Source organism: Netta rufina (assembly GCF_964035555.1).
Source record: "Netta rufina genome assembly, chromosome: 5".
Lineage (NCBI taxonomy): Eukaryota > Metazoa > Chordata > Aves > Anseriformes > Anatidae > Netta > Netta rufina.
Genome location: NC_140128.1, coordinates 52,284,077 through 52,428,255, shown reverse-complemented (window position 1 = coordinate 52,428,255; position 144,179 = coordinate 52,284,077). Strand labels below are relative to the sequence as shown.

Here is a 144,179-nt window from a genome sequence, read left to right as displayed (position 1 = left end):
GTACAGATAACTTTCAAGGTAGTTACAATGGCAGATTTGGGGGGGAAGGGAGATAAAGGGTTAGAGTTGTCCTCTCCTGAAGTTTGAAAGATCTTCTAAGGGATGATGTTTGCATTTGTAATTGTCTACTCATGCAAGTGGTCCCATGACACTTTCTAAGATTATTGGGTGTGAAGGAGAGCACAGCATTCCTGACAGAGTTGAGATTTTTGTTTATTTTCAAGTCCACTAACGTAGACCAAATTCAGAAAGGTCTTTGAGAGCCTCTTCTTGTGCTAACCTTGGACTCAATAATTCAAATGACAGAAATTCTCAGACGAAAAAAAAATATATATATATATACATGTATAAATATATATATATATACATGTATATACACATATATATATCTCCCCAGAAAGAGGTCAGTATCAGAATAAAAATTCTGCTAGAAATCTGTTTTGAAGAGACACATCATGTAAGCCAAGAGAGATAAGGAGGTCGTTGTGGTTTTGGACTTTCATCATCTGGAAACTCCATGCCATTTTTAAGGAAAAAAAAAAAAAAAGGATGTTAGCCAAATGTGACCAGTTCCATCAGAGTAGTAAGCTTTACATTAGAGAGAAGTCCCTTTAGAAAACCACAGTTACGTTTGAAACTATTTAGATTTAGACTGAATTTGGGCTCAAGAAAACTGCAAAGACATACAGGAATCCTATTGTACTCAATAGAAACTGCACCATTTGAAATAGGATGTGGAGACAATCTTTTAAGCTCTTTACCTGCCTGGTGCACATCACCTCATACTTTGTCCCAAGGTAATCAGATACTCTGGTCTTCCAGTTAGTTTACTTTATGTGAAAAAAAATAAAAAAGAAAAAGAAAAAGGAAAAAAGAAAATATTCATTGAACCCGAGGAAGAGAGAACTTGCCCACATGTGAGGGGGAGAGAGACTGAATCTACTGCCAGAAATTAGCAGAGTAATGTGGAATAAGGAAGAGAGAGGTCCAAGTCTCTGGACAAATAAATATTTTAGTATCTACTGCAAGTGGAAGGGCTTATGCAAGAGACATCTTACTTACTGCTGAGAACAAAGCATGGTGGATTGGGCCTTTCTCCAGGCAGACCTACCCTTGAGCTCAGGCAGTATGGTAAGAGGAAAGCAAGCCTCCATCTTTTCTATATCTTCACTGTGTTCATGGGGGAAATAGGATAGGTCCTCAATCTTCTGTGTGAGGGATGGTGTTTATATTTTACAGCAGGGCCCTGTACGCTTGTGTTTTCTGGGTATGTGGGAAGGGGAGACAGGTCTTGCTTATATCCTGCATATCTGGATGAGAACAATGCTCTACTGTCTTGAGTGAAGGCAAGGCTACTGTTAGATATGTGAGGGTAGGGTTTATGAGTACTGATAAGGTAGCTTGGTTTAAGCTGACCAGACCAAGGTGTTGTCTGTTAAGAGTATTTTGGTCTTACTTCTGAGCTGCACTCATACAGATGGCCGTGTACATTTTCTGACACCCCAGAAAACAGGGCTGTCTGTTGTGGTAGTGCCCGGGTGCACTGAGATGGATACAGACTGGTTTACAAGTTCCTCTGATTAGCCCTGAGACATGTCTCACAGGAATTTGGGGACATCACTACCCAGCTATAGCCACACATTCCATGGCAGCAACAAGGTTCACTGTATCCTGACACTGTGATGGCTGGCACAACTTTGGAAAGAGTGGGTGGTGGCCTTGTGCCATCAGAAATATATTAACCTGAAAAAAATTTGTATATCATATCTGTAATCGAGGCTAATGTCAGAAGGAAGAGATGATGGAAGACATATCTGGGAAACATGGTCTGAAACAGCTCCAGAAGGGCTAGATCTCCATTTTGAAAGGTGTAGGAATTGCATACTGTCCTTCCCTCTCCAACCTTGGGAAGAGGAGCAGCAGCGAGGAGCATGGCTTCACATATTGGTAGTGGATACCTGAGCAACAGATGGATGAGAACATGTATGGTGGATGGGCATTACACATACAACGAAATCAGGTGGGGTGTGAGGCACATGATGTGCCAGAGTCCTCATCTGTGTAGCACAAAGTGCTGTGATACAGCTGCTACAACCAGGTGCACTCCAGCCGGGATATGGTTGCATATTCCAGGAGGCATCTGAGCATCTGGAAACCTGAAATACTGCACTTTTGTCCCACGGTGAGTGTAGCTCAGGGAGTCTCTCATCTGCTTTTTGTACCACAGTGGTTTTAGGCTGGTGGAAACCCTGGGCGCACCACCAGGCCTTCCTGCGGGGAGGGTCAGGTTGCAGCACAGCGGCTGCCGACACGCAGAGAAGATGGCTGAGATCAGCCTGTGTTCCCATAACATATGGTTGGGCCGTGAAGGATTGCAAACACAGTTTCTACCGCACAGAGCAACTGCAGACATTTAAACCACTGTTGAGCTTTTATTGCGGTGTGTTTTTACTGTTTTCCCAAGCCATACTAGCACCACAGATGATGGGGGATCAAAGTGTACCTCGGGTACCTGAACACTGTGTGTGGCTATGGTGTGGAGAAACGACGAAGACATATGTTAACTTTATTCATGGATAACACTCTAATACCTACTTGTGCAATGATTAAGCCATGCACCAGGTGACATGATGTTTGTAAGGAAGAATCACATTTTTATTAGGAAGGTGATAATCTTGGAAAGAAATGGTCAGCCTTCCAGGCACATAACTCCTTCCTCCAGGCAGAAGCAAAAGCATATCCCTTAAATCACATCATTTCATCTAACGAAAGATTTTCTTTCTGCCTGCACATCTTTTCTTTCTTATGTTTTTATCAGGGATGCATAACTGCAAAATCCGCTTTGGCATTGCTGTGATGTAATGAGACAGTCTTTGCAAGCAGAGAGGAGCCCCAAACCTGGTATGGATATGTCCCTAGAGCACTGCTCCTGGCATCCTCATGAGCAGGGCTGCCTCAGAAAGACTGCCCATCACTGAAAGAGTTAAGAACATCTTGTCAAGGATATGCAGTTATCTGGAACTTTTGTTTATACAGAGAGGCAATAAAACATTCAGTGCCTTAGACCAGTGTAAGAAGGGTCAATACAAGCTCCAGCAGTTGTATATAAATTAACCTTTTAAGTATGGCCTAATCCATAATGATTCATTGACAGGAATTATTCCAGGAGGCTGAGCTGCAACAAATTGTAGCAGTGGTAGCTAACTAGGGTACCTCACAGCTGCTGAGAGCTCAGCTGCCTCTTAAGATGAGGTATCTAAGGGAACGTTTTAAAAGGCTTTGACAATGTATTTCCACAATACTTGTTAGAACCAGGACGTCTCCAATGATCTTATGTTCCTAAAGTGGAATAAAAGTATGAGAAATCTGAATATATACATGAAGGATGTTTTGAAAGATTTTTGCTTTTACTGTAGCGCTGACAGAATATGAAAAGGATGCTTCACTCCTACACACTGGAGTGGTCACCCAAGAGAGCTCATTTCTTCTCCTCACTAGGATTTAGCCAGGATAGTGCAATGAGTGTTTGAGCTGAGGAGCCTGCAGCGCATTTGCAATTGTCAGAATTAAAAGTGAAGGAAGACAAAACAACCTCTCCACTCCCACCCTCTGTCAAACATGCCTAATGAATAGCTCTACATGCACTGTATCAGAAACCCCAAACATTGACGGCGACGCGAGGCACTAATTTGCTAGTTATCATATCTGACAAATTGTCATCATGGTTCCACTCCTTCAGAGGGTGTTGTGCGTGTGACCTGGGGAAGGGCTCTCAGGCTTGAGCTAATGGGTGTACGACTTGGAACAGAAGACGATGTGCCAAGATGGGAACCACAGAGTGGGCTGCCAAAAAAGAACAGTATAATTATCTGTGCATAATTCACGGCCGGAGAAAAAGCTTTCCTCCAAAGTTGTCTGCTGTAGAGCTGTACCAGATTCATGGCTTTTTCAGTGAGTATTCACAAAGTAGTGACAATCTGTGCAGAAATGTTCACTTCTCCAAACTTTTTTTTTTTTTTTTTTTTTTTTTTTTTTTTACTAAAATAGACATTTCTGTAGCACTCTTTGCTCTCAGGACTGGTCTGTTAAGACAAGTGATGACTCACAGTAGATTATTCTTACTTGCTTGGATAGTTATCTCTCCCCTCACCCCACCTAATCCCTTCACTGATGAGATGTGAAAAAAAAAAAAAAAACAACACACAAAAGAAAAACCCTCTGCAATGAAAAACACTAAAAATGCAAGCTATTGCAAGAGTATTGGCTCACTGAATCTTCAGAGTTGCTGTTATACTGTGACAACAGTGGTCCTAGTTCTCAGCTTCTCAGGACAAACACACAGGCAACATGAGCCAGAGTAAAATCTCCTTTAACTCTCAGCAGTTCTGAATTTAGGCAATACAACTTTGCTAGTTCAGATTGTCTTCAGCAGGTGGCAAGGTATGAATGCACCTGTGAGGGCTCACTTATATAGCCCACTGCTCCTTCAGTTGTTGAACTGTAAGAGAGTTATTTGGTTCTTTTACCCTCATAAGAGATGCTACCTTTTCACCACTGTTGTGGATGAAGGATATTTTATCACAGCAGCAAGTGAAAACTCCTTTTCCAAACTGTGGTCATTTTCTGAAAGGAGATTCAGCTTCTAAAAAAGAATGTTCAGGAAATTCCTTATGTAGAGAGTCCTGGAGAAGACTGGGGTGAAGGACTGAATGTCCTAAAAGGCTATTCCAAAAGAGAGGGAGAAGACTCCTAGAGAAAGGCAAAGGAGATGGAAAATGTTCCCATAATTGCTGGCAAGGAAGATGCAGATTTTGCTTGGGCACATTTCTCTTTGAAAGCTGATCCTGTTTTGTAAGGGTAGACAAGGAAGAGGTGCCAAATTCGTAGGACAACGAAGTTTGGAAAGAGCTGGCAAAATATGTGGAATTGAATTAAATTTGACAAAATGTCATATTGCTTTAAGGCTTCTCAGGGTGTCCTGAACTGTTTTTGCTCCACGTAGTGCAGATTTCCTGCAGGGCTTTGGCACCGCTGACTCCATCGAAGCTGCTCTGAAACGTTGCTGTGGCCGTGCCTGAGCTGTAGGGGCCTGGACACACGAATATTTTCCCAAACAATTGGTGCTGATCTCCCTCAGGGGAAGGAAAACCTGGTATAGGAAACCCCCTGGAAAGTCCTGGTGTTGTAGGAAGCTTGTGGGCACGTGCATGGGATCTGTGCCATGCAGAGGTGTCTGGGCAAAGATCGCTGACTGCAGCTGGAGGCCCAGATGGGGCAGCGTTAGGTGGATGTGAGAGTTTAGATCTGGAGGTGATGTACAGCACAAATGTACTCCAAAGCTCCAGCGAGGTAGTTCTGGGGTTAGCTGCATGGGTGAGATGTTTCTACACTTGTGGTGTAAGCCTACCCTGTGCCACTGCCTTGCCCTCCATTACTCTGATGATTTATAAATACAAAATGAAAAATCAGGACTGTAGAAGGTGTTCTGGTTCTAGCAGAGCACTTCAGCCAGTGGGATAGTTTATCATCTTAATCATGTGCTTAATTGCTTCTCTGGATCCGATTGCAGCTTTCTTGGTAGATGCTGCAAGGCTTTCACTTTCTGGGAATGTTCTTGGAAGAAGGAAACAAAAATATTTCCTCTATAAATGTTTGTGGAAAATGAATAAAAACTTGTGGGTATGCAATCAAAGTGAATTTCCACTTCATTATTGTGTTCATCAAAAAAATTCAGATAGCAATAAAGACCTAAGCTTACATGAACAGTGAGGAATGTGCTCTGTGGCCTTTTAGTCTGAGTGAGGAAACCTTTGGGGTATGGACATGACCTGCAGTTTGCACTCATGTGAATGTCTTTGTCAGACTGACCAATAGGCCAGAGGGCACCAAAATGAAGTTACTCTCAGGCGTATCCTGGAAACACCCCAGGGACATCTTGATGCCACATTTGAGGCTGCTCTAGGGAGAGCCAGATGACTTCAGTTTCCAGAGATTTCAAATTGAGAGCTTTCATCAGCATTGCATTCACTGAGAGAAAATTATATATATATATATATATATATGTATAAAAGAATCATAAAAGAAAAGTACTGAAAAATCAGGTGCATACATGTAACCAGACCCAGCATTGATCTAACTTAAATGGTAGCACTTATGAGGCAGATAATCCAGCTTCGTGCTACCATTTAAGTTAGATCAACTGCAGGGTATAGGGTTACAATGTATGCACATTGATTTTTCAGAATTTTCTTCTATGCATTCTCTTATACAGTATCATATACTCATTACTCCAGATACATGCTTTCATTCATCTTTTTCATCTATTTTTTGAAAAAATATATGGCCTGGTTCTCTATTTTATTGCTGGTCTTACTCTGGGATATCTGCACTGAGTCAGGGAGATAGCAGCTACATCAAAGGCTGCAGCAGGGAAGAGTTGGACCCTGAATATTTTCAGAAAACAGCAAAAATAGTTTTGTCCTTTTTTTTTTGAGTACAAAAGAAGAAGGAATTATTATCCTTCTCCTAGCAAAACAAAGCAAAATCCATATTTTCCCATTGGCCATTTCTTTAGACATTTTTTTTTTCTTTCCCCAAATTCTCACCTCTTGCTATCTCCATTTTGGAGATATTCTGCTCCTTTTATGAAGGAAGGAGGAAAAGAAGCATTTTGGGGGGGAGCATTTCTTCAGATGCATTTTAGACTAAGATGAATTGTACCCCAGAGTGCATCTTATCTCCAAGCGTGACAGAGTTCAGGCTCTGCAGGTGTGTGTGTGTATGATGGGACAAGCCCTGCTCATTGCATCTGAGCAGTCCCACCTCGTCTGGCCAATTTTCTCCTTCTGCCTGGAAGAGACCCTGACTCATCATTGTGTCCAAGCAGAGAATGAAAGAGCAACGGAGTTGCTGTCTCTGCAGGTCCCACCCCACCACTGCTGGCATCAGATGGTGCCTCACCAGACACTTCCATCCCCCTCCTGGGAACATGGCAGGGAGACATGGCTTGCAGGATAGGAGTTTATTGGCACCAGGAAGTCAGTGTCCGTAGCATATCAGCATAAAACAAGACATTGTGTTAACAGAGAGCCACTCCTAAAAGCAGTACAGTACTCTCCTGGGATAACCCAGCATGTGTTGCAGTGAGACCCAGGCAGTCAGGCAGTGAGACCCATAGCAAGCAAGGAAGAGCAAGTTTATATCATGAGAAGAGAGACAAAACAAAACAAAACAAAACAAAACAAAAACTCCTTGTAGTAGCAGAGAAGCTAGAACTAAGTTTGTGTACAGAGCTGACCATGGGAGATAAAGATGAGAAAATGAAGGTAAAGATTTTTACTGTCTCACTGGGAATTGAAGGACAAGACACAAGTGAGATGCTGTTGGCAGGAATAATACCTGAAACACTGGAATAGCTGATAAAGATGTTTGATTAGGATTGCAAGCCAGAAGACAGAATGAGACTCTGGTGAAACATTGCATTTTTTATCCCACCCCAAGAAGCAGGAGCTGAGCTAGATTCCCGCATTACAGAGCTGCAAAAGTTGAGGCTTTGGAGATGTTGAATATTCCCCAGATGGAGCCAAGATATCTGTAGGACACTAAGTCCCTCTTGCTGGAAAGTATAAAAAGAGGAGGTATAGCCCTAGCAAACACTTACAATTAGTGAGGGAACAGCTAGCTGTGCTGGGAAAAGGACAAACCAATACAGCAAAAGAAGGCAGCAAGTGGTAGGGAACAGCCTCCTGATAATGGAGGCAGCAGAGGCAAGAGTAGGTGCTCAGTAGTGAAACAAGAACAGCTGCAAGAAAAATGCCTGGAGAGGGCAAACATACAACAAAGGTGGAGAAACAAAACTTTTAACTCAATCCTACAGCTGCCAGAGCATTAAGAAGCAGGATGCCTTTGTGTCTCTGTAGCATGGCTCCAGCAGCAGGAGGAAGGCCCAAGGCCGCCGCCAGCACAGCTTGGCCAGCAGCCTCCGGCACCTGCCCTGCCCCTGCCTTGGCAGCCAGGTCAGAGCCAGCTGGGCTGTGAAGCCAGCCCCAATGTCGTTGGGAGAAGCGATAAGCTGCAATTTTCACCTGGAGAAATGTGACCATGTCGTGGTGATGTACAATAAAACCATCTTGAGGTCAATGGGCAAGGCAGGCTGTTGATAATAAATCCATGAAACAAGAGATGTTATCGCTCAGACTTTATGATGGTTGACATTCAAGATCACCACCCAGCACAGAGCACTGGGGCAGTGCACGGCCTTCCTCTGATCACAGTACAAACCCTCAGTACCCTCAGCTTGTAGGAGGAGATGACATTCCCCATGGGCCACGTCCAGGCTTCGAACAGGACTAAAGGGCACAGCTCTGTTCCCTCTGCCACGTCGCAAAAGATAACATCGCCCAGCAAATCTGGCCCAGACACTTTCTGCATTGTGATCAGAGACCTCCTGACTGTATGTTGCTGTACATCTTGTATAAATGGTAAGCGAAGGAGAAAATTCTCTAAACTGTCCTGGTAGCTTTGTGCAGGCATTTTTGGACAAGTGTGAATGCCTACACAAGGTACCAGGCAGAGATGAATCAGGCCCACAGCCTATGTGTTGCTGTTTTAGAAAGCACACTATATATTTCACAATGGATCTAATACTGCTAACTTATATAATCATTACAAATTATTTCTTTAGCTTGTATTTGTAATGGATGTCTAAAGTTGTGGTTCGCATGCTGTGCCAAGAGCCTGGCATGTTGCCACACGCTTTCACAAGTCTCCTTGCAGATGATGGGGTCGAATTCTAAAGCCATTTGTGCCATCCTACACCTGAAGCAGTGCCACCTAAACCAGCTCAGGTGAAATCACAGTAGGACCAACTGCTTCTTTGTTTGGCACCAGTTTATATAAATATCTGTATCATTCTGTGCAGGTATTTAGATATTTCAAAGTAACCGACTTACTAGGACTATCAATAAAAGAAAGATAACTTACACAATAATCATCACTTCCTGACAGCTGAAATTTCAGAGGAATCAGCTGTGCCTTTTTTTTTTTTTTATAAAGAACGAGTAACAAAACTTTATCTACGTAAATTTTGCCTCTCACTATCAAAATAACTTAACTGACTTGTGTTCAATATTATGTAGAATACTTTGAGAAATAACAGAACAGCAACAGGCAGAGATTTTAAATAGGACATTCATTTCAATAAATATAAGAAAGCACAGATAATCTAACTTTAAAGCATGGTCTTGTTGATCATATGTTTTTCTATTCTAATGCGTGCTAGGTAAAACATAAAACATATACTTAAATGTGTATTTATTTTGTAAATACATATTTTTGAAAGATGAATTAAGATAAAATCCATGCAACAGCTGCAGATAAAAAAAAAAAAAAACAACGGTATTTAATGACTTTATTTGACTGAGGACAGTTGCTACATTCTGCTCTAAGTAATATTTAACCTAGAATCTAAGAAAAGACGGGTGCCTACACTGATGCTGACAATGTTTATCACTACGTTCACCTGCCTCTCATGAGTCCCAGCCTCATGGTCAGGCTAGGAAGACTTTAGGATCACAGAATCATCTAGGTTAAAAAAGATCTTCAAAAGGATCAACTTAACCTACCAAGTCCCATCACTAAACCACGTCTCCTAGCACCATGTCCACACGTTTCTTAAATACCTCCAGGGACGGTATATATGTCCCATAAACATTGACTTAACCCCTCAGTAGAGTCTTCAAAGGGCAGAAGATGCTGGTTGATATCTGCTTCAATGGAAACAGAAAAGTACCTGTCATCTTTTCTTTTGAAGCAAAGTGCAGAAAATAACCCAAGGAGAGGGAGGACAAGGGTAATCACAGTGAAGCCAACCGATTGTGTAGGTGGGACGTGAGGCAGTGGTGATACAGATATGGGGGCTCTGCAGGCAGGTGGCATTTCCCTCATCCTGTGGCAGGAATACCTCTCACTGATTAGAGCTAATTAGGGAGGATGAGGATTGATTTTTTTATCCTCCTCTGTAAATCCACCTTTAATGCAGACTAGTTCCAGCACAGCTCTGTCTCTAAACTGGGTTTTGAAAGTCCTTCACTGGACCCTTTAAACAAATAAAGCAAGCTGTCTGGGACTGCTATGCACAATACATCTATTCTGGTTCCTGTTGAATGATTGCTTTGGCTCTGCTAACAAGGTGAGAATATCAGTTTTGTTTCTTTTTAGCACTTTGAAGGAAGTCATGTGTGATTTTGTGAATGCTGGAAAAAGTTTATAGAAGAGGTAGGGAGGTGATTTGAATTCTGCCTTCTGCACCTTTTATCGAGGGACCACAACAGATTTGTTAGTGAGAAAGTTTGGAAATTTTCTGATCAGAAAATTCTGTGTTGAGAAAAGGAGACAGTTCTTTATCCTAGCACAGAGCAGTTAGTGAAAGCAGCCAGTTGAAAATTGGAGCTGGGAAAGTTCAGGTTAGCAATGAGGTACATTTGTTTTAAGGAAGCAATAGATTATTGAAACAATTTACTTAGTGTTGTGATGGACTTATCCGTAAGTTGAGACTGGATGACTTTCTAAAATTCAAGTGGGAGCCATGCATTTGGTTGCACAATGCCTGGGTCAGGTTCTGCTGCCCATATTATGCCAAGTGACCTCTAGCCTTCAAACTGACTGATCCATGGTACTTGGGAGGAATGGGAAGATCTCAGAAAGTTGAAAGGTTTCTACACACATGCCCTAGAAACATGTGATTTGAATACCAGATATTCCAAATGTCTACATGTATGGGCTTCCTTGAGACATCCAAACATTTTACCACACTCACCAGAAAAAAAATAAGACCCTGAGCATACAGGAATAACAGAATCATAGAGTCATTTGGGTTGGAAAAGACTTATAAAATCATCTGGTCCAACCTTTAACCTACCACTGCCAATTCCAGCAATAAGCCATGTCACTAAACACCACCTCTACATGTATTTTGAAGACCTCTAGGGATGGTGACTCAACCACTTCCCTGGGCAGCCTTTTCCAATACTTCACAACCCTTTTAATGAGGATTTTTTTCCTAATATTCAACCCAAACCTCCCTTGGCTCAAATTGAGGCCATTCCCTCTTGTTCTATTCCTTGGTACTTGGGAGAAGAAACTGATCCCCATCTTGCTATAGCCTCCTTAAAGATAATTGTAGAGCGAATGTGCCAGTGCTGATGGACAGTTAGGTCTGAGCAACACACGAGCACCCATATGCTCCACTGGGGAGCAGCAGACACTGCTCGGAAGCCCCCAGTGCAGGTGGGTGGAGAACCCAAAGCCAGGTCAACACCACAGTGTGTGAGGCCAGCTTTGGACCTCTGGGTGCTTTCCAGCTGCACGATACTGATGCTCACCCACCCAGCTCTGCCAGTTGAGGCGAGCAAGGTTGTGCCTTCACCTCTCAGGTGAGTTTTCAGGGTTCTACTGCAGCTTTTTTACTGTGCTCTTCCTTGCTGTAGCCCAGAAGATGGTTTCTGGTCAGCCAAAGACCTCTCACTCTTCATGTTTCTGTCCCAGTGCCTGCTGGCCAGCTGCAGAATGGCTTCAGGGTTAATATTCTTGAAATCACATGAAGCCCAGGCTGATAAAGAAGACAAAGATGGCAACCACAAACACTCAGGACTGGTGAGGTAAGCCTAAAGCTCTGTGCATGTGACTGAAGAAGCATTTACTGTTTTAGTTCCTTTTATCATGTTTAGTGAAGTGTCCTTTTTTCTCTGGAATGCTGAGCCTCTTGGTTGGCACAGTTTGGGCTTTTGGCACATTTAAATATTTTTTTCCTCTGGAGTTAGGAAAATCTCTTTTTTTAGATGTGAAGTTTTTTCATGAAAAAAAAAAAAGAAAAAAAAAGAAAAAAAAGCCCAAATCTTAATAAAATCTGAAGGTGGCAGCAATGAAACAGCAGCGAGGCTGTGCCTACAGCTTTTAGGGCAGTTTTGCATTATGAAATAATGAGATCCCCAACCTATTACTAAGCTGAGTTGCAAGGTCTCATAATGCAGCACAGTACTGGGCAAAACCCTGCCTCTACTGGGGCTGTACAGCCATGCATTGGGAAGAGCAGTGCTAGCCCAGCAAGGCTGCCCACCAACACAAGCTGCCTGCAGAGCCCCAGCCTTAAGAGCATGTTTGCGTGTTGCTCTGCAAACAAGAGGAAGGGTGGTATTCAGGGGTGTGAGTATTTGCAGGTTTTGCCCGTGGAAAGTTGATGCAAACAGAGCACGATGGTACCTACTGTGGCTGTGTCCTATATCCTTTATAAATATCAGCAGAATGTATCATGCTGAAACTATAAAGATGATTTGTGTGGGTTGGTCATCTGAGGGACAATGTCCAGCCCAGCAGCAGACAGATTCACTGTACTTAGGTTCAGAGATATGAAGCGTCTTGATTTTCAGAATGATACGAGTGCTGTGTGAGGTCTGGAGAAGCCCACCGCTCTGTCCTGCAAGTCCTGTGGGTTCCTTCCCTAGCTTCCCTTGCAGCCTGAGCTCAGCAAAGTTCACCCACCAATGCCAGTGACTACCAGTAAGTGAAGCTGTGCAGAGAGGGTGATAAAGTGGCAGCTATCACCAGGAGTGACCAGCATGCGGGTTAACCATGGGGTTAACCCACCCTGAGGAATGTGTTGTTAGGTTTCATCCTGAAAAAAGGGCACAGAACAATTAAACAATCCAGCAAGGTGTGGCAGAGGTATGAGGAATAGGAGGTTCTTCTGGAGACTGTTTGAAATTCCCTTCCAGATTGCCACAACAAAGTGCAGCCATGGCAGCAACAACAGCTATGATGGGGTTCTTTGTGGGGGGAATACCCACCAGCTACACAGAAGGCACCCAAGGACTCTGGCTGTGGTGCTGGCGCCTGGCTTCCCCCAATTAGCTGCGTGATAGCTTGTGGGACAGGAGGCGAGGGGGATGAGCAGGTCTTCCTGGACAGCACGTGTGGGGGCTGATTAGGCAGGAGACTGGGCAGCTGTGCTCCTGCTGCTGCTACTGCTACCGACGACGGTGCTTCACGGAGTGGATGCAGAGGCGTAGCAGGCAAGCAGCAGGAGAGTAGGATGCCACATGGCGAGGAGGAGGAAATCGAAAGAGGTGGAGGAGTAGCAGAAGGGAGATTCAGTTTAACATGGCATGCCAGGCCTCCAACTGCTGCTTCCCTCCCTCAGGGCCGTGCTCATCATGAATTTGATTTGCGCAATGGGGTGAGGGGGATTTTGTTGGCATTGTTTTATTCTAATTCTATGTGCTCCTTTACATGGCATTTACATGGCAAAACACTGGTAGTGTGCTCATCGCTGTGCATATAGGCAAATGTGGTCTTGGGTGTACTTTAGTCTAAGGCCTTGATTGTGCAAACACATGAATAATCTAACATGCAAGAAGACTTAGTCATGTACTTAAAATGACACCTGCTTTTGTCTTCATCTCTCTCTTCTTTCCCCCTCTCAATATACTTTTGCTTCTGGATAGATAATTTGAGCTCTATATCTCAATTAAATTTTGAATGCAGAAAAGACAGTGATTTAAAAAAAAAAAATCTCAGTTCAGAGGCAGACCTCAACTACATATACTCAGAAAAACAAATACCTATGCTCTGTCCCTCTGAAGATTCAGTGTAAAACACCTTCTGCAGCAGGAAAGGCTCAGGAAGGGTCAAGGCTTCGAATGATGGTTGATACACAAGGGCATTGCCATTTGAAAAGGTTTGTCTTAACCTGACTCAGAGGAAACAGGTCTTTGATTTTAGGTGTGTACTTTGGTAGATGTTTGTTTTCTTTGCTTACAGCTATTAATTTACTGTCTTAAGAAATTATATTTGGGAAAGCATGTATTGAATTTCTGAGCAATTTAGTGGAAGGCAATGCAATTACCTGTAATTCTGGAGGGGGATCAGAAAATTCACAAAAGTTAGAATGAGCATATTTATATGGTTATGCTTAAAAAATAGATTTCAAACAACATTCCTAGCCTTTGGTGTGGATGCTCAGAATGACAGCAGACATCTCCTTCTCAGTAGCTGCAACATCATTACACAAAAATACAGAGGCACGGAGCCACTATTCAAATGTAGCCCCTCAACTTTGTGACCACAAGTGGGTTCTATTTTGGTCCTTGCTTTTGAGGCTGCTTTTGATGAAGGGATCAGAGTTTTTTCAGCTCCCTGCCATTGCATGTTGCTGTTGACCTCTACCTGCCTCTAGCTTTTAGAACTTTGTTTCCATTTCCATTTCTTTAGTGTGAAGGTTGGGGATGGGAATCTGTATTTTTTAAAACCTCGGTGCCAACTGCTGTGTGCTGTTGTACTGTGGCTGACTTTCACCTCCCTTACATTTCCTGTTGTCTTTCTAGATGTGAATTGTCCTAAGTATCTGCTGGAGGGCATGGCCTCTGGACACACACATCTGTGGTATGGTAAATCCTGATTTGAGCAAATCAGCAACAGAGCCTCAGGAATTATTTATGCACCTAATGACCACTGATTGTAGTAGGAGGTAAGCCCCAGGCTGAGAATTTGTGCATGAGTTTTTCTGTGGCTAGCTGTGTCCCCTTCAAAATCAGAGTCTGGGTGTTTCCTCTCCTCTGGAGAGATGTGTGATGCTGTGAGGCTGTACAAGGACCTCAAACAGGTAGAATTCATTGAGTCTGCTTGCTAGTATCTCCAGCAAGCCACAGGCAAGTCGAACCTTTAGTCAAATACTTTGTAATAATTTATCTTAATGCCATCGCATTAGATATCCCTCATTTCTTCTTGGCTTTCTTTTCCTCCCCTCTGAGCAGACTATGGCTTTTGGAGATCCCTGTTCTGCTTTTCTTTGACCTCCAGACAAAGTTCCCAGAAGGCTGTCAAAATCTTCAGTCCTCCTGTATTTCATGTTATCTTCAAGTGGTCTGGCTTACAGCACTGGCCCTGCAGAAACCAGCAAGGGTGTGCAGGCAGTGGGCATCTGCAAATGGAAGGGTGCACAGGGACAGAAGCAACCTCGAGTACCATCCACGTATAGCACTGGGGGGAATTTACTCAAACTGACCCTTTCTTGGTACAGCTTGGAATTACAATACTCATAATACCTGACAATAGACCTTTTAATATTGCTGTTGTTGAAAAAGAGAAGTCAGAATGCCATTGGGGGATCAATTTTTAGCAGATGAATGAAAATGTTACATTTTCACTTCTGTGCCACAGCTTGACTGGGTATAACATCTCAAGGTTATAGGAACACGTTTTATGCCTCCTTTTCCTTACCACTACAAGGAGTACCTCAATCATTGCCCACCTTTATGAACCAGCCAGAGATGCAAGTGAGACATAAATGCAAAAATCATATTATCAATATTGTATTATTATTTTTCCTAAGGAAATCATCGTTTTCCACAGAGCAGAGTACAGGATTTCATGTTCATTGTGTAATAATAGCCTTGTGTTGTGATGGTAAGTAGGACACAGATACAGCTCTTCAGTGATGTACAGTACTCTTTCTTATCTCTAATTAAATGCTATTCCCTTGTATTGGAACATATTCTGTGATTACACATGTTTACTGTCTCTAAGTAACTTACCATCAAAAGCACTAACGAAAATCAGTGCCCAGAGCGACTTGTGCCTTTTGTCCTACTATCCCACACCTCTCTCATTTTTTTTTTTTTTTAATTATTATTTCTAGTTTCTCTTTCAAAAATTAAAGGGTTGAATTAAACACTTTTGTATGGATTTCCTCCAACCATCTCTGCTTTTGATCTAGGGACATGTACCTGTCTAGCTCTCTGCCCTTCCCCAGAACAGTAACCCCTGGGGATACCATAGAGCATAGAGATGATACAATTTAATAAAGTCACAATAAAACATCCAAGGCCTTTCATACTTTTTCACTTTCTTTAACTCAATTTATTTTTCATTTCATGGACAGAGATTTAGTCCTGGTATTAGTTTATGATTTTGCTGAAAGAATTACTGAACACATACAAAAAGGAAATTATTTATTTTGTGCCATGTATACCATAGGAAAAAAAAAAAAAAAAGAGTTGAAATCACTTCAGTACCGCTGTGTTTTTCATTACAAAGTTATTACATATAGAAATTACTCCAAATTATCTGAAATGAATGGAAATTATGAGGTTTAAATTCCCCAGGGTTACTGCAAGCACAGCACTGGAAATTTATTTTGTCATCTTGCTGAACATAATTGCTACAACAAAATTTCTTCCATTTTACAACCGCAGCATATACTTATTTATACCAGTGTTGTTGTAATTTTACATCAATAAGTTGCATGGGAAAGAGTACACAGGTGGTAATTGAAAACAATAATTTGTAGTGGGGTCCAGGTGGGAACAGTTGGCTCAGAAAAGACTTCATTTGCTGCTCTGTAGATGCTTTGCATCTCTGCGGGCCTCTGAGTATGGTACCACCAACTCTTTGGTCCACCCCGCTCTCAGGTGGACCAGTTCATCCTAAACTTTAAAGTGCCAGGTGAGGAGTGAGGAACAACCCACCCAGTGTCCTGGTGGTGACCTGTAGCTCCCAAGCAGAATGAAAGTCAAGGTGTCTGGGGACCTGCGAAATCAGAACAGGGACAGTGGCAATCAGGATCCTGATGTCAGGATCATGCCCCTGCCATCACCACTGAGGCCACCTCCAAAGAGCTGAGAGGGGAGGAAGCACAGACCAGCCCTGGGCGTCTTGTTCTGAGGGTGTGATGGCCAAGGGCAGCTCCTGCCCTGCTTTTCAGCTCTGCTAGTCCTCGATGAGCTGCAGAGATAGGTGGCACTTGTTTGTCCACGGGAATGCTGTTATTTGATCATTTTCAATTAAGATGGTGAGTAGTTGCCTGAGACACGAGCAATGACGTTCACATTCAGTACTTTGCTTCACTCTGTGTGAACAAGAATGTGTAATTTGGGTGCAATACACAAGCACTCCCAGGCCAGGCATCTGCACTTCTCTGTTCCCTAATTGTCAACAGGAATAATGAAACTGCAGAGGCTGCTACTGAATCCAGAAACCGATGAATTTCCCTGTTTGAGTTCAGCTGCCCAAGTTAAAATAAAAATAATAATAGCAATACTGATAATAACAACAAAAACAAGCACCACCACCATTCATGTTACAATGAATACACCCTATTTGAATAAAATAAAGTAGGAAGAACAGAGAGGAATAAAGAACAAGAATGAATGAGGTTCCTTTCTTTTCTGATGTTCAGATTCAGATTTTCATGATTCACAAGAGACAGGCTGGAATGTTTCTGTCATGAGTTCAAGCTGAAGATTTCATTGCCACATTCAGAGCTTAGAGGCCTTTGTTATTTTAAACAATCCAAAGATTTCAAATCCTCTTAAAATCATCTGAGAAGAGGGAGAGAAGAAATTGGTTGAAACTTACACACTTACATTTGAAAGCAGAGGAGAGCTGTATGGATCCTGTATTTCAGGACGTATAAGATCCAAGGAGTATGTATGGAGGAGGGGTCCTTTGTCCCCCCTGCCACACAAACTGAGTTGTGCATGAATCTCTGGACAGAGGAAATGTTATGCTTTTACATAATGGAGACAGTTTTAAAAGTACTTCTTTGGAGGAAAATACGCCTTGGTTTCTAGGAGGATGTAGTGTTATTTATTTATTTTCAATGAAGCCTGTGCTAACTAGTGCTGGTTCACAAAGCTCAGCTTACTGCATTGAGCAGTGATGGCACTTGCTTTCCAAAGACACAAACAATCCTTGGACTGAATTCGTTAGGGAATTCGTGCCAGCTTTTTCTTTTTTTTTTTTTTTTTTTAAAAAAAAAAAGCCTCCCCAGCAACAGCAGATTTTGCCCATCTTCTTTTATTTTATTTATTTATTTATTTATTTTGGTGAATAACAATGACAAGCCCCAAATTATGTGGATGCCCAAGTGGCATCCTCGGTGGCATCCTTAGTTACAGCAGACTGGATGCCTGACCGGTACTGGGATCCTGGAAGGTGTGTTCCCCTCTACCTTTGCCTGTGTACACACAGATGCAGGTGGCCTGGTGTGGGATGTGTGCTGATCGCCCTCCTCTCACTCTGACATGGCTCTGAGCAAATTGAAGTGCTACAGAAATTTATTACAGGGCTTTCAGAGAGAGCCTCAAAGGTAGGGGCAAGTCTTACTCTCCCTGTAGTCCCTGGGGGTCTCTTCACAATGGGAACTCAGCTGATTCTCTACTGTTGGAAAGTCCGAATCTCAAACAGACCAAATTATGTCTTTAGAAATGTACTTTTTAAACTGAAGAAGGAAATCAGGCCCCAATCCCGCATTTTGTCTGATCAAAAATAAATCAAAAATAAAACCCAGTGGTTTTCTTCTTGCTTGCTGGTTCTGTGATTCATTTCTTGGGGTGTGTGTGTATGTGAGTGAAATAGGCATTGTTTTTGTTTTTGTTTTGCTTGTTTTAAGTGAAAAAAGGTTTGGAAATAAAACTGGGTCCCAACATTTGGACAGCTATCCAGTATGCTTACCACTTGGGAAGAGTTGGAAAAATGAAGGATTCTGCAGGGAAGAAAAAAAAGTAAGAATGAACAAACAAACAACAAACAAAAAACTCAAGTCCATTGAATAAGAAGGGGACTCTGGGGAAAGCTTAGAATGTAAATGTTGAGGAAATCTCATTTTTGAAATTCACTCCTGGAAACATTAGCAAGTGACAGCCACCAAAAATGAAGGGACACCAAATGTCTTGAAAACACAGTACAATCTGCATCACTTTTGCCTCTTTCCAAAATGTCTCAGGAATGGAGCAGGGGATAATACATTATCCTCTTAAGCCTTCATTTCACTGCACCCTAAAACGTACCAGTGTCATGGAAAAGAAAATCAAGTGAATAAATGTTGCAATTTATATATATTTGAATAAGTAACAAGAACAATTTTACTGTTTGCCATAAATGAAAAAAAAACACCAAATCATTCCTCTGATTGAGGTTCTGAAGCTCTGTTTACGGCTGCAAAGTGATTTGATACAAAAAAATTACACATTTTGAGTTATTATATCACCCAGAAATTTGATGCCACTTAACTATGTAATTTTCAGAAATGATATAAAACCATTGCAGAAAAATATTCAGGGAAGCCCAAAAGACCTCTTTTTATCTTTTTTTTATGGGTCTAAAATGAGAACTCGCAGAGATCCTTGCACTGTATGTGAAGGCTGAACTGCCACCTCGGGAGCTTTATTAATATGTATGTAAATATGATCTGGTTAGATCCTGTGCTTCTGTGTCTTTTCACAAGGTGGAGCGGCTAACTAAGCCGATCAGATCAACGCCCTGTGTTTATTCTTTTTTTTTTTTCTTTTCTTTTTTTCTTTTCTTTCTTCTTCTTTTCTTTCCCAAGCATCAACATTTAAAGATTCAAAGAGAATGAGGTCAGCAGCCTCATTCATCTCAAGACTGTCTCAAACCTCTTTCCTTCCTTCCTTCCTTCCTTCCTTCCTTCCTTCCTTCCTTCCTTCCTTCCTTCCTTCCTTCCTTCCTTCCTTCCTTCCTTCCTTCCTTCCTTCCTTCCTTCCTTCCTTCCTTCCTTCCTTCCTTCCTTCCTTCCTTCCTTCCTTCCTTCCTTCCTTTTCCTCCCTCTCCCTCTCTTCTCTCTCCCAACTCCCAGACTTGTATCAAAAACAATCTACTTAGCATGAGCTTTCTCAGTAAAGATGGGGAAGAAACTAAAATCACATCACACAGAATCTGCGGCTCCATTTTTTCTTCCACTGAAAAGTTATTTGAGCAAATGGGGAGAAAGTGGAAATGCATTCAAAATGTGTCCAAGTGACACAACAAGCTTATCTTCCGTGAGGATATCGGGACTTCCTCTTTACACTGATCCCACTGTTATTTATGTGTCTACATCCGTGCCAAATTTTAGCTAAAGACATTGCATGATTTTGAAAAATGAAAAGAAAGAGAAACCCAGAAGCTGAGAATGTGTGTGCTGAGAGTTCTTGACTCAGCATGCCTTGCGTGTAGGGTGAAATGGAATATTTAACATCGTATTAGCTTGTTTTCCCCTATGATAAGGACGGTGTTTCTAGATGAGAACTCTTCAAATCCCTGGCATATTATGAAGACAGAGAAGATGATTACCCTAATACAAGATATTTTGTGCATGCAAGCACTTTCCCCTGTAATTTAAACAAGGGACAAACAGCAAGCAGCACCTTTAGAGAGAGCAATGAGCTTGCTCTCTTCTTGCAGGTTATGTTCCCTCTTTACCTTTTCATTTTTTAATTTTTAAAATTTTTAAATTTTAATTATATTTTTTGGCATGGGGAGCCTCGTCTCCCGCCTTGCAGGCCGGTGGAGGGGTGGGGGCCAGGGGGACACCGGCCCTTTCCCCATCGCGGCCGTGCTGCCCAGGACAAAGGGGGGCGATGCAGGGGGCAGCCCCCGGGGACCCCGAGCCCTCGGCGGGGCTGCTGCGGCGGGGGGGGACAAGGCAACGGCGGGGCCAGCTGCAGATGGAGGCGGGTCGAGGGATAGGTCAAGGTTAGAAAGAGCCTGCTATTGATCTGGCTTTGAACGCGAGACAGGGAGAGCAGAGAGACTAAAGGGGGAGCTGTGAGACAAGACATTAACAGCTTTCAGTGCTAATGATCACAAGTGCCAGACAGGGGAGGAAAGAGGAGACTGAGAAATCACTCTGGATTTTTTTTTTATTATTCCTCCCCCCTCCCCCCTTCCCTATTGGGATGTATTTTCGGAGGAAGGAGGAGGAGGCGGCCGGAGGAAGGTTCACCCCGGCAGCCCTGCCCGCAGCCTGCGAGGCGCTGCGGCCGGGAGGGGGGCTCCGGCGGCCCCCCCGGCCCGGGCAGCCCCTGGTCAATCATTGCCGGCCCTTATCTCCCGCTCCGAGAGCCCACTGGAAGACACTGGTTAATCAACAGATGATGCCCAGCAACTTCCCGATAAGCTCCCTACGGCTCGCCGAGAAGCGGCTGCGCTCTCTGCGAGCCGGACTTTGCACCTCCGAGGGCAAAAAGTGCCCCCCCGCCCCAATTCCCCTCCAGTTCCCCTCTTGCACTCACTATCCCCTCGCCCTTAAGGAACAGGGGGACAAGGGGAGGGCAGCCCCAGCCCTGGGTGCAGAGGGCAGCGCAGGGGAGCCCCTTCCCTTTGCTCCCCCGGCCCCGCAGGCTCGGCCGAAGCATCCCCGAGGGGGTCACCCCCGTGTGTCCCGGGGGCCTCGGCTACCATCGTCCCCCGGCACAGCTGTGCTTGGGGCTACAGGCCCCCTTCATTCACCCTGCTCTTTTTTTTTTTTTTTTTTTTTTTTTTCCACGCAGGACCCCGGGAAACCACGGCGAAAACCTCACTCGGCAGCTTATAAGCGCTGCTCGCTGCGGTTTGCCGTGTGCTGGTAGCGGCCGAGGGCTGAGCCGGGGCGCGGGGGGTGTGGGGGGGGTCGAGCCCACGGAAGGGCCTGGGAACTGGGGGGCCGGCTGCCCTGGCGCCCCGTCGGGGATAGGGGGCTGGGGACAGGGGACAAGGGACAGGGGAGAGGAGGCCGGGGGCTGGCAGCAGCGAACCGCGAGGTGTGAGCGGGTGTGCGGGTGGGGATAGGGAAAGGCAGATTTGCTGGAGGAGGCGAGAGCGGGGCTGTTTAGCCAAATTTTCCTCAAAGCTGATTAAGGGCACCGAGATGAATTCTGGTCCCCTAAGGCTCTCATGCGATTTCATACCAAAAAAAAAAAAAAATAATTATATATTCATTTAACGGAGAAAGTAAACGACACGACTGCAGAGCGGCTCTCCTGGCGTGCTCCGGGTGGAGGCTGGGTTTCTTGGGTTTCTGCTCCATCTGCCTGCAGCCCCCAGCCCTCCCCCTCTCCCCGCTCCTCTCGCCCTGTCCAGACGTGGTGCTGAAAGCTCTTTGCACGAGCAATTTGCTTGTCTGGGGAGGGAGAGGGAAGAAAAAAATAAAATAGAAAAAAAAAAGAAAAAAGATAATCGGAGGAACTGGGCTGGGAGAGCGGAGGTAGAGGGGAAAAAGTTGGTTCCCAAGAATTTCCCAAGTTAGAGGCGCACGCAGCTGTGGGCATTTACCTGCGTGGGAAATAGGAGGAAAAGTGCACCGAGATGCGGTCCCTGGGAACTCGGCGTCTCCCGATTCGCGGCCGAGACTTTAATTCCTCCAAGAGAAATCCTCGCCGCCAGGATTTTAAGGAAAAGGGGGTGGGAAAGCAGGTCGGAGTGTGTGTGTGTGTGCGTGTGCGGCTCGGAGCGTGTGCGCGCGTGTCCCGCTCCCATCACACTTTTAGCGAGAGAGAGGAAAGGAAAAAAAAAAAAAAAGGAAGAAAAAAAAAAAAAAACACCTCTCCCCAGCCCACACAGACACTGGTGTTGGTGCAAAAACTGTTGGGAAGAAACGCAGGGGGAACGCGCCGGCCGCCGAGGAGCTGCGGCGGCGGCTGGAGGGACGGGCTGTCCGAGCCTGCCCGCGGCTTCTGCCGGCTCCGCACCGCGATGGGGAACGGCGGGGGCACCGGCACCGGCCCCGGCTCCCCCGGCACCGGCAGGGGCACGGGCACGGGCAGGGCCGGGCGGCTCTCCGCATCCTCCCCTCCGCGCCTCCATCCCTCGGCCGCCGGCCCCCGGCAGCCGCCCCCGCCCCGGGCCGCCCCCGGCCGAGCCCCCCCCGGGCTCGGGGAAGTTTGGCCGTGCGGGAAGGATGCGGCTTTCTGCTCTCCCTCCCCCCCTTTCCCCTTTCCCTCCGCTTAGGCGAGAAAGCAGCAAGCGCACAAAGCCCGGAGCTGCTCCCCGCTCCGTGCATGTGCTTTAGTTTGTGCGCGAGTGTGTGCGAGCGCGTGTGCGAGTGTGTGTGCGTGTGTGTGTGTGCGAGTGGCGTTTCTTGTTCTCTTGCAGGGTACAATGTTAAAAAGCCACCGCTAGTCGCCCCCAGTGCTCCTACTCTCTGGGTCTTTTTGTCTCTAGTGCAGATTAAACGTCACGTCCGCACTTGAACTTGAATTTATCCCATTGTACAGAGGCAGCCCCAGCCATAGAGAGACAGAGCGCTCCCAGAGAACCAGGACTCCGCATCTTCACATTGCAATATATAATAGTAATAGCCAGCACCAGCCCAGCTGCACTGGGGGCTTCCTTCCTTCCAGTCCCAGTGCCAGGCGAGGGGGGAAGAGTGCAAAGTGGTGCAGGAGCACTGGCAATCCAAAAGCACCAGGGCAAAGCAGTGCCACTTGAGCTGGGAAAGAGGAGACACAGTTTTGGCTACCCCTTTTCAAAAAAAATCTCTCTATATATCTACCCTGCAAGGGTCAATCTCTGAAAACATTTTTTTTTGGCATTTTTTTTTTTTTTGTGTGGGCAATCCCAATTCAAGTACTTTTTTTTTTTTTTTAACATTCCTGCTTTTTTCTTTTTTTTTTCTTTTTTTTTCTTTTTTTTTTTTTTCTTTTTCTTTTTTTTTCTTTTTTTTTTTTTCCTTTTTTTTTTTCTTTTTTTTTTCTCTCTTTTTTTTTTTTTTTTTTTTTAACCCTCCTGGTGAAAAGCGCACTAGCCAATTTGCCAAGCACTCTGGAAAGAGGGAAAGAGAAAAGTGTCACTGGCGGTGCATATCCTCCTAAGTTCAAGAAGAGATTTGGAAGTCCAAGTGGCAGAAGCGGTGGAGAAAAGACAGTGTGTGAAAGAGAGAGGAAAAAAGAGCGAGAAAGCTTTTCCTGATGATGATGATTTTTAATTGAGAGGAGATCCCATCCAGTGCACCACAGCAGCGACAAAAAGGAGGTGTTATTTTTTTTTTCTTTTAATTTTTATTTTTTTGAAAGAAGAAGAACTCGGTAAAGAAGAAGAAGAAGAAAGAGGAAAAAAAAAGAGGAGGAGGATCGGCCCCCAACACATCCCCCCAGACCAGTGCAGCTCTCCAGGCGATGCCAGTGTAAATGCCAGGGCAATGTCCCGTCGCAAGCAGGGAAACCCGCAGCACTTGTCACAAAGAGAGATTATCACACGTAAGTTTGAACTTGGAACCAGATCGAGCCGAAATCAAGGAGCAAAATTAGGGAAGGGGAGGAAGCGGGCTTGGGGGGGGGGGGGGGATAGGGGGGGGCTCCAGGAGAAACCAAAGCTAGTAAATGACTTCAGAGAGAGGGAGAGGAGAAGGAATTAAAGAGGGGAGGGGGTGTGCGGCTAGGGGGGATGGGCTGGGGTGGAGGGGGGGGAGAAGCCCGAAGTTTTGCCGTGCGTTTGCAGCGGTGCGGAGGTGAGGCGGGCGGGTGGCAGCGCCGAGCGGTGCCGAGCGGAGCGGGGGAAAGGCGCTGCCGGCGGGGGGCGGCGGGGGCTCCCCCCGAGGGGACACGGGGCCGTGCCGGGCCGTGCCGGGCCGTACCGGGCCGTAGGGGCTCCGCAGCTCGCCCCCGGCCCCGCTCCTCGCTCCCCGCACCGGGGTTGCAAAGCGGAGCGCTGGGAAAAGTTGGCCGGGAGCCTGGCATCGGCGTGACAGCCGGGGCTGGTGGGGGGGGGGGGTGGCGAGGGATGCGGGGGGGGGGGGTTCGGGGAGGATCAAGGTGGGCAGCGGGGCCGGGGAGGGGTGTGGGGGGAAGAGGAGAGGCCGGGGGATTTGATGGAAGCACATGGAGGCGGTGGGCCGGCCGAGAGGCAGGCGCCGAGCCCCCCGGTGCGGGGCAGGTAGATGGGCAGGATGCAGCCCCAGGTGCAGTGGAGGGGGGGTCCCCGTCCTGCAAAAGGCGGGGGGAGGCACGACGGGCTCGGCTGGGGCTAGAGGCAGGGCAGGGGGTGCAGAGGAGCCGGTGGAAGGCGGGGGTGCCTGCTGGGGAGCGGAGGGGGGGTGCAGAGAGGAGAGCCGAGGCGGCGGAGCGGGCATGAAACGCGGGCCGGGCGGCGGGGCAGCAGCGGGGGCTGCACTTTGCCGAAGCTCCCATTGTGAAATGCAAACACACATCACCACCCTCCCCCCCCCCAAAAGAAAAAAAAAAAGATAAATCGGAGGAAGGAAAGGAGACCCCCCGCCCCCCCCCCCCCCCCCCCCCCCCCCCCCCCCCAGCATCCCCCCTCTCCTCCCCGCTCCCACCCTACACCCTACAGAGGGGCGAGCGGGGCGGCGCTGCAGGCAGAGCCGGGGCAGGTCTCCCCAAAACCGGGCACCCCTCTCTGAGCTCCCGGGGCCTCTTCCACGGCTGAAGGGGGGGCTTCGGCTGAGGACCCCCCAGCATTCCCCGCTGCTCCTCCGCCACTGGGCCGCGGGGACAACCGGGGAAGGGGGAGTCCTGCATTTCCCCCCGAAAGCATCGGACCCCGCTCGAGGTGGGGGGTGTTAGGAAAGCAGAGCAAGCCTTGGGGAGGTTGTTGGGGGGAGCGGAGGCCGGTTTGAGGCCCCGCACCCCACCGGGGAGGCCGGCCGGACCCCCCCCCCCCCCCCCCGACGTGTCCGCAAGTTGCTGTGCTGCGGGGGGGGCGGCGGCGCGGCACGGAGCCAGCCCCGGGCTGAGCCTGAGCCGCGGCGGATCCGAATATTTATGTTCCGATTTTAAAGAATTTAAATAAATAAATAAAATATTCCCCCGGCTTCTCTCCCCTCCCCTGAAAGCCAAGAATAGGAGCCATCTGCCAGGAGCATTTGGTGCTTGCGAGCTCCTCTCTTTCTTTGTTACCGGTGATAAATTTCTGTTTGTAAGATTTCCTCGCGAACCGATGTATATATACCTATATAATTTTTCCACTTCCCGGAAGATTTTTTGTTTGTTTGTTTTCGTAGGTGAGGGTTTTGGGGAAACGTTGCGAGTCCCGAAATTTCAATTTCTTTCGCTCTTTCTGTCTTTCTTTTTTTTTTTTTTTTTTTTTGTTGTGCTCCTTTATTTTTTTAACCCGTTCCTCCTCCCCCCTTCCCCCCCCCCCCCCCCCCGAGCCCATCAGCTGGTGGAACACTGGAACACAAATGAAGATGCATCTGGTATTCAGCTCTCTTTCTGGGGGGTTTGTTTTTAATTCATTGTTATTTGGGAGCCAGATTTGCATCACCATAAAAGGTGGATTCCCCCCACACACACTCCCTCTTCATTAATTGCATTTTTGTTTTTAATCATCCGGTTCAGAAAACGCGTTTCCCTTTTTCTTGGTGCTCCCCCCCCCCCCCCCCCCCCCAATTTCTTATTTTTTAAGAAAACGCATCAACAACCTGAACCCTCTCTAAATCACCCTGTGCAATTTCTCCTACTTCTTTTCTGTCTCAGTTGTGAGGAGATGTGGGGTGTTGAAAGGGGGGTGTGCGGAAAATCTGGTTTGTTGCGCACGTCTGAATTTGTTTCAAGGGGTGAAACATTTCTTTTCTTGCTGCTGTTTCTGCTGGGGGGGGGGAGGTGGGGTGGAGGAGAGAGCCAGGTAGGTTTGTTCTTCCAATTTGATCTCCTTTTCCGATCGCTTTACTTGAAAGTAAATAATGAGGCAGGAGAGCATTAAAAGGTGCTGAGGAGCTGCGTGTACAATGGGTTTAGCGGGGAGGCTGGGGAGGAATGGAGAGCAGAGCGGTACGCAGCTTCCCTCCCTCCCCTCTTGTATTTATCTATCTCTCCATCCTGAGGAAGCTGGCGGAGAAATCAGGCTGCATACTGAACAGTGGCAGAAAAAAATGAAGGTATCCAGGGGAGGAGGGGATGGGAGCCGGGGGGGCTGCGGCTGGGGCTGGGGTTGGGGCTGGGGGGAGCAGGAAGTGCAGGCATTTTAGCGCACAGGCGCTGAGCCTCAGCTGCAGGCGTGCAGGAGGGGGGCTTGCCATCCCCGCACTTCTCGGGAAGGTGTCATTCGTGGGGGCAAAGCAGCCAGCAGACCGGCCTCTGCGAGGGGGAGTTGGGAAAGTAGCAGGCAGCGGAATAGGAAACCAAAACACTTGCAACAAAATAAACCCAGCCCCAAGCCAAGCCCCCAAAGCCGGGATGAATTGGTGCTGTTTCCTGAAATCTAGCATTTATGTCATGTTTAGCTTGGGCTTTTTTTTTTTTTTTTTTTTTTTTTTCCCCTCTCCCTCTTTGGCATCTGTCAGGAGAGTTGCATCTCAGGATGGATTGGAGGTCTGTGCCAGGCAAAGAAAGAGAGATAGGGAGAGAGATGAGGAGAGAGAGAAAGAGAAGGGTTTTCTGACACCGCTCAGCTGGAGTTTATTGGGTTTCATGCTCTTGGTATTCAGAGAAACGTTTAGATCCTGAGTGTAAGACAAACAAACAAACACAAAAAGCAGAGAGGCTGCAACGTAGCCGTGCTCCAGAGTTTCAGTGTCTCATTTGCACAGTGGTCTTTAAGGCTGCAAAACTGAGTGGCCTGTTTGTCCTTGCCAGGCTTGCCCAGGCAGCCTTGTAATAGATGCATGTGCAGCACAAAAAGGGGAGACACACGTGGGAGAAAAGAGCAGCTCTGGACCTCTCCTCAGTGATGGTGGACAGAACAAACTTGGTAGCTGAGCTCACTTAAATGGGTGGACAAAGCAAAAGAGGCAATTAGGTAGAGAAAGAGGAAACTGAGCTGTAGAGCTGCTCTGTGCAAAGAAACGTTAGTTTGGTTTGATTCAAATTGCTGATTTTCCAGCTTAAGATCTTCTTTTTTTAACTTGAGAAATCTGCTTTCAGACTAGCCCTGCATTTTGCATTTGAAGGAAATGCGAAAAATGAGAGCATGTGAAAAGCTCACTGATAGCAGTTTTGCAGAAGGCGGCAAAGCAAGAACGTTTCTGTAGGGCAGCAGCAAAGGCTGGGAGGGAAAGGCACAGTGAAATCATACAATGATTTCCACCTGGAGGTGGAGAGCCAGGTTTCCCAAGAAGGCTCTTCAATACCTGGTCAACAGGTTCCCTAGGAAGAGTAATAATTTCCTATACCATTTTGTATTTGTACGTAGTCATTAGAAATAATAATGAAAAACACTAGGATTTTTTGCATGTCAAAGTTTTGCAGATTGCTTCAAGGAGCTTCTCTTAAAATGCATTTAGATTCAGTGCAATTAATACACTTTTTTTCACAGAAAAAACCCACACCAATGTAATTAACTCTCATGCAAAGAGAACATAAGCTGTGACTGAAGATTTAGAGAGGAAATTATTTTGGAGATGGCTGACTTTTTCATAATACCCGCACAGTTGTGCACAGAAAAGCCTAACGCGTTTTTGAAAGACATTACATGTGTCGGCTTTAAATAGGACAGGAAAAAAAAAAAAAAAAAAAGAGGTTGCGTGCGGTTGATTTCCAGGTTGCTTTTCATTTGGATATATTTATATTTGACATGTAAGATGAAAAAAATACTGGCATATTTTCATAGTTTCAGGTGTTTAAAAATATTTTTGAAAAACTGATGCGGAGTAACTAGATTGTGGATCCTGATTGTTTTGTCCTTTTTGCTTGATGTGCTCAGTGGCTTAAATAGATGTACAGCGGGTGAGAAATCATTTTGCATTTTTTCGCTGGTCGGCAGATGCAGAGCATATTTTGTCAGGCTTATTTAAATATTGAGAAATAAAGTCGCAAAGCTTTTACAACCTTCAAGCAGGAACGGTTGGAGCCCTTGCCTTGTGCAGAATGGATGCTCCTCCGCAGAACAAAGGGTTGTCTTGTGGCATATATGACAATAATTATGACTTAGAGGAGTGTGTGCTCATACAAGTACAAATTATTGATATCAGTTACCGACTTCGGTTGACACCTCCTCGGCAAGTCTTCCTCGGGCCGAGCTCGCAAACCTTTTCGGTCAACCAAACGCTTCGCACAGCTCGCCGACTTCCCTTCCCCGTTTCCTATCTCGATCGCTTTGCTCTCCGCGCTGTTTGTTGATAGAAAAGACTTTCCAAAATAAACTTTGCTGGCTCGCAGTTGCCTCGCAGGGCTGCCTGGTGCCCCGGCCGCAAGTGGCGGCTGCTGACGACTAGGGGGAGCTCGCAGCCCGTCTGATGCGGGGACGGCGCCGGCCCCGCCGCCGCCGCTGCTGCGCGGGATGCTCAGCCCTGGGAAATAGCAGCCGGAGCTCAGGCACTTCACGGCGCTGCAAAATGTTTGCAGTGTAAAGTTGTAGTATCGATTTTCATGCGAAGATCTATAGAGCGCTAGCTGAGAGGGGGGCTGCGAGCGAGGCAGATCTATTTTTAGCTAAAGCGCGGCTGATTAATTGACTCGGGCGGACAGGAGTTTTTAATTAAAATTAGTTTTTAACAATGCTTTTTATTGCCAGCGTACAGTGTTTAAATTCTCAATTTGTTGTCAGATAGCGATCGGGGTAATGATACTTGAACACGAGCGAGTCTCCGTGCGTCTGGGGGAAGCCCATGTAGATGTGCTTGCTTGTTTCAGCGGACGTGAACACCGAGAGAAAGAGAGCTGGGGTCCTGGGAGAAGGTGTGCGCGGCAATAAGGTGGACACATGCACTCACCATTTGGGGTTGCTTACATGCCAGAAAGCCACATGTGCCCCTGCCGAGAGGATCTGCTGTTGGATAGTTCACCGTACTTTGATCCTCTCAGGTCCTTATAACAAAAAACCCTGCAGCTCCTGCAAAAGAAAATAAGCATTTCTTTCCTGAAGAAATAAACACAAATCCACGTATGTCATGTAGAAGTTGCAGCTTGCAGGCTGCTCCACTGAGCTTGTGCTCTTCTCCGCTTGTCTGATTGCCCGCCATAGACGGACTTTAGCGGGACGCTTTCTTGCCCAAACATATAATTTTGCGGCGTACGCATGGGAAGCTTTGATCGCTGGATGTCAGGGTAGAAGGTTTACTTCACCCAGTATGAGAAAGTCATCAAATCGTGGTATTGTTAACATATCATAAGCGTATTTTTATTTTTAGGGCTCAATATGGGGATGAAGGTTATCCCAAGACAGGAAAGCGCGCTTTCTTCTAACCTGAAAGAGAAATAAATTAGGTCAGATGAAAGATCAGGGCTGTCGCCAACTGTAAAAAAACCTTTCACTCTTGGGTAGAGGGGGCCAGCAATTTATCTGATGATTTCTCTACTTCATTTAGTGTTTGAATCAAGCTCGTTGGAAGCATATACACAGCAGCCAGCTCATTTGACAGACCTGTAACATGAAGAGCACGGTGCCTCGGCCTCTGGTGAGGCAAACGTTCCCCAGCTATAGGGAAAACTTGCTTTTCTCCCCTCCCCAGACTCCTCAAACTTTGCTGATTGCTGCTTCGTGTCTATTCCACAACTACTAACTTTTTCTAAGAGGAACAAGAACCCTGCTCTCCTTCTCCCTAGTGCCTCTGCCCCCGGCGCACGCACACGCACATGCACGCACACGCTCCCCTTCTTCCCTCTGCCTCCCACCCGTCCCGCTCGCAAAAGCTGAAGCCCATCAGCAAAGTCTCTCCGTGGAGACACACTGCACCAAAATGGCTCTTCGCCTCCTTGCCTGAGCATTTCCTCCTCTTGGTTGCTGTTCAGTGGGGCAGCGGTTTCTTCAGGGCTGCTCCATGCACCGCGTTGCAGATGTCGGTAACATTTGGTCTTGGTAGCCTCAAGAGAAAGCGTGTGGAAAAATAAACGGTGGCTGGGCTTACCGCCTGCTTTAAAGTTAGTGATGCCGTAAAAGCACTTGGTGAAGTATCAGCATTGGCTGTAGATAGATTTATATATATGTGTCTTTCTAATGAGGGAGGGAAAAGGCATCAATAACAGTGCACATTGATAAATGTGTGATTCATTCAGCTGCTCCTACTACAGCACCTTCCTCTTTTGTGTTTATTTACTTTCTTAAATTGTATCTGGGCAGGCTGCACACCGTTCCTCTGCACCCACGACTGCAAGCCTCAAAGGCAGTTGTGTGTTCAGCTCCTGAACATCAGTTAAATTTGCCTGCTGCTCTAGCTCCTGAAAAGCTGTTGCCTGCTCGATACTGTAGACCTTTGCTGAAGCTTTAAGTAGCAGCTTCCCCCCCCCTCCTTTTTTTTTCTTCTCAAGGAATATATAAAAAATGCCTAAAGCAGGCTATTCGAAAACAAATTAAAGCAGAGGGACACACTTCATGCGTTGCAGGCACGCGCCAGTAGAAGAGGGTTAGAAGAATATCATCATTTTACTGGCAAAAGTGACACCAGATCGGGGATTTGATTAATGGTGCAGCATTCACAGGGACTTAGTTCTGTATTTTTGACATATGCAAGTCTTTTGTGTAGTTGCCTCAGTGCAAGAAATTCCCTTTTTTTTTTTTTTTTTTTTTTTTTCCTGGAGCAGTTGATAATTTGTGTGTGTGCTGGATATGCCCAAGGTACTTTCCAAAGACTAAGCACTAGACAGCACAGTATAAAAAAGGAATCCAAACTTAAGGGAAAGGAAAAAAACACTGGTTTACTTAACTTTTTTATGACCCCTTTTACTAAGCCACTGGAATAAGCCATAAATTCGCTGAATGTTATAATGAATATGCTTCAATGAGAGCAAAAAAAAGGCTTAAGAAAATTGTATATGAGCAACAGTGTTCCATACACAATTGAGGAGCAGTCTCTTTTGAGACCGATATTTATAAAAAAGAACAGAGTTGTCGTGTGTTTAATATGCGTTCAAAACTAATTACTTAATTTTGATCATGCCTTTTAAATCTTTGGGTAAGAATCCGTGCTTCAAATCTCCTTTTCTAAGCCAGTTAAAAGCCTGTACCAAAATACCGCTCCTTCTGCTTTTGTGGCACCGAGCACTCCTTTCTCTCCTTGGTTGTCGTTTAGTTTTAAATAAAACAAATCTATTCACTTGGGAACAAAGCATGCTTTTATATCCCATCATCACATTCCATTTTATCTGCGGAGATTTACAGCTTCTGCAGTCTATAGAAGAGCCTATGCATTTTACGCTCTCAAAAGCAGTAAATATTTTTTTATGAACGTACAGTTTACTTAAGGGGAGACACGCCACTCCCTTCTTTAACACTGTGCATAGTTCCTGGTGAAATAACATCTGACGAGTGCTTGAGATCCAAGCAGATCCTTGGATATTCTTGGCTTTTGTTCCGTTTGGGTTCTGCGAGGTTGCCGTGCCTTGTTTTTCCCAGTCCCCGAGGTCCTGCCCGGCTCTTTACGCCCGCGGCCGGACTTTCTCCGTCTCAGGTGCGGACGGGGGTTTGTGCGGCTTTCCGAGAGCCTGGGGCCACTTCTGCGGGAGGCGGCCGAGCTGGGCACTGCGGGGGTGTCCAGCACCTCGCCGCCGTGCGGGGTTTGCGGGACGCCCCCCATGGCCTTCCCCCAAGCTGCTGGGATCTCGCCTGCCGCGGGCAGGTGCCCCCCGGCCACTCCTCGCCGCGCTGCGCTGCGCTCTGGCACGGCACGGCTCCTCGGCACGGCATGGCTGCCCGGCATGGCACAGCTCTCCGGCACGGCTCGGCACGGCTCGGCACGGCTCGACACGGCACGGCACGGCACGGCACGGCACAGACCCGCCGCAACTCGAGCCGCCTTTTGTGCGCTTTGCATTGCGCCCTGAGACGCACTTGAAAAGTAGCGCAGAGCTGCCGGCCCGTCCGTTTCTGGGGCTTCCCCATCACGTTGCCTCTTTTGGTCAACTCTGCCTCACACTTATTTATTTATTTATTTATTTATTAAACACTGTACCAATAATTGCTGCTCAGTCCTCAGAACAATTAAAAACGGATGGCAGACAAGCAGTGCCTCGGACCACCGAGTGCGATGCTGATGCAACATGAGGGCACAAACTAAACCCCGCACCTTGCGGCTGCAGGGGGGAACCGGGAGCAGGTTACTGATAAACTTCGAGGGCGAGGAGCTGCACAGCATGCTTTGAGTGGCCATGGGCTTTGTGCAGCAAGGATCCTAACACCGATTGCTGCAATAACCCAGCTCGAGTGCACGCGATCCGAGCTATTTCCGCTAAGTATGTTGATGTTACAGTAAATGTGACATGTGGGTGTTGATGGAAGGGACATCGTTTTCAGGCCTGCTTTGGGCAACACCCTGACAAGCAAGTCACTTATTTGTGCTCACTCCTGAACTGGGCTGAGCTCCTGGCTGTGCCTCCAAGGCAGTGGTGGCTGTGTGCAGGGAGTGGGGCCGGGCCCCTCATGCCAGGGCATGCAGGCAAGTGGCTTCCCTGGTCTGGGTGTGACAATTTGGGCAGCCCCAGCTTGTCCTGAGGGTTACCCTGGGCTCAGCATGGGCTAAGGTAGTGGCAGGGTAGGCAGAGCACCTGCAGCTCTTCCCTGACCCCCCCAGCATCGATTTGTGACCCCGCTGCTGAAACAGGAGGCGGCAAGGAAGTTCAACGCGCAACGCTTCAGTCCTGTGCCAAAGTACTCCCTCTTCCTCCTTTCTCTGCCTCCCTTTGACACTGTGGGAGTGGAAAAATAAGAAAGAGAATAGGTGGACAACTTTTTGATTCCTTTGCACCTTTCATTCATCAGTGCAATAAAAGCACAAGAAAATAAATCACCAGTATCAGAACCCCGCCTCATCCAAAGCCCACAGACAAGCGTCTACAGTCTTGTCTTTTGAGGCCTTTGAGATGATTTTGAGTAACAGACTTTTCTACTATTAATGGGCATGATTTTGAGACATTTGACAAGCAGAAAGTACTTAGCATGTGCATTTGCTTTAATATTGGGCATAAGAGTATTGTTTGCATGGGGCGCATATGGTGTAATGATGTCACCACGCAGAAAGAAGAGTGCTGGTGGTTTTGCGACAGTGCCTTTGTGGAATTAGGAAAATTGTCCACTGCACTGTAGGCAGCCAGAGAGCTTTGAGATGCTTCTAAGAGCATTGAAGCTGTCCAGCAGCAAGTGTAATGCCTTGCAAAGAAAATGATTTAGCTTGTCCAGCTGCATTAATTTTATGAAGCCATCGAATGACAGCAGTGTCACTGATGTCCCCATAGATCACCCATCCCCGACTCACTGTGCTTCCTCAGAAGGTGGTGCAGGGCTGTTTTGAGGAGTCTCTGGGTGCAGCGAAAATGCTGGGCACACCTCAACACACCTGGGAGAACCAGGGCATGAGTCCTGGCTGGAAATAGATTGTTTGCATTTTTTTTTTTTTACCTTTTCCCACGTAAGACAGAGGAGATGTTTTCCATTCTCCTTTTTTGTTTGGCTTGATTTTTCCTTCTTAAAAAAAATAAAATAATAATTTTAGATAAATACTCAGGAGGAAACACCCTCCTTCCCCCAAACCCAGCTACCAAGAAACAGAAATAAAACCACAGAGTTAAATTCAAATAATGTGAAGCGACGCATTTGAAACCCACAGACACAAGTGGAGTCAGAACTTTAGATTGAGACTGGCCTAAATTGCCCTATTGGTATTAAAGGACTCCTTAAACAACATAAGATCTTGGCTGTTGTATTAACTAGGCGTGACCCGATGCGTTATGGGCTGGACTTCCAGGCTTTTTTCTCTTTTCCTTTGTGGGTTTTAAATCTCTCCTGTAATGTTACTTGAATGTAGGTTTTTAATGGCTTAATTGAGTTGTCAATAGGAAGCCTTTTCTTTTCTTTTCCTTTTTTTTTTTTTTTTTTTTTTTAATTCCAAGTTTAAAAAAAATGCAAATTGACATGGATAAAATGCATTTGAAGATCTATTCAGTATTTTGTTTTTCATTCCTTTATGTCTGTTTTCCATGTCCTGAAAAAGGGATTGTAATATAGCTTCTGCATTGTTGGGTATATGACTGGTTTCCTGCTTGATGATTTATTAAGCTAAAATCAGAAATAGAGTCAAGTAAAAAAAACCTTTTTAGAGTTTGAAACCCAATTACTACTGATCATGAGGGCTCAGCGTACCAAGAAAACGAAAAGCTGATTTTCGGTAATGTGGTGACTGCCAAAATATGAAGGAATACCAGATGTTATTTTAAAAAAGTGCCATTGCAGAGTCCTTGGAAAGAGAGAGTGAGAGAGTGTAAGTGAATAGGCATATGTGGATTTAACTAATATTCAAATGAACTGTAGAGCTGAAAGGAAAGAATTCTCAACAGTTTAGCTGCTAAAACCTCCTTCATGTTTCCAGAGACGCATGGTCAGAACCCTTATCAAATGCAGCACTTTTGCTACGTTTTCTGAAGAGCGCAATTCAAATCACAGGGAAAGAAAAAAAAATCCTCACATCAAAAAAGATAATAAAGTTGAGACCTGTTCTTTTCTTTTTATTTGTTATATATATGCCAGAATTCTGCCTTTGTAATTTGAGAGACAGACTTTAATCTGAAAGCTTTACAGGATTGTTACGTGAAACTCGTAACGAGCATTTTCCTCCTCTGCAACCTTTTCTTCTTCCGACCCTTGGTTCAGTTCCTGTTTTCATGTTGTCTTTTCCAGCTCTTTGTCCCATCTCCCATGTCTGTATATGTGTGTGTGTATGTCCCTGTGTGTATGTGTTTTTTTTTAATATTTTGACACTCTGCTCCCCCTTAATAGGAATTCTTCCTAGAAATAGTGCGCACACTTCTAAAGGACCCTTTTCACAGTCCTTTTCTTTTGGCTCTAAAATGATGTATATGTAATTGGTAATTAAAGGTGCAAGCTCTCTTCAATATAAACAGTATTGCTCAATGTTAGATCATTAAAGGGAACCGCAGCACTAAATAATTACCTTTTGCATTGTGACACACTCTTCACAGACATCCGCTCTCTTCCCGGCAGTCCCTGTTCAGCGCAGGGTTATGGTTGCATTTTCACTGAGGCAAGGAGGCATCTTTTCATAATATAAATTGGTGAATTAATTACATAGTATTGTCTTCAAACTCCTTTTAAACTTAGATTAAGGGGAAAAAAGTAATTACTGGTTTTCAGAACTAGTATTATGCTGTGTATTTGGTAACCTTGGGGTGAGTTAGGAAACCAAAGCCTTTCTGTGCCCATCGTCTGCTCCAGTGGGATGGGTCGTGCTCAGGCACTTCTCTGGGGCATCAGTCCTTTTCCTGCTGCTGCTGGTGCTGCTGATCCCTATTTTGCTGTTAGAGAGCTCTGATGCAACTTGTAATACAGCTGGTAGATACACTAATCAATTATTTATTCTGGAAGAGGAAAACGGGGACGATTCTTTTTCTAAACTGTCTTTTTCGAGGCTTAGCCAGTTTTTGCTGCCAAGTAATACATTTCACCTTCTAGCTCTTTTTTTTTTGTGTGTGTGTGTGTGTGTGTGTGTGTTTTGTTTTTCAATTTGCTGAAGAACGGGACAAAACTCCTTTTGATTTCGGCCAGGAGGAAAATCCAGATCTGGATTATGACATCTGTTTATCTCAGTCTCATTTCTCTGAGATAGTTGTGTAACTCCCTTTCCTCAGGAAAACTGTAAGCAATCCACTCAGGCCAGTAAAGAACATTTCTCCTACTATTCCTTTAATCCTGATACGATTAGAGGTCTCACTCCCTGATTTACATACTGTTAGTTCCTCTGTTTTGTTCAGCCCAAATCCTATAGTCCTTGCAGAGGCAAAACAGCCTTAGGCAAAAGTCAGTGGAGATTTTGCCCAAGTAAAGACCAAGGTTTGTATCATTTGGCAGTTACACAGCAGAACAAGAGAAAATAAAACAAAATCCAAGTTTTGCCCCAGAAATAGATTGTGATCCACAATTATTTTATAATGTAACAATTACCTTCAAAATACCCATTAAAAATGCACTGTGCCTTATTAATTGTAACGTGAGAAATTATTTATTCCTTAGAAACTGATTCAGGTCACTCAGAAATGCTTTCAGGGTCTTTTGGGGCTAATGGTATGGAGTCCATCCGGTCCATAGGCACGATTTATACCAAAAACTTTTATTAACCTATACAGCAACTGCAGAGGTATTTGGCATCAGGAAAATGAGTGGAAGATTTTGGGCTCAGCCAATATTCCTGTACATTAAAAAGTGCCTTACTCTCTTTCCTACTGTACACACTTTTGAACCCCTTCAGCTTCTCATGATACCGCATCCTTCTTACCTTACTCTTTACTGTATCTTGTACTGATGGGAGAATATTTAATCTTGCTGGTATCTTTGTAAGGGGAAAGGGTGGTGGCACTAATTTTGTGTGCCACCAGAGCCTGATCCTGCTTGCCTGGGGCACTTGAGCACTTCCCTCCCTGCTTTTCCCCTCTCTCTGAAATCAAAGGAGAGATTTGGGAGCATAAGATTTGCTGGATGGGGCCTTGGCCAGATGGCTGGGAGATGCAGTGGGAATGAGAAGGTGGGATAAAAAGAGAGAAACTGTTTCAGAAAGTGACTCGGGGCTTGAACGTTTGCAAAACGGCTCTTTGCTGATCTCCTTACAGTGCTGGCAGCAGTGGGAAGGAGCTGTCAGGAAAGCTATGCCAGGTCAGCCTTTCCATTTTGTTTCAGGCAGGCTTGGTTGCAAAATATATTGAAATCATTCTGGGAGAATGGAAAAGCTGAAAAATGAAAGAAAGATCTAATCAGGCTTGGCTTCTTTTGGGTGCGGGGGGAGGCTGGGCCTCTTGTGATGCATCCTTCAGAGTCTGTGAACATTCAAAGCAATCTCTTTCTCTTCTCCCTTTGTCCCTTTCCTCCCTCTTTCTCCTTGTCCACGTAAAGCAGAGGCTGACCATGTGGAACCGGCACTCGCCGACGAGGATGAGAGCCTGGCAATAGCAGAGCCGGGTGGCATCAGCATCGCCGCAGGCGGGACAGACCCCGACTTATTAACCTGTGGACAGTGTCAGATGAACTTCCCGCTGGGAGACATCTTGGTTTTTATAGAGCACAAGAGAAAACAGTGCAATGGCACTGGTGGTGTCTGCTATGAAAAGAGCATGGATAAGAGCAGCCCTCCCCCCTCCTCACGCGCCGAGCTCAGGAAAGTGTCAGAGCCAGTGGAAATCGGGATCCAAGTCACACCCGATGAAGAAGACCGTCTTCTCACGCCTACAAAAGGAATTTGCCCCAAGCAGGAGAACATTGCAGGTACAGCATGTTTTACACTCAATCAACCGCCTAGGTAATCTTTTAACGAGAGCCCTCTAGAAAGTGCCATGAAACCATGAAACGGAGGCTTCAGTCACAGGTTTTTATAGGAGCCATCAGCCTGGAGGGTCCTCGAGGCTACGGGGGGCAATGGGGGGGGATGCTCAGCAGGGCTGCCCACCCCTTGTCTGGTTCAGCACAGCTCTCTGTGCAGGGCCAGTTCTCTCAGACTGGGGACTCTCGATCCCCTGGGAGAGCCAAGGGACAGCGTGTACACATAAGAAAAAGCAGAAGTTTGGGGGCAGAGAAGCCATTTCAGGAGCGTCCTTAAGCAGGTAGCAGCGGTGGAGGACTCTGGTGAGATGCTCAGTTCAATCCAGTTCAGATACACTTCATAACATGCAGACCCACTGTGAAGGATAAAATCCTTCTGAAGTCAGTGGCAAAATCCACTTCCACTGACTTCAGCTGGGGTAGATTTCAGCTTCCTGACCTGAATTACTGACTGTGCTGCCTGTCCTGGGTCTCGGCAGAAGGCTGGAGTTGGGTGGGGGACACCTCCATTCACACACAAACTCAAAATGAGCTTTTGAAAGAGAGGACGAACATGAGCTGGCCCAGATGAGCAGATAGCAGGCATTTCTTTTTCCTAACCCCCTCAGATGTGGTGCAGTTAACATTTACTCAGCAGACCCCCCCAGCTCAGTGGTGGGCAGGCAAGCGCTGGCATCCACCTGGGCGAGCTGCTGTGAAATGGCTTCTGCAGAGCGCGGTGTGGGGCAGCTTCCGGCGTGCAGGGCGTTTCTTCTCTCTGCAGCGCAGCGCACGCTGCTCACCATGGTGAAAGGAAGGGCTGTGCTCCCTGCTAGTCAGTGTGTTTTTCATGTTACACAGCAGGATCTTCCCTCAAACTGGCCTTTATGTTCAAATCAGCTGCATCCCGTACAGAAGACCAGTGGCAAGTTGTCATTGCTGCCACTAGATGATTTCTCTAGGAATTGTCCTACGGGATTAGATCTGACAGTCCACAGTCCTGTCTGTAGTAGAGGTGTTCCCATGAAGGGATTCCCACAAGACTGGTACTAGGCTCCTATCTTTACAATTAAAACTTTAGCATTTCCCCCTTTTATCGCTGGAGGTGTCTGAGTCACTCCCCAGCACCTTTGGTGGGCTTGGCCATCATATAAGTGAACATGAAGGCTTTGAACTGCTGCAGTCTTCAGATCTCCTTCAGACCTTTAAGACAGGGCATATGCCACCCATTGACTACCTTGTTTTTCAGGAGTCTGTAAGGGTGCAGTCACCATCTTGACATGTGGCATTGTAGTCACCATCTTGACATGGTGGCTTTGTGGGGCGATAGCAGTGACAGCTGCTGTTGTAGCATTTTAAGCATCCCTACTGTAAGACCTGACTCTGTTCTTACCCTATCCTTTTGAAGCTCTGAATTCATTTCCTGGCAGAGATGACTCCCTCATGGTGTATCAGCTTTCTGAGGGCTAGGTTTGATGGGAGCAGAAGAGAAGTGTTCAGGAGCTTCTCTTCCTGTCTGCTGAAGGCCTCCTGAATGGTGCTGAGCACTCTCAACAGCACAAGCTGACGGTGCTCAGCCCCTTCCAGAGGGTGCCCAGTGCTTTGTGAAGTTACTCCAGGAGACCTACACTGCAGTTGTACTCCAGATCTCCTCTTTTACAAACCCATGCCCAAGCTCAGTCCATAACAAAGTACTTCAATGGCTACATTCAGCTCAGAGGGTGCCGTCCCATCCCAGCTTCTGAGGGTCAGCATCAATATAACCAGTGCTTTTGCCATACAGAATATTTGCTGGGGGAGAGGGTGGAGGTTATGTTCATATGTGGAAAAGGCATTAAAAAAAATTAAAAGCCAATCTGGAGCACCTAATCTCTTTCAGACTAAACTGAATATCAAATGAAAATATGTAGGAAAGATTTTGCATTGCGAAAAATAAAAGGGTTTATCATTTGATTGGCATTTTCTCAGCAGTACATGGAGATAGGGACATCCACTAAATAGTGCAGTAATAATGCTTTCTCAATTAGGAGCCCAGCTCTGAGATAAAAAGGTGCAGTGTCCTTCCATATTTTTTTTTAATAGCAGCGGATAGTTTTCAATAGTAGGATAAAAGCCTCACATTACAGCCATGGAGGGTAGCCATGAAAAACCCACAGAAGTCATTCACTGGAAAGGCTTTAGTGGGATATACCAAACCCCTTATTTATATTTCAATAGAAAGGCTTTCTGCATTAGCCAAGAAAATCAGAATCTGCATTTAACATTAAAGGTATTTCCCAGTGAGCGGCTGTAGAGCATTGTTGTTAGATTTGTTAAAAAAAGAGACTAAATACGATTTCATAAAAGGGAAACTTAATCTCTAAGGCAGCTTTCTCCCACCCCGCCACCCCCTCCCTTTATTTTTTTATTTTTTTGGTAATAATGCAACAGCCTACAGTATTTTTACTTTATATGTGACGAAAGATATTCTTAGCCTTTCTGTACTGCGACAGGAAGAATGAATTTCTTTATTCCACCAAGAAATATGTAAAATAATCCCTTAGAAGTATGGGGAGATATGTTTGTTCAAAGCATTTAAAATGTTATTTTAATCAAAGGCACAAAACACTCTACATGCTGTGTCAGCTAAAGGAGACCATTACATTTTAACAGCAAATCATGCTCTTTTTCCCCCTCCTAGCCAAGCCCCCCCTCTTTGAAAATAACTTTTTTTTTTTTTTTTATTAAATAAAAAGGCGAAAAAGATTAAAGAATGAAAAAACTTCAGTGGCTCAAATGTATAAAGTAATTTAATATGGTGGAAGCATTAATTATTTTAGCTTAATTGAATTCTGAGGACTGCAGTAGTTGCATTTTTGTAGACAAGCTCTGTTTATTATTTCTTTGTGTAGATTAACAGTAAAGGAAACATAGATAACTTTCAGTTATTTATTGTAAAATAAATGTGTCAATTCATGTGTAAAGCAAGCTGTTCAAAGATAATTGAGTCTTTATATTTGAAGAGGGAAACCAGAAATCACCCACTCGCCACTCCAGCTCCCTGAAATATGCTGCCACCACTGCTGCCCTCAAATAGGTTTCAGCTACTCTCCTTGATCTTGTGTTATTTTTGTAGACCTTCTTATTTGGTCAAAATGATTTGTGCGGCCTTCTGCTGCGTGACTAAGCCACAAAATGTTACAGCTTCCCAGAGCTGAGCGTAGCGAGGGTACATCAGGTGCTGAGCTCAGCTCTACCCCTTGCACCTTTCTCCCCTCTGGGCGTGCGGGTGCTTCATGTGGTACGCTGGGATGCAGTGTCTCACCAAGAATTAACCCCAATTCAGAGTGCTCTGGAGTTTTGAGGTCTTTCCTTCTCTCTTTCTTTTTGCTTTTCTTTCTTTATTTATTGGGAACTCTGCTTTCTCTGGTCACTGAATCCCTCCTGACCACATAACAGACCTTGTGCCGCTTAAAGGGAGTCAGGTAGAGCTCGGGAATCTGCAAGAATTTGCATGCATGCAATGCAAATCTCCAACTGACATTTCTAGATTTCAGTAGAGACAAAGCAACTTTATCTCCGCAATCAGCTTTTAAAGACCTTCTGATAATGAACTCTGTAATCTTTCCCGGACTTGTAACTTGCAAATCCAAGCTTTTCAAGGCGCTTTCATTTAGTTACCACTGTCCGTAAGGTATGTTAGCTGCCACTTGTGAGGACGTGACTTGCTTAGGAGCAGTTTGTCCTGTAAAGGCTTTTTTTTTTTTTTTTTTTTTTTTCAAATTGGCTGACCTGTTTGAAAAGCAGTTCTGCCTCTCATACAGAGGGTGTGATAGTATCAAGCAGATGTACCAGATTGTTGCAGAGCAAAACAAAGCAAGGCCAATGAATTAGCTAGGAGTTATCAGCCACCGCTTCTTTCATTTCACCAGTGGCAGGTATTCTGAAAATGTTTGACCACAGATGTATCTTGTACCTCTTTTTAGCTTTCATATTCATGAGATCTTGGGCATGACCAGGTGACCAGAAGGACCTTGAGAGGTGCCTCCTGCTATCCTTTGACTGTTGGTATCTCCTGTCTTCCTTTCAGCCCTGCTGGGCTTGCTGGCTGCCAGTTTTTTTCTTCAGTCAGGCTCTGTGAAATGGTGTAGATTAAAGAAAAAGTACCAATTGTCTTGTTTTTAACATTGGATAGTTTCAGATAACTTTGGCAGAATGTATAGGAGCAGCTAAACTGTCAGAGCAGGGGTCCTCTGCTAGTCAGGAACCACTTTTACCAGATCTTCTCCCTTTTCTGTGCTTTGGGCAGTGTACCCTCACAGACACATAATGACACCAGCAGCAGAAGTTCATTAACACAGAGCAGTTAATTTCTGCAAAGACGGTGCAAGGAAAGGGAAGGGGGTTGATTTGAATTCCTCATTCATCCCGCCAATGCTGGGCTCCATGCATTATGTACTTGAACTAGATGTGCATCATGAAAAAAGGCTCCCTGTCAGAGGCAGGATTTAACTGCAACCCCTGCTCCATGAATGTTCATTTCAGGCTTTTGAATGGTAAAACTGCCAGTGAGAGAAACTAAATAACTTGCATGTGCTGGAAGCCAGAGATAAACACCGCCGCAGGTTGCCATGAAATAGGCTATTTGATATATTTAGAATTGTTATTTTTCTCCAAATTAAGATTAGTTAAATCCATGTGTGTGGTGTGAGTGATTGTTAACTCAATGGCATGGATTATCCTTTTTTCAAATCATGACAGCTAATTATTATTGCTGTCTACCCTGAGACATTCACTTACAATGTACCATTATGGACCCGTGCACCCATATTAACTATAGGACTCAAGACAGCCATCGTGATGCCTTCACATGCGAGGGAAGGAAACCACAAACTGAAAGAAACCCGAGGCTGATGGTGGCGATGTTGGTCAGGTTGGCAAGAAGTGTCTTGAGCATCGCAGAACATGGGGCCATCCTCTGGGCCCTGCTCCCCTTCCCAGGGCTGCTGTGGAGCTGGGTCCTGCTTCCAGCACCTCTCCAGGCTGGTGGGTCCAGCAGGAGTGCCCTGCCAAAGCCAGGCTAGAAAAAATGCCATGCAGAGAAGACAAGGCTTCCAGAAGCGTGTGGTAACAGCTCCTGAGAAACCTGGGCTGCAGCTGAAATCCCCTTTGCGAGGCTTTTCCAGGCTTGTTCCTTCCCTCGTGCCTGCCAGGTGTTCCCTGGTGGCAGAGGAGTTACCTGGCCTCCTCCTCCTCCTCCACTGCTGCTGCTCTATCGGCTGTTTAGCAACGTGTTTTGCTAATTGGTGCCTCTGAGCAGCACAGGGGACGCTGCGGGGTGGGGGTGTGAGAAGGCGTAAGCCGCAGCAGGGCTCACAGTGGGTTAATGAGCAAGCCTCCTGCAAGCCTCCTGCCCGCGGGGACCTCGGCTGAGGTCCTGCCTTGGGTGGCAGGGAGGAAAACAAGCCGGGTGATCTCACCCACAGCCCTGCTTGCGCCAGGGGCATGTCAGGGGAGCCTGGCTCTCCTCCGGGGCCCCCCTGCCCAGGTGCAGGCCTGATGGCGCTGGCCGCCCTCCCCCTGTTTTGGCTTCCAGGCGTGTGTTTGAAGCATGACGAGGGGCCGCCAAAATGTTGACGGCTTAAAGTTGTCAGGCTGCTGGTGAAGCCAGGGTGGGGACTGGCATGGGGCCTTCCATTGGCACCGGCACTGAGGCAGGGGCCAGCCTGAGGGGCCCTGTCGGCCATGGGCTTGTGTGTGTGGTGGGGTGGGGAGTGGAGGCTTTCAGGGGGTACATGACTCCCTGTGGGAGATCCTCTAGGGGCACCCAACTTGGCAGCCCCTGTCCCCGCTGTGTCCGCTGGACAGCAGTGGGTTGGTGGGGAGGGACAGCCAGGGCAGGATGGGAGGAAGGGGAAAGGGAAATATGGCTGGAGGCAGCACAGCAGCCTGCGTGGGGTCGTGCCAGCACCACTGGTCACATGTGTCCCCATAAGGCTCTCACCTCACAGGCAGTCCTGTGAATGGGGGAACTGCCCCATCACAGCCCCTCCGGATCAGGGACATGGCTGCCTGGCACTGCACAGCATCTCCTGCACAGGCACCAGTGAGCAGGGCGCTAATCTGGGGAATAGTTAAAGGTGAGAAACCTGCTTATTACGAAACCCTTTTTTCCCCTTGCTTGAACTCCACCGCACCCACGTGGCACCGCTCCAGCGCTGTCTTCTCATCTTCTCAGCCGCAGTTGCTCGGTGGCCCCTGGGGCCGCCGGCCGCTCTCCCTGACGTTTGTCACTGCGGGGCCACCAGCCATGTCCTGCCTGGGGTCCAGACCCGCCAGGCACCGGGGCTGGCAGAGGCTTTCCCGGCATCTGTGACAGTCAAGTGTGAAATTAATCACATCGAGCTTTAAAAACAGACTAAGAAAAAGTGTTGAGGAATATTATGCCCTCAATTCTCCCTGCCAGTTTTTTTTTTTTTTTTTTTTTTTTTGCTCCTTTCACCATCCTGTTTTTCAAAGTTATTGTCTGCTTTCTGTGCATGGTTAGGTGAACTCCCACGAGCAGGGATGGTGAGTAACGGTACAGCAGGAGATTGGCTGCCCACAAGAGCCCAGCCAGCACCACTCCGCCCTGGTTTCACCTGGATTAACTGCCCTGAAACTGGTGGTGCGATACCTTCTGATTTGGTGGAAAGTCTCTGCACTTATTCAGAGGTAGAGCCCAGTCAAAATGTCACCCAACAAAGTGTCTTTTTGTTTTTGTTTGGGACTTCTTGTGAAATTACTTGGGCCATGTGTGGGAGACCAGAAACCGTGTGTATATCTTTGATTATCATTAGTATGGAAAGATTGGTAGATTTTTAGAAAACACTAATGGTAAATGATGAAATGGCACTGGTCAGCCAGTCATTAGTCATTTTTCCTGACAATTTTGCCAAGAACTGTTAGAAGGAAAGAAAAAGTAGTGCCTAATAATCATATAGACTGCTTTGGCATTTGTTTTGATTTGACTAATAATAATAGGCTTATGTGCTCAGTGGTGTATTGACTGCAAGAAAGCTTGCTTGATTTTTCAGGGGAATTTTGCAGTGAAACCTTGCAAATGGAAAGTCAGTTGCATGGAAGTACTGTAAAACAGAAAAGCTCCTGTATAGATACAAAAAGTTGCTGGTACTCTCCTGTGGTGAATAAACACATACAGGCACAGAAATGATTCCTTTGCTTCAGCAGGACAGAAGTGCTGCTATAGCATGAGGTAGCCTCCCTTCGTGCCTTTCCATAGATTGTTTTTCTTTCTCAACCCATGTTTGAACTGCACTGCCTATACACACAGTGACAAAATCGGCTGTGACATAAAGGCTGAACCCTTCTTTTTTTTTTTTTTCCTTTTTTTTTTTTTTTTTTTCTCAGAGTGAAACATTTTTCTATCATAACTGGAGAGAAAAAACTGTGAAGTAATTATACTTTTTGTACAAGACAGGTTTGGATTTCTACATCGTGTCATGTAACTTGAGAGGGCATATAGATTTGGGTCTGAGTTTCAGCTCTGGCTTCCGTGGCCAAGTAGGAAGATGGGAGTGTAAAGGGTGAGAAACAGAGGAGAGAGGCCAGGTATAGAAATAAAACTGCATTTCTCAGTGGATGACACTAGAAGTCTGGAGAAACTGGGTAGCTCTGGGCTGGGAAGATGTGTGCGTTCGCTCCAGCAAGAGCATCATTTTCAGCATGGCTCCTTCTCCCCGTTCCCTCCCACCCTCCAAATGGTAATTGGTGGGCTGTGCAGTATAAATGCTTTTTTTTTTTTTTTTTTTTTTTTTTTTTTTAAAAGTGGGTGGGTGGGGTATCTAGGGATTTGGTGTCTAAGCTCAGGAGTTAAGCCGGAAATCCCAGAGATGTAATGAAAACAAAACGGACTTTTCACTCGCGCTGTGGCATTCTGGCAGTGAGAACGCTTTCGTGAGCCAATGTTTTCATTGTAGGTTTTCTCGAGAGAAGTAGTGGAAACGAATCGTTAACCCCTTAACAGGAATAAATGCGGTTGCTGCAGCAGGGAAAGGAGAGCTTTTTTGGCTCTCAGTTGCCACGTTGGAGAGCTTGGGGGTGTGTGTACATTTGTGTGTAGTGGGGAAGGTGGGGTAGATACCGCTTGTAAGAAGTTTAATAATCTTAATGGCAGATGTGAAGTGGTTACTTAGCGGTTGTTGTTTTTTCCTCTTTGCATGTATGCCTTTGCAGAAAGATTCAAGCACGATCAGCACAAACCACCGTTAAGCCCAACAGCTCTTAAACTCGCTCCTGCTTGCTCCTCTGTTCTGGCATTTGGTAGTGTATGTCTTGAGCGAGACAGGGGGGACACTGCTTGCTGGTCCCTCAGCAGGGTCATAAAAGCTGCAGATGGAAAAGACCTACCAAGTAGCAGATTCCAGCTTTCTTGGAAAGTGGAAGCACAGGATGTGTGTGTGTCACAGGCGTGTTACGTATATAGCTTTAAACGTCCAGCAGCTTGGACGGCATTCAGCATTACAGCAGTAAGCCCCTTCATTAAAAATAAGGGAGTTTGGGGAGGAAGGGAGGTGGGAGTGATTAATCTAATTTAACTTAACAGCCACTTTTGGTGAAGGGATTGTGTATCCCTGTCCTCCATGCTCTGATTAGGCTGCATTTTATTTTGATATTTTATTTCACCTTTTGATCATGGCTGGCACTTACCATATTTCTCTCTCCACTCTCTCATTAGGGTATTTTATCTGCGCGTATTCTTGCAAGCAGCATACAGCATCAGCCCCCCGCTCTAAAGCTAAAGAGCATCTCGTCTACCCTTTAACATCTCGGAAGAGCAATTAAAATCATTATACACCTTCTTTCCACTGCCCTAGATCCTCCGGTCCAGCCCCTGCATGCAGGTTCTGGGACTCTTGGTGCTATGCAGACTTTGGACGTAATTGCATAGCTTCTGCAAGGGGCTGTGTCTCTGCAGCTGACCTTGCTCAGCTCGTCTGGCCTCTGAGTAGATGTTTGCCTTCTTTCTTTCCACTTTGACAGCTCCCCCCTCTGTGCTCCATCCCCTCGCTCTGCCCCAGCCCACTCCTTGTCTGCTCATGCTGGGAAAGCACCGCATCGGAAAGGTATTTGTGACTGAAACTGCCTGTGCAATAAGCAGAGACAGAGGCAGAGTGTCGGCTCTCCTATACTACCCTGTTTGAAGGTGGGGAAAATAAGAAAGAAAAAAGATGCTGCTGAATAAATGATGGTTCTACATTTTTTTTTATACCACACTGCTTTTGTAACGGCCATTTAAACAAGGTGGAGTGGTGGAGTAGGAGAGAACAAGACAAGACTGCAGACAAGGATTGAACAGCCCTGTTCTTCTTTTAAGACATTTATTATTTTCAGAGTCAAACCTGTAGCCAGCTAATATAACTGTAAAAGTCTCCTTTGAATTATTGGCAAGACGCTCTGAAGTCTTCTATAATAGCTGATGTACTTGCGTGCAGGCAAGATCCTGATTTGAATTTAGCACCTACTTGTTTTATTTTCTTTATTAAAACAACTCCTGGCTCATTTTTTTGCTTTCAATACCCGCTTTCCGTTTCCCGTTTTCTAGAGTGCCCTATTACTAGCTCATAAAAAAAAAAAAAAAAAAAAAAAGTTAGAAACTGAAGGGAAGTTTCCTGAGCAAGAAGGAATTTTTTTTTTTTTTTTTTTTCTCCCTATGGCTTGGCCAGGAGCCAACCTGTCTTTCAACAAGTAGAGAGTCATTCCAAGTTGAAATTTATAGAGCAGAGTCCAGGTTCAAGGGCTGGAGCCCGCCAACAGCTCCAGCCTCTTTGTTACTGATTAATTCTGCAAGCAGTTCAGCTGGTTTGCTCACTTCTGCCTCCTCTTCACAGCATCGCATCGCTTCCGAGGCGGCTGCTGCTGCTTCCCCCTCCTCCGCTTTTCAGCAGCGATTTCCCCCTTCCCTGTAGAGCACCCCCTCCCAAATTCATTTTAACCCATGCAATCCAAATTGCACCACATCAGCTTTATGGTAAAATTAAAAAATGCTTTCCCTCTGCCTTTTTTTTTTTTTTTTTTTTTTTCTTCCCTACAGCTAATTTTAAACGTCTGGAGCTTCCCATTTCACTTCAGCTCATATTAACGATTGCTTCTTGGCATCGTTTGGAACCAAAGTTCCCAGGTTTTAATTAGTTTACTCAAATGCACGCAGCGGGGCAAAATAGTTTCTTTCAGCTTTACCTGCAAAGGATGTTTCCTGTCTCAGCGAGGGGGTTTCCCTCGTGGAGGGATTTGAAAGGCAGAAGTTTTCAAGTGGTCTCAATATGGGGCCCCACAAGAGTGAGTGTGGGAGGTGAGAGGGAGAAACAGCAGGAAGAAAAAAGGAGAAAATAATAAAAAAAAGAGTTTGGGAAAGTACCTTAAAACGAGGATGGTCCCAATCCTGCAACAAGCCCGATGTCAAATCGTAACCTTATTGGCGTCAGTGGGGGTTTTGCCACTGGCTTCAGTGAAGGCAGGATTTCATCCTTCGCCTGCTCCAAGCTGTAGGTATGCAAACAGTCCTCTTGCATTCAGCGGGATTACTGATGTGCAGAAAGTTAAGCATGTCTGTAAGCGTTGGCAGGATTAAGATCTGTGCTGGTATTTTCAGACCAAGTGAAATGCATGTGGGAGGTTTTTAGAGAAGAAAGTGCATGGGAGTTTTAAAAAAGGAGAGTATAGCTGAGCCTGCCATTTTTAAGTGCCTTGGGGAAAAACCTGGGTTGCTATTAAAAATATCGGAGGACTAATGTGTTACTAATTGTGACACAATTAACTTCTTTAAAGTATTCGATTGCAAGTCCCGAGAAAATAAAAAGATGAAGATGAATAGCTAGGAATTCAGGCCTGTGTTTCAGTTCAAACATTTCTCTTTTATTAAGTTGAAAGAAAAGCAAGCCAAGAGGTTCACTTTACTGTGCATCTTGGTTATTCTGCTCCTGGAAGTCTACTTTTAAGTAGGTTATTTAAAGAATTAAAAATGAACAACAACAAAGAAAAGAAGCTCAAACCCAGTAGCTGTCTGAGACCCCTATATGTGGCTTTACCGCAGAGCTCTTAAATTCTTGTTTAAACATTTCTCCAAAGCTGTTACTCAGGAAATAAAAATGTGTGTTGTTTGTCTATAGCAGATTAAAAGTTTACCTTTAATGTGACAGCTTCTCAAATCTAGTGTCGGAAACATGCCTCTATTTTATGGTATTATGAAACAGGTCTGGACCAGAAACAATATATTTAACTAAGAGAGAACGAGATAGAATTTGTGGGTTTCTTTTTTTTTCTCTTTAATGGTTTATAACCAGAGACCTTTTCTGTATCTGTTTGTGAAACTTTTGTGCAGACAAATGGCAAGCACATGTAAGCCAAACTTTGAAATTTAAACAGTTAACCTTAAAAATCTTAAGTTCAGCAAAATGCAACCTTTCTAGTCTATAGACAACTCTTTGTAATGATCTGGCAGAGGAATCTAAAGTGTATTTTTTTTTTTTTCAAAACATTCATAATTTCGGCACTGGAAAACTGAAACGCACATGAGCTCTGAGAAGGCTCTCACATCTGCCTCAGCCTGTGCGCCGATTCCCTGGGGTCTCATTTATAACAATCTAACAAGATAGAATCTGCCTTTGAGTATCAGTAAATATGGCTAAAGATCACAAAACTGTACTCATAATTGTTCAAGACTAAAAGGCAGAATATAGTGTGTGATTAATGTTTATGGTGCAGGGCCTCTTTGTGAAAAGAAGATAAAGCAGTAAACCCCAAAACCTCCTACCTCCTCCCCCCCCACCAAAACCAAGCCCTCTCTCCAGCCCCCTTGGACTACACCGAAGAATGCTTCCTTTTTTTTGCAAAGTTTGTCATTTCAGAAGATGCGCTTTATTTTTGATTTTGAAGTTGATGGAGGATGCCCGATTGGAGCTGTTTTCTTGGAAGAGATGCATGATGCACTTTTCTGTTAGCAGCTCTAGTACACAGGGCGGAGGACGTGTTAGCTGGCCACCAGCAACACCCACCCGTCACCCCTCAGGTCACGGGTTTTGACAGTGCATTGCCTTGGGCTGGCTTCAACCTCACTCTGTCTGTCCTGTGGTTGAGGAAATATGCCCTCGATCCTCACTGCTCCCAGTCTAACAATTAATGTCCATCGGAAACAGTTAAGCAGAGGGAAGTTATGAGTGCAGCGGTGTCTGTAAGAGACCCCTGGCAAGGGCACCTGCTTGTGCTGGAAGGACTGGTGAGCTGGATGAGGTCTCCATTAGTGCTGGAGCTCTGCTCAGGCTGTTGCTTTTTTTTTTTGAGGGGGGCAATGGGCAGCTGGTAGCAGCCTACCCAGGTGGGGAGCTGCACCGGCATGCAGCTGCCCTCGCTCCCTCCCCTGTGGGAACTCCTATTGTCTTTGCTGTTGGGAGACTTCCCCACTGTCTGGAAAGGTTTATTTTTTGAGCGATAGCGGGTGGAGAATGCAATACAGATGGATCTGTTTCTCTCTTTCATTAGCTCTTTTAAGATGCTTGTTTAAATGTGTTCACTTCACTTTTCAAATGGTAAATGTCAATGTTTCAAATATCACCGTTAACAAAAAAAGATTGGACTTTGTAAAACCCTAGGCCAGGGCTTCGTTAAAGTGCTGGCCTAGAAATGCCAGGAGTGACTCTGGATGTGCACAGCGGGAGGAGTTGGTGCTCGATCACATTTGGAGCCAGACCCCTCCAGGGCAGAGCCCAGACTGGGTGCTGTGGGGGGATCAGCAGGCAGGGCTGCCAGGGGTGAAAATCCCATGCTTTGGGAAGCAGCGCTGGGGTACAGAGAGAAAACCTGGAGGGGCAGATCTGCACTTGCTCCAGCAGAGTTTGGTTCTTACCGAAGGAAGCAGCATGGCTGGCGGGGTGAGATGCTAACCTGGGTGTGCTAGCAGAAATGCTACCCCAGTGTGCCGTTATGGAAGAACCTTGGCACTTCTAAAATCATGCTCTGATGCTTCTGTTTCGTGCTCTGGCCACCCTCCTGTCCCTGCATTTCCCCAGACGTGGCTGGGTGATGGCAGCGCTGAGCAGAGCCTAGAACCCGTCTCCTGTAAGCCTGCTTAGGGCAGGGCTGCGTGGCGTGAGAGGCAGAGTACAGAAGACCATCAGCCCTTTCCCTAAACCCGCAATCCCACCTTTGTTCCCGGGAGTGGAGCAAGTCCAGGAATTTTTAGTGCTCATCTGGCTCGTTGATGCCGGTTTTAACCCTCCCATCTCTTTGCCAGCGCCAGCTTTAAACCGCCCACAGGAGATATGCAGATACGCACTCTCATTTCTCAGATGAGGCAGAAAGATGTGAATGGCTTGATTTTCCAAAGTGCCTGGCTGCGGACAGTGGGGGCTCGGGGGCGCCTGCTGTGCTCAGCACTGCTCTCGATGAGGCCACAAGGGCTACAGTCCAAAATCACAGCAGGGAGCTGGTGATGGCAGCAGGGCTATCGCCACGAGTCTGCCCTCTGGTTCAGCACTCAAAGCTCTGCCCTTTTGTGCATGCATTGGTATTTTTGAACAAGCCTCAATTCTTCCAGGTCTCGGTGTGTGTAGCAAGTCTCCCCTCCCCAAATTCCTTAGCAAAACGGTAGCATTAAACAAACATGAAATCACAGGCAGGGCATCGGGGAGGGCCAAGATCTCACCCTTCCCTCTTGTGGCCCATAAACCTCTGGCGAGGATGGATGAAGGATGGGAGGGTGCCACTTCCAGAGCCTCGGCAGCCTTGCTGCCACAGGCACAGTGCCAGAAGATGGCTTCTGCTTCCTAATTGAATAAGGATCTTGAGGAAATTTCACTTGCGAGTGTGCCATAAGGCTCTGCCCAGCGTGGGGAGAAAGGAACCCTTGGAGCCGGGTTCCCCAGGCAGCCGTGGCGAGAGCCTGTCCAAGGGGATGGGGAGCGTGCCTGGGTTGGGATCCTCTGCCGTGGGTGCTAACCCCAAGTGGAGCCGGGGCTCTACACACCGCATCCCCACAACTTGCTGCTGAGGAAGAGGAGGAGGTGGGGGGGTTAAGGGGACGGAGGAAGAAAAGAAAAGATCTGTGACAAAATCATGCGACACCCACGTAAATATTGTTTGTATGAATTGGGTCCTTCATCTTTTGTTAGCAGCAGCTTGTTAATTAACAGCAGATTAGTGCTGCTTTCTTCTGACACATGAATATATTTTGGGCTAGAAAATACTTGTACTCAATAAAACTGTGTGACTGAACAATTCAGAAAGTACCAGCCGAGCGCCGTAATGGATTCCCTTTTTATCCCCTCCCCCCCGCCTCCTCCTCCTGCTCTAAATGCAAGCAGATTTCTGCAGTCTAGTGCAGAAGAGACATGTTAAACACAGCTAAATAAATCATGTTTACTCTTGGCGTTCTTGGTAGTGAAAAATCTGTTGGCTGTTTTTACTTCCTTATTTCTCAGCATTTGCTTCCTACCTGTTTTTGAGCGCGTGCCCAGAAATAGTAGTTTTGTCAAGCGGGTGGATTATGCCAACCAGCAGTTCCCTCTGCCAAGGAAGCTGCTGGATTGCAAAACCTGGTGACTTCTTCCATGCAGTGACACCGAGATTCTCCCCCTTCCCCCTCCCTCCTCACAACGCTAGGATGTAAAATAAAAGTATTAAAATCTGGAGAAGGAGAAAATGTAACGAGATCCTGGCAGTTTAAGAGCCCAGATTAAGCAAAGTTGAACTTCTGTTACAGAAGCCCTTTTTTAAGCTGTTTGTGGAGGTGAAAGCACTGGAGATAGCAATAATAGGAACCAGACATTTTCCCTTTCCCTTTATTATTCCTTGACCCCCCCCCCCCTTCCCAAATGGGTGTGGATTTCATTTCAGTGTTGTTTTTTTTTGTTTTGTTTTGTTTTGTTTTGTGTTGTTTTCTACGGAGAGCTTTTCAGCTGGGAGTGAGAAGTAACTAAGCCCTTATTTTAAGTGAGGCGGCTCACAAGATGCGCTGCTGCAGGCAGCGGGTGCATTTGTCTCACGTTCACCGTGTTCCTCTGGATATTGGGGCCCACATGGGGCCGAGTTCTTGCCTGAGCAGGGGCTGCAGAAGGGTCTTGAGCTCCCTGGATGGCGGTGGAGCTAAAAGGAGACTTTACAAAACCTGTCTGTATGCTTGTGGCACAGCTGCTCTGGCCAGCAGAGCTGCAGTAGTGGTGCGGAGCACAGCCCAGAAGGTAACTTCGTGCCCGAGCGAGCAGAGGCCACCCCGGACTTTAAGAGCTTCTCTTTGACCTGAGGTGGCAACTTTTTAGCCTTCTTCCATCCTCCTTTCTGCCGTGATCCCAGGTGTCAGGCATCCCAAGTGTGACTGTAACTGTAACATGGATCACGAACCTGGTGGACTCTCCCTGTTTGGTTTTAAAATTAGAAAGAAACACCATTGTTTTTCCCTTCAGAGATTTGCATGTATTTACTCTTTGATCACATTGGAAGGGCCTTATCCTGTCTCCAGAGGAGCTTTAGTTCAGCTTTCAGTGGTAGCAGGGATCTGGTCCACGCTGAATATTAGCATTTTAATGGCTTGCTTAAAACCCCGGTGCTGCTACGCTCGCCAGACTCCCGGCACAAGGGCAGTCCAGCTCTGGGGTTTTGCAAAGCGATGCTGCAGGCTGTGCTGCCTGCTGAAAGAGAGGAAAGGGGAAGGCCCAACTGCCGTGGATTATTAGTATTGTCAATAATAACATGTCTTCAAAAGCCAAATTAATTCCTTCTTCCACTTTACTAAGTCCAAGAAATGCCAGATCAGTTTCAGAACAGGGGAAAAAATAAACAGAATCAAAGTTTGTATGTTATGATTCCTGTGAATTTCTGGTGGGAATACTCTGCGATAGAAATGATATTTCCGCAGAGGCTTTGGCTGCCAGTTTGCTTAATTACATTAAATAGTGGTATAAACCTCGGCAGAACATAAACCTCTGTTACAGCCAGTCATTAGAATATTGAATCATAAGGAATAATGATACCAGTGCTAACGTGTTATAACAGCCTTTATTATATTAGGGACTGGAGTAGTATTTAAAAAATATTTTGTTGTGGTAGTTTAGGTGTGCATGTGTATTTTCTCTGATCACCTATTAAGGGATTGGGTATGAATTTATTACAGTGAAATAGAAGGGTTACTTAGAGGAAGAACTCCGAGATCACTGCTTGTGATTTTACAATTTGATTCTGCTTGTCCTTAAGGAAGGTTCATAACACTTACTTCGGAAATGCCATCTACATCTGGAAAATTAGGGTTAAAAGGACTACTTTGTTGAAACTAATTACAGGGTAGTTCAATTTTTTAGTTGGTGACATTTCAGAGATTTTTCTTGTAATGCAAGAGGTTATAGAAAGATTTGGTTAGACTGTGATACACAGCAATGAGCTGCCGTTTGAGCATATTGACATTTTCATCAAAAGCAAAACAAAAAACCACTATTTTATCGGGGTGATACATATGAATCTAATATAACTTCCTCATCCTGACTGCGGATGTTTAAGGAATTCTTTTGCTTTGCCTTGGTTTGTACACCGTATCTGTTTTGTTCTCATTTATTGTTTGAATACACTTTCACGGTAATCAAGTTCAGCTTCCATTTCAAGCAGACCTGATAATAAACAGCTTTTTGTGCCTTATACTTTTATCTTACGGAGGAAGACGCTATTCTGTACAAATAAATGGGTGAATTGAGTGTTACAGGAGAATCTAGTCTAGAAAAAATACACCCATGAAAAATTATCCTGTACTGAGAATGGTTCTTCCTTTCTTATAGTTGGCTTTTCTCTTAGCAGTTTTGTGTCATATTGAAAGGAGTCTGGGGTTGTTTTTACCGTACTTGTGTTTTACTTCTCCAGGTAGGGTTCAGTTTTCTTGACTAATTAGCACTGGCCCAGTTCTATTCAGACTGAAGTCTTTGGGTGAAACTTTTAATTGTGCAGTTTAACAGCAGGATTGGGTGCAGGTTTGCAACGTCGGTCTTCATGCAAATGAAATGTCATTTCTTTCTTGATTATTTCTCTTTTTAAACTTATATAATAGTCTGAACTAGATTCCTTGGTTTCTGGTTTATTTGTCTGCTTTCTTTTGTTAATCAAAACCAAATCATTTGGTTAATTTTCTAGCATCTTTTCCATGCAGAGAGCATTGTTTATTTACTCAGTTGTGGTCAGTTGTCCAGTAAACTGAGGACTGCAGCTTTACATCCTCAGGGTTCCCCTTGTTTGGTGGACTGTTTTACCATTTCCAGCTGATTTCTCCACTCATTTAATTTGACAGTTTCAGTTATCAAAGTTTGGCCCACTTGTACACACATGGCAGGAATGTTTTTCCCCTGAAAGATCCAAAACTCAAAGGAACTCCTCATCTTAGAATTTTCTGTTGCTTGTTTTTCCCCCTTACGATTGCTTACCCTGCTTTGCTTTTTAAGTTTGCCTGGCGTTCGTGAAATGCTCAGCAGAGTGTGAACATGCTCGGTGCACAAGGGCAAAATTGCAAATTTTAAATGTGCACTTTAATGGCCCCCCCCCAAGCACCATTAAATTACTTGAAGTGTAATGTATTCGTTCACACTCGACAGGTAGACTATTTTTCACATTGAAATTCAGCACTTATAAGGTGCCTGCACTTACATTGCTTTTGGCAAGGCCTGAGCCAAAAAAACTAGAGTTGTGATTCCTTCTCAAAGCTAACTGTATCTGTGTATTAAATTTGTCCATCTGTGCTTTGCAGGGACATTGGCATCACCTGATGGTCCTGCTTTGCATTTCCAGCAGAGAAACAGTTAACGGTGCTGCCGTTTAATATATTGCTGTTACAGAGTCTTTTTGGTTTCCAGAACATTGAACAAAATCAGGTAGATCTCGTTAGTTGATTTTCACAGACGGGGAAACTGAGGCACGCAGCAGAAGAGTGACTTCACCTGCCTCGCTTTCCCCAAGCTCCCTCCCCTTCCAGGAACTGTTTTTGCTACCAAACAGCCACAGAGCTGCAAAAGTCTCACTCCTGCCTAACTCCACCACTGATTTTTCTTTTTTGTTTTGCTTCGTTTTTTCTTCTTTTTTTGTCCCACCCAAGAACAGCCGGCTGCAGTGCAGCATCTGGAGGTGTGGGCAGGGCTTGGTCCCCAAAGGCCATGGCAGGGGTGACGGCCAGCAGCCTTACTGGCTCCTGGAGGGCTGTGGCTCAGCCCTGACCACTTCGGTTTTAGCCTCTTGACCATATGCTTCTGTGGTCAAGCCCTCAGTTTATTGTGGTATTTCTCCCTCTGGTTGCCTCCCTATATTATTTTGCCTTTGTAAATGTTCTTTGAAACAGCTCTTTCCATCCACTGAGTTCGTTTATTAGTTCCAGGGCCTGTTAAATTGCTGTGATGGTCTGTTGGGGTGGTTATATGTTTTAATTATATCAGGAATATTTGCTGGCATGTAGAAACACTCACGGTATAACTGGGACTAAAAACTTTAATCCCCACAAGGATTTTTATGACCATTGAAACTCCTCAGGACTTAATTACAAGAGTTGGGGAAAAAAGTTGGGAAAATTGATGAACTGTTTATTGTCAACCCTTTATGCCTTTTGGAAAACAAACTCCACAGATCAGGGTGATTATTGTTATTTGTTAGTTTATTGCGGTGGCTTCTGGACATTGCAGCTCAGATCAGGGCACCATTGTGTGAGGCACTCGGCAGCCCCGGAGCGAGAGCTGGGCCTGGCTTGGAAGCATTTTGGGGCTGCAAAGGCTGGCATGCGGAGGGTGGGAAGGGGAAAGTGGAGCTTGGGGCAGGGATGTGGCTCCTGCCAGGGGTTATGCACCCCAGCCCCAGCCACATCCCCAGCCCTGAGCCCTGTCTGCAATAGCCCCCTCCTGCAATGAGAAAAGCTCCAGTTTCCTACGTTATATTTCCACAGCATCTGTTGATGCACTGTACTTACTTATCCCTAGTGGAATTTTAGGTCCAACCCTGACCCTATTTCCCTTCCTCTCACTCCTGGTCGCTTTCCATAGCGGGGGGTTACTTCTGCCCCCCATGTGGCTGGGCTGGGAGGGGGCACAGGTGGGAGGGAGCGGTGGATACAGCGCTGGGATGAGTCCTTTTCCTCACATTATTTAATGGGGGTGAGTCAAAAAGTTCAATTTTAACCTGAGCTCCACGTTCAGTCAAAGCACAGACACAAGACAGTGGGCAGGTTTGGATGGGCATCAGGTGGGTGGTGCGGGGGGTGCGGGTGGCCCCACCAGAGCCCCCGGGGGACCCGGGATGCTGCAACGCCCAGACCTTGGAGCGGGTCCAGCCACAACCAACGCCCCTATTGCCCAAAATACAGGTGTTGGCACTGCATAAGCAGGCTGCTCCTGGAAACCCACATGGCCTCTTAGGTAAGTAAAAATCTCCACAGCCTACCCTCGATGTCTGAGCCCCCAAAACACCATGTGCAAACATGTGGACGATCTAAAATGTGGAATTTTACACAGTGAGAAGAGTTGCATGCTCCAAACAGGATATTTAGATATATTAGGATATTTATTAACCACGCAGGGTGTTCCAAGCTCAGTTTATTTATCTTTGTAAAGTGCTTCCAGATCTTTGCGTGGAAGGCACTAGAGAAATGAAAGGCGTATTATTATTATTATTGTTATTATTGTTGTTGTTGTTGTTATTATTATTATTACAGCATCTAACTACTGACAGGCAACCACAGCTGCATGCTCAATTCAAGCCACTTAAATTTAGGGGCTGAGTTTTACAACATTGACTCTTAATACTTTTTGCCATTGACTCTGTGTGCTGAAATGTATGTTCACCTGCCCTACTGAAGTATCATTATTCACCAGAAATATGCAGATGGGGGGCTTAAAGAAAGAAAGAAAGAAAGAAAGAAAGAAAGAAAGAAAGAAAGAAAGAAAGAAAGAAAGAAAGAAAGAAAGAAAGAAGGGAAGGAAATGTGGCATAAATATTAAGTATTCACATTTATATGGTAGAACTCAACTGCCATTTAAGAAGGGCTTCAAAGCAACCGACTGCATGAGCTGTTAGTTGCTTCTGTGTCATTAGGAAAGAAAATGCATTGATTAAAATAAAGACAAGGAATCTCATAGACAAAGGATAACATTTACGGTGTTCAAGGGTCTGGCACAAGCTACAAAAAGCCCAGGAAACGGAAAGCTGAGCTTCACAGTCAAGCTTTTTAATCAGTGTGGTTGTGCATAGCCACTGCAGCATGTACGTTATGTAATATCACACTTCACCCTCCCACACGCACCTAGAGACAACAGGCATCTTCTAAAGGTCTTGGCATTATTCAGAGGAAAGACTCCCAGCAATACCTCTGCGTGGTGTTTAACCTTATCTTTACTTATGTTTCACCATTTTTTTTCCCACTCCTTTTCCCCTTTTTCCTTCCTGTAATACATCAACACTGTGTATATTTGTATCTCTAAAAATGGAGCAGATTTGGGGGGGAAAATCCCATTAGCTCCTTGATGTGTTTTCATGGCGGCTCTGAAGGTTCCAGTCATGGCCGTTTTGTGCATTTTGTAACATTGTCCTCGTGTGTTGTTATTGTCATTAGTATTTCTTGGAATAGAGTGGAAACGTTACATTCTGAATACACCAGCTAATTTTTAAATGGTACCTAGACTATCCTATCTTTAGATTTTAAAATAGGTAATAATTAACCAGAGGTTTTAAAGCTCTGCAGAAAAACCAAACAGGCCTGTGAAACCCCAGGATCTAAAAACAAAGAAGGTGAGTCGGTTTTCCAATGCCATAAGTGTTTGAAGACATCCTTATACTTACTTTGTTTTTGGAAAACAGAAAGAGCTCAACCACATTTCATTCTGGTACAAGGTAGCCCTGAAGTTAACTGTTTTTTTCCAAAAAAGGAAAAAAAAAAAAAAGGATGTCGCTGGCTGCTAATTAGATGTATTTTAACTGCAAAGTCATTTTAGCAGCTAATATTGTTATTATGTGCTTCAGTGTGAATCCTTAGTGAAGCTATTAAACTGTGAGAGCCTGAACTTATCAGACATTTTGTAATGTGGCTGGATTTTTGTATCCTTCTTCAGAAACCTGAGGGGAGGGGAGGACCTTTCTCTCTCTGGCACAGAAAGCACATTTCTTACCGGCTGATTACCAGGGTGGGCAGTTGAGACCTTCTTGCATCCTCCTTTTGCACTTTACCCATCCTCCCCCCCTCCTTTTTTTTTTTTTTTTTTTTTCATGGCTATAACACTTCTGCTTTGTGTTGCGCTCCCTTGCTTCTCTCCCAGACAGCGGTCAAGCCCTGCCATGCACTCTGTAGTTGAGCAAAGGGATTTAATGGCAGGGACTGGCTCAGTTATTTCAGGATACTTTTGCCTCCCTCTGGTCACACACAACAAGTTGGCAGTTCGCAGGAGCTAGTAGGCTCTCAGCATCAGGCAGGCTCCCGCTTTTGAAAAGCAATAGCCTACAGCAGAGAGTGGACTTAGCCATCATTTTCTTATCAGTTTCTCACCCAGGACTCTTACTTTGTAATTGCTGGGTTGGGTTTCTCAGGGTTTGGATTTTCTCTCCCGGTCTTATTGCATTGGTTGCTTTTATTCTCCCTCGCACTTTAAAACAAAGTGACTGATACAATATCCAAACAGATGAAAAAGAACGGGATTTTTTTTCCCCTTTATTTGCTCAGATTTGAATTGGGTTATCTGCCTATCTTGTTTATGAAATTTTGTGCTGTCTTTTCTGCACAGACTGTGACTCCCAAATCTTCCACAGCTCCATTTCCATATTCCTGCGTGCTTGTTCTTTGTTAATCACTTGGCAAGCGCTTATTTGAATATTAAAAATTTCTTTAATCATCAAAGGCAGGAGCACAGCTTCATGAATATTCATATTTTTTTCCTCCTCAGACTGGATTCTAGTTCATTACCCTGCAGTAAAGCCAAACAGTCATCAATCGCGCTCATTACAGCCGCTGGCGTTTTGATTGGCTGCCTGCTGCTGGTAGCCCGCGTCCCCCCATCCTCCCGCTCTCCTCCATGAGCTGTCGTGTACCTGCCAACAACAACAAAAAAATATCAACAATGCAAGAATAAATTTCTCCGGTTGAAAAACAACTTTGCAAACTTGTCAAACAGTCCTCGTCGCTTTTTTTTTTTTTTTTTTTTTTTCATTTTACACCAAAAATTAAAAAAAAAAAATAGAAGGGAGAAACTTGAGCTTTAGAGATGAATATTTGTCAAGAGAGTTGACGTAAGTTTCATTTGCATAATGACTTTGTACTTCTGCATTAATAAAATTTGCATATGAAGCCATGTTAATTACTCCTGATCATGCTTTTTGCATTCATGCATAGTAATTTTCTCCGACTTGTGAGAATTAATGTCTTGGCATGGGGGGAGGAAGGGGGGGAGTTGGGGTACTGTCAAATTTCTGTGCCAGTGCCCCTCACTCACACTATTTCTCCTTCTTGCTCACCACGTCGCTGTTCTTGATCTATGACTCATTTATGCATTATCATTCGAAATTCTTGGGAGAAAGAAATGTATCAATTCAAAGGGAATCCTTGTCTGCCAAAAAAAATAATAAAAAAAAATCATAAAACCAAAAATCCCCAAGCAAAATATAACAAGAAATCCCTTCTTTGCCCTGCTTCTTCTCTCCCCAGTGCAGCCTTTCCATTTTCAGCTTGAGAAAAGTTTTAGTTTTAGCAGAGCATCATGAACCAGTGCGGGGGAACTGCTCCAAAACCACTGTGTGTCCAGGGGGACAAGGTACGGGCTGGTGTGCAGGTGTGTCTGGCCATGAACTGGGCTCTGTGCATGAGTGTGTGTAACAGCCTGCCTGCATATATCGCAGAGTCCTTCTGCCCTTACTGGGGGATGCTGCATGTCTGCCCCTTGCAGGGTGGGCATTCGTTGCTCTCCTAGTTGCTGTTGGAACCGTTTCTGCCTCTGTCTCACTAACGTGTGTGTATGTGCATAGGTGTGTGTGTGTGCACGTGTGCTGTGCACATTTGGTTCCTTCAGTCCTGTTGGTGCCTGTGTGAAAAGACATGGTAGAAAGATATAACACCATGGGGGAATGGTTCGTGTGAGATGGTATAATACAGATGAGACAACTTGTTTGAGAAAAAGCTTGGAAAAAATCTGTTGGAAAGATTAGTGAATAGATCTGTCTTTCACTTCTGGATGTGTCTGTTTAAGGCTGCTGCAATGGTACATGTAAAACCCATCTCAGAACATCTGCAATACTCTCCCTGAACACGATGGGCACAGGGAAGAGATGAGGCTGCAGCCTGCGCTCTGAATTTGTAGCTGTTCACTGTTTGAACAGATGTTTTTCTTTTTATTAAGAGAGAGTTTTTTAATAATGGAACTGAGCTTTAGTCTTTAACCAGCCATTGATTGATTTTCCATCACCAGACAGGCACAGAGAGACACACAAAAACTTGGTTCGTGCCCTGTTAAGTGGCTTACACGTCTGCGTGTGCACCTGCCTGTCTGCCCGTGCAGACACATGCAGTCACCCTCCCAGCAAGTACACAGCACCCCGAGGGATGCACCAGCCACACAGCTACACATGGCTGCATTTGCACACAACATGAGGTATAAAACAAGATCTCTTAAATTAAGATCAGGTCCTCAGTCGGAGATGGGACGTTGTGAATGTTTCTTGCAGCCCCATCTTTGTGCTTTGCCCGGGCACTTTTCTGCAGATGTGCCAGAAGAGTGTGATGTTTTACATATACCATGTCATATGGCCAGTCATGCCTAGGCTCAGGGAGAGGGACAACAAAAGGATGCAATTTATGCCTTGATTGTGGCTTTTGTCACGTTCATCTAGGTTCTTATGCTCATTTCCATCTTCTGGGGTCATGTCCAATTTACCTTATTTTCTTCTTTGCAAGTTTAAAAATAGCAGAGAGCAAAAAAAAAAAAAAAATACTTTTAGCAGTGTCTGGGAGTCAACACAACCTGGGAGCTACTGACATGTGCAGGCAGTGAGTATGTGCTGAGCCATAAGGACAAAATCCTCCTTCCCTATCAGCAATGCAGATCTTTTATTTGCACTGTGACAGTCCCTGTGCATGTACCACACTCATGCTATGTACAAAACTCCCCCTCGCATCCGTGCAGAATGAATGCAGAATATGTAATTGAGATCTGCAGTGCAGGTGGATGATTTCATGGTGCTGGCCCAAGAGGAGACTCAAACCTTGCACATCATGGCAGTGTGCATGGAGAGACAGAGAGCTGCATGCATGCACACATTCACCCCAAATTGATCTGTTTTTCCAGATCAGTCTGTAAGATTGCACTGCTGTCCTTGCTGTCTGCTTTCCCTTCTTGCAGGTTGTCGTTGTGCCTTGTGTGACATGCAGGTGCTTGCGGGAGTGTTTGCTTTTTGAAATGAATGTGCAACGTGGTGCAGTCAATCTGTCATAGGATTACAGAGACTCGCTCCCTTCCCTCACCTGGTGCTGCATGGGTTGAGTAGAAAACTCCTGCACCATCTTAGGATGGCAGCTATCTGTCTGTCTACTCATAGCTGGGTATGTTTTTATTGGTTTGCTCAGTCTGTGTATGTCCATTACCTGCAGCAGTTAAGCTGAGGAAGCGCACAACCCTCATCTTCATGTTCAGCTTTAAATAGGGAGGCTATCTGGGGAAAAATACCATAGAAGAGGAGCTAGAGAGGTAAAACATGGGCATATTCTTAGCAAACACAAGCTGAGCATTGCAGAGTTCCACTGTTACTCTTTCTATAGCTATAAAGAAGTGTTGCATACCTAACGGTGGAGTGCTCCTTTTCTCCACGCCTTTCCTCCAGGGCAGTGGATACAATTTTCCTCTTCATGATTTGCCAATCAATCTGGTTCTAGAGGACCGTCCTGTTATCCGTGACAAAGAAGCAAACCCTGAAGTAGTAGCAAGGAAAATAAAGAATTGCCTGGTTTGCAATGGCTTGTAGGGGCAGACTCAGCCTTCTGGTCTGACAGCACCAGTTTTATCATTTCAGGGAGAGGTAGTGGGTCTCCTTAAAGATCTGCCAGAGTCTTTCTTTCTCCATTCTTCTTCTCCCTCCTACTTATTTCCTAGATTGGCACATTTTAAATTTCCTGATATATAAGTGAAAGGACAAAAAAAATCCTTCTGAGTGACATCTTCTTTTCCATCCCTTCACTGGAAACCAGATCATATAATCCTTCCCATACAGTTAGTAGGCACCTTGTTAAAGTGGATGGCTGGTTTGCCCCCACTACCTCTCTTGGAAGGCTCTTACAGGATCCCTTTCCCCCGGGGGTTAGAAACCTCTTGTTTGAAACTTTAATTTCCTTTCAAAACTAGAGGAAATGTACTGGATAAGAGTAGGGAGGGCCACTCTTTACCCTCTTGGTGACCTCTTAGCATTTTCTTATACAGCTCAGAGATATGCAGATTGTATCAAATTAATTGCTAACAGACAGGTGGGACCCACCAACACTAGGGGAGGGGCTGTCACTTTCAGGGTAGAGTTGCGGGCTAGGACCCATGCACCTCCACATTAAAACAACATGCAGTTGTGATTGTTGGTGGACTTGGTGGGCTTCATGTGCTTCTCTGTATGACAGGCTGCTTCCAAACCCTATTGAGGGCTGTAATATGGCATCATGACTTGGGAGGGACTCAGTGAAAGCAAGACCTGGGTCTTCTGTCATGGCAGGGCCGGAGACATGTTTAGGTGCCATCTGAGATGCAGCTGTGGTCCAACTCTAAACCAGATTTCAAGCTCACGGCTTTCCCAGCAAGGATAAGTGCCCAGGCAGCTCAACCTTGTCTTGTCCAGCCTAGTTGTTTTTATTACATCAAGAATATAAGATACAACTGTTAAGTAATTGGAGGGAATTTGTGTTAAGTTTTGTTCCATGAAAAAGGTTGTTATTCATGTGTATTACAGAACATACAGAAATCAGTGTCTGACATCCATTTCCATGTGCCTAGCATACATTTCTACCACTAATGCAACATCAATACAGTCTAGATAGTAGTTATCATTACCTGCCTGTGTAGTATTTCCAGGGAGATCAAAACAGTTGCAAAAGCCAGGCAACTGAGCCCCCAAAATAAAAAATCCTTCCTTGCTCCATGCGCCACAGAGATGGCTTCTATTTAAAACCAGTCCTCACAAAAGAGCACAAATTTTATCCTTGATGCTTGAAGCTCAAGTATTTACACAGGGAATTTAGACTCTTCACTTGTGGTTTTGGCAAAAGCTTCACACAAATGTTTTGCTCTGGTGGTCTCTTAGCCATTTAAGATAAACGACAAAATCAAATGCAGTCCTTGCAGACTGGAGCGCTGGATGCTGTGCCAAGGATGAAGTATCCCCGTTTGCCTCACATGTGTAGCTGTCAGATCAACACGTAGGCCTGGTTTCTGAACCAGGATCCTCGAGGTGGACAGCCTCCCTTCGAAACATTGCTCTTCTAGGGTCGAAGGGAGCATGGGTGAACATATTTCTCCTTGCTGCCATGGTGTTTGCACATGTATGCAAGGCGTGCATGTGTGCACAGACAGAATCACCACCCTTAGAAAAAAGAAGAGAGCATTTGCCAGAAGATACCCCACAATTAGCACACGTATTTCCTGATCTAAACAAAGGGGGAAACTGTGGTTTCTGACCTACCACTGTGCGGTAGCTGTTGGCAAATGCCAGCTTTTTAATGGCGACCAGTCCACCGCATATCTTCATTTAGAAACTGCCCTTGATTAGTAGCTCCCCTTTATGTAATAATTAAGCGGAGAGGGCAGTTTTAAATAAACGGGGTGGGATGCAGAGCGGTGCTGTTCTTGCAACTTCCCCCTGAACTCTGCTGATTTTGCACCAGCCAAAAATGTGGCTCTTACCTGATTCTGCGTGTGCATGTCTGTTTGTGCCTGTCTGTATTTGTGCAGGTGTATATCGATATGTAAGGCTTGTGTTTGAGTTCTCAAAACCATGGAGCTCCGTCTGGACTAGTGCCAGAAGGAGTGCGCGTTTCCAGTGGAGCAGGAGAGAAGTCTAAAGGCAGCTTTGAAATGGCAGGTGATTCCTAGAGGGGTTAAAAATAAATAATACAGCTGGAGGTTACAATATCATTTTTTCAGCTACCAGGAAAAAAAAAGGTTGCTCCATTCTTCGCAGGCTCGACAGGGAAGCGGACTGCATAATGGGGGCATGCAAAATGCACAACTGGCTGTGGCTCAGACGGGCGGGCAGCACAGTGGCCCGTGAATGCCTCATTCTGGGAGCTCAGCTCCTGGCACCCCTCCGAAGCCATTTGAGCTCCAAGTCACTGCACTTTGTCTGCGCTGGTGTGTCAAGCCCGCTTCAGCAGCAGCTCGGCAGAGAGCCTGCCCGGTTTTGTGTCGGCTAAATGCATTAACACAGCCGTAAAACAATAATCCCCCTTTTGATTCGGTCCCTGAGCAAGTGCTGGTGGCGACGCTTGCCGCCTCTGGCTCTCCTCTGCACCAGGACCAGCCGTGCCCCCGCTTTGCCCCTCTCTGTGCCCCCAGCCGGGCTCGCAGGGCCCCCAGGTCCCTTCTTGCTCTTCCCCAGCCCAAAGCGAGCCCCAAGGGCTCCTTCCCCAGGGAGCAGTGCAGAGCAAGTGCGTAGTGCATTAGGCAGCCAGCCCCCGCCTCACCCGTTCCCTCTGATGATGCCTCCTCTGTCCCTTCAAACTTAGGTCCGACTGACAGTTTTTTCTATTGTTTTTTCTCCAGGGCCGTCCAGGCCTGCAAACCTGCCGGGGGCTCCCATAGCTGCCTCCTCCCACCCTCACACATCCGTCATCACGTCACCTCTCCGCGCACTGGCCTCTCTCCCGCCCTGCCTTAGCCTGCCCTGCTGTGGTGCACGTGCAGTCTCAGTTGGCGGGACTCAGACTGAGATTCAGACTGAGACGTCAGGCACATTTGGATGTCATTGTCAGTTGTCAGGTAATAGAAACATTTTTTTTTTTGTTGCTATCTGAAGGTCAGTAGTGCTGCCAAGTGATGTCATCTTTGCTGTGGGAGAGCTGCCTTTGCTGGGTTATGTGGGGAAGGCAGTGAAAATGTCCCAAACACCCCCTGCCCTCCCTCCTGCCCCTCTCCCCGTGCTGGCAGAGGATGGGGAGCGGGAAGGGGTGTGTGGCTCCCTCCTCCCTCCATCCTTCCCCTCCTGCCTGCCCACCTTCAGATGTCACCAGCGGCCGCTGCCGGGCCGTTTGTGCCACGTTGTGAACAAATGTCTGAGACTCCTCGCAGAATGTGATACCCTGGTATCAAGATTTCATCTCTCTGGGCTGTTTATTTTAAGCTTAATTGGATAACATTTAACATCTGAGGTCTCCCCCTTCTCCCCCCCCCCCCCTTTTTTTTTCCCTAATCATTCGTATTAAAGGCTTTTCTCTGAGCCCATGTGCACGCAGGATGTATGTGCTCCATGCAGTTTTCTCCCTTGCTTTGAGAAAATGCTCCTTGGTAACTTGCCACACATCTCTCCCCTCTCCCCCAGCAGCTTTTTTTTCCCTTTATTCCTTTTGGATGCCTGACTTTTGTCACTGCGAGGAGGGGAAAGTGATGTGGAAATGAGGGCGCGCTGAGCTAGCCCAAGAGGACATGGCCATACGGTTGCCAGACCCCATCCTTTCAGACCCAGCAATCTCTTTGAAATCAGTGGGTGTTTCTGAGTGTGGCTCAGTTGCAAGATTGGGGCTGTGGTGAACTGCAGGCTGGAGAGGTGAAAATAGGGGGGTGGGTGGGGGGCTTAAAAGAAAATACAGCTGTGGTGAAATCCGCATGCACTTATGGTGGAGTCCAGCTGTGGTGGGCCAGATCCTGCAGCCCTCATTCATGCTAATGCGTGTGGAGCTTTAATAGGGAGCTCCCAGAATGGTGCTGGATAAGTAATGTGTGAGGACATTAGAGACAGCAAGGACTGTGATGAGTAAATCCTTTGGCCTATGGCTCCTTCTGCCCCCCTAAAGTAGCAAAAGTTAGCTCTGGTCAACTTTTTTCTTTACATTAACAGTGGTACTGCAGCAGCGTGCTCTATCTCACGAGAAGGTCCCTGCACGTCTCAATTTGTGGACCCCAGGTGAAGCTCGTGGTGCTCGAGGAAGGCTCCCAAGCCTCCCGTCTGGGCTCAGCCTGTGCCCAGCTGCTTGTGCTGGGCATGCAGCAATGCGTGACGCCCCTGGACCTGGTGTGATTTCTCATCCATGCTACCATATGCAGCATGGTGGGATGCTATTCTCATTGAGCTCTGCTTTTCTGACATTATCAGGCTGACTAGCTGGCCTCAAATGGTGTGGAGATGGGCTTCTGAGTGGTGAATGCTGAATGAGAAAGTCATATAGGTGCCCCGCTTCCCCCCTTTCCCAGCTGGTAAAGCAAACTAGAACTGATCTCCTTTTTCCTGCTGTCTTTACCAACACAGGATGCACACATGTGCCTTTGGTAGGCAGGTAGCTGTAAGAGCAAACTGGATGCCCTGGTTCCCCATTGCTCCTGATGCCAACAGCCGGTGGGGAGGGAAGGAAGCAAAACTAAAAAGGAAGGAAGGAATGACTGATTAAAGGAGGTGGGAGAGCGATGCTTTGGTGTGTTACATACTTTCATTTCTCGCTTTAGAGTTGTGCAGGGCCAGTTTTCAGAGTGGTGTGTTTGCTGGGAGAAGGATGCCAGCTCTGCGGAGAGAGAGACCTGTTATCATGGCTTCCTGTAATTACTGCTGCAGTCTGTGGCACTTAGAGAATAGGTTATATCAAAGTGCATGATACATGTTTATGACAGTAGTTGGTCAAGCTCTGCTTGAAAGAAGCATTTTCTTCCCTTGAAAAAGAGATTATATCTGTTTAACCCTTTCTTAGCTCCCTTAGTAAATGAGCCTGGACATGCTTTAAACCCTGTAGCAGGAGTCGCAGGATCTTTCTTGCACTCAAAATGTTTTTGTGGAAATGAAAGAAAAGTGAGTTCTTTGTGTTGACTAATAATCTAGTGATGATCCCTGCATTGTGCCCTCTTTTTTAATATAGCCATTTACAATAGTCACTTGCTACAGCTTTAGAGATCTGCTTGTCTCTCTGACTTGATTAGCCTTTTATTCTGTCAGCTCCGTTCTTGCTTCTGAGGAATTGTTTCCTTCTTTGAACAAAAGCCATCAACAGTTCCCGCCTCTTCTCCTCCTTCATCATTTCTTACCTTTCCTGTTTTTCAGCATTCATTTAATGCAGGACCTGGAGTTTTTCAATGCAGTTCTCAAGCAGGCTGCGACCCTGAAGGCTGGAAGTTGCAGGTACTCCCAGACCTCTGTGAGGCACTACCAGATCAGGCCCAGCAGTTTTGTGCTGGGGATCCCAACCTGCTGGGTTTGGGGTCTGAACGTGGAAGAGTTGTGTTTGTAAATCTCGGACCTAGATAGGAGCGATTGCCTAGACAGCTGAGTAGCATTTAGCTGTGCAGATGGGAAGCCCTCTGCCTCGTCCAGAGCAGTTTGTGATTTGTAGGAAACGTGCTGCTGATAACAGCTTCGATCACAGCAAACGATGCTGGGAAGTCCGCTTGGTTTCCAGCACCTCTCCTGACAGTGCAGTCCCTCCTGTCTTTGTTCCTTTCTTTGTGTTCAAGGCACCACAGGGTGAGGAATGTGCAGGTGAAGGTCTATGTTTTTTCTATGTGATTTTTTAAATTATCTGCCACTGGAAAAGTCTCTCTCCCTGTCTCTTTATTTATTTATTTATTTTTGCCTCAGAGGCTTCTGTCTGCTGAATTGGGTTCTCCTGTTTAAATGTTTTTAGTGCCTATTTAATTAGAAGTTGGAATAGAGTCATGAAATTCACAGGGTTGTGTAGCTTGGATCTGAAATATAAATGGGCAAAGCATTCATTTTGCTTTACCCCTTGCCAGATTAGGGTGCTTTTCTGAGCCTGCTTTTTATTTCATTTCAATGAATTGCAACTGCTTAGAGTAACTGTAAAATGCACACAGGTTTTTCTGCATAACAGAGACATGCAAATGATTGTTGAGAGACGTAATTATGTAAAGAAAAGTATATGCCTGTATGCATACACACATACACTACAATGTTTTTTGTGGGGCTATTTTTTCACAATACATCTTCATAAGGCTCTTTTTATGATGCTGATTTATTAATACTGTACATTAAGTCTTAAATTGTCAAAGCTGCCTAAGAGATTTGGATGCCCATTTCCCATTAAAGTTAACGAGAAACGAGCTTTGAAAATCTCAGCACAGAAGTGCATGGCACTTTACAATGTGCTCTCCAAAGAGAAAAGTCCCTGCCCTGAAGATCCTACCGTGTAAAAGCCCCAGGAAAGGAACTCTGATCGGTGTAAGACAAAGTGGATTGCAGTGCCACAGACAATAATTTATCCTTTCTGCCTGCGTTCAGATACAAACCTGATCCAAAGTCTTTGGACCTGGGCCCATGAGCAAGGGTTTTATATATCTCTGTAAAGATAATTAAATCTTCCCAGTACACATACATTCAGCCAACCAGCGAAACTGCTTGCTTCCCACATGTAGGCTGATGGAAGGAGGTGGAAAGCAATTATGATACTTAGTTGCATATATAAAAACAGCAAGCGGGCATGGACAGCAGTGATTAATGGACAGGGCTGTGAAGCTGAAGGGCTAAAACAGGGGAAGGCATGGGGCCATAGCTCAGAAGAGTGGAACAAGCTCCTTTTAATTCAAGGAATCAGCTGTGTTAGTCATTAGGACATTCTGAAAATCACACGGTCATCTTGTAAAGTTAATATCAATTTACTTGGCTGCTGAAATTCTACTTACTGCATCATTTCTGTTTTCTTAGCAAAGGTTAAGGTGGCAATAAAGATAAAAGAAGTACCTGCGAGTAAATAATAGGCTTTAAAAGAATGTTTTTTCCTTCTTCAAGTACATCACAGTATTCATTTTGTGCTGGTTTTATAACTGGAATCAACCAATAAGAAGAGCTAGATTAGACCACCCTGCTGTAAAAAGCTTGCTGCAATTAATACAGGCTGTCTAGAAAGCAGTATTATTTCAAAAACTTTTATGTTAATGATATGGTATGTGCTCGGCACATTTCTTACTAGAACAAGAAGCAAGCTTTTGTTCACTCCAGACTGGGTTTTATTAACACAGGAGGATCAATGGAAAACAAAACAGTAATCAGAGCAGAGAATGCAAACTCATCCAGCAAAAACCTCCCAACTCATCAAGTCCCAGGACGATGGCTGATACATTACTCCTAATTTTTTTTTGCTGAGTGGAATCTAAAAAATATATATAAAAAAAATAATCCAGCAAAACTCAATTTCTGATCAGCTTATGGTGCTTTTTTGAGAGGAGAAAGACATATTTTGGGTATATGGTTCAGAGGGCAGACAAAGACTGAAGGCAGCTTCCCTGACACCCTTTAAAAATGTATTTTTTCATTTTCTTCCACAAAGAAAAGGTTTGCTTAAAGTACCTGGCTAATATTCAGGAGAGGTGCCCTATTAGTCATGGTTACATGTATTTATTTATTTTAGTGAAATATTTAGTGTGTGCTATAGTAGAATTGACATTGTGCACAGTACTTACAGAGTGCAGGGCTGTGTAAGAGATGTATGTGCTAAAAACAGATATGCATCAGTTTGTATGTATGCATTTATCTTTTCATCTATCTATCAATCTCTGTGTTCATCCATCTATCCAAGTATTAAAATCATATGTGACCTGTCTGTCTGCGCAGCTCTCTTTCTCACCAGATATTAAACTCAGATCTAAACTCAAAAGAGATGTAGCTAATTGCAAACTTATATATTTTGACTGGATGGTGTGTTTGCCAAGAGGTAACGATGGTATCTTAACAGAGCAAAGAGGCAGCTAAAATTAGGGTGCTGCATGGGGCAGCAGCACTGGCAATTTACCTGTGGCTGAGGCTTTGTTCTAGACAGGCGCCCTATCACTCTAACTTTGTAAGTCCTAATTACCTAAAGTTAAGAACCAGCAGGGGCAATAGAGATATTTAAAGGTGCTTTAAAGTGGATGCCTGCAATTTCCAGACATCCAAGGAAAATGAAAAGCTCTTAATTGCAATATTAACGGGTGGAACCGAATCTTGTAGTCTCAAGACAAAAGGGTGCAAGAAACATTGCCTGCAGTAAAGACAATGGGTCCAACATTTAGAGAGTTAACTCGATCGCATACCACTATGCTGAGCCCAAGAGTCTGAACTCTTCAAACGCTCCAAATGGAGAGCTAAATCAAAGAATCCTGTTTCAAATCCATCCAAGATGTTGCTGTTTTTCTCCTCTGACAGGAGAAGCATTTGGAAGTGCAGTTTCTTTCTTTTTTTATAGCTGTCTTAAAAAGGAGTTTGGATGTTTAGCACAGCTGGTGCTCATTACATTATGCACTATCAATAAAATAGCATGTGTAATTAATTTTTAATGCAGTGCTGTATGCAGCGCTTTAAAGCAGTTACTGTATGGGGAGAGCCGACACCGGTCACTGACATCAGAAATATTGAAATAGAGGGCTAGATTTTGCATTTTTAAAGGGTGTATGCACGAACTGGGGGAAGGGTAATTTCCAGCCAGCAGTTCTTTGGCCACAATCAAATTTTAAAAATACAGGAACAAGATGGATGAAGGTGCTCTTATAATTTACTTATTGATATGGATGAATTTATTTCCTTTTAGAGTTTGCTGAGGGATGACTGGGTTAGGACTAGGTGACTTTGTTGTCTAGGTAAGCACCAGGGAACTGCGCAGCAACTGATCCATCTTTGTTACAGCTCAAATGTGCTTCATTGGTATCAGGTGGGAGGTGAGGTGAAAGGTGAGGTTGGGAGAAAGCAAAGGATGGACATTTCTGGTCTCTCTCACTGAGCAGTTATTTTTACAGGGCTCCTTTCTTGTGCTTTGTCATTCACATCAGTAATAACACCCCGTTTTTCCTCTTGATTCATGTAATATTTGAGAGTATCAGTACTTTACAAGGGAGAGAGTAGTTTGGTTACAAAGAGGCACCGCTGATGGCAGGTTGCCTGCTACTCTGACAGAAGACCCAAACAAATCAGAGTCTTCTCTTTTCTTGGCACTTGTGCAGTACTTTCCAGAAAACACCAGCATAAATAAAGACTACTCTAATGGGGCACAGTAGGCAAGGCTCAGGACCCCCATGGCTATCAACAGCCAATACATCCAGAAACACCTCAGCTGTCTAAAGGAAGAACAGACCTGGCTTTGAAGTTGTGGTACGATGCATCTTTGTACTCAGCAAATGGCGAGGAATCGCTTTTGTGTTTGGTGGGTGGTTTGCTGGATAGGACCAGCCTCTCCCTGCTGCCACCTCTTTTCCACCCTTTTCAGGGAGTTGTCTGTGTGTCTCTTGGTGAGCACTTCTGAAGAAGATAAGAAATCAAATGCAGGAAGAGAAGGAAGGAAGCAATCACCTACAAAGCGACAAAATTAGGGGTAGTGTTTGTCAGGTGCCTTGCCTTTTGGTTGGGCAAGCTTTCTAAGAGATTTTTTGTTTCATACACATGTATGAGGCATAAATGTTTGCAATTATTCTTTCTTTTCCTCAGTAAATTGCCATTTACTTGTATATAGCATATGCTAAACAGTTCACTTGTACAGCCTCACCTGGCATATTCAGGATGGAGTCTTCTTCTGCCCATTCTGCAGTAGATTTTTGTCATCACTTCTCCTCTCTTTCTGTCAGATACATGCGGATGTGTTTGTGTATTTGTCTGTGCCAGGAAGTGAACTGGGCTGTTCTGTTTGTGTGCACAGAGATGGAACTCTTGTGAACAAATATAATGCTTTGTGTCAACAAAAGTAGGGCAAGCAGTAGTGTATGGTGTAGGTAGCTGTGATGAGGACTGCTCTTCAGTTCACAAGCCAGAGTAGGAAAGGTAGAAGCAAGAGTGGGCCATTACACATTTTGCAGTGAAATGGCTATATTTTATGTTATTTATTTATTTATTTATTTTTATAGAGGGACTGGATCATGTATTTCTGGTGTGGTTCAGGTTTAGGGCAGAGAATGGTTCTGCAAAGAAGTTATTCCTGTCCCTCCAGAGCTGCCTCATTTAGACGACCTGGGTCCTTTTTTCCTTTTCTGAATGCTTCATAAAAATAGATGAAAGGAAGAGTTCTGTTCTCAGATGGGACTCTTTATGTTCAGAGAGGGATTTGAGTCAAAGAAGCCATGCTGGTGCATCTCGTGTGCACCCCACTGGACTCCTCTGTGCTGTGTGTTGGTCCTCCTTTCTGCTGAGCAGTAAACAGCTGAGCAACTGTTGGCAACATACGTTTTTCTGCTGTTTGCTTTCTTTTGGACAGGGTTTTTCCAAGCATTTTTGTAGCATGTACAGGAATCTGGTAGGCTAAAGCATAACATGTGCCTTTGCTATCTTTTTTTTCCCTCTTGTTTTTTTCTTAATCAATCCATTTGCATGGGTGCCTATTGTAGCTAATGCAACCTGCTGTAGCACAAGCTGAGGAAACCAGGTTCAATGAGTCAGAAAAACATGCACTTGGAAGGAAGCAGGCAAAAATCCCACATAGTGAGGGCTTACATTTTTTATGAATTCAGCTGTAAGAGTCAGAGGTCCTGGGACTTATAGAATGAGGTTAATGCAGGCACTAAGCAAGGTAGTGGGGAGAAGCAGGCACTGGAATCATGCCATGAAACAATGCTTTTTAAATTATTGTGTGTGCTAATAATGTAAGGACTGCCGGTTAGAGGGAGGCCAGTTTGTACAGCATACCTGCAGCCATTATGCTTGTTTAAATGTCACTTGGCTATTTGGAGCCAATTGTCCATGCATTGTGATCAGTTCATCCCCTGGAAATGGGAGGAGAGCACCCCATCTTCTTCGTGTGTCAGACTGTCTTCTTACATCTCCTGTATTGACCTAGATTATTTCACGTGAGGCCCTGATCTAAAACTGATCTTTACATCTCCTCCTTGGCTGCGTGACGAACATGATGCTTCCAGGGCACACTGTAGAGAGCCAGGGGTCCACTGAGGGATGGGCTAGGGACTGCTGTGGCATGTGGGATGCTTAGCTGAGCATCTTTCCAGGAGGCATTTTCTGAGGTCAGTGTCGTTGTACCGTTACGCCAGCAGTGAATCTGGGCTACGAAATTCAGGAAACTACAGAGAATTGAGTGAGAATCAGAGCATTTTTGGGAAACAAGTACCATTTAAAAGTGATCGTGGGATTAAGGTGAAAAAAAAAATTAATGGAATGTAGATAGACCTCAGCATGGCAGTAAAGCCCTTTGCCTGTGGGGGAAGTATTTTTTCCATTTTGGATCTTCTGAAGGAAATTTGGGGTATTCTCTCCTCTGGTTGAACAGGGAGAGAGTAAATTCACTTATTATGGCAGAGGCAGGTTTAAAATGCAAAGGCTGTCCAGAAATTAGGTCTGAGTGTTTACGGATTGATTAATCTAAATCCTTTATAAAAATGTGTGAACTGTTGATTAAACTGAGAATAGGATCATTGTGGTTTTGCCTACGGTCAGGACAAGATTAGTGAGTAACTTTACCTTTCTGCCGAACCTTATAAAATATAATAAAAAAAAGTTAAGTCCTTTCCCTATTTTTTTTTGTTTGTTTCTCCTCAAACTGATTGTAGAAGTCAATATAGAGTCTTCAAAACTCTCTAGCTTATTGAAGCCAAACCCTGCTGTAATCAGTAGATACATCGAATAGTTGTGAAATAATCCCGAGAAATGGCTGTGAACTCCCCCCAGTTTTCTTTGTACTTTCTCTGCGAGTTTTCCAGAAGGAGCAGCGTGAAAGCTACAGTGGTGCTTGCCCCTGCTTCCACCACCACTGTCAAAGTTCATTAGCGCACTCGAGTGCACTCATAAATGTCTGAGCTCTTCCAGTGTTTGGAGGCTTCCAGCCAGCAAACCTTCCGACCTGCTCTCCCTGTTTTGAAGAAAAACTCAATGGTCAGGGTTTGAGGTGGGCACTTGAGGTTTAATTTAAATTCTTTGGCCTGATAACGCCCAGATCCATAAGGGAGCGTAAGGGTGTGTGGGAGACACTGCCATCACTGCCTTAAATAATTTGGTCCTTGCCCTTTCCTGTTAAGTTTGCCAGGCTACGCCTTGTGATTTTAAGCTGGGATTTCTTAAATTTATTTTATTGTATAAAGGTAAAACTGGGCAAATACCGGCATTCCGTCCTCACTTTCTCTTCCTTTGCAGATGTCTTTGCTCCCTAGGGCCAGTGGGGCTGCCAGGAGGGGTTGCCTAGGGGCTGGCAGTGCCCCGGGTTAGCTCTGCTCCTCTCCTGGCAGCATGCAGCATTCGGCTCCCTCCCAGCAAGTCCCAGTGAGTCACCAGCCCGCTGGCTGGGCTATCTGATGGGAACAGAGACCGGGCTGCTCTGCCCACGGCCGCCCCAGCCACAGAGCTTCTCCTTGGCTGCACCTTTCCCTTCCCCTGCTCTGTCCCAACCTTTTGTGCCTCTTTCCTTCGTAACACAGCTTTTCAGCCTTGCTGTCAGGTAGGTCCTTCATTCACCGCTGCCTCTGCCATTGGGCCCTGCAGTAATAATGACAGCATTTTTTTTTTAAATTTCCTTTTAAAAATCAAGTCCAAAGTTTTTTTTTTTTTTCTTCTTTCTTTCTTTTTTTTTTTTTTCTTTTTAATGGAAACGACTGCTGAAAGTAAACACAGCTTGCAACATGCAGACTTATTGGGCCAGCATGAATTTCCTTAATAAGCTGGGGCATGCGTGTGTGCGCGTGTGTGTGTTTTCCCCCCTTAAACCACGGAATAAGTGTGCTGTCGCTTTAAATCCTAACTCAAACTTTACTGGCGATTTTACAGAGCCTGGTTTCATTTATAGTGGAGCCAGACTTGCTGTGTGAGAGCCGTCCGCATGCTGGAATTAGTCTTAAGCTCGCTTCTGTGGCGTTGCCAAATTCCATGTTTGTGTTTTATTTAGAATTCTTTTCACGGCCAGTCGAATCTGTTCAGGCACACATAGGCAGTGTTGCGCCCCATGGAGAAAATAAGCAAGTTTGCGTTTTCTTTGGCATAGGCCATGGCCACAAAAGACTGCGGTCTAAAAAAACATTTTTTAAAAGCTATTTTAACCCATAACAGATGTATAAAGTAGGCACACGCATGCCAGCTTCCTTAGTTTTAATTAAAAAATAATTATGGCTTTAATGGGATGCTAGTGACAAATTTGGATGAATGGTGGGTGACATTATCTCAAGGCTTGCTTCAACTTATAAATTAGTGCATTTCTCTTGGCCAGTGGTACAGATGAAATTAAAAGAAGGAACAGATTAATATTTCTTAAAGTTACATTGAACCAAATGAAAAACCAAATCAAATCTAAGAACAAGGCCCTTTCCTCCCTCGCTTACTCGGATTCCTGTTTGCATGAGATCACAGAACATGGAAGAAAGGTTATTTTTCCTGGCTGATAAATGATCTGGCCGATGATAAAGCAGGCTCACTTTTGCAAGGTACCTGTCCCTCCCGTAATTTCACATTGGTAGCCACATCTCCAAACTATTGTGATTAATGTCAGCAGGCGCTTCTATTTATAACCACGTCTAACTAGCTAACGTAGTACCTCCGAGCCAGGAAATCTTAAATATAAAACCATACGTACATGATGTATGTTGCAATGGTTCTCCCTAAATACCTCAGCTAGCTGGCTGCCTTTTGGACTGCGGTGCTGTGATTCTTCACATCTTTAGGCTATTTTCAATTTGGGGCTTTTAAGGCTCACCAGAACTGGGCTGGATGCACAGGTATGCGCAGGTAACAACAGTTTATATTTATGAAGAAGTAAACAAAGGGGCAATAAACACGTAACGAGCTAACCCCAGATGGTATCTCTGCTGTTATTGCAGTCAGGTGTATGCAGAGCAGGGAAGGGAGAGGGAAGGATTAGCCTGGGAGGCTGTGGTATCTGGAGTTGTTCGTTCCACCACTGTGTGTGCCAGGGGCTGGCTTTTTGGAGGTAGGCAGTTGATGGGCTTTGTGATCTATTGCACAGACAGACGAGGATCATTGTGCATGTGGAAGGCCAAGCCCTGCTTGCCATTCAAACATATTCCTTCACAAAACTTCTCATCTGCTTAACATTTAGCCTCCATTATAACAGACCCTAAAGTGCTGTTGATACATGTAATCTAGATGGTGAGAGCTTTTCTCCACTTAGTTGCTGTGACAAACATAGTACATCGCCTCCTCATTAAAAAACAAAAGCATTTTCTCCATGTGGAAGGAAAGACAAAGAAAGCAAGCATCATATCTTTGGTGTGTAGCTGCACACCTTCCGCTAGACTCGTCCACATTCATCTTGAAGTCTACAGATGCTTTGCTACGAATTCCCATGTGAATGTGGCAGTGTCCCCCATCTTGCTTGCTGAAAGCTGTCTGCCATGTTAAGCCAGGGAAACCCAGCACGGGGAAGCTGCTTTGCTTGGTACAAGCTAGTCTGAAGAATTTTGCTCATCATCAGATCCCCTGAGTGTGCAGGATGTCCATTGCCTGAAGCTGAACCACACTGGACTCTCCAAAGATATGTTTTTTAAGGTTAGTTTAACTGCAGCAAGAGAGGGAGAGATTTTCCTTTGTCAATTGTCTGAGTACTTCTGTGGTAACATTTCCCTGAGCTTGAATTCCTTAGAAGTGAAAATGAAGTTCTAGCATTAAAACCGTGAGTCATACAGTGCAGATGAGAGTCATTTCTGCATTCCTGGAATTTTTGGAAGGGAAACATTACATTCACGTTAATCCTTTCAATTATACCTTATTGCTAAAATAATCCATGAGGCATTCTGCAGTAGAGCCCTCTGCTATTTGGTTACAGTTGAGGCTTTGAAAATAGCACCTGAAAGCTTTTAGGCTCCTGTGTTTCAGTATCTTATTTTTATGTTTCAGCACACAGAATGGTCTGGTGTCTTTTCTATTTACTCCCTAGGATTTTTTTTGTTGTTTAATAAATAAGGCTAATTTGATTTGTTCTGATCTGTCTCGAGTATCTAACTGCTGCTGTAGAGAATGATTAATGTCCAGTTGAAAGGATTCCACATCTATAAATGAGAATTGAAAGCAGATGTTGGTTTGATGAACGTGTGCTGCCCATTCCTTGTCTGCACTGGCTCAGAGAGCAGGCTGCTGAGATATCGCTATCTATCAAAAGAGAGATGTTAGATGCCAAATCCAGTTCAGAGTCACACACCTAGCATAAGCTGAGTGAACAGTTAACAAATAATGTATTCCAGGTATTTTTTTTTCTCTGCTTGTGAGCTATCTATACACAAGACAGTGTTATCCTCAAATTGTCAGAAGTGCTTGACAAACTCCAGTTCAGGGAAATGCACTGTGAATTGATTACAACCAGGACTCTGAGTCTGGGTTTTTACTCACCAAGCTGTGTTGGTATGTTGTCCAAGGGCAGGTAAGTTCAGTTTCTAGTGCTATTGCATGTGAAGTTCTGATTCTGAAGCTAATCCAACCCTTAAAAAAAAAAAAAAAGAAGAAGCTGGTACAGTTCTCTTTTATATTAGTGGACTGGCTAGGTGCTCAAGCATTGCTGGCAAGCAAGGCCAAATGCTTTTCAAAGTTTTCTAGCTTGAGTTCATGAAGATCTGTGGAGAGCATGCAGGGAAAGAGCAAAAGACCAAATTGCCTGGGCACAAGATCAGCTTTTGCAGCGTTCAGCCAACTTTGTCGTACACCTGCACACAATAAGGGCAACAGCTTTTTAGATAAAAGCAGGTACAAACAGGACTGCTTCACGTGGGCTCCTCAGTTTGGTAATGCATGATGCTTTACAGTTTTTTCACAAGCAGTGCTCTCCTGGTTATCGGAGTATGCCTTCCCAACCAGTGTGTAACAGTAGGTCAGCAGCCAGTGCATGTTAAAGTTCAGAAATTTTGGCCATGGGCAGGCATTTCTGATAATGGCAGTAGGATTGCCAGTGTTTCCAACAAACAGAGTACTTGTTTTTTAAAGCCTCTTTTAAAAATCTTTCCTGGACTTTTAAAAAATATTCTCCAGTATTACAGCAAACCAAAGAGAAAAAATAGTTTGCTTAACACATTTTGTCACTTTGATTTTCCTTTTTTTTAATTTTGTGAAATGTCCTTTTCATTTTTATCTTATGTTGAATTACCATTCATATAATTCCTATGACTAGAAGCTATTTCACAGATGGACAGACAGCCCAACACAAATCTTTCTTGCTGTCTATAAATCAGGCTGATTTGGGATGCCTCTGTGTCACAGGAGAGAGAAGGAAAGAGAGAGGAGAGGAGATGAAGGATAAAAGGGATTCAGAGAGGACTTGGAGTCATGGAAAAGGATAGGTATCAGCATCCCAGAGCTCTGGTTACACAGGGTTTCTGTTCTGTCATGATGTAAAAACTACAGTAAGGAAAAATACTTCTGGTGTGACCTTCCACTTCCCTGGTACCTGAATAGGACTGTAATACAGCAGGCAGCTGAGAATGGGAGAGGTTGGTTTTACATTTATTTGGCTTCTCCATTTGGGAAGTAACTATAATGACATTCATTTCAAGTGTAATTATTTCTTGAAATCCTTTTTTTTTTTTTTCTTTTTTTTTTTTTTCTTTCACAGCTGGTGCTAAACTAAGCAGCTAGATTTTCTCCATTAAAGTAACCACACTTTACTGGGGTAAAACCTGGACTTCTAGATTGCTTCTAATGATTTTTCCTGACCTGTGCCTATCTGTGCTATAAAATCAACAGTACCCAAATGATATGCTGTGATCGGAGATCTGAAAGTGGACCAAAAGAAAATATATGGCTGCTCTCTCCCTACCAGGTCATACATTCAGGTTATAAAAAAACAAAACCTGCTTTTTGTCTTTCACTTTTTTTTTTTTTTTTTTTTCCACTCTCTCCTTAGCTTTCTTTTCTTGAAGTGCAGAAAAGTATTGATGTGAACATGACTATTCTAAATGATGCTGGTGAGATATTTGTATTTATGTGTCTGATAGCGTCACTGTTCAGTCTGCAGTGCATGGTAAAATTAATTTCTGTGGGTGGGAGCCAGGACTTTACCTTCAAGCTATGGGATACAGCTGGCAGTGCAGTCAGCAATATCTGTTGCAGTGTCTCTTGATGTGGTCTCATGGACGGTTGTTGCTACATCCTTGCTTGGGCATAAGAGAAAATGTCCTTGAGAAAATGTGCAAAGCAAGTAATCTTTTGTAATATGGTGGATTTCCCCATTGCAGTGAACCCAGATGTCTGTACTAAGCTGTGAATGCATACACTTTGCAGGACAGGGCTTGTCCGTAGTTTTTTATTGTTTCTGGAAGTGGTCATCTGTGTGAGCACACTTGTGCTATGAGTCAGTATTGGTTTGCTCTGGCTGTTCCTTAGCAGGTTTTCCTGTGAACAAAGGTGTGTCTGGCCCTAAGCAAATTGTGGAACTCCCTTGTGTTGGCAGCCAGGAAGGTGCAAAGGGGTTGGGAGCTTCACGTGGAGCGCGCAGCTCACCACGCATCTGAGGCATCTGAAATCTCATGTTTGGTCTGCACAGGCAAATACCCTGTTGGCCTTACACAACCGAGGGCATGGCTGCAAGTTTTAATCATGCATCTAAAATCAAAGGAGAACACTAAGCACAGGGAATGTTCCATGGAAAAGGCAGCTTTAGGAGAAAAACAACATGCTCTCTTTACAGTGGGAGAAAGGAAAGCATTACAGAACAGGAGCCCCCAGTGGTACCTATGAAACAACCCTGTATCTGGCTAAAAAGGGAAAACCCAGGTTGGAAACTGTCGAGTGGATTCGAGAATTTGCTGTGTGCTTTTATTGGTAACCCATGAAAAGTATTAATAAGAGACAGAGATTCTTGTGTCATATGTCCTTTTCCATATAGTTTGGGAAATCTAAATCTGAGTCTTGTTTCTCCACTGAATTTCCCTTGTGATCTTGGAAAAGTCCCTTAATTCCTCCATGGAAAGTCTCCCACCAATTTGGTAATGAATTCCAACTCTTCAGTCTCTCTTGAGAGTATTATGAGGATAAATATGTGGAAGTTTCTGTGGCACTCAAATACTAAAATAATACAAAGCTACAGAAATATATAAAGTGAATGAGAATAATTTAGGTTAATTTTTTTTGAGTAATTGCTCTTTCTGGGTTTTCTTGGATATGATGGAAATGAGACTGAGGGCCATTGATGCTAAGTGATGTTTGTCCAACTGTTATTGTGAGTGTTTGAAATCCTCACAAGTGTATACGAGGTACTGCTGTTACTTCTCTCTGTGAAAACGGTGGATCAAATTGTGCTCTCAGGTACAGCAGCTCAAGACCATTGCAAATTAAGCCATTGGAAATCAATGGGGTTGCACATTTGTAACTGAGATTGGAATTTGGCTTGGCCTTGCCTGGTGCTCTGTGTGTTAATTCTTGCATCTAAACCTGGAAGAAACGGCTTTTTTATTACAGCAGTGCTTGAAGAGACCCCAGGAAAGTAAGGTGTAAATATTAGAGGCTGCCAACAGCTAGTGGCAGTTTCGGCCTAATAAACTGGAAGTAAATAACTTGGTGATTAGCTGGAATTGGCAGGCCACTTAAACACAGCTCTGACTGGGTACATGGTTTTCCCTGTTCACACCTTAATACTATATAACAGCATGGATAGATGCCTGGAAGATATATGAACCTCAGCAGAACTTGTTCTGAATCTACCTTGACACCTCTATTTGTGAATAATCTTAATGAAAATAACAACAAACAACAACAATATGTACTTAGCTGGAACCTTTCATCCCAAGAAGCCCAAAGCACTCCTAATTTGAAGAGCAGGCAGACAATAAACAATAAAATATGAGTCATTACTGCAAGGATAGCTTTGTAGCTCAAATGCAGAACTGGGAAACAAGTGGAACTGGGGCTTCTTGCTGCTGTCCCCATCAGTCAGTCCTGCTGTGAAAGTGGTCAGCTGCCTTTCCCCTGGTGTGTTGCTGTGGTGGGGATGTGTAAGGGCTAATAATGTGAGGCTTAATCTCAGGAAAACAGGTATGCAGATAAAGAAAGCAATGCAAGAACCTAAACAGGATTACTGTGAATAGACTTATATATTCAGAGAAATTTAGTCCTTGGAGATCCACTCTAGGAAGAAATACGATCGAATAGCCAGGGAAGAAATGAACTCCTTCAGGGCAGGACCTAGACAAAGTCCGTGGGAGATATCAGAAAAATCAATTGCTATTGATTCAGTGGACATTAGATCAAGCTTCTTGCTCCCTGACTGCCATTAAGTTGTATTTCAGGAGACAGCAGGGCATTTTAGCAAAGGTTGTAAGAAGGTTTGGCGCAGTCCAGTAATTTTTGTCATTGCCATGCTCCTGTCACACTACTCCCTTTTCTTATGCCTGCATACCATGAGTAACAAGAGTGGATGTCTGTTTCAGTTGCCATTTGCTGCCTTTCTGAGTCCAACTTTAAACTTTAATACACAAACTTGTTTTAACATTTTGTTTTTGTTCCTCTGGATATCTTTTTGCTTTGCAGCAATAAGATTCTTGCTGCAAGGAGGAATTCCCCTCTCCTCTGTAATAAAATGACCAGGCTGGATTGGCATTGTGTTCTCTAACAGAAAATGATATAAAATGCATAAAGCAGTGCCAGGCTGCCTGACAGAATTAATACTTCTCAGTATTGTGTCACTCATTTTGCAGCCTCCTCTTTTCAATTACCCATCCCTCTTAGTCATTTCATTAGTCATTATTTTTGGCAATGGATGCAGTGATCTGGTCTGATTGGAAAGCACCAGCGTACACTGGCCGGATTTGTTATTTATGGTTAGTGGCCATCATGTAGGTATGTAGATTCCTAAGAAGTAAAGCTATATAGGTGTTAGACAGCATACTGTTTCTTCACCTTTATGCTCTCAGTAGTCTTTTGGTAGTTTAGAAATGCACCAATGATCCTTAAAAATGCTACTACCACTTGCCTGAGATTATGCAGCATAGTTCATCTTTGTGATTTCTCCTAATCAGCCCACACAGGTAAGTATAACCACTTTGCAGGCAGGGAAAAAAGTGGGCTTGGGCACAGACTTGATTAGTAGATTTCGAGCCTCTAGACATCTCCTCTGGTCACGTTGGTACATGAACAACGGGCATGAAATGACTGTATGGTTGAAAGTGATTTGCTTTGGTTTTGGATTAGACCCATAATCCAGGTCAGCAGTCATCAAGTTATCTTGCAGGAGATAAGGGTATTTTGGCCCAAGGTAGAGGCTATTAACTTCCACTGTAGCTGAGAACACGTGAAATAAACTGAAAAAAGAAAAGACCTAAAAGATTTAAATATAGTTTATTTTATCTTACTGAGATAAAGTGCTCCATACCTGGAACCCTCTAGGAAAGCAAACCAGGGTTGGCTCCTTAGAGTTAATCTCTGGGTTTTGAAGAAGCCAGGAATCCAGAATGGTCTCCTTATGTGGGATTTCCTCACTTCTTCAACCTCTTGGTGAAAGTAGAGCTGTGTTAAGGTAGGTGTGCATGGTATTTTGCAAGCAGACATGAGCTTGCTCTGCCCATGCTTCAAGCCAACTGGATGCATGCCAGCCCCACACCGGAAGCCGTTCAGCTGTGCGAGCGAGGATGTTGAGCCCAAGCCCCGTATCTCTGCAGGGCTTGTTCGCTCGGGCTTGGTGTTAACACTAACCACAGCTATGTGCCTCTTGCATTGGTGCTGGCTTGCGTCTGGCCAGGTTGGAGTGCAGGCAGGGTGAGCCTTTGTCGGCCTGCCAGATACCATATAGACATACCCTTCCTCACCATAGGTAGCAGTTTCTCAGGCACTTAATTTTCGTTGAAGTCAGCATGAGCAAACGTTACTCATCTTGAGTAACGGTTGCCAAAGGAGGACCTTTGTGTAATGCATAGATTTAGCAATCTAGGCATGGGCTTTGCATTACTAATTTCTGGTCTGCTTTCTCACAGGCCTTTCCACTCCCTTGGTCACTGTCAATCCCCTTTCCTGCTAGCTGCTTCAGCCCATAATTGCATCTGACTGATGTGATGCAGTTGTCAGCCCTGGAGAAGTCTCTAGACTTTATCACTACTTCTCCCTCAGGCAATGCAGTTTTCCACCAGCCCTGAGAAGCTGGTTTCAAGCCTCCTGAAGCTGTTGAGATCTCAGCAGTGCCGTATAGTGATATTGCCCCTTTCCCTTTGAAGAAGGGTATGGCAATTCAGCCCTAAGAGGAGAGACTTTAGCAAGCTGAAGTTTCTTCCTTGGGGAATGTATTAAGGTCTTCACCCTATGAGGGTGCAAACTATGCCTCACAGAGTGGAGCAAAAACAGTCAAAAAGAAGTTAACATTGGCTGGTGTTCCTAACTTGTCTGTGCTTTGTTGGGTTCTGCAGTTAAAGGGGTTGTAGAAATGCATCTTACCTTATTTCCTTTCACTAATGTACCAGCATTCCTTCCTACTTGTCTTTTAGCTGAGTAAACTTGAGCTTCACAATCATATATGAGCTTGAAATTACTCAGAAATATTCATCTTACTTCAGTTTTTCAGGTGCTAGCACTGGTGTTCTAAGAATAAAGAAAAAAAGAAAAAAAAAAGTGTGAAATTGTGATCTATATGACTCACTAAAAGCTTCATGGTGACTTCTGTCAGGTTTCTGTTATGGATTTGTGTCCTGAGAATTGAGAAGACTAGCACATGTTCACTTTGCATCAATTATTAAAATTTCAAATTGAATTTTTCTTCCTACTGGAATGAAACCCAAACTTAAAGATCTCTGAGAAATGGAATTTAGTGTTCATTTTTTTTTTTAAGGCAAAATCATGATATTTTGGTTCAGTCACAAAAGGCTTCTAGGTCAGTATCAATGCTGTTTCAGCATCTTTCTCCCATATTGTTTTCAGTCTGATAAAGGCATTTGAATATTTGTCTTTTGACTGCTAGGACAGGTCCCTGACCACTGGACAACTTTCTTTCTCACTCTTGCACAGTCTTTATGATGAAGCGTCACTGATCTCAGCTATTGAAACAGGCCAGATTAGCTGTCAGGAAGCTTTGCAAGAAGTGTTCCAAGTGTTCCAGCTCTATTCCAGTCTTCCAATATGTTCTAATTTTATCCATATAAATCAAATCTGCAAGGTAAGATCTGTGGTATCCTTTGGAAAGGAATGTACAAAGTCTTGTACATTGATTACATTGCTTGCCTGGTCCAGTTACCTTTCAAGAGCTTTTCTAATCTTGTGGACATAAGAATAACCTTCCTGTTATCTCTTCCATGCCCTGTGTATCCCAGGTGGATTCCAAATAGGATCTGAAAATCCAGATACGGGTCACTCAGCCCTGAGGTGTTACAGGTACCCTCTTAGACCTGGGAGGAAAGTAGTGCAAACATACCTTGTAGAGTGGATGCGCTTCACAGTTGGAAAGATGTAACCTAATTTGTCAGCTATCACAAAACACTCATTTCATTTACATTGCTACAGTTTTGGCTGGAACTGTTCAAGCCCTGCAGGGTTCAGTTCACATACAACCTTGTGAACTGAACCCTGCTCTCAGGTTGAGGAAGGGTGGGTGGTGGAGATTCAAACCTTTCAGGTTTACTTAGAGGGATGAGTCTGATAAATTCACACTTTCAGAATTCCTCAACCTCTTAATCTGTTCACACTGAGCCTTTTTGTACTCCTTAATCAGGACTTCATAGTGATTCTGGAAATGCCTTCTCTCCATTTGTGTTTCTGGCTTCTCTGCTGAGTCACCCAAAACACTACAGAATACTTTCCTGTCCTTTGGGGCTCTAGGTGCTGTCACTAATTACCTCTTGAATTGTTATGAAGTATGTTCAGGATCTGCCCCATATTGTACATTACATTTGCAGATTTAATCTCCTTTTAGTAATTCACATGTGGACTCTGTCTGTCCACCCAGGTTCATGAAAAGTGAGGTTTGTAATTTGTACAGAATCTGATAGGAATCCAGGTCAGTTCAAGCTGCTGAGAACAAACCCCAATGCAATATTGTGACTTGTTAAATGATATTTGCAGCAGGATCCACATCCAAAAGCACCCAAACCAAAATTCTGTAGGCAAAACTGTATTTATATTCCACTGCTTTGATGTGGTTTGTGCAAGGATTTGGTGGCATTTTGAAGACACAGTTGTGTCTGTATCAGTGTCCCCTTCTTGAGCAATCACATTAATTCTCCAGTGTGGTTTAGTGTGTTGGCCGTATTCTGTTTTTGTTTATACCCACTTGACATTACCAGGAATTAAATACTTTCAGTGGCAAACCTTATTAAAGATGAGGTAATAAAAGAACAGGATTTTGTATATGCTCCCAATTACCTTAATGAGTATATATATATATTTTACTTTGGCCGCAGAGACATTTTAATGTGGCTCCTCAACTTGGCACGAAGTAACTCCCTTTCTTGCTGCTTCCCTTAGGTGAACAGGAGGAAAAATCAAAGCCTGTGAGTAATTTAGCTATGTGGTCCACCTCACTTTTCCCACAGTGACAGTATTGCTTCTCCGTTTAAGTGCAGTGCAGAGCATGTGGCTTTGAACATGTAGATTTTTGTGAAAGACAAACAGGCTTCTTCTCCCCTTCATGCTAGAAATGGCAATAGCCCTGAGAGTCAAAATATTTCCGTCTTGTTCTATCTGTGCATGAGTGTGCCCGTGTTTCATGTCCTGTTATCATTGCAGGAAAGAATCCCCCATCCTTGATAGCTTTTTTTTGGTGCTTTTTGCAAACACGAGAGTGAAGAAGTAAGGGGGAGCTCTTCCACAACAAATATCGCTTCATGCTCTGGGATCTTTTGGAGACAAACCTTTATTTTTTAATTTTTCTTCCAACAGTCCTTATTATTAAGATATTCATTCTTATAACAGGATGTTAAATAATTAAGCCTGTGGAAGGGACAACATCAACAAATGCTGGAATATATTTAAATAATGAAGAACATCTTTAATTTGTACATGTAAAATAATTGTGGGCCGATGGCAGGTTAAGCATTCATATTTATTAAAATGTACTTGCTTCTCCTTTAGAGGAGGAAGGTTGTCGTTTCCTATACTCTCCCTCAGCCTGAGCCACTTCAAGGCTTCCTTCTTTTCAGTTGAAAAGAATCAATTATGCATTGTGGTGGCTTTCCCCCAAAATACTTTGCCTGATTTTGTTTTAGCTGAGAGTGCTCAAGTCATTCATCTTTGTACGGGAAGGAAGAGGGGTGTAGAAATTAGCCAGCCTGTAACCAAATAACTTGGCCTTTAGTGCAGATTCCTAGTGATTCAGAATATTGACAGCAATCAGGAGTCTCAGGCTGTTGAAACTTCCCCTCTAATTGAACTGGGAAAGGTAAACCAGTTTCAGTGCTCCGCACGCTGTAATTGCAATAATTTAATTTAGCTATTTAACCTGTAATTCAGTGGTATTTATTAAAGAGCATAGGAGAAAATGAGGCCATTAGGAGCCAGAGATGAATACATTGAAATGAAAATGAACACTTCTAACTGCTAGTTGACCTTCGTTTTGTAGCAGTTTTTATTAGGCTGGTCACGGTAATTACCGGGACGTGAATCATGGAGAAAAGTGAATAATTCTGTAATGAACATTTTTATTCATTATCTCACATTTTCAGGAACCAGAAAAGTATCATGTAAAAGTATCTCCAATATTCTCCTTTTGTTTGTTTGTTAGTTTGTTTTTTTTTTTGGACAAATAAAGGTTTGTGGACAATAGCCCAGTGCAAAACATCTTTCCACTATGAGAATTTGTATCATGCTAAATTGACAGCCCTGTGGTGCTCAGCCTGCAGCACACACAGCTGTGTGACACCCAGCATCTTGTAAATCAAGTGGGCAGCATAACAACAAATGTAGGGCATTCTGGTCACCTGTGTCCAAACTTAGGAGGCCACATTTTGGAGCAAAACCTTAGGTGTCAAGCAAAACCTCATGCCAAGGTATTCCTCTGATCCCAAATCCTTTCACCCTGGCTCCTGCCTAGAGGCAGTTTGTTTGCGAGTAGGTCCTCCCGAGGGTCAGCGAGCTATTTTGGGGTGCAAAGTTAGCATCCATGGAGGCCTCCAAATTGTTTTAGTAAGTAAGATTGAGGCTTCTCCCAACACCACCGTGAGGCCATCCTCCATTTTTCTCCTGCTTCAGCTCACATCAGTATTCCCAGCGCTGACCTGCCTTTGGCGTGTACAAGCTGCATCCCTAGAATTTTCTCTAGGGGAGGAAGGGTACAGGAGGGAACAGGAGTGGGTGGCCTCATGGCTCTGTCTTTTGCAAGCACTTCTTGGGGTCTGCCGTCTCACTGGGGAGCTGGGCAGCAGGGGAGGGACTCAGCACCCTGCACAGAGGTGGGAGTCTGCATGCCGCCCTGCTGTGTGCTGTGTAGTGGGGTCTGCTGGGTGTCCTGCTGTGGCAGCCCTCCCGGCCCTGTTGTTTCATTAAATCTGCTCCTTTGCTGCAGCAAATTGTTCAGGGTTAGTGGCTCTGCAAGGAGGAGAACGGGCAGCGTTTTGGCAGTTGTGCTGTGATTGATATTCTGTTCGCTGCTCTTGAACACTCTGATCGTTCTTTTTACCACTCTTGTTTTCTTACTAGTGTTATTAAACCAGCCAGACTCTACAGGGACCTGGCCTCCTGCACTCCCTTAGTTCACAAGATCTGGAGGGGGTTTTCCTTTTTTTTTTTTTTTTTTCTTTCTATTCCTTTCCTTTTCCTTTTTTCTTTCTTTTTTCTTTTTTTTTTTTTTTTTCTTCTCCTTTTGTTTTTGTTAATTGCTGCCCCATGCAATGAGATGTAAATTCAGTGAGCAGTGCAGTGGGGAAGGCTACTCTTGGAAGAGTTGATAAGCTCCTGAAATCCCTCCAGCATATCTGCACCATCCGTAGCCACAGTAATTCTAACATGGATGAAGAGGGTGATTTTATTAATTGTAATTATTAACCCTGAAGAGCATGTCAATAGTTCCAGGTTTGATGCCCTGGATACTGGAGATGATCTTTTCTAGACATTCTTTTCTCTACTTAAAAGTGGCCAATAAACCTACACTAAGCAGCAGTGATAAAAAACTCCAGCTGTACTAACCTCTTAATTTCCCGAAGTGTGTGTTTTCATACTTGAAGCTCTTTGATTTTCAGCCTGACTTAGAAGAGGAACATAGGTCTCATTTCTCTTTAAAGAGTTCCAGTGATGCACATTCCCAAGATAGTTTTCCTAATTTCTTTCATTGTCTTCACTTTGAGGCACATCATTCACTTTGAGGGCAAATCTCTCACAATGGGGCTGTCGAAGCTTGGTGTTCAAATGGCTGAAGCTATGTTCTATGGGTTTAAGGTGGTAAAAAAATGATGGAGATGTAAGTGGGAAGGTGTGAATACTTTCAACATTCACCTAGGGTCAGAAATTGGATGTAACTTAAAAACTGAGACTGGAGAAGTGTGCTTATGGAGAAGCAACAAGGAGCTGGGCTGAAAAAAAATGATATGTGATATTTTTCAGCTGACTTATTGTCCTGCCATGTCCCCTTACCTGTAGGCCACCTTACTGCACTGCCTAGAATGCTAGCCTGGTAAGGATGCCACCAATTTTCTCTGCCTGATACTAGATTTAACCTCTACATCACCAAAGAGTATAACTCAAATGCTTTCTGGGGATTGGAAAGCATTCACCCCTCTTTGGAATTTGGCAGAATGATCTCAGGGTGGCTTGCCAAGTCTTTTGTGGGGGGTTTAGTTACCTATGACTAGTTTTCTTTAGAATAATGCTGCATTCTTCTGGGCCCCTGTTGCTAAATGGAGATGTACAAATGCTTGTCTGACCACCCCCATTCAGTGATCAGCCAGAAAACTTAATCTGGGGTCAACCTAATGGGGTCAAGTTTTATCACTGATAGTTTTCATCTGTGGTGGCTAGTTGACAATTATGGATGATATGTGAATACTGACTTAATATCACTAGGATGTGCAAGGATTTGAGAAGGCTTAATGCAGCTCAGAATTTAAAATAAATTTATATATTCTAGGCTGCATTTAATTTAAAGATATTTTTTGGTCTTGTTTATTTAAAGGGGTAGAACTGAATGCCTATAGTAAGGATCTGTTTATCTGCCCATTTCTTTGCAAGGCAAGAGTTAAAAATCCTTGCTGTACTTTTTTCTACATCTATATCAAAGGTATCGTAGTGGTGAGTTACAGACATATCTGTACAAATAAACATACATTCAAAATACTCCTTTCATGTTCAAAATATATTTTAGACACATATATATCCCCATTTATATGTGGGTAGACAATAAACACAATTTTACCATCACATTTTTGTTTGGAAGCAAATCCCAGCCTGTGATAACAGTATACCTTTTCTAGCAAAGGATCATTTAAAGCCATAGACTCTGGCACATGAGGCTGTACTATGACATAATTGACCTCCATCTGAGTTATGTGTTCTGAATCTAAAGCAAGGGCACACGTGGTGGCATCAAAAACAATCTGTGTCCCCCCGTGGAAAACACTATGGTTTGAATAGGCCTGTGAAGAAGATCTAGATATTTTAAAATGTTTTCATTTACTTAATTGTTTTAAATACTGTTAATTCATAGAATCACAGAATCATAGAATGGTTTTTGTTGGAAAGGACCTTAAAGACCATCCAGTTCCAACCCCTGTGCCATAGGCAGGCCTGCCACCCACCAGACCAGTTTCCCCAGGACCTCATCCAACCTGGCCTTTAACACCTCCAGGGACCATCCACAGCTTCTCTGGGCAACCTGTTCCCGTGCCTCACCACCCTCTGAGTGAAGAATTTTCTCCTAAACTGTAATCTAAATCTCCCCTCTTTTAGTTTAAAACAGTTCCCCCTTTTTCTATTACTATCGGCATTACTGCAATATGAAAAGAAGTAAAATGCTGGTTTAAAACAGTTCCCCCTTTTTCTATTACTATCGGCATTACTGCAATATGAAAAGAAGTAAAATGCTGGTGGCGGTTTAACTGTGCTGAGTTTACCTAACATTGGACTCTGTATGAGCACTCATGAGCTGGGAATGAAATGTCACTAGGGTATGTATCGTTGATGGAGAGTCACCAAGGCTGTATTAACTGTGCTGACTCCATTGCTGCCATGGAAGTGACTATCAATTAGATGTATCTCCATTTCCTCTGTGGTCCTCACCCTCTTGCCTATGTCAGGGAGCAGAAGTAATGGACAGAGTTGATGAGCTTAGAGGACAAAATTTTACCTCTGCAAACCCTTGCCAGGGTACAACTGCATGGAAACTGCAAAAGTATTTAACACAGAAAACCAGGATGGCCTCTTTGGACAGAGCCTGATCACCTAAATGATCATAGCTAAATTGTCATGTATTGAAACTTTGAAACTCCTCAGTTGCCCAGTTGCTTGGTTACAGGATCATTTGTCAGCTATTCTGGTAGCAGGGTGAGAGGTGGGGGAACTGGAGGGAAGGGGGGAGAAGATTACATGTGCTGTTGAAAATGCAATGAGCACATTTGATCATATCTAATTCCCATTTATATTACTGTGGACATCCCTACTGCCCAGCTGCCCTCTCAAAGACTCAGAGCTATGGGATTTTTTGATGCATGAATGAAGACTGGGAAGAGGGCCAGCATGCTGTTCATAGGCTTCTTCATCATTTATTACCTTCTAGTTTTAATTGTTTTCCTGCTTCTCTCGAGATATTTATCTATGAGGAATTGTACTATGCAATGCAGACACGCGAGGTGGCAACTGAAGATTGCTTGTTAGCTCAGTGCACCGTACAATAGATGGATCTTAATAAAATAGGGAAGACTATTTACATTAATAGAAGAGGCTCATTCGTAAACCTTTTATTACTTAAGTGCACAAGTTTGACTCCTGTTTATCCATTACGGAGGTGTGGGTTGTATAATAATCACCACATAGCTGCATTGTCTGTATCCGTATAGTAATAAAAATCAGATCTCTCCTTATGCGACTCTGTTGCACCCTATTGTGTCTGCAGGGTTACATTTATCTCTGCTAAAAGCCTCTAGCAGATTTACAGTAGGGCAAAATTTTGTCTGCTTAGTTTCTGAATGGCACTTCAGCAGTGGAAAATTAAAGAGAAGCCACCTGAAGAGAGCTTGATAATCGGAGGTAAAACAAAGGGGTAGTTGGCAAAGGAGGGAAGAACATTTTAATTTATAATTAGTTAGGAAAAGATAGGAAACCCAAATAGAGTGAGATTTGAAACTAGGCTGTACATTTAAACACCTCGGTAGCTGATGATCCTGGGAGGCATTCAGATCTCTGATTCCCTATGGCTTCAGTGGAGATTCACGGTCCTTTCTCTGGTTAACCACCTCCAGTTATCTTTCGTAGTCCCTGTGCTGTTTCGTCATTCTGCTGAAATTCTTCATGCTGTGGCCACAGCCTCTTCTCCCTGTGGAGCTGACAAAGGTGAAGTGGAGCAATGCATGGCTAGAGCACAGAGGAACTTGGTTTGCTTTCAGTCAGCTCCACATCCTGATACAAACATGTTGGTGGAACCCGGGGAGGGAGATCTGGCAGCTGTGTGAAAGCTCCAGCCTTCACTGGCCGGTACTTTGTGTTTTCAGAGTACCCCACACTGTGCAAGAGATGTGACAAATTGCACAGAACCTCTGAGGAAGGTCAGGTCTGCAGGCTGAGGCAGGAGTGACCACTTTGATTTAAGTCCTCTTTGATATGAAGAACAAAAAGATACAAGTCCCCTTTCATGCTTTCAGGGCTAGAGAATTAGGAGAGTTTTCATGCCTCTGTCCCACTTTAGTCTTCAGGAAGGCAAAGTTTCTGTATTACTCCAAGTTTTTTTTTTTTTTTTTTTTCCCCAAAATACAAAATCTCAGAATGATTGTGCATGCATTCGGTATCGGAAAAATTGAAGGCCACTAAATGGAGGGGATCTTCCTCAGTGGAGGAAGTGGCTTTAGAGACTGGCATTTCTGAATCTGCACCTCAAAAATTATTTTATTATTTCTCCCAATGTTTCAGTGTTACTCTTTGGGGTAATGGATAGTGCTACCCATTTTGTCACCATGAAAGTTCACATTATTCACTCAGTCAGGACTTCTCTGCATGTCAGCTACCTAGCATGCACAGTTAGTTATCTGGGAGTATGTTTGTTGACTTTGATGGGTCTGCTGAGCAGAGTCCACATTTCCAAGTTCAGTAGACAAAGCACATACACCAGATTTATCCACTTCTCATCCATCTTAACAAAGGGATAAATATTGACTCAAGTGTTCAATCATCTTTCCCTCCCCCAGACCCTTCCAGCAAAACCCAATGAGCATGCTTTGTGGATGGGCTGAAATGACCAAGCTTAGGTAAAAATACCTTGTGGTTGTAGATATGATATTGAATCAATTAGTCTGTGTAATAGGTCATCTTATCTGAGAAAGCATATATAATTTGATCTAAAAAGATGATAACATGAATTATATAAATATATATATGTATTTTGTAGTGAGCTAGGAAAACATTCTTATTATCATATATTTTTAATTGTATAGTGAATATTAAACTACATGAATCAGCTTGATTTGAAAATACAAAAGAGCTGAAATGCCATAGTAATAAATCCATAGGTGTGTGTTGGGAAAGAGATGTGCAGCTTGCGTGACTGATGAGATATTAACAGTTCTGACCTGATCTCTTAGTGACGGATATTGATAACACTCATTTGTAGAGTGCATGGAGGCTCCTGTAAGGCACAGACACCACTGAAGGCGGAGGGTGTGTGTGGAGCTCACACTGAGAGTGGTGTTTCCACACAAGGTGCTTGGAGCACCCCGATTCATTTTTGTGAATCACGCCCATGAATTTAAAAAGCAGAAAATGCTGGTTATGTAATATTGCCCTGACTCTGGCAATGTGACATTATTTATGTCATGCGCTCTCAAGTGTTTCTCCTCATCAGAGACAACATCAAGTTGGGGCTTCTCTTAAGGATTTCCCAGCCTCACAATTAGGAAGCGCTTTCCTGATAATCAGACTGCACCATCACTGCCCCAACGAAATCCCATTTCTTCTTGTTATACCCCAGGGGGTTCCCCCAAACAATTCCTTGACATCCTCACTATCTGTCCCCTGTCAGACACTCCTGGATGCTTATCTGGTGCCTCCCACCAAACTCAGGCTATATAAGCCAGCCAGTCAGTCTGCTCCATGCATGCCTGGGGCCTTTCTTGCTGTTCCCATAACCTTGAGCTGCATTTTCTGTAAATCTAGTGTGCTGTGATGTTTTGATTAGAAAATAACTTCTCACTAGAGTTAAGCATTTGCCTGAGTTTGATAGAGGCAAAGCAGTTCATACTGAAGGTGGTCAATTAACTGCACCATCACCTGGCTCCATCTGCCTGTCTCAGGGGTGATGGAGGAGGCTACGCACTTGGTCACTGCTTGATCCAGGGACGACACTGAGGTGTGCAAAATGCCCTCAATTCTCGATTTGCACACTTCAGTCAGCCCTAGTTATGGGCCAAATTCAAACTCAGTGTGCTTGAAGTCAGAATCTGATCCACAGCAAGACATTAAATAGGAAACTGTTCTTATGCAGAACAATGACCCAAGACTGTGCATAATTCTGTACACCTTGCTAATTGGAGGGTGTTGTCAAATCGAAGGTAATTCAGAAAACAACAGCAAAAGTGATTAAAATGCTGGCAGGACCATTTCACAAGTAAAGATGAAAAGAACTAAAAATATATGAGGAAGTTAAATAAGAAGTGGGTAGGTAGGAATATGATTCATGTAGCAAGGAACATTAGGGGTAATTCAGTAGCATGACATCCCAGTCAGCCCCCCATTTCCAAAAGGCTGTAGTGAGGTCAGGATGCCTGTGAAGGCGGTGGGGCTTCAGGATCTATTTGATGCTAAGCACCAGGTGCATTTTCAAAACGTGAGCTGCAGCTATGAATAATGGGTAAACTGAATGATGTGTGAAATGAGCATTAGGAAAAACTTCTAGACCATGACTGATTTTCAGGTTGTATAGTGTTCTTAAGAGGTGGAAAAATGTCAAGTTTCAGCAAAGTTCTTGTAAATCCATCTCCCAGCATTTGGTGAATATATCTCTGTTGTCTGAGACATTTTAGCCTAGATTAGACATTAAACTTAGATTAGGAGTGGAAAAAAGAAACTATTTAGCAGATCAGAAAATCAAGAGCAAGCATACTCAGGGAAGGATGATTTGGGAAGGGGCCTGACTTGTGCCCAGTGTTGAAGTTTTCCATCAGTTAGTTAGGCAATAGGCTCCTGTGGAATTGGTGAGGCTTTGGTTTACATATCAACTGCATAAAAGAAGAGCCAGATTTTGCTGTTCATATTGTAGGTAGCATTTTGTGATAGTGTGTTTCCAGGACTCACTCAGGTCCTCTCAGCAATGCAAGTGTTCCCATTAAATGCTCCAGGAGACGTATGGCAGATTTAAGGCAGATGGAGGTAGTTTTTCACTCACACTGAACCGAGGTGTCAAACTCATGGCTTCAGGATGTTGCAGAAGCTAAAAGGAACAAATGCCTTCAGAAAAGGACTAGGCAAAATCAGGCAGATAGGTTGGTGGGTGGTTATGCTGATCTGTTCTGGATCAGTCCCTGGCACTGAAGGACTCTAAATCGCCTATCGCTTGGTGCTGGGAGGCTGAAAGGGAAGGCTTGTGAACTTGAATCACGTGTTCTTTCCCTAAGCTTCTGCTGGTGGCCATGGTTGAAAAGAAGGGTCTTGTGTGTGCACCTGGATGACAAACATGACCTGGGGGGTTATGTTTTTATTAGCAAGAACAGCAGTGCCTGGTTCTTGCAGAGAACTGGGGGATTCAGCCCAGGACACCACCATTTATTTCTCTTACAGGCTTTGGATGTGGAAGAAAATGCATCATCTAGGTCTGACCTGAGTGCCCTCTTCCGTATTTTAACTAAAGGGGTCTTTCAGATCGATAATCCAGAATACTTCTGGGTACAGATTGTTTTAATTGATTGTCACCTCAGTTTAGCTGACCTGTTTCAGCCTTCCTATATACATTTACAGTGAGAAATTTCCTGATATAGCCAGTTCTAAGCTGACAGATATACAGGCTACACTGGGGTTTGCAGTGGTTAAAGTGAGTCCTTTTGATTAAACTGGTGCCAAATTCTGTGTGGACAAATCCTCATATTGTAGCAAACCCACAGATCCTCCCTTTCCTCTGACAATCATATCAGGCTGGTGAGTCCTATGGACCCAATCTAATAGAAATGGAATTTTTACCATGCAAATCTTATTACCTAAAGTGCCAATGAAACTAATGGGATTTTGGATAGAAAAAAAAAATTCTGTCTATGTGATACATAGTTTGGAATATAAATTCATTGGGTGGGGAATTTAAGGAAAAGGAGTTGTTATTGCATGGGCTCCTTTGTGGCTTTGGAGGGCCTGTTCCTTCCAGCACCCTGCATCCCCCCCTTGATTTCAGTGGGACCTAACTGATGTTTGGAGCCTTGCTGGAAACACTGAGTTCTTTGCAGAATTTGGTTTTCAAGATACTCTACTAAGCGTCTGTTTTAGAATTTATTTGGGGGAGGAAAACAAAAATAAAAAATATCCCAAATACTCTGGTCCGAGGACAAACTTTTAAAGAAATATATTTTTTCCAAAGGGAACCTTTTTTGCTGTAGAAGTCGGCTAAATGCTTCAAGAACACACGGAGTGTTTGGATGTATTTTGGCAATCTGTGGATTAAAGAAAAAAGTTGAAACTATTTAGATAACATTTTGGTTTGCTCTGTCTCTATCTACATGCATGCATGAATATATACACCCCCCCACATGCTCTCACATGTATGGTATATGTCACATACATGCAAGCATCCTCAGGCTGCCAACGTGTGTGGCAACACTCAGGCCGAGGGCTCTGTCAGCAGATAGATGCAAAGTTAATAACTGAAATGCTGCAAACACTAAAACTTTAAATCTCTCTCCTATACTGCCTATATATTGTGATAACACAGAACCATTTACAGTGGGTCCAGAGCCCCTTGTCATTGCTGGGGCAGAATCCCTACTGGCTCTTTTGGGAGCTTAGTTTATGTGTACATTTAGGCCTAAAATCTTTTTAATAATCTCCAGCTCTGTGCCATTTTGATGGTGATGTTGATTATTTGGGTTCCTGTCACCTTGGAAGCAAAGACGCAATAAACGATACCTTTATTTCTGTATTTATTTTAATGAAACATGCAGAAAAGGCACTTTAGAAAAGTGTACGAAAGAGGAGGAGGTCAGATAAAAACAACTGCAGTCTGATGTTCGTTTTTGTGGCGTTGATAGTTATTATTCCCAAAGAAAATAATGTCCTTTTTTATTTGCTTTTAACATTTCGCCCTTGGCATCTGTTCCATCCATTGTGGACTAACCTAGACTCTGTTCTCTGACGATGGGTTAAAGCGAGCACTTACTGAAAAGCATTCTCTACTTAATTACTTTTCCTTCTTCTGGAAGCTATTTTTTTTTTTTATAGTCACATGTTAATTGTGTATTAGTAGGCCTTTCTGATTAGTTGAAAACATAATGAAACCTTTGTAAACAACAGGGAGAAAGAAGGAGAGTGAGAGCAGGGAGGGGGGAGGAAGGGACAGGGAGAAAAAGAAGTGCGAAGTGGGGGCCAAGCTGACAGGGAGGAGGTCGGGGAGTTCTGAAAGGCACAAATAATGCTGGTGGATTTTTTTTTTTTTTTTTTTTGAATGACAACTTCCCTCGCCCAAATTAATCAAGTTACTTAACGAGAAATGAGATGCATGGAGATGCAAATCGCCGCCAAGCTGCAGAAGCAGGGTGGTGAGCGCGGGTGAGTCGGGATGGTGTGGGGGGGCCACGCCGCAGCTGGCCACGAACAAGTCAGCCCTATCTATAGAGGGCACGGAGCTGAATAACGGGTTTGTTACCGGCTTTCTCTGCCCCAGCCGTAGGTAGAAATGCTGTTTGTTTCCTGACTGTTTTGGCCAGAGAGATGATGCCCATGTCTGGCTTGCCTGTGTGGTTCCCACAGTGCTCCCTGTGCACCTCGAGCTTGTACTCGGGTGGGAAATGTGGGTGCAGGGGGAACAGGCTTAGGTGTAGGGCTTCAACACTCAAGGTAATGACAGAGATTATTAAGTTATCTGTGCTTCCCTCAGAAGAGGAGGAAAAATAATAAAAAAGAAAGAAAATAAACATTGCTTAGGACCCAAGTCGGCAACGTTCGGAGTCTAGCCAGAGCAGATCAGATTCAGTGAATCAGCTGAATCAGGCCCTCTTCTCGGAGATGATTTTTTTTTTTCTTTTCCTGGAAAGCTGCTCCTTAAACACAATTCACATTGGTTGTTTTTAAAAGGACTATCCCCTGTTTGCAGCACTGGGTTTTGAACGGGCAGAGCCTCCCCCCCTCTAGTCCTCCGCCCCCACCCCCTTCTGTTGCTGCTTTAAAGAGCTGTGCTTATAGGGATTTTGCAGCTCTCCGTGTGTTATTAGAAAACGTGTGGCTGGGACGGTTAAAATGGGAGTGCTACTGTATGCAAGAGCAATGTTCACTGTAAGCAATCCAAGGAAATCCTGCCAAGGCAGTATATGAACAGCAGCCAAACAAAACACAGGCGCCTTTCCAGCGAAAACCAGCACACTTCTGCAAATAGAGGAAAAATTGACTTTCTGATTTGGAGTGTTTCTACAACTAAGAAGAATTACTACAGTGATTGTTCTAAAAATATTTTTAGGCAGCACATTCTCAAAGGGGTTGGGATGCTTAGCATCGTTTAATTATGCTTCTCTTAGGTGATCAATCTAGATTGTATAGAAATAAAATGTGAAGTTTTTAGAATCTTTTAAGCCAATATTGTCATTATTTTCTGCACTGTTATAGCGGCATAAAGTATCACCTATTTAAGGAGCAAAAATTGTATTTTTATCTTTGCACTTCAGGAAGTATGATCGTATATTCATCTTTCGTAACTTCATAGTCTTAGATTGCATTTTAACCACTTCATCTAGAGCAATCCCCAAGATCCCTGCTTCTGCAAGGGATGGGTTTTATTTTTCATCCGAAGTATCTCATACCTTCCTCTTTCTATCTCTTGCTCCAACAGTTCCCTCCTGTCCCCTGCCCTGCTCCCTTAATATTTAGATTTTTAATGCTTCTGCTCTTTTTGCTTCTTTGTTCAGCCAGTTTGGGATTTTCATTTGCAGCACTTTGAGTCCTGTAGGAACCCCTTAATGTAAGACATCTCTGTAGACATTCTGGCATTCAAAAAATTTCCATAATGATGGAAATTGAATGGGGTTCCTCAAATTTGTTTATTACCAAGAATAAATATATTATTAAAAATGTTCTGCTACTGTCAAATACATTTTTTTTTTTTGCAAAGAATTCTTAATAACTGAGCTTAAATATACAGTCAATTTATCTAAAGTGAGCTACAGAAATAAGATAGATCTACAGAGAATAATTATTATTCTTTTTTACTTCCAAAAACTGCATAATATCAACATAAGAAAAAGCAAAAGAATTGTCAAGGATTAATTTCATCTTATGTATTTCTCTTATTTCAACTGTTTTTTTTTTTTTTTTTCCCCTACTAAAGATAGAAGATACTTTACTAGCTATGTCTCTATTTATTCCTCTAATATATTTACAGCTTATAGCTGCTGTGAACTCAGTTCTCTTCTTTTAACTACACCACCACAAACCAGATTTATCCCTACATTGAAGACGGTGTCTTGAGACTAACAAATCCCAGTGTGGAAGAAGACCCTCGTGTGGAGCCCATTGAAGTTAGTGGAAAGATTCACATTGACTTTGGTGGGCTTTATATTAGGATATTAAACATTCATTTCCTCTTCCTTTTTGGAATTTAACTGCTCATATTCAGGGTGAGATATTCTCTACTTAATAAATCTTAAAGCTGCCCCAATTTACTAAATTAACTTGTGCTGTATTTTCTATTGAGGCAAAACTTCCGAGAGGATGAAACTGTTTTATCTGCTTCCCCTAGGATAGAGCTGGGTATTTTAAGGTCTAGTTGGAATAGCTGGAGAAGGATGCACCTGTGCCCTGTACTCAGCCCCCTTTCTCCTTCGGGCACAGTGCTATATTCATAGCCATACATAGAGAGAACAAAACACTTTATATCTATCTATCTGTATATCACAGACACATTGGTGTATATGTGGATGTATATATTTAAATGTATATGGATATATATACTGTTATATATATATATGTATTTCATTATATATATAACACAAGCTTTAGAATACAAGAAGTTCTGCTTTCACTGTGAGGGATATCATGCAATGTGTTTAAAGTAGGACATGGAAGTTGTGACATATGCCGTGTCAAGGCACAGCAGAGCAGTTCTGTATCTTTAAATGTTGATGCAGTGAAACCAGGTGAGGTCTGGCCCCAGGTGCTGGCTGCTGCATGCTTTGCTGAACAATTTTTAAAGGATTCAGATTGGGTGACTGAAGGAGGAAAAAGTAGGTCTTTTTCTAAATAGACTTTTTTTTTTTTTTTTTTTTTTTTTTTTTGGTGAAATATGTTGTAGGTTTAGTGCAATCATTAGAAAACTGATCGACTTAAGCTTCGTGCATTTCTCTGATAGCATCTCAGAATAATCCAGTCTGACCTGGCTTCCTGTGATGTGCAGTGGTAATTATCATGGAGCCTCAGTGATGCCAAAGTAGGGGAGGATTTTGTTGAGACCATGCATCTCGTTTCACTTGTGACTCTACATGAACACTGAATTAAGAGTCCTTCACATAAATGCTATGAAGGGAAAGCTACTGAAGAGGTACTTCAAAGATTGCCTCTGCTTTCCCTGCTTGTACATCTAAAGTCTAGATGGCTTGAAAATGAACCCTGCTCCATAGAAAAGGTTTTTCCCTCATTCTTTTCAATGCAAATCCAGTTTGGAATCATTTTACCTTCAAGTCCATCATTCAATTTCTGTGGTCACCAGAGATGTGGCATCAAGGTGAATTTGCAGATAATTTGGATAGTGGCCCATGCTGAAGGTGTATGGCTTCTAAATCTAATTAGAGGTGTAGTTTGTTACAGGCAAAAATTATTGATACACAAGGAAGGTCTTATTCCGAGACATCTGTAGGTTGGCAGCTGTGCCAGCCATGTCTGTTCTTCTAAGTAACGAAAGCCATCTAGCCAGGAATAGCAGTGTTTTGGTGACAAGTGGTGAGAATATTGGTTGAATTGCACTAGGAAAATATTTTCATTATTTTTATTATTCCTATTCTGCAAGCAGACTTGAGACGTGTGCCTGCGTATGTCTGTGTGCACAAGTGGATGCGGCATGGAGGGAGGGCTGTTATTTTTATTTTTTTTTAATCACACCTCCTTAGCATTTTGTACATATCAGCATTCTAGCAGAGTGATTTGCTAATTGCGCTGGAAGACCCACTTTAAATTCAGGAATACTGAAACTTTGAAACTGTAACATTTTGACTGGCGAGAATGACCAGTCTTCTTTTCTGTTTCGCAGGGAGCTAGTTGAAGGAAGCTGGCATTGTCGCAGAGTGAAAGCTCTGCAGAAGTGCCGCAGGTTTTTCATATGGAAATGTGAAATAATGGGGTGATTAAATAGAGCTGTATATTAAAGTACATCTGACATTAGAATTAGCATAATGTGCTCTAGCCCTAGGCTGAGTACTTTATTTGCCATCTGCGTCGGACCAAAATCCCCTGGGGAAGCGCTAAAATATTCTGAATAAACTCAGCCCGAGTTCTTATTGAGAGTAAAATACCATTTGTGGCACGTCGTATTGATTCGTCTTAATTGCGGTGCAGAAAAGAACATTCAGTTGCTGATGACTTTTGTACTCTGTGACAAGTCGGCTGGAGTTATTCTAACACTGCAGTTGGTTAACCTGAACAGACTGTCGTGCTCAGAGAAGGAGAAAACCTTATCTTCAGTAACATAAACTACAGTATCATCTCTCAGCTTTACTCCTGCCTATCTTGATGCAGCATCCTTTCTTTCCTTTTTTTTTTTTTTTTTTTTTTTTTTTTTTTTTTTTTTAATTCCTGAAAATAGCAGCCAACTAACTGAAGGGGAAATAGGGCTTCTTTGAATCAGTCCAGGAAAATACACATTCTTACCTAGTTACCCTCCCCAGCCTCCCTCCCCACGCTTCCACCCCCAAATCTTCTTTAAAAAAATCCAGAAACATCTGACCAGCTTTCATCTAAGAGAGTGAAAATCAGTGGAACTTGTCCTTGAGGATCCGTCTCCGGAACCATTAGTTCAAGAGATTTATTATGTATATTTTGTAAAAAGCTGTGGCTTCTCCTGTGCATAAGCCCACGGTCTTAGTCGGTTGTAATGGTTTGATTTTTGTCAACTCTCTGCTCAAATAGGTTGCTGAATACCTTTGAAAAAGTGCTTATAACATGCATAAAAGATAAATATTTCATCTGAAGGAAAATACTTTGATGCTCCATGCAATTCTGTAACATTCATAAGGTCCAGTTTTTACCCTATAATTGCCTATCATTATACACAATTTACATATTCAAACATTCTCCACAAACCTTAGTCTAGCATGTTTTTATTACAAATTCAGATCAAGGGAATAACCTTTAACTTCAGAGACAAATGAGACAAATTTACAAGTGCATGTCTGCTGTTTTCTTGTGTTTTATAAATCCCTGCAGACCCGAACACTTTTGCTATAACGCCACTCAGAACAATATACATATATTACTACTTGTTTGTAGTGCTTCAGTAATGAGTCCCCTTTGTATTAGATAACCTATATAATTCAGCATCTAGGCCCTCCATAACGTCAATTATCTCCTCATAGCTAAATGTACATTCCATTAAAACAAGATTTACAGCCTTTATATTACTTCTTAGGATTGAACGTGGAGATTTTGTGGATTTAAAGAAGCAGAGATGGGAGTTAGCATTTGTTAAAGAAGCAATGAATTAAAACAAAAATGCTATTTCATTTACTAACTATGAATAGGCACCTAATACCCTTAAGAAATAGTTGTAGTAAAACAGACTGAAGTATTCCTGGGGAGAAAAAAAAAAAAAAAAGGAAGAAAAAAAAAAAAAGAAAAGGGAAGGAAATTTGTTTTCACCCTTTGGCTTTTTCTATTTTTTTTTTTTCTTTTACTGTTTCCTGGTTTACTCTTTATTTTTCCATATATGACATGGACAATTTCCTTTATGCATCCTCCTTTAAGCTCCTATTCAGATTACGCAGAATTCCTGCTTGTAAGAGGAGAAAATGGCACCTTAGAAAAGTCTGTGGGAAAAAAAAAATAAAAAAAAAAATCCCAGCACTTGCCAGTTTTCAAACAAAACTACTTACAGGAAACCGATTTAAAGGGAAGCTGCTGGCATATTTCATATGTTGTAGAAAAGACTGACATTATTTCAAATGCATTTGAATACCTTATGCAAAGAAAAGGCCTAAAAGTGTCCTTGAGCAGTACAAGGGTTTTTCATGAATGCAGTAAATGGGATCCTACATATAAAACCACCAGCCAGGGGTATTCCTATGGTCTTTTCATCTGTACAGTGGGTACAGTTACCCCCCTGTATTATGTTCCCCATTTTCACTGATGGTTTTCACTATTTTATGCAGTAGTTTTGTAAAGTGTCCTTACAATCTGCCAGCTGATGGTTCAAAGAAACTAACTAAAAGACACAAAGCTGTTTGGATGCTAAAGGTGGAGTCAATTGAAAGAGTTGTATCACAAAGGGCTAATTTAAAAGTTAACTCATTCACTATTGATCTTTTGATATTGATTTTCCTGTTTGCTCCTTACTTTTCACACTTCTCCCTTTCTCGGTTTTATAAATTGCCTTTGTATTTTAGAATTTAACACCAATTAGAAGAAGGTGTTCAGAGCTGGCAAACATTTTTTATTTTCCATTTTATTTTTATTTATTTATTTATTTATTTATTATTTCCTAGTCCTTCTGGGTAAAAATTCCTATGCTGTGAGTCCAGTTTTTGCTATGCATCTTTTTTTTTTTTTTTTTTTTTTATTTACTAAGTAAAAGCACTCCTTACACTTCTGTAAGCTGAACATTAACTTCCAGTAAGCCACAAGCTCTGTTAAGGAATGAGAAATTGGACATCCAGAAGGAAGTTGCCCAAAATGACTATTGACATTTTATACCTAAAAATATAATATTGCCATTTTGTAATGCACTAGAAATTAAACTGAGCTGTGCATTTGGCTCATTTAAGTGAATCTGGCAGTACAGTTCTGAGGTATGATTAAGTCTCATAGAAAATGGGACTATTGAACACAAGCTGTATCTTCAGCCAAAGGTCGCCTGTGTCCATTAAGAAGCAGGAAGCATCTGTTTGTGTTATGCATGGCTGTATTCTGCCTGCAACTCCTTTTTTTGTAAGCATAAATGCTGGGGAGGACATATAAAATACTTCTGGGGAAAGTTAAATGAAAAAAAAGTTATGACTTTTATTATTATTATATAAGCCTAGTTAAGATCCTTGTTTGTGTTAACCTAGTATAACTTATGTGGAAAAACTCAGAAGGCTGCAGTGGTGGTTCAGAGCTACTTTGAATTCATAGCAGGGTAATTCAAATCAGAGTTTGGCTAAGAGTATGATTTTAAGGTATCAGTCATTCAAGGATTCATGCTCTTTGTTCTTGGAATTGTGAGAGGATTGGCTGTAGATAAACAGCATGATGGTGTGACTTCTTGATGATATGATTGGCAATTAATCTTTTAGGTTTTCCATTCATGATAAAATAGGTTATTTTGCAAAGATATATTTATTATTAAAAGAATGATAAAGAGATGACTTTCTGTTCTTCCTAAATATGATCAGCATTGCCCTCACTACTGAAAAGCACAAGTGGCTTCAGAAAACAAGACAGACTCCCCAAAGTATTTAATACAGCAAAGGCAGAGCTTGACAGTTGGCCTTAGCATATAAATAATTAATTGTTTAAGCATATTACTAATATTAGTGTAATATTATTATATTTCAATAGGGGTGTCAACCAGTGCTATTGTAGATCTTTTTCAACAGGTGGAAAAAGCTCTCAAGTACATTCACATTGCTAATTAAAATCAGAGCCAGGAATAAGAGGGTCTTGTGGGGTTTGTAGGTGCTCTTGGCATGAATCTTCTTGCATAATCTCTGTAGAGAACGCGCGGTCCCAGTAGTCAAGGTAGGAACAGGATGGGGAAGGCTGTAAAGCACGCAGGCAGTGTGTGGGAGAAGAATACTGCAAGAAGTCGTGATTTTTGTTCCATTTGAAGATGGCACTGGAGGAGATAGGCTATTCAAAGGACAAGGCAAGAAAAGAGAACAGGGCCAAGTATGGGATGAGACAGGATTCTGTTAGTGAGAAGTAACACTTCTCAGTTACTTCGCCTCCTTCAGACACTGTTATTTTTCCATCCGCCTCTTAAAAACATTTAATCTTTGTTCCCCTGTCACATTCTTCCCTTTCACCGACCTCATCTTGAGATTCCCCATTTCCAGATGATGACAGGCTCTATGGCCCCTCATGCTTGGGCTCTTGCAACTAAAACCTTCATCTCCTCGCCTTGACTAAGATGCACTTCAGGTCGGCTGAGCTTTATGAGAGAGTGTGGCTGTTTATCTGAGTGAAGAATTGGAGGTGCTTAGGTTGTGAGACTGCAGGCGTCTTGCTAAGTTATAAAGCACCAACTTTTGTCGCCAGTTGATGCTTACTTTATGAATTGTTGGTGATAGTCCCCGTCATCCTCAGCAGGAAGTGCTGCAAGTCTCTCTCGAGCCCTTTTTAGAGAAGGCAGTGTAGGGATGGATGCATTGTGTTAGCTTTGGGGATGGGTAGAGGAGTTGCACTTGTTTTACATCTTCAGCTCGTGTGGCTATCAAAACCAAATTAAAATGAAGAGAAGTATAAAGGGAAATAGTTCCTTTGCATTTGGTGTTTAAAGCTAATGACTGGTGTTGGCCTGGCAGTGGTGATTCCCACTTGGTCTTGAACTTAACACCTCAGTCTCTTTAGTGAAGACTGTCAGTCCCTCTGTGAAATGGAGGTAGCAGCACTTCCAAACACCCTAAGGAATGCAGGGAGGGCAAAACTCCCCCAGAATATTGGGAGCGTTCAGCTATAGTATTCAACAGCATTCAATCATAAAACTGTGTAACTAAATGTTCTTGCTAACTTGGATAGTTTAAATGGTAATATGGCTTATAAAACCTCTTCAGCAGAAAGACAGTGAAGGTAATGGCTTTGTTTTGGACCTATATTACAGATATTTTTACATACCTGATGATGCATTCGTTATGAACCAAAATAGTTCACACTGCAGATCCATACTGCAGGCACCTGGAAAGTACTTGGTCCTTGTCTAGGTGACCTGTCAAACCACGTACAAGCATATATTTTCTTCAGTATGAAGCACTAAATCTTTCTAGTATTTAATACCCTTCTCTTTAATGTCAGCTGGTCTTATAAGGAGACTTGTTAAACTAGTGTTCTCAATTATGGCATTTTAATTTAATAATAATTCAATTAAAGGTGTGTTTTTTATGGAGCATCTACGCTACATTTATTGGTATTATTAGAGTAACCATCGTAATAACAAGGAGTAATTATTTAAGTGCTCATTAAAAATCAAGTGGGAGAAGAGAGTAATATTGGTGGAAAGACTGTAGGAACCTGATACATGTCTGTTCCTGAGTGCTACAATAAAAGGTGTCCTTTCTTTAAAGCTTCCAAGTTTCTACTTTTCCTGAACTTCTAAAGGTGCAGTAAAGCAGCATTAAAATTCCTTAATATTTTTATTGCTGCTTTTGTAACTTTGTAAAGGGAACCAGAAACATTATCTGGAAAGTATTGCTAGAGGTAAAGAATGCCAGTAGTTACATGGACCTGGCTTGGTATCCAGTGCAGCCCCTCCTGGCAGGGGCTAGGGGTGGGTGATTAAAAGTCGGAGGGAGTTCATTCTCTGTTACAGCTAATGCAATTATTCAGGCATGCTGAGGGGAAGCTTTGTAAGGCACTGGATGTCACTGTAGCCCAGCAGAAAATAATGAATTCTCAGCAGTTCTTATCTCACACTGATTATTGTTTGATGGTATCCAGAATAACTGAGGATATTTTGAGGGAAATTTATCTCCGGGGCAAAGACGCTCAGCATTCAGGGTGTACAGAAAGTCGTGTACCAACTGGGCAGGGAGGATCTGCATATCACTGTGTGATACAAGCCAGACTGCAGAGGACAGATAAGTCAGGGAATTCAGGCTGCCATTGCAGTGGGATGAATGTCCACAGATCCAGGCAACTCTTGTTCTGGCCTGGGCAAACCTACCTGTGTGTTCTTAGTGCCCTCCACAAGGACAGAATTTGACAAGCAGAATCCAAATTTACCTTTGTTTTGTGCTGTTCATGAAACAGAAAAAAAAGCTCATTATGGCTTTGACATTTTGAATGGAATATAATCTGTCATGCAGTAATGGAGGGAACACATTTTAATATTTCTGGAAGAGACCATCTTATGTCACAATAAGCAGAAAAGGTGAGTGTTCAATAAATTTGTAGTTTATAATGACCTAATTTGGGAGAAAATACTAGGGGGGGTTTAATATACCAGATAAAAAAATAACAAAACAATAGCTGGCAGTTGAACTCAGAAATTTGAATCAGAAAGACGACAGCTTTTTTTAACATTGAGTATAGTCAACCATTGCCACAGACTACCCAGTGGACAGGCACAGTAGATTCTCTCCCAGTTGATATTTCCAAATTGAGCTGGGTGAAGGGGTTGCTAAAAGACATGAACTGGCTCAACTGCAAATCACTGGGCTGGATGATATCTGTATGGCCCATGAGAAGAAGACTGAATTGTTTCCTGTGTTCTTCATGTCCATGTAGGTAGGAAACAATATTACCATCTTTAATTGCAGAAATAAAGGTTTAGATTAGGCAACTGGGCAACCTTCATATAGTAAAGAAGTGAGAGAATGCGATAGACTTAAAAAAGTTATAGACTCTCCATTTGAGTGGCCTTTGAAGTGGGGTAATTGAGCATCCATCATCTGTATGAACAGATGCAAAGATATGGACATCCCTTGGCTCAGGAATGGGACCAGAGTAACCTTTAAGGCTATTAAGGTCCTTTACTTCTTTAATTTCATAGTCTTTGCTAGCATTGGTCAAGATTTCTGAACCTGAATCTCAGTAGGATTCAGCCCTACAAACCTGTGAGGTGCCTGAACTCCAGTGATAGTACTTCATATTTAGTGCAGTCTTAAAGCCACCACTGCCAACGTACTCAGGGTTTGTGGCCTGGATGTCTCATCATACCTTCTCACAACATAAAGATAAAAAATTATACTTGAGCCATTGGTTGCTAAAATCAAGCCTATTTACAGACTGGAGGGTTGAACCCATGTGCAATTCCTTGAACAGTTTTAATGAAGTCTTGGCTTGTGCTTAACTTTAAGCACATGAATAATTTCATCACTATCCAACAGAGCACTTCAGCCAGTGCTTAAGTTTCTCTGGTGTTGATCACTCCCATGCTCAAAGTCAAGCACATGCTAAAGCGATAAAGACTACACATGGCAAAGCCTCTATGACTAGTTGTCATAAAGTGGGTATTTAGACAGACTTCAGTGCAGGTGGCTAGGGATTAAGATAGCCATATATCAAAAGTAGTCTTATAACAAAGAGTTTTATAGTGTAGGTGCACTGCATTATTAAATATAAGGATCATTCTCGAGCAATACGTGGCTGTTTCTGGGCATGTTTAAAATATTTAGTGAGTTTTTGAATATAAAAATGTTCGGAGTGGATCTTCAAAGACTTTTTGACATTGTTCTGTTCTTAAAAGTGAGCATCTACACTGCTCAGGGCAACTTCTAGGCAAGATAACCATGAAGTGATAATATGGAAATGAAAGTGGTTTTTTTTTTTTTTTTTTTTTTTTGTATTTTATATTTTTTTAAAGGAGGAGTCTGGGGAGAGTCTTTGAGGGTTGTGAAATTTTATATATATATGTGTATGTATACATACACACAGGCACACATACAAACACTCATAGAGCAGTCAGAGATTGGTAGCCAGGCAGCCTGCAGTTAATTTTGCCGTTGTACAGGGATCTCTTGAAGATGAGTGTTTAGGAGCATAAAAGCTAAATAAAACAAAAAAGGAAGAGAAGGCTGTTCTACGACTTCTAGCTTGTAAATCTTACATCACTAATAGCACTAGTTTGCTCTGTTTGAAAGAAAACTAAAAAGGAGAGGTTTTACTTTCCTCACTTGGATTTCATGGAGGTGAAGTTTTGGAGAACAAAACAAAACAAACCATCTCAGTTCCTCATAACGTGTAGTAGCAAGAATCCAGCCAGCTGCCATTTTGAAGGTAATTTTTTTAATCAGCCATTTCAGTTTTAGATTGGCCTTGATCTTCAGCCTGCTCAGGAATTCTTCTCCTTACATATGTGCCACTGCTGAAGTAAACGCATTGCTGTTGTTGCCATCTAATGCACAGCTGCTTTCTTCCTCCTGTCAGCTCTTGAGCTAAGCAAGGAGAATGCATGCACACGCACACTCACATACTTTATTTTTTTTAACGGGGAAAAAAACACACACACACGCACAAAAAAAAACAAAAAAAAAACACAAAAACAACAAAAAAGAAAGCATGCTGTGACTTTAAAAATGAAAGAATCAAACAGCTGTGGGTAATAAATCGATTAATTAGAGTGGATAAAATGAAGGTGAAGGGTGCAGAGCACTCTTTAATTTGAAGATATATGACCTTGTAAGATGCTGCACTTCATTTGCTATTGTATCACACTTCAGAAAGGGCTTTATTAAAATCTATTCTAGGGTGAGCTGAGGTAAAACATATTGTTAAAAAAAGCTTTTGACAGAGTATGTTATATACTTTAGTCTGCTTCAGTGATTTCTGTCACTTTTTATACTACACATGTTGCTGGGCAAGAAAAGTTAAACGTCTAGACATTTTCATCATATTTCTGTAAGAAACAGAAATTTAAATATTTGAAGTAATAATGGGAGCATTTACTGTTGCTTTGGCTGCAAAGCTGACATAAAACTCCCTAACTGCCTGAGTGCTGAGTAGATTTCAAGGGATAATGTATCAGTTCCTTTCAGTGTTTGTATGTAGCTTTCATTAGTGTCAATAGCAGTTATGGGCACTTTTTTTTTCCAAGCAGAACACAGCTCCCAAGCTTTTTTTTTTTTTCTTCAGTAGTGGTTGCTAGAGATTAATCAGAGCAACTGAGCGCATTCGGTGCGACACAGCATGAAGGGCCTGGGTGTGGGGGCTGTGTCAGTTGGACATGCCTGCGGCGTTGGGCAGAGTTTTCCTTGGCTGTACACACCTGGATTCTCTGAAATCAGGGTCTGAAACTGCTATCCGCAGCAACAGCCCTGCAAAATCAATAGGAGTGGGAGGAACTGCACCACATTTATCACATACCTTTGTATATAAGTCCCAATCTGATAGATGCTCATTCATTTATGCCTTTGTGGATGTTCATTGGTGACAAGATTAGATAGACTGACAGTCTGATAGCTAGGCAGATAATCCTCTAGTCTTCTTGTCTAGGGTTTTGTAGGTTTTGTTAGCAGCAGCCGTTCCTGCAACAGCTAGAAGAGGAGAATTCAGCCAGCAGCAATCCTTCCTCTCCTGGTGTGTCCCAGATTTTTTTTTTTTTTTGACTGCTATGAGTCATTTCCCTTCACAAAGGTAGTTTTGATGATACAGTTCTGCTCACCTTATAAACTTTTCCCTTTTCAAACTAAAGCAATGGCTTGCTCTGAATCACACTTCCCCATCTAGGCATGGGCTGTACAGCTAAGCTTCGGACCCACGCTCTGGTGGGGATGGGGAGGCTGGGGGGCTTGGGGTGCTATGTAGACACAGAGGGGAGACAGGTCCAGGTTTTGAACTTGCAAGACGTTCAGTGCATTTAGGTACAGTGGGGTCAAAATGCACACTTTCATAAACAAACAAACTGTCCTGCAAGAAATTACTTGTAGATTTTCCAAAGTGGGGAGTTGTTTTTCAGGATACCTCTCCCTTGTTTTAAGAAAAAAAAAATAAATCCTGGATCATGATGTTCAGGTTGACAGCTATTTATAAATTTATCGCAGTCTTTCAGAGGCATAGAAAAAGAGTTGGGTGTGTGTGTGGGGGGAAAGTGCTTTTTGAAGATAGCACATAGTTTATATTGTGCCTGGGACTGGAATTTTCTAGCTAGCAAAATTATGACTGCAGCACAGACTTGTCCATACCTGTCCTTTATGTAAAGCTGAATCAAGGTTAAAGGAATGCTTTCCACCTTTATGCAGTTGTTCAAAGAGGCTAGAAAGGCAAACAGAACAATGTTTTTGGCTCCAGTGAGCGTTACTGTATTGGAGGGCAGGCTCAGGCTCAGAAATTCTTGGGACACAGTTGAAGCACGGCCCGACATTTGTTACTGTTAATTGCAACTGTGCTGTCGGCTTTGATTACCGGATGTTTCATTTGAATGACTTCTTGGTGTTTTGGCAAAAATAATGTCAAAGTGGCTTATGCAAGGGTACACTTTCCAAACTCCTGTTGACTCAGATAGGACTTGTGCAGCTAAATACTTACATAGCATTTTAAAAATGGAAGTGCTGGCATGACTGAAACATGTATAAATTAAATTCAGCAAGATCTCAGGGGACTGGTGCATGAAGTATATAAAAATATAAAGTGAAACAGTGAAAATGATACTGAAGCTGCTTGCAGGTGCCCCATAAAACCTACTATACCGCATTTTCTTTGACTTTCACATGTAGCCATAAATCCCCTGAAACAAATTCCTTTTTGTGGAATAAACACGTGAAAAGATTTGGATCCTCATGCGTCATAAAAGGTTTTATTTGCAAGTTGGAGGATATAAATGTATATAGCACGGGTGCATATGTGTGATATTTGTCATACATGTTAAGTGAATAAGTGTGGTGAGTAAATGTGCTGTTCAACAATTTATATCAGTCAATACATTGCAATTAAGTCCTTCTTTCAGAAATGCCAAGGAGGAAATGTGTTAGCAAAATAAAGTGCATGCCAACTGTATTTAAATGTTCTCCACCGTATTATTTTTTGAGTGTTCTTTCTGTTTTTCTTTTATAGGTAAAGATGAGCCTTCAAGCTATATTTGCACAACATGCAAGCAGCCTTTTAATAGCGCTTGGTTCTTGCTTCAGCATGCCCAGAACACACATGGATTCCGCATCTACCTGGAAACAAGCCCTTCAAACAGTTCCCTTACTCCACGCATCACCATCCCTCCTCCTCTGGGACCAGAGACTGTTGCACAGTCCCCGCTGATGAATTTCCTTGGAGACAACAACCCTTTCAATCTTCTACGGATGACAGGACCCATCTTGCGTGAACACCCAGGCTTTGGTGAGGGTCGGCTCCCAAACACGCCTCCACTGTTCAGCCCACCACCTCGTCATCATCTGGATCCACATCGCCTTAGTGCCGAAGAAATGGGGTTAGTTGCCCAGCATCCCAGTGCCTTTGACAGAGTTATGCGTTTAAACCCCATGGCAATTGAGTCCCCAGCGATGGATTTCTCCAGAAGGCTTCGAGAGCTGGCAGGAAACAGTTCCACCCCTCCGCCAGTCTCGCCCAGTCGCACCAACCCTATGCATCGCCTGTTGAATCCTTTCCAGCCAAGTCCTAAATCACCTTTTTTGAGCACCCCACCACTGCCCCCCATGCCCCCCAGCAGCACTACGCCTCCCCAGCCTCAGGCCAAGAGCAAGTCCTGTGAATTCTGTGGGAAAACATTCAAGTTCCAGAGTAACCTTATTGTCCACCGGCGCAGTCACACAGGAGAAAAGCCCTACAAATGTCAGCTCTGTGACCACGCTTGCTCCCAGGCCAGCAAGCTAAAGCGTCATATGAAAACGCATATGCATAAAGCTGGCTCCATGACAGGCAGGTCAGACGATGGACTGTCCACCACGAGTTCTCCTGAGCCAGGCACAAGTGAACTCACTGGAGAGGGACTGAAATCCGGTGAGACAGATTTCAGGAATGAGAGCGATCCTTCCCTGGGCCATGACAATGAAGAAGAGGAAGAGGAGGAGGAGGAGGAAGAGGAGCTGGAAAATGAGAGCAGGCCAGAGTCAAGCTTCAGTATGGACTCAGAACTGAGTCGTAACAGAGAAAATGGTTCCAAATCGCTGCCAGATGAGAAGTCCCTCGTCCTGGGAAAAGTCATAGAGAATGTAAGTCTTGGTGCCATCCAGCAATACAACGACATGCTAGCTGAGAAACAGAAGAGGAGTAGCTTCATGAAAAGGTCTTCTGACCAGCGAGACTTGTGTCCTCGAGACCTCTGTCCGAGAGACACAGGTGATGAAGACTCGGTGGTAGGAGAGCTGGACCGCACCGAGGAAGGGACGGTCAATGGAAGAAACTTTGGCCCAGGTGAGCCCTTCCCAAACTTGTTCCCTCGCAAGCCAACACCTATCACAAGCCCCAGTTTAAACAACTCATCTAAAAGAATAAAGGTTGAGAAAGATTTGGACTTGCCACCAGCAACAATAATACCTTCTGAAAACGTTTACTCCCAGTGGCTGGTAGGGTACGCAGCATCGAGGCACTTCATGAAGGATCCATTTCTAGGATTCACAGACTCCCGACAATCCCCCTTTGCCACCTCTTCTGAGCACTCGTCAGAGAACGGGAGCCTGCGTTTCTCCACCCCGCCGGGGGACATGCTGGATGGGGGGCTCTCAGGGCGCAGCGGCACGGCCAGCGGAGGCAGCACCCCCCACATCAGCGGTCCGGGCCCCGGGCGACCCAGCTCGAAGGAAGGGCGCAGGAGCGATACATGTGAGTACTGTGGCAAGGTCTTTAAGAACTGCAGCAATTTGACGGTGCACCGTCGGAGCCACACTGGAGAGCGGCCTTACAAATGCGAGCTCTGCAACTATGCATGTGCCCAGAGCAGTAAGCTGACACGTCACATGAAAACGCATGGCCAGATAGGGAAGGAGGTCTACCGCTGCGACATTTGCCAGATGCCCTTCAGTGTTTACAGCACCCTGGAGAAACACATGAAAAAGTGGCATGGAGAACATTTGCTGACAAATGACGTCAAAATTGAGCAGGCAGAAAGAAGCTAAGCCCCCTCCCCACCCCCGCCCGCCCCGTCCCTTCCCCTCCTTCCCCCCCGCTAGGTTAAATTTCAGGGGTCTAGGTAACATTTTATTTGTACAGTTTAACTATTGCCAACTGAGAAAAGATGACCTAACTTGCCTCCGTAAACATAACTTAGCATAACTATGGTAGGTGCCAGACTTTGGCACTTAAATATAACCTGTGTCTACAAAGTTCTATTAAACCCGAGGGTTGATTAAGGCAGTAAAAATTGTGGAGCCTTTTAACTGTGCAATAATTTCTGTATTTATTGGGTTTTTGTAATTTTTTGGCATGTGCAGGTACTTTTTTTTATTCTTTCTGTTTAAATTTCTTTTAAAATTTTGTTGGGTATCCCTTTTTAATTTTACCCAGTCGTAGCCTGAGATTACTTGCATTGTAGGGGTGAAACATATCTTTTTAAATTATAATTTTTGGGCCGCTGCTTTGTTGAAATTTAAGCTAAGCATGTGTAATTTCTTGTGAAGAAGCCAGCATTTTAACAGAGATCTTTCTTTCTTTCCAAACCCTCCCCCCACCTCCCTTTTTTTTCCTTTCCTCTTTTAAATAACCTTGAAGATTAGTGAAAACAAAATTGTACAGCGGATAACAATCTTTAAAATTAGCACTTTCTTTTGGAATTGGGTGGATTATGTAGCACTGACAATGTTACTAATGATAGAGGCCTTTTATAGATGGATTTCATCATTACAGTCATGCCAGCTAAAAAGACATAGGTGCAGACGGCAGCTACATTCAAAAAAGAGTAACATTCTTAATTGTGCATTATTACAAGATAGTTTCTTTTTGTTGTTAAAGCTATGGCAACAGAACGGTGCCATTTTGTCACTTTTGGGGGTCTTTTTCCTTCCTTCTTCCCTGCCTGCCACTTTTCCCAGAGACAGTAAAAGTACATCTCAAGTATTGTAATCTTTTCAAACCTTATAGGAGCCAAATGCCACCTTTTTTTTCATTTTAAACTGCACAAACACATTTCTGAGTCCAGGACGTCTGTATGTGCCTCTCCTTTAGTCCAGATTTGCTGTAGTTAAAATAATTACTAGAGGATGGGCAAGTGGCAATTTCTCAATGAAAAATCTCAACTCATAGTCATTTGTTTTGTGAATGGACATACCAGAACTATCTTCTATGATGTACAATGGCACTACAAGGAAAGGAAAAAATAAATTCTAGTTGATCTACCTATCTTGGCAAGATTCTGCTTCTACTGAAGTCATTAAGAGTTTTCCCATTGACTTAATTAGGAACAGAAGTTAGTTGTATTATGAGAAAAGCATTATGACAGAAAAAAAAAAAAAGAAAAATGCACCTGCTCTACTTTCAAATTTTAAAAATTTTCAAAGCCCATTATGACTAATATTAACAAACAGTGGACAATTATGGCTAGAGATTTTAATTATGTTGACCCGCACTTTAAAGCTTTTGTTTGTGGTTAAGAGAAAAATGGCTTCTCAACAAGAAATTACATCATATTCTTCTACTTGGCCCAAAGGTGGGTTAAACTGTAAGGGAACAGCTGAGATTAAGTGTCAGTGTTGCTAAGCATGGCATTCACAATACTGGCACTATAAAGAAAAATAAATAAAAATAATTTATTGGACAGTTTTTCTACTGCCATTCAATTTGACGTGAGTGCCTTGAAAACTGATCTTCCTATTTGAGTCTCTTGAGACAAATGCAAAATGTTTTTGTGAAATGAAAAGACTTTTAAAAAAAAGTAAAACAAGAAAAGTACATTCTTTAGAAAAAAAGAGCCACATTTACTTAAAAAAAAAATTACTGGTTGAAGATAGTGGACATGAAAATGCCATAAGACCCAATCAAATGAAGATGTATACCCAGCACAACTTCGGACATCCATTAGCTGAATTATTCTCAGCCTTTTTTTTTTTTTCAGGACAACGCTGCTTAGGAAATGGAATGGAAATGATTTACTGCTGAATTAAAACTCAAATGACACAAATTACAAGTTGTTATCATTGAATGAGAAAAAACAATTCAGGAACAACGGCTAATTTTTTTTAAAAGTTAAATTTAGTGCACTCTGTCTTAAAATACGTTTACAGTATTGAATACATACAAGGGTAAAAAAGAAATTGTGTGTATGTGTGTTTGAGCAATCTTTTTTTTTTCAAAGTTTGCTTAATAGGTTATTAAAAAATGCCATAATGGCCATGTGTATATTGTTTTCTTTTGGTGACGGGGTTTTAGTATATATTATATATATTAAAATTTCTTGATTACTGTAAAAGTGGACCAGTATTTGTAATAATGGAGAATGCCTGGGCATTTTACAAAACCAGAAAGAAAAAAAAAAAAAAACTTTTCTTTTTTCCTTGAAAATGTTGCAGTAAAATTTAAATGGTGGGTCTATAAATTTGTTCTTGTCACTGTAACTGTAAAGTCTTGAGTTTTAGTAAATTTTTTTCTGCCTTGGGTGTTGAATTTTTATTTCAAAAATGTATAGAATCTTGTATTTGGGGATTAAAAGGTGATTGCTACACCATGTAGAAAAAGTATGTAGAAAAAAGTGCTTAATATTGTTATTGCTTTGCAGAAAAAAAAAAAAATCACGTTTCTGACCTGTACCTATTTTTCTCTTTTTTTCTCCCCCATTTCCCCTTTCCTTCCCCTTCTGGAATGGATATTGATATTGGTTGATTCATATGATGTAGGCACTTGCTGTATTTTTACTGAAGCTTGTAATTTTTTAACTGTACGCTTGTCCTTTTAAAGGGATTTAATGTACCTTTTTGTTAGTGAATTTGGAAATAAAAATAAAAACAAACAAACAGGCTGCCATAATATATTTTTTTAATTTGGCAGGATAAAATATTGCAAAAATAATAAAAAAAAATTTGTATGTGAAGTCCTTATTGTACAGGAAAAAAAGGGGGTTGTTAGACGACCTTTGAGTAAAAGAAACAAAACAAAATAATTAAGTGCTTTTTATTTTTGTTGTTGTTGTTGTTCAGAAATAATTTTAGTTGTATATATAATTTTTATTTTTTTTTTGTCAGAAATGGCCTACAAAAAAGTGCTGTTCCCACAGGGCTCTAAATCACTTCAAAGTTGCCTGGACCCCTTGCATCAAGGTTTTACCAGGTATGGTTGAACCAGGCTGGATGGTTATTGCCTATTCGTGAGAAATGAAATCCAGTTTCCATAAAGGTGTCTGAGGCGACATCCCACAGCTTCCCCGCAGGTTCAAGAGAGAGAGAGGAGATTCCCCCCTCCCCAAAAAAGAAGATGTACAACACATCTTCCCTCTCCTGGCCACCCCACTCACTTCCTGCCACTGCCCTCTGGAAGAAAGGCATTTTATAGCAAAAAATGAGAGCTGGCGCGTCCACTTTGACACAGGTAAAATGATCCGCTGTCGGTACAGTTGTGACCAGGTTGAAGTAAAATTGGTCCAGGCACAGCCCTCCTCTTCCCTGTCAGAACAGGACCTACTCCATGTACAGGTCTTGCCAGTCCATGTTATTAGCTGCTTTGCTGCTGTTCACTCCGAATTGTACATTCCATGAATTTCTGAATGTTTGAGGGACTGGGATGAAATTCTGTGCCTTTTGATGTCTCTCTTCTTTGCTGTTCTTTCTCTCTCTCTTATGCTCTCTCCCTTTTGGGTCGAGGGGAAGACAGGTGGCAGAAGAGGCACTGATGCTCTAGTGAAGGGGAGAAGGGGAAAGTGCTCACCGCCCTTGCAGGAAATGACGGTAAAACTAAAACAAACAAAAAGAATTTCCATGCCAAATTCTTCTGCAGCTTTCATCAGTGCAGAATGGCTGGAGCAATTGGAGAGGCATGGGTGTGACAGCAGGGAGAATTTGGTCCAGCTACCTAACAGATATGTCTTCCTGGCTTGAGCAACATACCCTTAAGACTTCTGGACAAATTTTGGATCCCAATTAAACTGATAACAATCAGGAATTATTCATCACTTATAGTGCTGGCTTACTCCAGTGCAGCTGAGGCAGGAATCTGATCCCTTAAAGACATATTTTCATTTTTAGGTGAAAATTCAGAACTCTGACATCTGTATAGAACCAGAGTCATATCACGGAATTCAGCAGAATGCCCTGGACATACATCAGTGTAATGAAGATCAGAAGTTAACAGTCCACTTATCAATGTTTTCAGTCCATGATTCTTCACTTTAAAAATTAATTCACCTTTCATTTTAGTGTAAGCTGCTTAGGAGCTCTGGTCTCCCCCCCCCCATTTTTTTTTTTTTTTTCTCATTAATCCAGAATAGCTAACACCAGCAGTTGTCTAGTCTTGTGACTTAGATTACTGAAACTAACAACAAGTCACCCCAAAAGCACAAAGGTTGTGTTTCTGCAGACTGTAGTGATATAGTGATAATGAAATGGCCCTCCTTTTCTTCTTGCTTAGGAGAACTGTAGTTTACTAGGCCATAAGCACAATATAGCATAGATGTAAAATAGCTAGAATGCTGCCATAGTTCTTTTCACAATTATTTCACAACTATTTTTTTTTAATTACTATTATTATTTTAAGGTTGAATTTATTACTTGCATTGTGTCTAATCCTGCTGCCTTTGAAGTTTGGATCAAAACTCCAGATGACTTCCTTGGCAAGAGGACAGGCCCGAGAACCTGGTTTGAGGAAGAAAAATACTTATTTTTAAGGAAAGGGTCAAAAAATCAGCATTTCATCCCAGTCCTATGTAAAAGACAGTCCAAGGTTTTGTTTATCACAGGCAAACTCATTTTTATGGTGCTCTTTGTATTTTAGAACTGCAAAGCAAAGTAACGTTGATTTAAGTTGTTTGCATTTGTACCGGCAAGGCAAAATATTTTTATTACCTTTTTCTATTACTTATTGTATGAGCTTTTGTTGTTTACTTGGAGGTTTTGTCTTTTACTACAAGTTTGGAACTATTTATTATTGCTTGGTATTTGTGCTCTGTTTAAAAAACGAGAGCACTTTTTTTTTTTTAATGGATAAAATGTTGAGATGGCTGGAGGTCATTTCAATATGGCTTAGTGAAATATTTATTGTTCCTTTTATTCTCTGTACAAGATTTTTGGCCTCTTTTTTTTTTTTTTTCCCTTATTGTCACAATGTTGAGTTCAGCATGTGTCTACCATTTCATTTGTACGCTCGTTCAAAACAACGTTTGTTCCAGTTTCAAGTTATAAAAATAAATTGGACATTTGACTTGATCTCCAAATCTTGTCTTTCCTGTTTTTTATTTTGTTTTTGTTTTTGTTTTTATTTTTTTTTTTGGAAAATGAGGGGTGGGAAGGGAAAAAAAGCAGCAGAATGAAGCGAGGAGTTGGAACTTCAGCATGGGTGAAAGACCCTGTGCAGTGTTTTCTGTCAGTTCTTGTGGGGTCCATCAGTAGAGAAGTCTTGTTTGGGGAGGACATGTAAATCTGAAGTTAAAAATACACCTAAATGCTGCTTATGTTTCTTGGACCTAAAGACCTCCCCCCTCTGCACACCCCTCAGCCATGTAGGCATCTTGAGAGAAAATTGTAGAATAATCATTTAAACAGTCAAATTTCTTACGCTAGCTGTCATATGCACCTAAGTTGGTTAATATGTTTTGCTTCTTTGGTGCCAATGTAAATGGGGACAACAATCACTGATATAACCAGGAGCTGAATTTGGGCCACAGAGTGTGTGCCATTATGTGAGAAGCACTGCAATACAACTTCAGTTTCACATCTGCTCCTCCTCCTCAGCTAGGGACAAAGGCATGCACATTTATAGGCAGAATTGTGCATGATTTGCAGTTTGAGGATAAGAGCTGACAGCTACAGGCAGTTCACTGTCCTGATACTCTTTATCAAGCCAACCTGTTAGCAGCAAATGCATGGAAATCTTAAATGAGAGAATTGTATTCAAACCATTATTGGAAAGCTCAGGAAAGATGTGGAGTGCCGGAGACCAGATTCTGATTTCCTGGAGGCCTTGGTCCAACAAACCATGTAACAGGCTTGTGATTCAAAGCAGGTGGGTAATTGAAATTCATTTCAAAGGAACTGCTCCTGGACTTTAAAGTATTTGGCTCAACTCAGAAGTCAGGAGGGGAAGCTAGGTGGTTTGTGCTACAGAAGAGCTCCTACAGATGGTCCCTTCCTGATCTTGGGCTCCCTGAATCTACAATCTAAATTTAGGTATGTGTGTAAGTGCTTTGCTGGATCAAGGCTTCAGAATGATATAAAAGTTACAGTCCTTGAAAATTTGTACTCATGAAAAAACAGTGAAAATTAAATTAGAACCCAACTCTGGCAGTTACACTGGGCTATAGTTCACAGTGTAGTTTCCCAAATACCCTGTTTGTTTTGAATGCACAGTTTGCATTTGAAAGGGGTGTTTCTGCCATCCCGTAAACATGACTTAAGGGAGCTTTAGTTGGGCTGTGTCATTTCATTATCTCTTAAGGTGTTGCGGGACTTGCAGATGTAGCCGTGGTGTTTTAAGATGCAGTGGCTCCTGCTGTACATTCTGGCCATGGACGGGTGGGTTTTTGGGAGCAAGAGAACTTTTTTTCCATCCACTGCCTCTGCTAGGGTAGGTTGTATCTGCCCGGAAAGGAGAAGCATGGGCGGCTTGGCAGTGGTAATGTCTTAAATCATCACTGTTGGATCTGCTAAAGCTTGTCTGTCAGAGTCCTTATTACTCATACATATTGAGCATGAGGGAAAAAGCAGGATTAGGCCCCTTTGACAGAGGAAATGTGAGAAATGACATAAACAAGGCTGCAAACAAATGAGTCTTTTTGCAGCATCCTCGGGTTAGATGTTCCTGTTTCACACGTTTGTGTAACCCAAGAAGAACTCTATTATATTCAGATGTTTAGAAAACAATGTTTAGAAAAATCTTTGTGAAATCCAAATCAAATCAATAGAGTTCAAACTTTGATATGAAATGAGAGGTACTTTAAGTCAACATTATGATCATTATAATGAAGAAATTTGTTATGAAGGTGATTTGATTTCTCAAGGGCCTTATTCCTTACACAAGTTCTGCACCATATTACTTCTTTGGATTCAATAGATTTACTCCCGATTTACATAAGTATGCCTTGAACTGAATCTGGATGAGTTGATTTATATAAAAGACCTTTACATAAATGGTAAGAACATATAAGAGAATAGTAGTGGCCATTAAATTCTAACTCTATAATCAAGAAGCTGCCACCTCAAAGCGAAGTCAAAGAGTAACATTTATCCTATCAAAGGACAGAAACACACCATGTGATCCATCTGTCCAATTAGAACAGCTTGAAAACTGAGTACTCGGAATGAAAGGCTTGTGAACAGACCAATAATTATACATCAAAATCATTCAGGAAATAATTCTGATTAATGGATATATTTGAGAAAATTGTGATCTATTTGCAGACAACTTGTAAGCAAAAAAGAGGCAACATTTCCCTAATAGTTGATTTGCTCTGAATTTTTCTCCTAGCTCAGCTAAACGCTGACCTTTAGTTACTCAATGACAACATGTATTTCACTGTCTGACAGACAACAGACTGCTCTCCCCAGTTAGGGATCACACATGTTGGAGGTGGAAAAGACCTGTTCAGTCCCTTTACCTATCCAATACTGATGCAAAATAAGTCTTTTCAGGACATTTCCTAAGCACAGTCTTATGCAGAACAGAATCAGATATAATTTTGTATCTACCCATTGAAAAAAACACTGGAATGTAAAAAAAGATTCTTCATCCAGTTTTGTCACTGTCCATTGCCCCATGGGTTTAATCATGGAATTTAACAATATAGTATTACATTTATTGAAAGCGGACGCATGCCTCAGGGCTTGGTTGGACTGTAGTTTGAGGGTGAAGCTAGTTCCAAAAAATATGGTTCTAATTCTTATACTTCCCATACTAATCAGAAGCCCATTGCATTATACAGACAATGTATTGTTTTACAGATTGCTTTTTTTTTTTTTTTTTCTTTCCCTGCACAGAAGTTAGACATTGATTTGCTTTTATTTGTACTTTTTTTTTTTTTTTTTTTTTTTTTTTTTATTTCTTAATCTGTCAGGACACCTGTGAAATACCTCTTCTGCAAGTGAAGATCACATGCATATTTTCATATAGAGTTGGCAAGTGCCAATGCCGATTATGGTGGAAGTTGTAGGTGTCATCAAAGTACATCAAACCTAATGAAAATGTGAAGGAAAACAATCATGTTTTAAGGATTTCTATATTCATCCACAAGCCAGAAAGGAATTACAATGATAAAGAAAACTACATGTTGCTCTTAAAAAGGTTTGTAAGCATAAAGAATGTATGTCCTTAAGAATGTCCATAAAGAATGTATGACTAACCAGTTACGTGTGTACATGTAGAAACTATGTGTATAACTCTGAGTACATACTTCAGATTCAAATTTCAAGTGAATCTGTAGAAAGCTACAGTACAATATTGATTTCATTTGAATTGCTCCTAATTAGCTGAGAGAAGTATAACTAAGGTAATTTATACCCACAGCACTATATCCTCAAGACTGCTTGTTTCTTTATCAAAGTTGATTTAAAATGGATATTGCATTGATAAATGAGGATCCCATGCATCCTCTTCAAAATCACAATTGGAGTAGCCATTGCATATTTGACAAATACTCATATAACATTCTAGTAGATTGTATTAAAACTGCTAAGATGCTTTTTTATTTTTTTTTTGACTAGAAACCAATAGAGCAGAAAGCAAAGTTCAGTCACTAGCCACACTAATCTGAAGTTTCCACAATACCAAACTACCACTACAAGGTGTATTTATAATACTTTTCCTCACTACACTTATTGATTCATATGAAAAGATGGATACAAATACCTGTGTTCTGGAGGCATGTGGGGCTTCATTTGTCATGAGGCATGGATCTTCCTACTGCTGTGAGATGTGGAGAGACGAGAAACTAAGATAAATAACAAAAGTTAGGTTGACATGGAAAAACTTAGAACAAACTCTCCTTGATGTGGGAGTAGGAAGAATTTTTGGAGTAAAGAAGGCCAAAAGAGGAATGTCTTTCTATGATATATTCCCTATGTGAGCCACCACCAAAAACAGAGAAAATTGTTATTGATAGCAATAGTAGCTTCAATTCAGGATGTGGCTGCAGCAATCTAATTAGACACCAGGCACTTAATACTTTGAATTCTTAGCAATGATGTAACATAATGTAGCTTCACTGAGAAAAGCACCATTCCTGCAAAATGCCCCCAGTGACTGACAGAACGAAATTCATACAATTACAGAATTAGAAGAGGAGAGGGAAGGAGATATAAACAAGGGAGAAAATAATGTTTCACGTGGTAATAATGTTCAGATGAAAGGAATGTGTTGGAAGATCATTGGTGAATCAAACCTGGTAGACATTTCAAAATACCTAAATGAAATGAGAATTTAAATCTCCTTTTAGAGGTAACTTGGGTTCTAAGGACCACTGATTTTTAACAAGCTTTGCATTTCCAAATGGTTTTTGAAAATAAGACTGATGGACCAAATTTATTTTAGAAAAAATGTCCTATCATAGACATTGTTATGCTTATATTCCAATGGCTTAAATTATTATTTTCAATGTCTGAACATTTTTGAACATAGAGAAACTGGAATTCCAAACACATCCTGTCTCAGTTTGAGACTTAGACCCAGCTTTACTGAACAGAAACATAACTTGACTGCATTAGGTAGTACCCAACAGGTAGGAAGAACTGGGGATAAAAACTTGGCCAGGACAACGGTCTAATGATTTCACTAGATATGAAAGACTTCAGAGTCAATTCTACATCAATACATCTCATAAGTGTCCCAGTAGTCCTATGGAGAAACTCTCAGAATGACACCCTGGTGGAAGCCTCTCCTCCTGTGAAGGTTCCAATTTAGTACTATAATTTGGCTCATTGAAATGACTCTTGAAGTAACAATATGAAATTGTAGCCATTTAAAACACTCCAACTGCCGACTACTAACCACATAAACTTTCACAGAATCACAGAATCACAGAATTGAAGGGGTTGGAAGGGTCTCGAAAGATCATCGGGTCCAACCCCCTTCCAAAGCATGTTCCCTAGAGCAGGCTGCCCAGGTAGGCATCTGGATGGGCCTTAAATATAAAGAAGGAAACTCCACAACCTCCCTGGGCAGAAACTTTCTTGCAACTTTCTTGTTGAGAAAAACACATTCTGAGTCAAAAGCAATATCTCTGTCTGAAAAGAGGTCACTGTTGAAAAAGTTTCTAAGTATGTGTCAGTTTTGAAATCTGCTATGTAAAGTACTTGCAGTTTACTCCTCTGTCATAGTTTATGATCACCATAAAAGAGTTGCAGGATAGTTTGAATGCATGGTCTTCATCCACTGTAGTGCAAAGTCAGGTAGTTTAACTAGTTCCTTGCTGACAGACCAAGACGGCCTGATGAGGGAGAACCTCAGCAGTACAACTGCTGTTGGCACAGCTTGTTCTGCAATGGATGTTTGACCTTGGCTATAAAATATCTCATCCATCTGTCAAAATACGAGGCTCCGCTGCGGATGTATACAGGGATAAGGGATAATGACCTTATCATTAGAGTTGGGGATAGAGCAATGAAGTTGGATTCAGAAGTAAGAAGGATTATTTATCTATTTATCTATTTATTTATTTATTTATTTATTTATTTGTAGCAAGTTAGTGAAATGCATTTTTTTAATTCTATTTTGTGGGGGAGCAAACAATGATCGGACAATGGCATAGGTAAATCAGCATTGCTGTATTTATTACACCAGGGCAGTTGGGCTTACTTCCAATAGCTGATGATCTAAACTAGTCACTTGAAAATCATTTTATGCTATCCACCCCAGACTGGTTTTAATATCTGATACTTTTTTAAAATGTTTTTTAGAAAGACTGTGTAAGATGTTCTTCAGATTTTTTAAAGAAGTGTTTTAAAACAAATTGCCTTGATTGCTTTGTGATGCTAAGTGTGACTTCCCCATTAAGTTAATCCTCACAAAGTGTAGTGGGAAGCAGCTAGCTTTTGGTGAATTAAGTACGCTGTGCATGTCAGTAGGAACTGCTGTGATGTATGTGATTTTCCATCTGATGTAACCTCTCAAGCAATTTTTCCCGGAAGTATGTACTTGTCTTGACAGACAGAATTTCTGGACACAGAGTTCACATGATTTTCTGCAATCAGAGACAGTTGCTTTTGTTACCTGTGTATTCAGATGTGCAAGAATGGATTTTGTGTCCTCCCTAAAATGCTGTGTGAACTAATTTTACATGTAATTGTGCATCAAGGGGAGGTTCTTGGTTCCTGTGAAACACTTCTGGCCCAGAGGATTGGCGTTCTGTTTCTGCAGTTCTCCCACACAACAGATGCTTGTGGAGCTTAACCAAAAGTGAGTTCAGATCCTCTGAGCACAAAGGACATGAGGAACCCACATACCTGCAAGTAAAGTGCTGTGTGGCTTGTCTCTGTGTCTACTAGCTATTTGTTTGACTTCCTACATGCTTATGATTTTCTGTTCAGGTAATCTTCCAAATCCCTTTACTTGCCAAAGACCTCAGACAAAGAGAAGCTGATGATATCTGTTATAGGTATGAATTTCAGACAGGGAGAAAAGAAGGTACCTCTTTACCTTCGAGTAAGGCTATCTGCACAATGGCACAGTGTGCTTCACCCACAAGTGAAAGGTGATGGGAACTCTTCGGTTCAATGAGAAGTCCTGAAGAGAACGAAGGAAATGATCAGAAGTCTAGAGCTTATGTTTGATGAGGAAATATTGAAAGCATTTGGATTCTTTATCTATGAAACAAAAAAGCATCAAACAGAACAAAGCAACAGAAGAATGAGTCAAAGCAAAGGAGAAAAATAACTGTTGTCAAGTAGGCAAAAACATGTTGTAAATATATTCTTCCCCTCCAAAGTTTTGTAGCCCTTCATGAAGAAGAAATATATCCAGTGTACCTTCGGAGGGATATTCACCTTATACCGCTCAAATCCTTTCCTTAGCAATCCTTTCCTTTCCTCACAAGCCAGTGGTCATGGCTTCCTTGACTGGCTTCTTAAAAGAGCAAAGATTTTTAAAAATGTTTACTAAACATTGAAGAAAGTTCAGTGGTAACACTTGCCTTCACATGAAGTGGAGAACACAGGGTTTATCAAACATAAGTAGTGGCCTGTGGATCAGATTCAGAGCTGATGCAAGCTAGTGCAACATAACCTTTGAAAGAGTTTTTCATTCTTCCACCAAACCTGAATTTAGCCCTTAATTTAACTCAGAGGAAAATGCAAATTAGCCTAATTAAACATACAGTTCAAGCAATCAAGATACTGGTTTTATACTATATTGATCTATTTTAAAATATCAACGTAGGACAGTTAAAAGCAAAAGGGGCAATTAATGTCTTTCCCTGGAAAGGTGTGAAAGGTACCTGTCACGTTTCATTAAATGTATTTATTCTTTCCTTTCAAATTGTCTCTCATTTCATCAGACCACTCTTCTGGGTTAATAGTGACAGAAGACAGCAGCACTGCTGTTAGCACCCTACACAGCAAATGTAGCCTATTAGTGAAAGATAGGGAAACCTGAAAATAAAATACTTTGTTGGTGATGCTTCTGAAATAACGCATATGAATGTAACAGTCTTAGAAAAGCAACACTGGAGCTTGCTACATGTGGCTTTGTGAGAGACTTAACATCTTTGGGCAGCAAACATAAACAGTAGGAGAAAATGTGTTATTACACTAGCTTTACAAATGAGTATATAAAGCACATATAGGTTACGTGATTTGTTCAAGATCATGAAAGGAAATATCTATGGAGTCACCAGATGTTTTCTACAGATCTCCTGAGTCCAGCTCCTGCGATTTCTGGTTGTTTCTCAATCCTAAAGGAACAGCCATCCTTCAGTGAAGGAGCTGTTATGGCAGGTGACATTTGAATATTTCAAAAAAGATGCTTTTACATACAATCTTTAGTTATAGCCTGTCTGAACTGGTGAAAAAGCTGCCTTGGTTTCCATTGGTGAGCTAAAATCTGCAAGGGGCAAAACTATCCTCTGCCTTCATGGGAGCACAGTGTGACCATCCGGGGATCAACCTGACCAGAGGCAGGCAAGGCACCTGCCTATCCCTGGGACAGCCTGACCTGTCAAGGAGGGCAAGGAGGAGCTGGGAGAAGGCTTCTTGCTGGGTATGCCGCAGCAGAAGGAATGGAGATGGAGACAAACAAAGGGAGAAGAGGTGATGGAGAAGGAGGAGGGTCTTAGTGTATTTTCTCATGAAACCTGAGCTGTACCTTGTGTGTATTTCTGTAATTTCCTCTGGAGCAAGTACTGCAGGGCTGTGATCACAGCTGCACAGCTTACAAATAACCAACAAATGCAAGCATCCATAAGTCTCTGAGTTGTGACCTTTGATGGTGGAATAGATTTCCCTCGTGATGCTGAGATTCTCTGACAGCTGAGCTTGACTCCGAGTTTACATGTTTTGTCAGGCCAACATCTCTCAGGGTTTGTGGTTAGGGCAGCTTTGGTGGCAGCCGTTGTTTTCAGGCCATGATAGAGACACTGGTCTGCAGCAGCAATTCTTCTGATATTTCTCCAGGTGAAAATCTGCACATCTCTGACATTTTCTTTGCAATAGGATTCAATGTTGCATGGGTTTTTAAGAAGTATAATTTATGCCAGTTCCATTTAATGATTCACCTTTAACCAAAGATAAAGCACTACCCATGTTGCTTCTGATTTAGCCTTTTTGGCCTAGTTGCTGCAGATCATTTTTGCAAGGAAAAGGTTGTCTGCAGCACGAATCCCCCAACCAGTGAAACTACTTTGTCTTAATTACCTCAGGATGAGAGAGTGCCCCTGAAGCAATCATCTTTGTTTGTTAACACACCCTATCTGCTGCACTACTCCCCATAAATAAAACATGACCAAGATTACAATGTCATGTTCCTGTGGACTCTAGACCCTGGTAACTGCTCAAGTAGAATGCACAAAAACATCCCACAGCAACCTGGTGTGTATTGGAGGGCATATCGGAGGAATGTTTCTCATTCCTAAGCAACCACATGCATACTGGCTTCTAATATTAAAAATGATGTTTGCTCAGATGCTAACGGGAAGTATAAGACATATTCTTTCTCGCCTTTGTCTCTGGTAAACAGCAGATCCCAGGCCAGATCTAGCTGCTAAAAATCAGCAGAAGTTCCAAGATCTGGCCCAAGTGTTTGCCCTCTGTAGATTGCCTAACAGGAGCTCAAATCCACAGTGCAAGCAATTACCATGGTGTTTGTGGGAGAAGGTTGTAGGTGATGCTGGAAGAGGCTTTAAGGGTTCATGAGCATTTTGTCTTGTTTTTCTCTTGTTTTTCTCTGTAAGTGCTTGTCCATTATTGCTCTGCCAGAGTTGCTCTTCTCCCCTGGAGAAGGATAGCACTTGATGGCTTAGGCTAGGACAAGTGAATACTGTAAGTGCATAGGCTGGTCTCTTAAATACCTGGGAGGGGGAGGTAACAGGTATCAACTCTGAGGTGTTTTCCTGCACTTGGATTCTTAGAGGAAAAAATAGAGGGTAGAGTCACTTCTGCACTGATTAGTGTTTTACTCCGTGGTTGGTCTCATTAAGATTAAGGGGCACTATAGGGTTAAGAATGATTTAATGGAGGTTAAGAGGAGGGCACTTCGAAATCACTTCCTCAGAATAAGTTAAAGTTAGATTAAGGGGCAGAGTGAAGCTGACCAGGTAGCTCGGAGGTGCCCTCCTGCTCATCAGGAGGAACACATATGTTGATGCAATCCTTAAGGGGCTTTGGCTTGTGGATGCTGTGGCAGCCTGGAGTGGTTTGGTAAGGAAGTATAGAATAAGGGCTGGCCTGAGATCTGGCAACTTCTGCCTGTTCTATTGGGCTACTGCAGAGCCACGTGGCTGAGGAGGGTTGAGGAGGGCTCTTTTGCCCTTCTGATTGCATGAGCCACTTGTGTTACAGAAACGCTCTGTTTGGCCTGCAATGGATGTCTGTACATTCATCAAGACCAAATAAATTATTTTCCATGTACTCTCACTCTCTCCAGCCCTTTTTTTTTTTTCTTATAAAAACAATATTTTTCACTCTTCTACCATCTGTCTAGAAAGTAAACATTAATCCTGCTACAAAACTGCCTTCCATTGAACCACAGATGAGCTACAAAGACCACTGCTGGTGCTTGCTTTTTCAAGTGGTTCAGTGTGGTTCTTCTTCAAAGAAGGTCCACAGGGAAGATCCAAGATGTGGAAAGAGGACAATTAAGAAAACTAGATGTCTTCAGGCAGGGAAGGGGATAATCTGAGGTCTGTAAAATTGTGTGTGTGGGTAAGGATGGATGAAATTATACTATCTGGGGAAGGTCAAAAATGGTTCTTCACCCAGTGTGCAGGTTAGCTGCAGAACAACTTGCTGCATGGTTCTAAAAGTTTACATGCCTTAGAGGGGAGGCTTTCCAAGCTCACAGAAGAGAAAATTGTTGAGGATTCCTGAATACACAGAAACCATCTTTGACCATGGAAGTCACTGAGCCACAAATGGTTGGAGACTGGAAGACTATTTGGAGAAATGTTGTACATGTTGTCTTGAACTTAGACTCTTCATATACACCTGTTTTTGGCTGCTCTTGGAGAAAGAATATACAGACCTTAGCTCTGATCATATTGATCACATATAGTTTTTCTGCGCTCACATTCAGGGGCTGACAGTCAAATCAGTATGGATGGTATTATAGGCTGGTGTATGCTCTACATGGTGTCTTTCTAAATTTTTCATGTTTGCAATTGCAATGCTGTATTTGTTCATTCAGAATATCTCTGTCCATGTGGCCCAAATAATAATATTACTTTATACATATATACATATATACATATTCTTTTCTCTATGTCCAGTCATTTCTCGGCATCTCTGCTCAGAGAATCAGTTGTTGCTAACTGTCCTAGTGTTTTTTTATGAGAGAGACAAACATCTCTCTGCAACATCCTACAAACAGGAACCAACAGCTCTTTTTATACAGGACACCAAACAGACATCAGACAGGGCACAGTGCTGTCTGACAGGCTGCTCCATGGATTATCAAAGGCAGCTGCCTGCCAGTGCCTTGACCTACTGTATGCTTTGGTCAGGCCACGCATTTCATTCATTTGTGATTTCAGACGTGCTTTTTGAAGGCAAAAACTCTTTTCTTGGCTAGTTGCTCTAAACGCAGGACTCCGAGTCTCTGTAGAATACTCCAGTCCTTTTAATGATTTTTGCCCTGTCACTTATCGAGTTCTGTTTTTTTCCTGGTGCTGCAATAAAATGATATTTCCTTTTCTTGTGCTTTCTTCCTACTACTGTACTTTCAAGTTTTGTTTTGTTGGTTCAGAATTGTCTTGATAAATTCAATACTGTTCTTCCTGGTTTCCTCTCTCATCTTTGTCTTTATAGTGTTGTCCTGATTAACAATAATCAGCCTTATTTCTTGAGCTTAAATCTCTATATCTGCCCTCTTATCTTTTGCAGTTGCTTTGTTTCCTCAGATGCAACCCTGACTTTTATCTGGCATCTCTCTTTCAGCCTCTCTTGGCAACTTTTTGCTAAGCATGTTCTATTTCTTCATTTGTGGCACCATTTTTCAGACAGGTATTGTGCTGAGATTTGCTAGATTTCATCAGTTAGAAGTGCACACTGGAAGTTATGTAAGCACTGAATTTTTTTATTTAAAAGATACCGTGTTAAAATGTATAAAAAGAGGGAATGAAAAAGAAAGATGACCAAAGCAATAGCATTATCTCTAGTCCTAAGGTTACTGCAAGAAGAATCTGCAGGATAACAGCTTTGGTTTGCAGGGGTTTTATTTTTATTATTATTATTTCTATTTTATTTAAATAGAGCCAATCTCCATATTGCATCAAATCAGCGCAGCTCTAAATCTCCCCAGCTGAGGGTTTGGCCCTGGCTGTTAATTCATTTATCTTGCTCAGAGACCTATCATCTGCAGAATATTTCAGTCATTTTGCAGCTGGGGCGAGAAACCTGTTGGGGCAGATGTCTGTCCGTGCAGAGGAGCGAGGATGTTCTGAACCTGCCTGTGCCCAGGTGTGCAGTGCTAAGGGTGGAGCTCCTCAGCTGCTTCCTTCTCCCACAGGCAGGTGTGTAGGCAGGGGCTTGGGGGGACCGGCTGGCCTGTCACCAGGAGGGTTATAGGCTGCTGGAAAATAATGCTTTCTGCCCAAGGACAGGGCAGGAGGAAGACTGAGCACCTCAGGGGCTGTCTCGGAACAGCTCAGCCTCCCAGGGCTGCTCCTGGGCGGTCTGGCCGTCATCTCTTACTGCTGTCCCGGGGCTGCACCTGGAGGTGTGATCTGGGCCGTAATTTGTTGATGAAAGGATCTCTTAATGCAGAAAGACTGAGTTACTGACCTCTGAGTCCTGGCAATTAAAAGTCGGTAATCCAGGAGGGAGGAGGACCCTACAGTCACATGTTGCACTAATATTAGTTGTGGGAGGCCACTGCTTTCACATGCTGATGTTGGGGGAGACTCCAGACAGACCAGCAGAGTTAACAGCCAGAGCCTGGCCTTGTAAATCCAAACTGCCAGTTTTTGTGACAAAGAACAAAAATGTAATTGTTTAACCAAATGTATGTGTCAAAACTTGGTGACCTCAGTGAATATGTTTTAATTAAGTCCTTTTGTTGCTTTTCACCCATTTTTTCCCCCAAGCGATTCCAAGTTTTTGAAAACAACTAAACAAAGTCTGTTGTGATTATTATGCATCTAACAGAACTGTGAATGACCCACAAATGAAAAAACACAATATACCAGCTCCCGTCTTTGGCTTTTAGGCAGAACTAGCTGCAGCCATTACCGGGGTAATGAGAACTTCTAAACTAACAGTGTGATGTACTGCAGTCATCCCCCAGGGCAAAGCTGAGCATTGGACTCAGCTGTTGTGAGCCTGCTCATTCCCCTGAAGTCAGTGGAGCCAAGTTGATGCATATCAGTTCAGGATTTGGCCCAAAGACATTCGTTTTGTCTTGGGAAAGGGACAGTCTGTAATTGTATCATTCAAGCTGGAAAACTGGCCTAAAGGCATAAGTGCAGGAGATTGTCTGGAGAATGATAGGAGACAAACCCCAGGTGGAATGAAGTGGGGGAAGCTCCACAAACAACCTTGGAGAAAAGATTCAGAAAACCAGGGTGATGTGGAAGATGTGAAATATGAGTTAGGTGGAAAGAAGCAAGGAGCAAAAGGAGAAAACATGGGAATGAAATCCAGGTTAGAGAAAGGGGAGGGCAGTGAGGCGTTATGCGAGGAGCCCTGAGAAAGAGCAGGGCTTTGTGGGAGGTGAGGGTCTGCAGAGGTGGATGGGTTTCTGTGCTGGGCAGAGGAGTGTGAGAAGGGGAAAGCATTTGGAAGCTGGAAGTCCTCATTGCCCATTTGGGATAATAAGCCATTAGAGCACTAGGAGGTTCCAGCAAGACAGCAAATGATATGAGCTAAAGCAAAGGATTATGAGTGAGGCTGGTGTTTGAGTTTTCATTGCAGAGGTAGGTGGGGAAGGGAGCGTGACTGGGCAGGTAACTGTTCTGCTTTTGCAGACTTGTGGAGAATTTTCTAAACTCAAACAAAGAACACAAAGAGGCAGACCATTGAAAATAACTAAGTGGACGATATCATTCCATTATTTTTAACTCCATATACCATTGATAATTAATTTGTCTGACACCATATTGATTTTCTGTCTCTTGTTTTATTGTCAGTGTTTTGTTTGTAATATATATCTGGTAAAGTTACAATTAACCCATATTGCCCTGTCCAAACACATCTGTGCATGTTTAGAAGCACAACATAAATATGGTGCTTTGAAATGATGCTTGAAATTAATAGTAAAATGTTCATGCCTGTTCTAATGAAAAAAAAATAAATAAATGAGAGAGGTGCTTTCATAGATTAAGGAGAGCTAGAACCGATGTTTTACTGAAACCTGTTTGGAGAATGCAGTGGTTATCTCATCATGAAATTATTTCTGTTTCACCCATATCTAGGACAAAAGATCTGTACTGTAAAAATTCAAAATATTCTTCTGTAGATTTTCACCTAACTGATTAGCATTTCTGAAGGAATATTTGTGTTCAAGCCAAATCAGGATACTTTGCATTTCTTGAAAGAACTTCCCTTCTGATAACATTAAAAACCTTGATATAAATATGCTAAACGTGTGATTCTGTGTGTGTTTTTTTTTTTGTTTTTTTTTTTTTTTTCCTTGGTGGTCTGACATTGCTTTAGTTGTCCTAAATGTGAGCTTTCTTGCCTATAAAAAATTAATACTGTTTTGAATATTCAGGATAGCTAATATCTACACACACACTTGCACATACATTCTCCCCTTCTTTGACTTAGGTTTTCAGTGCCATGCTGTGAATCTCAGTCACAAGGAATACCAGTTGCTTTGGGCAATCTGCAACAGAAAAACCAAGGAAGAAGCTCAACCCAAACAGGTAGCAATGCCCTCCTGTGCCCCTTGGCTTCTGCACCCTCAGCTTTGCATGACAGAATGGCTTTGCTTTACCGTCAAGACACACAGTAGACGACTGTAGACAGTCCTGCAGAAGCACCAAACCACGAGAGTGCTCACAGTCCCCTTCCCCTCTCTGCTGTTTGTTATCCTATAACTCAGATACTCAGACCCTCCAAAATGTTTAACCCATCTGCAGTTTCCCCAATGCCTGCCCAATACTGTCCTTCCTAGCTGTCATCAGCTCTCAATGCATCCTGGACGAGCTTATTAAACATCCTCCTTCCTCTCATGGTGCATGCCAGAAATTATGGCCATGTACTCTTGTCACATTTCGTGACTGCTTCTCCCGGATTTTACATAACATTGTGATCTGAAGGGAGCTTAGTCCTAAAGTTCATTCACTCCTAGCTTTGAACCACCAGTCTCTGAATATGTGGGGAGTTCAGAGACTTAACTTAGTCACCAGAGATCTCTTTTTGTTGAACGGTGTGAACATTTGTTGCAGAGGTTGCTTGTGCAGTTAAGTAAAGCTACAGTACCTGTATTTTCTGTTATTTTCATGTTTCATAGTATGAGCATCATTAGTTTCTGATGAGAAATGGACTCAAACCCCAACTCCTTACTTGAATTCTTTGGAGGACACTTGAGATTTTACCCCTGAAGTTTGCAGAAACAGAATTCTGGTGCTGGACAGCAGTTTTTTTTTTGTTTGTTTTTTTTTTTTGTTTTGTTTTTTGTTTTTTGTTTTTTGTTTTTTGTTTCTGGCTCAAGAGAGCACTCTTCCACTTGGATAAATCCTGTCTGTGCAGGAAGCACAGCCTTAGGAAAGCTCACTGTCAATGAAAACAAAAGCCAAAGAAACTAAGGGCCATCACAAGCCTCACAATCTTCCACTCCAAGTGTGAGACATGCTTTGTGACCTTGCTTTATCCAGTATGCAGCAACATGTGCAGACAAAACCAGAAAAAAAATCCCTAGGAAAACAAGAGGCCTGGCGCCACATACTCCTCCTCCATGGGGAGATGATGAGAGAACAAAGAACATGTGATGGATGTGAGACACATCACATAATGTGATGGCCTCAGATAGTCAGATGAGCAAGGATCCAAGCTTCCACAGGACAGAATGACACCTGAATTTCTACAAGAGATTTCAATCGAAAGTGAAGATGCTGGGGTGAGTGTTTCAGTGCCATGGTACTCTTCTTGCAGTGAATGTTCATGGATCATCAATTTTAGCGGTTAGCATAGACATGTTTTCTTCTGGACATTGCATGGCATTCCTGACTTTATTAAAATCATGTGTTGTACTGCTGTGCTTTTTTTTTTTTTTTTTTTTTTTTTTTTTAATTCTTCCTTGTATGTAGAATGTCCTAGTTTGACTGCTGGTCCGGTGGCTATTTTCCAGGAAAACTGTTTTGTAACAGCTGGCGCACGTTCCTTGACTTTAGCTCATAGACTATCAGAGTTGAAAGTCTGCCTGTAATCATGTAGTGGAGACAAGGCATGTTTTTAACTTACATAGTGAGGATGAAGCCATGACAGCAAAAATCACTTTCCCTACAGAGAAAGCTACAGATAGGCAGAAAGAAAAATATATTGTGACCAAAGGACGAAATTCTTCACTTCTGCTACCATGTTGAGTCTATAGGTGCATATTGTAGGTACTGATGCAACTACTTGTATGTAGGAGATAATTTTCACACAGAAGAATTAGTAATAATCAATTCCAGTAATTCCCAAAATAAGGGGGTGTTTTCAGCAGGGACAATGTGTTTCTCAGTTGCTTTTTGGAAGTGGGGCTTTGAAGAGAATCCTCCTGAAAATTAAACCTCAGACAACTAACAGCCATCATTTAATACAGTCTGAAATAAATCTCACAGGAAGGACTGAATGATGATGGTTTCTTGGAATTTGCTGCCCATAACCATTATACATACTGGATCCAATCCAGCTGCTGTAGTATTGTAGAGGTTGTTGAATGAGATGCTTTTTACAGGTTCTGAGAATCCAACTTTGTGATTTTTCAGGGTATGCAGGAGAGACTTGTTCACATGGCAAGAGATGTTTGTAACATACATATTCAGGGAAAACAATTAAGGAAATACTTTGTCCCTCTGAGTGCTGCCTCATTTGGTGGAATTTGGGGATATGTGTAGTGGGAAGGCCTGATGGGGTTATTTGTTAGCGCAGGAGCTGCCTGCCTTTATTACTTCAGTTGATCACTCTCACATGATTACATTGTTCTATAAGTACAGACCAGGTCATCTAGAGCAGCTCTCTAGCTTGTCTTTCTGAATATGAATTGAGACAGGGCAAATTCTGGTCTTGGATGGCTGATCCTGACTCTAGCTGCCATCCCAATGCAATGCTGGCTGGGGTGAAAATCAGGGGTTCTCTCAGCCGTGGCAATGGACCACTGGGCAGGCATGCCACGCATATCTGAATTTGCCCACTGTGTTTGCTTGTAGGCTTTGAATGGAGTCCCCAGCCCCTCAGTTTCTTTCACTTGCATTTCATCCTCCTCTGCAGAAGATGGCTGGCTGGCTGAGAGGTGTCTCCAACCAGATTCCTGCTGAAATGAGACATACTGTTCTACTGTACATTCAGTCTGTCTGGTGTAAAGATTCAATCTGGAAAGTGGGCTCTAAGACACAGAATTAAAAAGGAAGTTTAAAATTATTAAAACATGAATTTTAGTGGGGGAAAGATGTAATCTGAATGTGTCTTTTAACTCACTGCAGAAATTTAGTGGCTGTAGTTGCACAGGATGAATTCTGCTTGGCTTCCTCTTGTAGGTGGGTGCCTTGATATGGTGAGTGGACATGACATGTAGGAGGATATAACCCTGCTGAGCTGTAAAAAATGGGACATCATAAGTAGTGGGATAGTCATCTGCCTTCTTGCAGTTAGCATGTTATTATGTCAGGTTTGATGTTTTGCTAACTGTGCCTATGTGGAGTGTGGTTGGCGTAGTACACTGGCATCATGTTCGTGTCTACACAGCATATAGACATTATGCTACTTGATTTTTCCTATGCTGGGTAAAGGTTGGTCTCAACAGAACAGTTGTTTCAAAATATCAGAATTTTCTGTTGTAGATAATAAGAAATGGAAGCGTTAGATTTTGGGTCACAGTGTACAAAAACACTATTGGAAAAACAGCATGCATTGTTCCTGCAGATAAAAACAAAATAAACAACAAAACAAAAGCTTACAGAAGCCAAAGGAGATGCTAGAGAAAAAATGTGAAATCCACTTTAAAGAGAAAAAAGCAATAAGTCAGCACAGTACTAACAGGTAACACAGAAGGTGACAAGTAGCATGTCTCTTCAGAACCCCAGACAATGCCCTCTCTTACACAGCTGTTGTCATTTCATTTGAAGGACATTAGTAGCTTAATCTTTACTGCACTCATGGGAAGAAAGGAGAAGAGGTAGCACCTAGAAGTTATACTTCCCTGAATGGAAGTGTTAAGGGTTATCAGGTAAGCTAAAAAGGTGAACTAAAAGTGAAGTGATGTCCTTGATGTTTGATGTTCAAGCACAAAAAGAGAGAGCACAAAAGCAGTGTAAGGTTCAGGTTTTAGTCCTTCCTAACATATAGTGTCCTCTCTCATGAGGCAGTTCTTGAAAGCAGAGTTCTCCGATACCAGACATAAACATATCATATAAGCAGCCTATCAAAACACAATATCCCTTATTGGGAGGCCACCTTTTCTTATGTGCTTTTTGCCGTACTTAAAATAGCAACATTGTATGTGGTTAGCAGAACAGTCTTATATACTAAAAATTCTCATCAGTTATTTAACTTAACATTGTTTAAACATCAAGTTATTTCTTTTATATTTCCTGTGAGCTCCCAACTTGCTTAGAGAATTAAGGTGTTTTCTTCTGGGTTACTTTTTTTCATGCCAGTATTGTACAAAGCCTTGTGTTTACCTTGCAGGCATCTTGATGTTGGTGCCAATGCAATTTATTCTTGTGATGATAAGAGACTGGCTTGTACTTGGTTCTTCTGTTAGCGGGGTGTTTTGAAAGTCTGTTCTGATGTTTACTGGCTGTTTGTCTGCTATGTTCCTTTCCACATCCTGCTGACTGAGCCTCAGTACCACCTTCAAGTTAATGTTCTGAGTTTGTAATAGGTGTGTATCTGTGATATTTGTGAACATTATGCCCAGCCACTGCTGTGTTACATGATTGAAGCTTTATCTGATCAACACACGTATCTTCCTCCCAAACATATTATTTCTCCTGAGATTACATTTGATCCCAACAGGGTCTCCTGATGGTAGTTTTGAGATGTTGCTAGTTCATCAGCTATTGTATGCTTTGAACTTTGGAAGTCTCAACTTTTGTCTTATCCTGTCAGCCCTGTTGGCTCTAAAAAAAACTGTAATAACAGGAGGAAGGAGGACTATAGGCATGCATCTAGATATCAGCCTATTAAGGCCTTGTGTGGGAGAGATCCTCTCTATTTTTTTTTCCTCATTGAGGTTTTCAGGCTGGAAATTTTTTCCTTTCTCTACTTGACCAGCTTTCACATTTCTTGGTAAATTGCACAAATTCATTGCAAGCAAGCTTGTGTCTATTGTCTGCAATTACAGAGTGTGGGATAACATTTGTGATGAAATGCTTTATGGCTTTGTTTGGAATGGTCACTGTGGTAGTGTCTGACAGTTTGTCTAGTTTCCAGGAGGAGGGTCTTACATTAAGCAGTTTAGCATGAGTGTATCCCTTGTTTTGACCAGATTTTTTTTTTTTTTTTCCACCTCAAGATGCTGCTCTCTGCAATGCCCTGGCCAGATTCCAAGTCAGGGAATAATTTTCTGTCTATAAAAATCCCTCTTGAAGTTATGAACAGTCAAGTCCTAAAGACTCTTGAATTTAATTTGACAGGTTAAGGAAATGTCAGCTTTAGATAATGAGGAGAAAATCTGAGATGTTTATTCATTTTATATTTGTATATATATATATAATTTTCAGGAAATAGAACTTCAGTTTTTATAAAAATCTGGAAAACATTTTGGAATCTTGAATGTGTTTCTCCTATATTTTGTCATATCTTCTGTTTCAAGCAGCTGTTGGGGTGTGTATCTTATAAATCAATATGTATCTCTATCATTAAAAAAGGTGTTATGGTACTGAACTCTTACATCATCCTGTAAATCATATTTTTCATTGTAAGGAATTTTCAGTTTAAAATAGCTTGCTTTTTTATATAATAGAAAACTTAATCAGAGGAATATTTTATTTTATTATTTTATTTTATTTTATTTATTTTATTTTATTTTATTTTATTTTATTTTATTTTATTTTATTTTATTTTATTTTATTTTATTTTATTTTATCTTAAAAGAAGTATTAATCAAAACATGAACATTCTCAGTTATTTCCTCAACTTTCACCTACTAGACTGGGAATTTGATTCCATGTAAACCCATTCAAAGTAAGATTTTATCAGTTTTCTTATTGCATAACTAAAATTGCCCAATCATCTTCATTACTTGAGTAAAAAGTTTGCAAAATATCTGCAGTGAGGAAGGATGATATAATTTATGAGCAAAATTCGGTTTGTATTTGAACAAAGATGCTGGTTCATTAAGACACTATAGAATCTTAAGTCAAAAACAACAAACAAACATACAAATATACTTTGGCTGTTTCATGACAATGAAGAAGGAAGTAGGAAATATAAGTATGTATAGTACCGTATGGAACAAAATAGTTAAAGGTTTACATGTTATTTTTTGGAACGAGAAAAATGGAATTAGTGACAAGTCCCTTTGAGATCCTTTGGGATGGAAGATGGCACATAGTGGCAGGATGCACAGTATTTGCTGTATTATTATAATCTTTCTAATTGTTCAGAGAAATAAAATGTACTTTGCTTGCCATCCTGTCCCTTAAATTTCCATCCCCTCTTAGAATATGCATTTGAACAGTATGAAATGATGTTTTGGCAAGCCCTGTTGAAGATAATTACACAGACACTTTATTTAGGTCAAAGCAACTGGGACTACAGTTTCTTCTTCCAAGTTCCTAGAGATTGTTATTTTTGTGGAGGGGTCATCTGCATAACTTAGAATGAAGAGGCCCTTGCATTGTATATGAGGCATAATTTCATATATTTTTTTATCCCTTTTTGCCTTTGATCTGCATAGAATAAGGAAAACCTCCTCCAGTTTGAGTTTCAGAATTACATGAATCCTGAGTTTGAAGGAGCACAGTGTGCTGGGAAGAAAAGGGAGAGAAGGTTAATCTTCTATAATACTTTCTATAGGAAAGGAAGGAAATATCTTAATAGCATGTTGCAACAACAAGTGCGTTGTGTGTGCGTGTGCATGCGTGTGTGTGAGTGCACGCATGCTCATGCCTCCAACTCTGTGGTTGAAGTTGGCACAGAGAGCCCAACTAATAAATAAAACTCTGACGGGCTGTGTTAATCATTGCTACTTTTGGAAAACCACTTTAGTAGGCTTTACTTTGTAAATCTCATGCATTACTCAGATGTTTAGCACTCTCCTTCTGGGGAAACATTTTGTAAACCACATGTGTCATTTCTCTTCTGTAAACAGAGGAGGAGAACCTCATTTTGGGGTTCTCCACATTTACAAGGTAAATATGCAACTTTGCAAAAAACAGTCCCAGGCTATGCAATAGAAATTGCAATTACAGATGCATCCTAAGTGTAACATGAGGCTTGTTTTAAAATAAGATTGCCAATAATTTATGAACCTTGTATGATATGTAAGCATAGGAAAAGCTGTGGGAATTCACCCATCATCTAGTACCATTCCAGATGAGGTGGATTTGGCTCACTCTCTCTGCATGCTAATGTAACAGTTATGAGTGATAGGATGTTAAATATAATCATAGTATCATTTGGCCTGGTCTTAAACGCTTCTAGGGATGGGACATCCACAGCTTCTCTGGGCAACCAGTTCCAGCCTCACCACCCTCATAGTAAAGAATTTCTTCTTTATATCTAATCTAAATCTACCCTCTTTCAGTTTAAAGCCATTACCCCTTTTCCTATCACTATCCTCCCTGGCAGAGTCCCTCCCCAGCTTCCCTGTAGGCCCCCTTCAGATACTGGAAGGCTGCTATAAGGTCTTCCCAGAGCCTTCTCTTCTCCAGGCTGAACAACCTCAACTCTCTCAGCCTGTCTTCACAGTAGAGGTACTCCAGCCCCATGAATGTGGCCCTCCTCTGGACTGGCTCTAATACATCCATGTCCTTGTGCTGTGGGCCCCCAAGCTGAACACAGCATGCCAGATGGAGTCTCACAAGAGCAGAGAGGGAGAATCACCTCCCTTGCCCTGCTGGCCTTGCTTCTTTGATGCAGCCCAGGATCCATTTGGCTTTCTGGGCTGCAAGCACACATTGCCTGCTCATGTCAGGCATCTCATTAACCAACACCCCCAGGTGCTACTCTCCTTAGGGCTGCTCTCAGTCCACTCTCCCCCAAGCCTGTATTCGTGCTTGGGATTGCCCTGGTCCAGATGAATGGCCTTGCACTTGGCCTTGTTGAACTTCATGAGGTTTGCATAGGCCTACCTTTCAAGCCCGTCAAGGTCCCTCTGGATATAGATTCCAAATAAGTTAAAAACTATGATCTTTGCACGCTTTCCCAGCAGCTGTATATTTAATGCGTTCTATATGAAATTATTACATAACAGGTTATCACGGGCATAATTTTTAAGTCCCTGATATTATAGTAAAAATATTCCCTATGTTTTTATATAGAATAAAATAGAATAGAATAGTATATAGGATACCTATATTCTTATTTATATCTATAGAAGCATAACTGAATATTTATACACATGTATATTATTATATCTGCATTTGTAACTAATTATGTGTTTATAAGTTAGAGTATCGCTTTATAAATATAATAAAATATCAAAAAAGCTCTTGCTGTCTTGAGAGTCCAAGTGAAAAAAATATTTTCTTCTGTATTGTTACAGAGCTACAAAAATCCTTCTGCCAAGCTGCAGCTGTGTGGTGCTCTTTGGCTGGTAGCCTGTGCAATGGAGGGATAGCATCAGGCTTCTGCCCTAACTTACCAAATGATTTCCTCCTTCGCTTGCTGCTGGGAAAATATTTTCCTTCAGTTATCCTAGATTAAAAAAGGACAGTGGCGTTATGTTGGCTGTAAACTTTCTTAAATCAGAAGTAGGAATTAGCATATAATTAATTGAGGATATATTGAAATACTGTATTTAAAAATATATGTGCCATGGGGCTGATGAATTCCATAACATCTTATGCTATTTATTCTTCACAATTAGTTTTCATTCCTGTATGTGTTCCTTTATGATAGATGTAGAAGGAGAGATATCACACAAGACCAAACCAAACCAAACCAACCAACCAAACAAAAAAACAACAAACTTTTCTAAGTTGACATAAGTTTGTACGGTCCTTTATTTACTCAATCAAAGGACTATATGGCTGTCCCGTGAAGTGGAATCATTTAATTAGGAGATGGTACAATTATTCAACCGAAGTGCTACAGCTAAATTCTGTAATTGCCACATGGAGCATCAACTGTGTCTTCTTGTATGCTGTCTGCTCCTATAAGATTGCATTAGTATGATCTATTGTGCCATCAATATTATTTTTCATATTCAATAGAACCTCCAGGGAGACTGTGCAGCTTTCTCAGACTCCTGAGTAACTTGGAGTTGAGTTGGTTACAATATCAATTATAAGTATCAATTATTGTAAAGAAAAATGATTAAAAGTTTCATCTGCCAAAATTAACTTTTGACTAGCATTCATTTAATATATTTGACTGAAGTATCCCCATGATCCTGAGAGACTGGATTTTGACAGCAAATGGAATTCAGTGGTAGAAATTGCAAAGTGGTTGTATAGAGCAGAATTTCCCACCTAAAATCCTTGTCTGTTCTGTCTATGTATCTATGGACAGGTTGTTATAGATACCCAAAGCTGTTGAAATGTTTTTGCAGAGTTCTTCAACAGGATCAGCTAAAGAAAGGCAAAGGGAATATTAGGAGTGATTAGGTAAATATTAGAGGAAAAAAATCAGATGATTCATTATGCTATTGTGAATGTTCATGGCCTATCCATATCTAAAATACTGAATAAAGTTCTGGTTATCTCCAGATAAGTATTATCAGTAGTGATACATAGTATCAGTGTGATACGTATTATCAGATGTGGGAATGCCTTCCATATAGTGTGAACTGAAGAGTTGGGATTTTTATATGGAAAAACAACTTCTGAAGTTATGCAACAGAAGTCTGTAATATAAGTAATATAGCAGAGAACATGTTTAGCAAAGGATTATACTCAGCTTTTCACAATCCATTGAAATTATTAGGTTTAAAACAAACAAAAATACTTTTGTATGTGTGTTTGTGGTGCATAGTCAAGATATAATATAATGGAAGTGAAATGTATGGAAATGAAATGTATGGAAGTGAAAAGTAGAAATGGGTTAAAAACAGAATTAGACATATTCATTGAAGACCAGCTGTGGTTGTTAAACTGTATGTTTCAGAAGTAAACTCTGCTTTTTATGAACTCTTTAAAACTGACTGGGGAAAGCTGGGAAGGTAAACTGGAGAAAAGAATGGCTGGCCTGAATGGATCTCCTCCATCTCTACTGCTTCCTTAAGCATCCATCACTGGGAATGGGCTGGGCAGATTGCTGTCTGATTCAGGCTGTGTGTTACGTTCTTACGTGTCCAGAGCTTAGAAAATTTGTTTTATACTAGATTAATTTAAATGTTTTTACTGCTTTTTTTTTTTTTTTTTTTTTTTTTTTTTTTTTTTACCACATTGAGACCTTTTGTGTGCCAATCTTCTCACCCTATTAAGTCCAGTCAAACAAATCTGGGAGACAGTCTCTGTGCTAACGGGCCCGAGTGTTAAAACAATTGTGTGAGAGACCACAACAGCCCGGAGAAGTGACTTGCTCTTGCTCACACAAGCACTGAATGTTAATCAGGAATAACTTTATCTACCTGTGGTGAATTCTTGACCTTGTTAAAATCAATGTCATAACTACCTTTGGCTCCAAAAGAGTGAGCTCTTCACCCTTTGTAATGAAAATTCTGTAGACATTAGTTAGTATACTGTATTCTGAATTATGATATATATTAGAATAGGCCAGTCTGGACTAGAAAAGTAATTAAAGAGTGCTCTTTCCAATTAATGGAAGCCTATTTACTTTACTTTCAGAAACTCTGAACTGCTTCCATCACTGAATGTGATACTTATCACAAGCTGCCTTGGTGATTTTCCAGAAAAGAGCTGCAACTCTGAACTCACAGAGGGCTCTGAGAACCCAGGAAAGGCAGGAGAAAACCCTAAGAGACAGTGTGTGTCTTGCAAAATCAGTTTTAAAATCTGTTCATCCATTTTTCAGGTAAACAGTTTCCTGCCCTGCACGTTGGTGCTCTGAGTCTCACTATATCTAAATTTTCCATTTGCATAATTTAACTTTAGCATGGCAACC

The 144,179-nt window shown here is 42.7% G+C and overlaps 1 protein-coding gene across 4 annotated transcripts; it reads left to right on the top strand.

Annotated features, from left to right (window-relative positions):
- Window positions 1-23,947: 23,947 nt before the first annotated feature.
- Window positions 23,948-114,149, top strand: BCL11B (BCL11 transcription factor B; the record flags this gene model as incomplete). Of its 4 annotated transcripts, none has more annotated exons than XM_084288210.1 (4): window positions 23,948-24,005; window positions 37,534-37,899; window positions 65,682-65,897; window positions 112,138-114,149. In XM_084288210.1, 4 exons carry the CDS (start codon window positions 23,948-23,950, stop codon window positions 114,147-114,149), a joined length of 2,652 nt encoding a protein of 883 aa, XP_084144336.1. The 4 variants fall into 4 exon arrangements, with proteins under 4 accessions (XP_084144336.1, XP_084144335.1, XP_084144338.1 ...); XM_084288209.1 differs by having other exon boundaries at window positions 37,531-37,899; XM_084288212.1 differs by lacking the exon at window positions 65,682-65,897.
- Between the last annotated feature and the right edge of the window lie 30,030 nt (window positions 114,150-144,179).